Genomic DNA, 144,179 nt, shown 5'->3' on the forward strand with positions numbered 1-144,179 from the left:
TGCACTCTTTCGCAGACTAACCAGGAATGCAAACTCCTGCTGCACGGCGAGCCGCTAGGCACTCCTGACAACTAATCTTACAAGTATTTTGCTTCAATCCCCAGTCAGAACCAGCACACACAACAGCCACTGAACCATTCCCGCCCCGCGCCGCCTCTCTCTAACCGCCTCCGCCGCGCCGTTCCCACAGAGCCCCCGCCGCACCGCCCCCTAGCGGCCCCTCCGCACGGCGCAGCGCGGGGGCGTCCGAACGGCTGGGTTCCATGGGGAAGGGCGGGGCGTCTCCCTGCCACGCCCACCCAGGGAGAGCGAGCGTGGCGGCTTCGCGGCACGGCCGGGGCGCGAGGCTCCGCCTACCACCCTCCGCCAATGGGGGAAGGCGCTGCGAGGGGCGGGGCTGCCGCAGGCCGCGCGGGGGGCGGGGCCGGCGAGGAGTTGCCGCAGCGCCGCCGCTTGTAAACAGATCCCGCCCCACGTGACGCGCGCGCGGTGCTGCCGCGGGGGCGCCGCGCATTGTCCGCCTTGGTGACCGACGGGACCCGCGCGGGGAGCGGGAGGAGGCGACTCCCGTCCTCCCTTACTTCCTCGTCGCTCCGGTGGGGAAGCAGCGCACCCTCCCCTTCGTACCCCGGCCGCTAAGATGGCTGGTGGTGGGCGGTAAGGCGGTGCGGGGCTGCGGAGCAGCTGACGGGACGGGAACGCGGAGGGCGGGCGGCGTGTGCCCGTGTGCGGAGTCGCGCAGCGCCATGTCCGCCTTCGCCCTGGAGGAGACGCTGGAGGCCGACTGGGTGGCCGTCAGGCCGCACGCCTTCCAGGAGCGGGAGAAGCATAAGTTCGCTTTCATCGTGGCCTGGAACGAGATCGAAGGCAAGTTCGCCATCACCTGCCACAACCGCACGGCGCAGCGCCAGCGCAGCGGCTCCCGTGAGCTGCGCCGTGGCGGCCCCGAGGCCGGAGCCGTCCCCAAGGCTGGCGGCCCCGCGGTGCGCAGGGACCCGGGGCCGCCCCGGGGCTGCGCCCATCCCCGGGCCGAGGCGCTACCCAAGAGCCCGCTGCGCGCCAAGGGCAGCCCGGCCCGGAGGCCGCAACGCGCCCCGGAGGCGGCAGGTGCCGCCGAGGAGATCGAAGTGCTGGAGCTGGGGAAGGAGGACGTGGCCGCCGCGCTCTCGCTGCCGCCCTCGCCGCCGCGGGCGAGCGAGTTGGGCGCTCCCGACGCGGAGCCGGCGGGGGAGGAGTGCAGCTGGGCCGGCCTCTTCTCCTTCCAAGATTTGAGGGCCGTGCACCAGCAGCTGTGCTCGGTGAACTCGGAGTTGGAGCCCTACCTGCCTGCCTTCCCCGAGGAGCCCTCGGGCATGTGGACGGTGCTCTTCGGAGCGCCGGAACTATCCGAGCAGGAGATGGACGCTCTCTGCTACGAGCTGCAAGGTTACTTGGTTCACAGCTTGGATACCTGTGGCTGGAAGATCCTTTCGCAGGTGCTCTTCACCGAGACCGATGACCCCGAAGAGTATTACGAGAGCCTGAGTGAGCTGCGACAGAAGGGATACGAGGAGGTGCTCCAGAGGGCCCGCAGGCGCATTCAGGAGGTGAGGCTACTGCGTGGTCCGGATGCTCCCACTTCAGTGTCGCATTCAGTTTAATCTGTGACATCTTTTTTAGTCGTTCCTGTTCTTACTGTCCTGTTCCTTAGCAAGAAAGTGAGGCTTAACCTTTCCAAGGTCCCTAGGGCCAGGATTTCAGGAGGTGCAGATTTTCCTACTCATCTGAGTATGGCTCAGTACTTTCTTCTGTGCAGTCAGATGTTGTGAATAAATATCTGATGAATTTGGCAAGGTCTTGCTCCCATATTTTTGTTCTTGCATTGCCTTGCACCAGGATGTGTTGGGGTCTGAATTTTTTTCTGTTAAATGAGAGCAGCAACATGTGTTTATTTTGATAGTACAGCTTAGGCGTTTGCGATCGAAAAAATCCAAGTTCGTACAGACTCCGGGTGCTGAATCTCGTATTTATATAGTGAGGTTTTGTCCTCCAGTGGAGTAAGTTCAAATTCTGTTCAGCTGAGAAGTTCCTAGAGTTGGAATGTTAAAAAAAAGCAAGCTGTGTGGTCCTAGTGGGTATTTGTTGTGTTGCTGTTAATATTGTCTGTCGAGACTTGGATGTTTCAGGACACTTCATAGCTTCCTTACACCACGTACTGTTCTAGACAGAGTAGTTGAGGATGCCCATCTAACTAACTTTTAGCATCAGTGTATGAGAATTTTTACACTTTCCTTGGTCTTCATGACTGAGTTGTATGAGATTTCCCTGGTATAAAATGAGAATTTTACACTTATTTTTGTGCTTCAGTGGCCTTGGTCCAGAATGTACCCGGATCTATCAAGGTGTGACTATGAGTCAGGTTAGACTATTCTTTATTTTTGCTAACATCATCTCAATTCTGTTGTGGATATAGGTCAAGTTTGGCTGTTTCAGCTACCTGCATATATCCTGCCAATATTCTTTTAAAAACTGTGTGGTGTTTTTTTTCCTTGAAGAGTGTGAGCATATCTTCTTGCTCTCTGATGGCAGGGTTTTGAGTCTGGAATTCAGGCCAGGCTTTTCCTTGGTGACTGGAGTTACAGAGTATGAGAAAATTGTAGTATCAATGATGTAATCATGGTAAGAACATCCAAGTATAGCGTTTCCAGGTAAAAGTTTATTTCCAAACTGTTGTGTTATGATATATAATTTTGATTTCTTTTTCATTTCTATTTGAATTAAGTATTGCTATTTGGTGTGCAAGTAATAATTAGTCTGATAAGATTCACCACAGAATATGAAAACATACCGTCTTTCACTGTTTTTTTTTTGACTGCATGAATGTTTGGGAGTGTACACTTAGATTAGATTTAGCCTTCAATTCAGCACTTTCTACAAGAAGCTGTGCAGGATAAGAGAAGTCCCTGTTAAACATGGAATTTTGGAGCTGGATACCTAACTCCAGGGATGTGGTCTTTTTGAGTAAACACTAGTTAAGAATTACTGAGCAAGAACTATTTGTTTCTTGGAGAATATAAATTTCTATTTTGTTAGTACCAGTACCACTGGCAAAAATAAATTGGTTCTCTAACCAACATAATTTTATTCTGTGTTAATGTTCTGAACTTGCTGCAGACAAAATGGCAGAGCCTCTGTGTGTATTTGACTACAGTACAACCTTTCTTTCGCATGATAACCAGTCTGGTAGTGTACCTGAGGTCAATACAGCTGTACTTCTGGCAGTTGTGTAAGTTGATCCTTCTTTAATTAAAGGTAGCTCATGTTTAAGGAAAGAAACCAGTGGAATGACCTGCTCTTTCCCTCTTGGCTCTCGGGTTTCTCTTTTCCTTACCTGTTAGGGGTTTACTTGGTCTACAGGAAATGTCTTTCTTTAAGCAAATACTGATACTCTTTGTCATTGCAATTCTAAGGAAATGAAGCAGTGGATGATGGGCACTGCTTGGTATTTCTGAAGTAAAGGTTTTTGTACTTTAAAGAAAACTGCTGAATCCGTGCTTTATCTTACGAATTACTTTTCCATCTGTGCTGGAATTCTGTCAGCTGATAGCAGGAATGTTGGATCCAAGCAATTTTAAACAATTTTGTCTCCTACAATAATTTTTTGTGAAAAGAGGAAGTGATTGAGAAGCACTGGTAACCAGAATGGTATTTAGGAGGGAATGTGAAGGGTCTACATTAATGTAAAATTGTGCAACTCCTGAGTCCTCAACTTAGCATCTTAAAATGTGCCTCTGTGGTTTATAGTTATTTCATGTATCTCTTCTATTTCCCAGGACAAATTCCTCTGTGCAGTTAGACTATTACTTGATAAATGCTTACAGTTTCTCTTGATTTGTATTCTTTGGGGTGGAGAAGCAAAGTGAGCCACCAAACCTCATGTTCATTGTTTTAGCATCCACTGCTTGGACATTCCTTGCTTTCCATAAATTCTCATGCCAGTTTATTTTCATGGCAGTTAGTAATTGTTGCTTTTTGTAACAATATTTTTTATCTCAGTCCGAATTTTAGGCTTTTAACAAACCATTAGAATGTTGCAAGTAGAAACAGATCCAAGATGAGTAAGTAAAATAGTTGCAGAGGAGCTGTGTGACCTGGGATTCATTTCATCTGCCTGATTTGAAGTTTTGAAATAGCACTTATTTTGTTTTTTTTCAGATAAAACTATTAATTTTGAAATAGGCGAGGAGTTTATTTAAAGTAGAAACTTGTTCATTAAGTTTATACATGTTGAAAAAAATATTCAGGTACTCAGTTAAAAGTTAAAAGTATGTTATTTCAGCAGAGAGTATACCATTGAATCCTTATTTGGGATTCCCATGGGAATGCCCTTCCTGGGCAGTATTTCCAAAATACTAGATTTTGTGTCAAGAAGGCAGAAAATGTTTGCCTCTGTGCTCTTGGTCCTGCCAGTTTCCTGTTGATGTTCTTCCTACATAGAGAGGAGTTTTTTCCTAGGCTAAGTGTAGATCTTTGTAAATTTTTGTGGGTTTACTAATATCAGTAATGGTGCTGTATCTCTTTTTCCATTCTGTGTTTCCAAAAGGCTGAAGGTTCTCCTGAATAAAAAATGGTGTTAAACTGTGATCTGAAGGGGTGGGTGGCTTAGTCATGCCTCAGACACATTTGTGTGTGCTCTTGCATAACGAGTTGAGAGTTTGAGAGGCCTGTATGTGTGTTACATGTCTACTTCAGCATCACTGAATTTTCAGCCCCTGGGAATGCTCCTGTTCCATACAGCTCTTAGTAGACTGAAATTTGGTTTACAGCTCTGGTAGACTGAAATTTGGTGGATGATAGTCTGTAGGATCTTGAGTGCCAGGTATAAAACTAGTCAGAAGCTTGCTTTGGTTTTCTTTTTGCTTTATAAAATCTATGAATTCCAGTGTTTGCAGATAGACAAAGACTATTTTGTATCCCTGCTCTGTGTGCCTTCTTTTAAATTTTTTTTTTTTAATATGAAAGTTCAAACATTTTAATTTCCTGATTAAATTCTGAAGTAACTCTGAAAGCATCTTATCTTCAGTGGCTGACTTTAGACTGCCTTGAAAGTGAGGGTCTACTGTTATTTTTAATTTCTGTCCCCTGTTTAGTGAGGTACTTGCTAAGCATGAGAATAGTTCTGCTTGGCTTAATTTTCTTTTGATTCAAAGAACTAGAAAGGCTAAAGAAAAAAAAAATATTTTGTTACAGTAACAACTTGTATGAGAAGAAAATGTAAGGTTTTTTAATGGAAAACAATATTTCACTTTATTTCCTTCAAAATCAGATAATTTTTTTTCTAAATTACTTTTGCATGTTTGGTACACAAGTTTTTTTGCTTTGAATGAATGAAATATGCTTCTCAAATTAGAGGAAGTGTCAAGGAATTAGTTCAGTTATATGTCATGAAATTTTGTATTTGTTACTTTCCAACATGTATTTCTTCAATATTGTCACTTATTTCTGTTTATATCAAAAAAGGTGAATAATATCCAATAATATTTTGTTTTGTCAAAGCTGTTCTAATATTTTAGTAATAAATAATATTCAGGACTGTCTCAGTAACTAGAAGAATTTTATTTCATTGTTTTTGGCCATATGCATTCAGTTCTAAAATAAATGTTTATATAGTAGGTAGTGGGGCACTGTAACAAAAGTGGAGATTTTCCAAAAGTGAAGTGACTGGTTGCTGTTCAGTGATCTGCATCTAGGCACAGTAAGATTTAAAGAATTTCAACATTAAACTCAAAAATAATGCAAAAGTAAATATAAAACATTACAAAATGTATTTAGTGTTCCAGTAGCATGGAAAAAATGCTAGCAGCAGTAGTTTTTCCATCAAAACCAATGTAACATCTTTCTGTGCAAGAAGAAGGAATAACTGAATATTGTATATGAACTGCAGTAGTTAGGTTTAGATGGTACATGAAGTGTTTCAAGAGGGAAGAGAACACTGGCTTGGATTTAACATTGACAGTACAGACGATTAAAATAAGACTGTGGAAATTTTTTTCCTATTGACATGAGAAGAGCAGAGTCAAGACTAATGCTGAGCATTTGAAAGTCCAGGCTACTTTTGTTGGAATGCTTTTTTTGGTCCTTTTTATTTGTACAGTTAATGCTTGTTTCCAACAACACTGTTTGGATTATAAATCTTTTGTAAATAAGCTGTTTTAGCACTGAACTAGTACTGTAACTAAACAAAATAAAATAACTGAAAATAACCAAAATAAAATATGTCAGCAGCTGTAGGGTGTGCTCTGTAGAACAGGCAGATAGCCTCCAAACTCTTTGGAGATAACTACATGATATTAATACTCTGGCTAGTATTGGGCTACTGTTGGAGCAAGTTGACAATGAGTACTGCAGCTGTATCCGAAAGTCAGGGTGCTTAAAACGGTGTGCATTTCTTCAAAATACGGGCAACTTATGTGTACACAAAGGAAAACGCATTGAGTTGAAAAATCTTTCTTGACAGAATATAAATCTTAGATTAAAAAATAAAAGTGCATTCTGTAGAATACAGCAGTTATTAGTCAGTAAACCGGGATTTAATTTTTAGAAACTGCAGACAGCAGCTTTCAAATCTCATAATTAATTTTCTTATGCAAATACCTGGAAGAGGGAAAAAAAAAATGCAGTATATGGTCTTTTTAACTGCCTGAAGTGGGACTGGGGAACCACTTAGGTCTGTTACTTGGGAGTATTCTGATGCTGTGATCATTTCGTTTGATACTCCCCTTTTTACCATAGATGTCGAGATAAATTCTCCTGTTTTTGTTTAAAATCGTTGGTACCTGTTTGTAGCATTTTCATATGACAGAATATTTTGAAGAGGTGTGAACAACCTATGTAATACATGTTCTATATTCCATTGGGCTACTCAGGATTCACAGCTTCCTTAATTTCTTAGATGATATTGGGTTGTATTTCTTTGTGCTTACCTTTGTCTTGTGTTTTTTTTCTCATTTTTTTCCACCATTATTTTCTTTCTCTTCAATTGAATGTCCTGCCTTCAAGTAAATGCTGTTTAATATTGCTTTCTTAAGCATTTTTTTCTCTCCTTTTCTGTCTGACATAGTATTATTACCCAGTCAGGTGTTGAATTTGAAAGCAGATTCACTCTAATAGTTCAATCTTTCTACATTTCTGTAACACAACAAGACCCTGTTTACAAATAGTCAGGGAGGATTTTGTGCTTTACATATGTAAATATTGCTACCACAAAGCTATAGAAGGTATTGAGAAGCAGAAATTTTTGGAAATTACTATATGTTTTTGTTTTTGAGGATGTTCTTTTAACATTTCCTTTTTAATATTATTAGAAACATAACATTGCAATGCACCAGGATATTGCTGTTACTGGAGAGAAGAAAACCTCAGCTGAAGTTAGGGCTCAGTCCAGCTAAAGATACATCTGCCAAACTATATTTTTTCAAGAAATGAAAACCTAGTCAGCAGAAATATTGTAGAGAGAGAAGGAAGCTAGGACAGAAAGAGAGGGGAAATGGTATTCAAGGGATACAGAGCATCAGAGAGTTAGTCAATATGTATATGTATCTGTTTTGATGAGAAGACAGCTTCCCTGGCAAGCCAGACTTTGGACATAATCATCTGGAGCCATTGACTGTAGATGTAAATAGAACATGGGTGATCTATTGGTGTGACTCCACTCATCAGTTACAAAAATTTGGGCAGATACTGCTTTCAATTCAAAACCTTTCAGTGGTAAAGACCCTATCTCTGGGCTTCCTTTCTACCTGTTATTTTCTGGGTGTGATATTTTGTAGGAAGGTCAAATGTATGTCTGTGAGATTTTTTGATTACTAATGACAAACATTACCCATTCCGACAAATTTGAACACTTGGTGGACTTTTTTTGTTAAGGATTTGCTTCTGGAAAGGTGTTACAGAACACTTGCAGTCATTCAGCAAACTTTTGAATTTTGCTTTAAAGGAACTTGAGTACTTCTAATTTCTTAAATGCATAAAACAACCCAAATTTTTCATTATCTAGTGTTACAGTACTTTCCAAAATGCATTTGTAGGCAAGTGGGTTCTGACTTTCTTTTGGAAAAATGCTGTGGTATTAGTATGAGGGAACTGGATGAATTTGGGTTTTTTTTCCTCTGAAAAAATGTTATTTGAATAATCAATTAGCACTTGTTTATCATGACTTGCAGACAATTTATGTGGGTTATCTAAAATTCATAGTAGTACAACTTTTCCCATAACAGTATTCCATCATGACTTGTTTGAGCTACTTTAGGGAGTGCTGTAAAAGATTTTCAATAACTTAGAATCATTGATTATTATGATGGAAGGAACCTTACTGTGTTTTCTAGTTGAACCCCATGCTTAAAATAGAACTAGTTTTGATTAGAGCTTTCTTTTTTAAAACTTGAACTTAAAAAACAGTGTGTTTTACATCTGTTGAAAGGTAATTTAAAAAATGAAGAAGAAAAACAAGAAATGTGAAAGAGGTGAATGTATTAATTGTGAAACTTTTGAGGGGAGGAATCTGTAGATTAGTTGTAGAACTTTCTGGGTTTGTAATTTTTCTACAGTGCAAATAGCCCTGTGGCTTCAGAGCTCAAATTCTTTAGCCTTCAGAAATGTGTAACTTGTTCATGATCATCAAATGTTCAAATTTTAAATTGTATCATTTTGTCACTTCAGAGTAGTATAATTCAGAAAAAAATTCACATATGGGTGGAGATGAAAAAAATCCCAAACTACTTGCAATATTGGAGGTGTTTGGGAGGAGCTGAATGAATAGGTAAATGGTATGTGTAATTTCAAATGTGTTTTATGCTCTTCTATCACACATGTATTTTATTTCCCTTTTACATTTAAACTGAGCATCCTTTCCCATTCACTTCTTCCTAAGAAGAGGAATAAAACCAACTCAAACAGTTGGCACTACAGAATACAAGTCGGTGTTCCCCTGGTGCTAATATAAATTGCTTCTGCCTGAAATACTATTATGTTATGGAAGTGATTTAATAGCTTGTAGTTTGCTATACTTGCTCTTAAGGTAGGAGGAAAAACATTTATGATATGGGATCTAAGGATTTTCTTGGTATCTTATTTAGCCTTTAGTTCTTAATAGTGGACTGTAAATAAGTTGTTTCTACTGGGCTTTTTTTGGATATATTCAGCTTTTAAATAAAATCCCCATTTGAGCTTGGAAATTTTAAAAATTGCATTTAGGGATGCAAAATGCTGCTTCCCTAGGCCTGCCTTTCCATGATTGCACTGTTGTATAAGGTGCTATAGAGGCTGAACTCTACCAGAATTGAAAGAATACACAGAGGGCCTTTGAGTTACTTCTCATCTGTCACCCAGGCTTAAAGGTGGTTCATCAGCTGGGTTGTTGAAGGGAGCTGAAGAACTGGATCATCAGCTTGCTAGTGTTGACAGGGGGGGGATGCTATCGCTTTCTGTCCTCCCCCCGTCCGCTTTGTGTTCCTTCCTGTTCTGCTTCTCTGTCCTTTCAGTATGCCGATTCAACTCAATAAACCTCATGAAATTACTCCAAGAGAGACCACAAAGTAGTTTTTTGTCACATGCTGAGTTCGTGTGTTGAAGGATCTGAGAAATACTAAAGCCAGTAGAGTGCACCTGAGAGCAGAGGGAGCATGGAACTGGAGTAGACTGGGAAGAAGAGATGCAAGAAGGGATGGGAAGTGGAATCTTCTTTTGATAGGACAAGCTGTTGAGTCATCTTTAAAAAGTAAATTCACCCACACAATACTTAGAATCTGGTATTGTGGTAATGCTTTACCTGCTTTGAATTAGATTTTAAAAAGTCTAACAGTAGACTTATCAGACATCTGAGAATTATTTGCTGCCATGCCTAATGCACTGTAAAACTTCTAAGAGTACTAATTCGGTGCTGCTGATCTAATTCCCATGAGCTGGCTTCACAGTGAAATTGATTGTACCTCTTTAATTTCTTTTCTTCCCATCAAATGTTCTTCTTTGTTTTCATAAAAGAACATTTGCTCTTTGGGGTATTTGGCTGGGCTCATGTCCTTACATGGCAAATCTTACATGAAGGGTTTTAAGACTATAATACCTGCTAGCTAAATGTATTTGTTCTATGCAAATATTAGTTTATTTAGATAGCTGTCAATTTTGATGCTCTTGAGTATATTTTTCTGACTAACAGCATAGTTCAGAAGAGTAGAAGAAGATAATCTGTGGACCAAAAGTTACAGTATTTTACTGCACAGCCTGAACACTTATATAATGTATATACTTAGTCTTCTGACCTGTAGGAAAAAAAAATTACTTAGAACTCATTAGGATACATTTAAAGTAAGTTCTTTGCCAAGCCTTCAGGGTGAGGTGTTGCCTTGAAGTCTTTTTGCTCAGTTACCATGTTCCAACCAACCAGTGATTCATTAGTGACTTTAACTTTTAATTACTTTGCCCCTTTCCAAAGGCAAGGAGTCCAAAAATGCCATAATAACTCTGAAATACAGACCTAAATAGATCCATTTCGTTCATGAAATTATGTTACAATATGAATACCTGTGTCTGTGTTGCTAATAGGAAAACTTAGCACACCTGTACAATGAGTGCTCCCATGCAGTTAGCTCTTCTTTGCTCTGATTTCTGTAGCTCCTCTGTGGCTATCATACTCTAAATAACATACTAAATTCAAACTAATACCTGGTATTTATAGACACTCATTTCACATGACAATCTGACTAAGGAGTGGCACAGCCACATCACACGGTAAGGTAAGGTGACCAGACAGTTTAAGAAAAAAACCTGCATGGTGTTACATGTTTGTCTTGTTTACAGGGAAAGAGATGCATAGTTTTTAATGGTTGATGACACCTCCCTCTTGAGCGTTCGGAAGAGTTCTAGTGTGCCATACATTGTTGTCAGAGCTGACAGCTTTATGCTTGAGCCTTGTGATTTTCCAACAAGTTATATATGTACATACAGTTCTGCTGAGAATTCTATTTAGAATTTTGTGTGGGAGGAGAGAAGTTGCATTGTTCAATTATGATGCATACATGGAAGTAATGTTTTGGCTCACTTGGCTGCATTAAAATACTACTTCAGTTTTTCTTACTCAAGTTATTTTTCTGTGGAGTTATATTATGTATGGGTAGTGAGTTGAAATGAAGTGCATTTTGGTAGGCAGTGTAAAAGAACTAAACAAAGGTAGTTGTTACTGTCCAGGAGCTGTTAACCTGAGTATAAGTGAGGATCACTGATAGGAGTGAAAAGAGGCCAAGCAATCTGTGCTGGTCATACGCTTCTGGGGTGCACTCTTGCAGTGGGTAGATGTTGTGTACCAGGCGCCTACCAGAGTGGCTCTATGATTCCCCTCCTCAGCTGGACAGGTGAGAAAATGATGGGACTCATGGGTTGAGATAAGGACAGGAAGAGATCGCTCACCAGTTACTGTCACAGGCAAAACAGAATCAATTTGGGGAAATTAATTTTATCCGTCGCTAATAAATCAGAGTTTGATATGAAAAATAAAACCAAATCATAAAACATCTTCACACCACCCCTCCCTTCATCTTGGGCTCAGCTTCCCTACTGATTTCTCTATGTCCTCTCCCTGGATGGCATAGGAGGACAGGGAGGTGGGGTTGTCAGTTCATCATGCATTTTCCTTACCACTCCATGTTTTTCTCCTGCTCTAACATGGAGACCCACCCACAGGAGACAGACCTTCATGGACTTCTGGCAGTGTAAGTCCATTTCATGTTCCTTGGGGAGCAGACAGCTCCAGTGTCTGTCCTCCATGAGATCATAGGTCCTGTCAGAAAATTTCTCCAGTGTGGGCTCCCTTGTCCATGGGGTCACAAGTTGACAGGAGCCTGCTCTAGCATGAGCTCTCTATGAAATGGCATTTTACTTCAGGGCCCATCCATCTGCTCCAGTGCGGAGTCTTCCACAGCTGCAAGGGTATCTCTGCACTGGTCCTTGGAGAACCTCCTCCAGCTTCTTCTTCACTGACCTTGGTGAAGCAGCAGCAGCAAACTGTTTGCTGGTCATTTTTTTGAATACATGTAACTTCGTACTTGTTTGTTATGTATGTTTTATCTGTGGTTTTGGTTTAATTAGTTGAATTAGCTCACCTCTTCTTTAAACAGCCATTTTAAAAACTTTCCAAATCCAGACAACAGCCTTGGCAGTGCATCAGCATACACTTCAATTCCCTGTCTTCAGAAGCCTCTTTGAAAAAAACTGGACACTTTTCGTGCACTCAGTAGGTGGTCAATTGCTCTGTTGTTTCCAAGTTAGTATGGAATTCACTTGTTTTTATCTTTTTTAAATCTTAAGAGGTTAGACAGATGTAGTGCTGGATCCAGCACTTCCCATGCTAGTCAATATTATCTAATTTATTTATGGCATCCTCCCTCTCTATCTAGGTTTTGAGTTCTTTCAGATTATTTCTGCCCTAGCAGTAAAATGTACTTTAGATATGTGTGGGAGAGTCAGACTTTGGTCTGTTGCTGCTACAGTAATGCAACAGATTTATTTTTTTTTACCACAAAGGTAAAGATTATTGATAGCAATGCAATCATGCGAACAGCTGGATATCCTGGCAAGTCTTAATCTCTTAACTATAATGGGTGACATTGAAGTACAGGACCACATTATTGTAAGAGTGAGAAAAGCAGTTTGCCTGTAGTGAAGATTGCATGTAATTGAGACTTCTGCTTATTGTCAGTACATGTGGCAGTATATTTGTTTCTTTTGTTTGTTTAATGAGAAACAGTTCTAAGCATGTTCTGATGCAAAAAAAGTTGCCTTCTAAGTTCAGTTGCTAAAATTTTGCATACAGATTTTATGTAAACTCTAGCTTTACTTCTTTTTAATTTATATTATCTGAAGCTCGTTGTGGACTATTGCCAGTGCATCATCAGGAAGGTTGAGTATTTTAGTCTTGGGACTGCTGTTCTCTGGACAAAGGACGGAGTATCTAAAACTACTATGTTTGCGGCACTGTACTTCTTTCTGACAATAGCTGTCCATAGTTTTACCTGTGAAACTGAATATGCTTCAATTTGAATATTAGAACTTTTCTTGGAAATGGCAGGTAATACTGTCAGGCTTCTGACAATCTAAATTCATAGGAAAATGGGGTGTTCTGTAGTTATTTCATAAGTATGAAGGAGCTTAAGATACTGAAAAAATATCTTTATGGCTGATTTTATCTAAAATTGTTATGTGTCATATCACAATATTTTTATAGAAGACATAGAAAAAAATAGGAGTAATAGGAAAAGTTTTGGGAGTATTAGCAAAGGAAATGTAAGACTTGACTCTTCTGTGATTAAATCAGGCTTTGGATTATGCACCCAGCTGAGGTCAACCTGCACATAATTACACTGTCTGCTGTAATGTTTTTAAAGCTTTTTGAACAAAATAAAAAAATACAGAGGACAGAAATAATCTTTGTTATATAGTTCAAATATATGTGCTGGTAAACTTTTTTTAAAAAGTGTTTCCTGCTAGTTAGAGTGTATCTGCATAATAGTTGCCTAAAATATATGGATTCATTTAGTTGTGAACAATGTAACATCTGTGAAACATGATTCTTAAAATAAATGCAGCATTCAATGGGTATGGAGCTAGTCAGGCCTGTACAGGATGTTACTCTACTCTCCTCCACCCACTTCTTTAAATAATGTAATTTAAAAATTGTGAAAATAAAAAAATTCATACTGAGACTGTTGAAGTAAATGAGCAGTAACACTGAATGTCTTTGTTGAGAATTCGTCTTCACTGGAGCATAAAACATGCCACAAAAATTGTTCATGTATTTTATGCCAACACCTTGAAAACTGCCTGGCTTTAATGTTCTGGGTTGGTCTAGACGCTTGGCTAGGTACTCGTTTGTAGTAGTACTTACTGCCTGTGTGAAAATGGGAGCATACAGAATCAAACTACCTGTGAGTCCATGGAGAGCGTGATTTCCATTATGACATTAATTCTGTGCTAGTCCCAGCATCCCAGGTATCTAATAGTTTGAATACTATCTGGGTGGCAGCCAGCTAAAAAAGTGCGTTCAGCTAACTTTGATGTGGAACAGGAAAGCTCCATCAGACTGCATTGTAATGGGAGGTGCTCTGTACAGCCAGTTTTGCACCATCTGTTTCCCATGTCAGTGCCCCTTCCTGATTGGTGGCAGTAAAACACCTGGACTCTTCATCGGGCTTAAAAGTTTCCATCTAGAAGTAGAATCAGAGCTATTGGTCTTCTGCTCATACCACACTGGATTGTTGAAGCCTTGGTGATTGGTTATGCATTCCAGTTCCAGAATGTGAGAGAGAATAGTTCTCTATTCCTTTAAACCATTTATATAGAATCATCTATGTCAGAGAAAACCTTTAAGATCACCAGGTCCAATCGTTAATGTCACACTGCCAAACCCACTGCTAAAACATGCCCCTAAGTGCTACATCTGCTCACCTTTTAAATACCCCCAGGGTTGATGACTGAGCCACTTTCCTGTGCAGTCTGTTTCAGTGCTTGACAGCTCTTTCTGTGAATAAATTCTTTTGCTATTCATTCTAAACCTGGCACAATTTGAGGTTATTTCCTTTTGTCCTATCACTTGTTGCTTGGGAGAAGAAACCAATCCCCACACGGGTACAAGGTTCAGTTAAAAAAGCAGTTACCAATAGAGACAAACTGTACATTTAGTGAAGGAGTAACACTCCATTAGGATTAACCACAGCAACCTCCAGCCTGCATTGGGCAGGATTAGGGAAAGAGGGTTGGCAATGGTATTTCCAAGTGCTGTATTCGCTGTACTGTCTTATTTCACTTTGATTAATAAACTTTGAGTTGATTTTTGTAGTTAGTTCGTATAGTTAAGGTGAGCTTCCCTATAAGCTGATCTACTTCTCTTTGATTGGATATTTGTTTAAATACACTTTTTCAAGTAGGTTTTAAGTGAGCTATTGTACCTTTTTGACAGGTGCTGTATCTAGAAATCCCGTTTAGTTTTTTGTAGGTCTTTCCCTCCATCTCTCTTCTCGGGGAAAGACATGTTGTAATAGAACACTATAGTTTCTCTGCTTCCTGCTTCCCTGATAGCATGTAGGGCAAGCAGCAATTTCTGACCAGGAGTCAGGTATTTCGATTTATTTAGGCTAATCTTATAAAAATTTCTCTCTAGACAATTCACCAGTTTTGTGAAAGGCACCTTAGTGCCTTTCCTGTAATGAGGCACCCAAAGCTGAGCACAGTATTCAAGCTTTATGTGCAAGATTAGTGTTTTTCTTGAAAATAGGGTCTGAATAGATGGATGGGTGTAATGAGGCTGTATGTAACAAGTACACTCAGGCTGGTTGCTTTCCTATCTGTTTTGAAGAATTGAAGAATACCTCTGTTGAACAGCTCATTGACCTTTGCATTAAACCACATAAAATGATACTCTTTGGTTTCTAAGTAATTTTGCAGGTTTGATTATGTCTTTTTCTGGAATGGCAGGTTAAATGAAATTTTGTTCCCATTTTCATTCAGAAAGCCCTCATTAGTAACAGGAAATGTATTCTGCATGCATTGTTGACTTAGGGATGAATAATGGAAGTTTATATTGTGTTAATAGTTAAAGAATAAATATATATATAATTCTATAATAAATGGTTATGAATTGCCTGCCCCCACTTTGGTGTTTTTTTCAATGAAAGTTTGGTATATTTGAAGGAGTTGAAAATTAGGAAAAGCCACTATGAGCATCTCTGCATTCTGATCTGCATCATCTCTCTGACTTCCTTTAGTGCTTTAAAGGTGGAGTTACAGGGATGTACTAAAACAAACTTTCCATTATGAAGAATGACATTTTTCATACTCATTCTGGTAACTGAAACACAGTTCATTATACAGAGAGTATTTCACGGGTGGCTTTGCATCCAACTTGAATGAGCAGATAGAAGATAGGATGTATTTATTCCACAATGTTCCTGACCTTTGTTAAGTTTATTTAAACTTGGACTGTGAATATATGCTTTTGAGATGATAATATAAAAGAGACTTTGACTTAGAAAATTATATAAGAGGGGAATTAATATCAGATAATCTTGTCTTTGTAAATACATTAAGTATTCTACATGTCTATATGCAATTAATTTTTATTAAACAACTAAATACTTTTTATTAGAAATGGTGAAAGGTTTCCAGCACCGTGTGATGTCTGCTCAGATGCAAAATGAGCATCTGTAATAAAAAAAATTCATACATTGTAGCTAGTTTGTACAAGTGAATTTTCTGCTTCATAAGAACTAAAAGAACAGACTGACTTTGATGTTGTATTTTCTTACATTAATTAAAATAATTTTATACTAAGTATTTTTTAAAGATTATAATGCTTAGGTAATTCCCATTGTAAAAATAAAGTGAATGAAAGGTTCATACATTTGAAGTTTTGTGATTGAACTTTCTATGAAATTTTGTTTCTTATAAGTTACTCTCTGTCTGAGGCTACACCGATGCAGTGGGGGCTGTGTGGATCTAAAGAACAGACTGACAAAAAACCGCAAAACCCAAACACCAAAAATTCACAAAATTATAGGAAGTTCAAAATGCAGCTTCTCCTTTTGTCTCTTTGTCTAGCACTGCTCCGATGCCCAAAAGTGGGAAGTGTCTGAGGTGGCATACCTGATCACTACATTATAAATTGGTGTGCTAAGTTGCTTTTTCTACTGTCTTTGTGCTCATATTCATTATCTTCCAGAAATTTTTGGAAATTAAAAAATCAGTCTGAGTGCTGCTCAGTCAAGGTTATCAGAGATGTGCTCATACTTAACTGGCTGAGTTGAAGATATATTTTGGGGACTGAGATTGTTTTGTTTATTTGCCCCGTGATTTTGTACGAAGGGGAAGATAATAGGATAGGCTAAAAAATGTTTCTTTAACTACTTTCACTTTTAGCAGGAGTGTTCCAATATTTGCATTAAAACTCATACTTTTTCTGCAGCTTCTGGAAAAACATAAGAACACGGAAAGTATGGTAGAGCTCCTTGAATTGTACCAAATGGAAGATGAAGCCTACAGTAATCTTGCAGAAGCAACCACGGAGCTCTACCAGTACTTACTGCAACCATTCCGAGATATGAGGGAACTTGCAATGCTTAGAAGACAGCAGATAAAGGTAGGGTAAAGGCAACTGAGATTCTTATTAATTGGGAAGTTCTACTTTTTAGTTCCTATTTACTAGTTCTGTTATGCAGTATATGAAGTGATATTTTTCCACTAGATGCTGACCTTATTTTTTCTGGGCTCTTCACTCAGATGAATGCTTTTGAAGAGAGAGAACGTCTGCCATATGTAGCTAAACACCACCTGTTTATCTTACTGTCTTACCCTTCAAATGCATGGCTGAATTAATTAGGTCAGACTTAAAATTTTGTGGTTGCTGGGAATATTGGGTGATATATAAAATACATAAAAAAGAGATATGTAGTATTTATACTGTTATTAATTCTAGAAGATTACATAGAAAGTTACTTTTCATTTTAGTTTCCTGAGATAATCTGGTGAACTGTGGAAAGTCATTAGCTTTTTATCTGATGTTGCAAGACTTAAACACATGGAACCATATTAGAATACATAATTTGTTGTAACACTTGGATAATATATTTTTGTAAGAGGTAAAAAAGCCATCTGAAGAATACTGCATTTTGGTAAAATAGTTCCAGAATAAGTATGTTTGTTAAGTTTGAAAGTAATTCTAATCTTGAATGCTTAACCAAAACTAGAAAATGTTACCTTTATTGCTTCTTGGAAGTATTTTTGATAAAATTATTAGTTCCTGGGCAGATTATTAAGACTGCAGCATTCTGATTCTAAGCTAAAAGTTTGTTTCATTTAATCTGTATTGTAAATGTAATTTTATCTCAGCTTGACACCTTGTTCAATTAGCCAACAATTTTTTTACTGTTTGCAGCTTAAAAATAGTGTTCCTCTCTGGTTTTAAGGAAGAATGAGGGAAGGAGGCAGAAGGATTTATGATGTACAAGTTTTATTTTGACATATTCCTGTGTGCCTGAAGTAATTTTTCAGAAAAATCAGCAATCTTAAATGAACTCAGTTTTATAATGTGATGATGTTTTAACTAAAAGTGCTTTTTCTTCTCTTGAATGATAAATGTTGCTGCACAGAATTGGCCTGAATATTTTTCAGCTGTATTATACAGTTGAAGCCTATAAACACTACATTTTTTAAAAAGCTTTTTTCAAAGCATGGTGAAATAATTCCCATTTGATTTGAATTTGTAGTAGAGGAAAAGCTGATTTGTTTGTTCTTTTGTCAAATAAGAGAAGTTACTATTACAATGAGTAGAAACACATATTAAGAGTTGCGTTGTGCTTTGCTCTGTTTTGATTTTTTTAAAACTCAGTAATCTCTTGAATTCTAGTTTTAAAATGCATAATTTCATATTCTTCCTGAAAGAGTAACATTGATAAACTTCATAGGTGTGTTCTGTGGTTGATTATTTTAGTTGTACATAATTTCTTCTAATGTACATTATGTTCTCTTTCTAACTTGGCAATTTTGGAGTTAAAAACTTGGTCATTTGTATAATGCAGTAGAGAAAGATGCCTTCTCTTGTTTTTCCTTTCATCATTTGAGAGAAAGCAGTACTTGTATCTATGATGACAAAACATATTATACTGGGTAGCTAGGGTTGAAGAAATGTTTTATAAATAGTACATGTGCATGAAATGGCTTGTATTAACTTGCTGCATATGTTTTTCTGGCAGGCTTTCATGTTTTAGACCTTTTCTGTATTAGGTATCTGTTTCTGATTTGTGGGGAAGTTGTTTTTGTTTGGTTTTGTTGGGTTTTTTGGGGGGTTAGTTTTTTAAGAATTTGGGAGGTTTTAAGTATTTTAATCAGCTTAATTTTGTCAGTTTTCACAGTGAGTTTAGAAGGAAAATTAATTACATTATCTATAATCTTTGAGAAGAGTGTTTTCTGCTTTTGGAGCAAGACATAAAAATTGGAATATATGTCATCTGGTGTTAAATTTCTGCTGTTCCTGTGAAATTTTAAGGATGAGACAAGACTCGAAGGCGGCAAGGGAAAAACAAAAACTAAATTGTGTCTGATCAGTGGAGGCTTATTAGAGAGGGACATCTCTATTGTATCCAGATTCCTTCTTTTGAAAAAAAACCCACCAAACAACAAACCACAAACCAAACAACCCAGAATGAAAGTTCATAACAAAGTTAAAAACCATGTGGAAGCTTGGAAATATGTATTACTGTTTGTAATTGTACTTGTTGTAATTGGTTACTTGTTTTATAATGTTGCCCATTACATTGTTTCATTTTATATTTTGATTGTATATAAATTTTTCAGGTGTATTTTGCTTCATTTAGTGTAAAGGATGGAACATTTAGGTATGTGAGGAGTCAAAGGTGTTTGTGAAATATTTAAATATTTCTGGATTTGAAAAACAGAATAAAAAATGTATAAGATCATGAAAGGAAAAAAGGGTGGGTTGTTATGAAATGTCGCTGTGGAAAAGTAACTTCTAATGGCATTTTTACTTAATTATGGGCTAGTCATCTGACCCTAGAACGTGTTCAGTAAGTGATACACTTCTCTTTTTTTTGGGCTTCCAGCATCAGAAACCTGGTTTTGTTTATATGAATGCTCTTTATATATAAGTGCTACTCAAATCCATGAGGACTTCCCTCCAAGTATGACAAGATCCTTACCAAATACCATGCATTCTTGAAAGTGCTGAGCACTGCAAGCACAGTTGTGTTTTGGACTTAAATCTTTTTATATATGATAATGGGGACGACCCTGCTTGCCCCAAGGCCCTTTATGAGGGACACGGAAATAAAAGCCAAGTTGTAATGAATGGTATTATCAAATTGAGAAATGCCTATCAAAGAAGCAAGTCTGTATTAATTTCAAGATTAAAATATAAGATATATTTAGTAGACATAGTCAGTGTGCTTAGTATGTATTTTGTAAGGTAAATGTGAAAAGTTGTATTGATAAGCCAGCCAAACAGTCCATATGTTCACTGAATTCTGGAGAAGGCATAATAAAGGAATTGAAGACAGTATTATATTTTATGTATATGTAAAATCTGGGCTGAACTTATATAGGCATTTTCTGATTTAATTATGGACTGTTGCTGATATAGTTGTAATAATATGTAAAGACATTCAAGCAGTGAGTTTTACCATGTTAATTTCACCATATGGATTACCAAACCTTTTCTTCTGATTTTGGACTCTCACTTATTATATAGACACCAGGCAAGTGAAGCTTGATATTCATATGCTGTGTTACATGTTTTGGGCTGTCTGTATATTCTTCCAAGAACTGGGAGGACAACTGTGAACATAAAACCACAGCACAAACAATGTTCATAGATTATTTTATCTAGCATTAATGTTGAATTTTAAATGGAATTTAAGATACTTTTATTGCTAAGAATCAGACTACTTGGGAAGAAATGGTGTTATATTTTTGATTCTAAAAATGTTTCACACTTATGCCAACAAATTTTTCCTTAATCAAAATAAATAATTTCCCTGTGAAAATTTTGCTTATTTTTCATGTGTGCAGAACAACATTGCCATAGCAAAAACGTGGGAGGTAGTAGGCATCAATAGCTGGAAATAAAAAGGCTAAGTGTTTCTGAAATTTGGAAAAATCAGAGTAGACACCTCTACTGGTGCCTTTGATTTCAGAAAGTTAAATCTAAGCTTTGTGAGATCCTCCATATTTAGTGCTGTTATCTTCAGAAAGTATGTAAGGGACTGACCAGTTAGTGGTTGATACTTGGCTATAGAACTAGAGGCCAGGTTACTGTGATCAAGCTTTAAGTCCTTTAAGACTAAGACATGAAGGTTTCTTTCATACAGGGTACCAAATCCAGTTATTTAGAAAAGAAAAAAGTGTATTTCAAAAAATTACTTAATAGGCAAAACCCCAAAGCCTTTTTTGTCCATACATCTGTGTTCACCAGTATTCATACAGACAAAGAAACTACCTTGCTACTTAGAATTTTTATGGCCTTGTAGTTGTGGACAGTACTTCACAGTCATGATGAATAGGCACTGGGTTTGATCAAACGCCAAGTGAAATCAGTGGGAGGCCTTCGCTTTTCATGCTTGAGGGTTTTTTGGATGTCCTTGATATTGGACTGAAGATAAAACGTAACAAATTGCTTCACAACTTACATGTAGATGCCAGCAAAACTTCAAAACATGCATTCTTGAGGGTCTGAGTTGAACTGGTTTTGCTTAACTGAAAACGGATAATATCTCCTTAGCAGTGAAGGCCTAGAGCCACCATTACATCTGAGCTCATCTTCAGGAAATGAGAACATTGAAAACTTACCATAAGTTAAATATATTAAACACACTTATAGCTTCTTTGCTTACGTGTTAATCAGTTGTACTTACATGTTAGTTCACGTGAATGTGAGGAGATTTTAAGAACTTCAAATACATTAACTGAAAGTTAGAGATTAGAGCAGTGTATATGTTGATAACTCATAACATTCTGCTTTTAAAACTTTTGGAATCTTTTATTAATCTGTCTGAAAGTTTGCTTCCCTCTCAAGCTCTCTTACTCAGATTCTGGTATGTTAAAAATACAGTTCCGGCTCAACTGTATGTGGATTTGTTTGTTTAATGTATGGTGGTGAATTGCAGTAGTGAACTTCATAACTGATTTAACTTTAATTTACCAAAATTAAGTACTTAGAAATGAATTACGTTGTACTGAACATGTAAAATTTTGGTTAAAAATAGTTTCATAAATTATGAAACAAGTTCAAGGGAGAAGAAATTTTCTGATGAGAACAGCTGGCAAAACTGAGATAATTACTTTAAAAATAACAGAATTTAAAAATTACAGAGTATCTTTTTTAAAAATTCTCCAGTGACGTAAAGATGTTTTGGAGAAACTGTAAAACTTCGAAGGAATTTTAACTTTTTTTTCCCCTTACCTGTTTGTAGCTGTGTGTCCTCACATCATCAGGAATAATACTTAAATATTAACATAGCTTTTGAAAAACCTGTAGACTGGAGAAGAAATCTAAGTTTATGTAAAATGGTCAGAAACTTCGTGGAAAATATTGTGTGCTTGTTTGAAAATACGATGCAATATGGTGAATTATGCTTATTGTCTTTACAGTTTGACTCAAAAGGGTTGTATGTCTGTTTACAATCTGAACTATAAGTCCTCTAGACTCTTATATGAACTCAGAACAGAACATTTTGCTGACTTAATGTCAGGACTTTATGGGTTTTCTCAAAAAACAAAAAATCTAAAGAGGTGATCTGATAGAAAGCAGGTTGGTACTGTAAATCATTTAATGAAACTTAGTTCCTGATAAGAGGTAGCTGACTACAAAACTGGTGTGTATCTGATGGCTTAAATCTGCTTGTCTGCAAAATTAGCAGAGTACAAGATTGCTTTAGGTGTTCAGCTATAAAAGTGATTAATAAGACTTGTAGAAAAATTTGATTGTACTTGAATTGTTTATTATTTAGTTTTTTAAAAAGTCACAATCCAAAAAGCTGGGCTGGATAATAAAACGGTAGGTGAAGTTTCAATAAATAAAAACTAATGCATGTGCAGAAAGTTGGTGACAACCTCCAAAAGCATATATGCATATTTATATGCACCTATTAACTGACTACTACTCTTGAAGAAAAATGTATAAGAGTTATCTTGAGTTTGCTGAAAATACCATGTTATTCAGCATTTCGAAAGAGCAAGGAAAAAGGTTTTGAATTATTAGAGAGATAAAAAAAACCAAGTGCCAAATAGAAAACATCACACTTTGGTATACATCCCTGGTATACTTGCATCTTGAATGTCACATTTTTAGTTTCTTCCTCTCAGAAATACACCATGGTATCAGAGTAGTGACAGTATGGAGCATAAGGGTGTTTCCCTATTAAACATCCTCAGTGCTAGACCAGAGTAAAAGAATTGGATTGCCTTAGTTTGGAAAGGCATGTGATGTGATTCATCGAAGGTAAGACAGATCTGTAAATAATGAATATTAAGGGGTAGAAAGTATAGAAAATAGGGGTACCTCGATGAACCTGTGTTGCGTTAAATAAAGCAAAAGCAAACTCTTAGCATATCTTACATGCTCTGAGGCAATAATTGCCACAGTTTAACTATGGACACCAAACATATGTGTTCAGAAAGAGTCATCAGTGGCTATTAATGATTTGGATTAACCATCAGCTTTGGAGGCCTATAATAGAATTTGGGAGTTATCAGTGTATCCATACCTTGCCTTCATTTTTTTTTCTTTTTTTCTCAAGTGCTAGTAATGGAGGAAATAGTGCAGAAAAATGCAGAATCAGTGTATCTATTCAAAAAGGCATCTTGATGGAGCTTTGAAAGGCTGATAAACATGCAGAAAATTCTAAATTATGTGTCCCTGAAGATTAGAGTCAAGGAGAGTGAAACCTAGAAATGTATGATTTTTTTTTTCTTTGCAGTGTTGGAGATAGGGAAAGAGAAAAAAAGGAGGAGACTTTGAGGTGACTTTAATGCAATGTTATTCAGACTGTGGAGGTCAAGGAGAGGGACCAAAGGCCTTCAGAGGTTGAAAAATTTGCTGAGAGTCTAAATTTTTCAAAAAAAGTATTTTTACCTAAGTATCTAAATAGTTTGAAATCTAGTAATTTTTAGTATTCTTTTTCAAGGGTGGTCTGGAAAAAACCCTTTCTGTAAGCTTTCATCATATTTGCTAACTTCATACTGAAACTTATTGGGCTTTATTTGCTATTTGTTACAGTTATTTTCAGTATCCATGTGCATGACTATTTATATATCTTTAATGAGATTTCTTCTGCCTAATAATTGTCACTATTTCTCTTTTTCAGTATATTGTATATAAAAATTGTCAACCATATTTTGAATAACTCTTGATAGATATGCTTAACATTTTGTCTATTGTATAGATTAAGGTTTTTTTAACTGAAGATTTAAAAATCCAGCAAATCATTTTCATGCACAAACAGAATCTAGAATGTCTGGAAGCACTCAAGCCCACTTACCTTTGAGTCAACTTGGCTTAAACAACATTTTCAAGTAACTGGTACAATTTGCCTTCTTAATTTTGTCTTCTTTTATTTTGAAAACTTTCTTTTTAAAGGTGAAATCTCCTTTAGTCTCGGTCTCAGTCAGTGAAGTTGAAATGTATAGAAAAGTTACCTGCTATTCAGATGAATAAATAAGGAAGGCATAATGCAGGGTACACTGTTTAGCTTTAATTCTGTCAATTGCCAATATAAAATACTGTAACCTAGTGTTTTTAAAACTCTGCACTACTTAGTTTTTCAGCATTCTCCAGGGTTCTGGAAAAAACATTCACCACTGCACTTTGCAGTAAAATGACATTATTTTCAATCTTCTTTATGGATGTCCTAGCATCTTGTTACCTTTTGGTTTGTTGCTTCCTTTACAATTCAGTCAAGACTGCATTATGTATGTTGTTCTCCTATGTTTTAAGGTAATCAAAACTCCTTTTGTTTGTGTTTTAGTCCCAGGTGCCAGATATTTTGAGGAATCTAGACCATGCAAACTAAATGGGTTTTTATGTACTAACATTGCAGTCTATGTCCATATTCCTTAGGATAAAACTAGTAAATGTAATGCCCTTTTTAAAGCTAAATGCTTTCACTTAATATATTTAGGGGTGTAGGTATGGAATTATAACATGTTTGGGGAAGTAACGCTGGGTTTGTGTTAACAGCTGGGGACACAGTTAAATTAAAAACGACAACAGAAAAGTTAGTAAGACTAACTTTGAGAAGTCTCTGACTAGATGAAGCTGAAATGCATGTTTTCTGGCTGCTCTCTAGCAGGCTGTGGTTGGAATTGCTTGTTTGACCTCTTGGAGAAGGCAGATAGCTGAGCCTTTGATCTGAAATATGCTTTTATGTATAAAGCCATTTCCATTTTGTGTTTTGTCGCTGTCATCTACACTATGCACTCAGCTTACTTTTTTTTGTTCTTATAATTACCTGACCTGCTGTTATGTCTCATTTTCCTTTTTTTCTGCCTGTTACCAGTCCATCCAGGATAGAAGGATAACAAAGGGAGCTGGAGAGACGTGACATATCCCTTCCTAAGTTATTACAAGGCCTGGGTCAAGTCTTATTTCTGTCAGTTTCGTCCATTCTCCAGAAAAAAATGCAGAAAGTAATAAAGGCCTTCACTTAGTAGATGTATAATATATGTGTATCCCATCATTTGAGGCCTGTTGCTCGTACTTTCTCTCAATTAGCTTACTTTAGTCTCTTGAGAACTTAACCATAGTTTGCAAACTGTTCCAAAGATGGGTTTTGCAGCAACAGCATTGCCTCTGTTGATTCATCCTCATTTGCTTATGGGCTAGTTTAGGAACCTCCTTTTAGTTTGTTTTCTCTAAAAGAATTCATTTGTTCTCCTTCAGAAACATATCAATACAGTGTTGAAATGAGTTCTTTTATGTTCCATTAGTCTGAAGCAATAGCTGATGAAAATAGGTGTTTGTGTGATGTGTTGAAGTTAATGGCTTCTGCTGTTTCGATCCCTTCTTCTGTGTTTTGTGACAACCACTTCTGTGAAAGCTGTCATAATTTTCTTAGCTTCAAAGCATCATTTGAAGCAGAACTTGTAAAACATGAAAGTCTACAAAAGCAAGTTTCATCATTGGGGAAAAAAAATCATAGCAAATTTTACCATGAAGCTTGGATTCCTCTCAAGGAGAATACAGGATTTTTAAAGGAAGAATGGCTGGAATGTTTCATTGAGAAAGTGATGAGTAGAAGAGGAACTGTAGATTTGGCTTCTGATCTAGTTGTGAGATGAGACCAAGCTTTCTTTAAAACTTTTGAGTCTAAATGACCAATTCCAGGCCAAAAGCTCACTTTGAGAAAATGCTAGGTAACTGAAAAGCCTTTTAGGTTAGGAAGAAACGTCAACTATATTAGAGTTTCTTAAATTTTAACTAAAAATATTATTAAATTAGAAGAAGATACACAAGTTTACAATAGATGTCATTAGATGACAGCACTTTTCAGTTATTCTTTGCCTTCTTTTAGTCATATCTAGCATGGACAATAGTAATTCAAAAATTGTTTGTTTAGTCTCTAAAATGACATCTGCTCTTTTATTACCTATAAAAACTGAAGATGCTTGCATCATAGAGGTGAGAAAAATAAAGCACAAACAGGTTATGCATATATTGCAAATAATAATGGAATGCAGAAGCACATAAGAACTTCCTGAAGTTTCATAATGAGAATCGTTGTCTTACATCAAGGTGATTAATTATTGAAGAGAATATAGAAAACAAAGTCTTCAAAACTCACAAGCCTGTTCATGTTGATATTTGATGGTCTATGGCTACTCCCTTTTCCTTTTTAAATTCTTAGCTAGGACAAAATTAGGGATTGGTCACTACTGTCATGGAGGTGTTTGCAAGTGGGGAGGAAACCTGTCTTTTCATAAGATGCAAGCTCCAGAGGCATGTTCCTTATCTTTACTTCCCAACTTTTCCCCCTGTTACAGCTGTAGTCTCCATTTAAACTACCTATTTCCCCACATAGGCTTTCTTTCTATTTCCTGTGATAACATATGCTATAAGTAATTTCTATCTTGTATATAAATATACCAAAATTATATTATTTAAATTTGATAATATTATTTAAGCCTGCTCTAGTGGCAGTTGGTTGGACTGAGATATAATGCCTAAACAGCCATTTGGGATGGGAACCATATATATTTCATCCCTGTGTCTCAGTTGTTCATCTCTGTTTTTCTCTGGAGATTATCTGTCCTGCCCTGAAAGGATGACAAGCATAAATTTAATTAATGACCAGTAGATTATAATAGTTCTCTAGCTAGGTTGCACTTGAGAACTGGTAGTTCTTCTAAGTTGTAGGTGCTGTCAGTATTTGCACTCACAAAATGGCTATCTCTTTCTAATGTGTTTGCCCAAAGTGTGCCAGGTCCATGGCCAGAAGTGGCCCTCTATCTTGTAGTTTGTCATAGTTACTTCTCTGATGCTAAAGAGTGACCATAATTACCTTTGGAAAGGTTGTGATCAGTATTTTCTTTCATACTGTTGTTTTTTGATTATTTTTAACATTTTAATTTAACATTTCTTTTTAATATTCTTATTTTTCACTTTTTTGATGGGGAAATTGAATCAGGTGGAATGAAGTGGCTGGATGGGAAGAGATTGGTTTTCCCACAGGGAGCGTTGGAGCAGCTTCAGGCCAATGGAGTGGCTCTCAGAGGCTGCAGGGTGTGTACGTCAGGCAAACCCAGCCTGTCCCACAAGCTTGGACAGGAACATCACAAGCCTGAAGCGAGAAGCAAGGAGCAGCAGCCAGCTAGATCTGAGGCACCAAAGGGACTCCTAAAATTTGCTGCCACTCAAAGTCATTGACCTAATAGAAACACAGGCGGGAGCTGTCTTCAAGGAGGCAGTGCAGACTCTATCCATTGAATACCATTCTGGAGTCTCCTTCTGAGAAGTCTGCTTTTCCCAAAATTATGTCCTGACATTTGTGTATCCAAAGAGTAACAAAGGTCTTTGTGACTGAGGCTTGTTGCTCCAGCCTGGAAGCTTGTTCTTGAACTTTCTCATTTGGAATTTGTCACCTTGAACCTCAGTTCTCTCAGGCTGGCATAGCTGTGGAGAGGTTTGGCTGTGGTAGTCTGGTCCAACAGCTTCACAAGTGAAGGGAACAAGCTTTTTAGTTTAAGGTTTGTCCTTAACTTATAGCTATTCAACTTTATTAAGAAAGCATGTGGGATGTTTCACCTGTCAAAGAGTTCCCCACTGGCACCTGGATTCTGCCTTCACCTTTAGATTGGATGCTGCCTTTATAACAATGAGAGCCTCATTCCTTGTCATAGTTTAACCACGACCATCAACTAGCCCCACACGGCTGCTTGCTCATTCTAGCTCAGTGGGGTGGTGAGAGGAGAATCGGAAGAGTAAAACTGAGAAAATTCGTGAGATAAAGGCAGTAAAATAGGCAAAGCAAAAGCTGTGCACATGAAGCAAAGAAAAACGGAGTTCATTCACCGATTCCCATGGGCAGGCAGGTGTTCAGCTAACTCCAAGAGTGCAGGTTAACAGTGACTAAGAAAGACAAACACCCATCACTCTGACCATTACCTACTTGCCCCAGCTCTATTGCTGAGCACAGTGCTCTATGGTATAGAATGTCTTTGTTGGTCAGTTGGGGTCAGCTTTCCCACCTGTGTCTCTTTACAACTTCATGTGAACCCCCAGTCTCCTCACTAGTGGAGTGGGGTGAGAAGCAGAAAAGGCCTTGGCTCTTTGGCACTTCTTAGCAATAGCTAAAATATCCCTAAGACTGCAGGACAGCTCCAAAACAGAGCCCATACCAGCTAATAGGAAGAATATTAATCCAGCCAAAACAAGCAAATACATCCTCCATTATTTCATGTCTTCAGAGCCAGAAAGTTAACATTTTATGTGTGTATGTCCCTTATCTAGGCTGCAGAATGCAAAGTCCAAACATGAACATGTAGCTGTATATTTTTTTTTACTGTACTGCAAGACAGGAACATAATCTAGGAGTTTGACTATCTGGCTAGATGTGTAGGTGTTACCTACCTTCGGGCTAGCATGAAGGCAGGTCAAGCAACATTAGGGAAATGTTTCTATCCTTTTTATATTTCTGGGGCTCCTTTCACACTTCTTTAAGCATGCCACTGTTCCTGCAGCCTTAAGGAAAGTTGTTGATATGTTCTTGCTCATGCAGTTGCTAAAGCCAAGGCTTCTTGGATTTTCTCTGTGTTGCTATATGAGTACCTTAAGTGCAAATGATGATTCACGGATGACATACTTGGGATTGTGAATAATGAAAAGATGCTTCCTTTTTTGTTACTTGTAAATACTCGCCCTAAGGAACAAAGATACAATTATATTATGCAATCATAAATCTTTTTAGCTTGCACTATATATGAAAAATGTTTTGGCAGACAAAACTTTATGAAAACTATGTTACTTTGAGGCTTACTCTCCTAGAACTCATAGCTAATAAGAAAGTTACTCACATTACTCAGTGATACTGTGTCAATTCAGTTTCAAGTTACCTCATCTCTACCAAGGAGCAGAAAAAGAACTTTTTAACTGGGTTGGTTTGTATCCAGCTTCACAAATAAATTTGATGCTTCAGAGTTCTGTGTAAATGGAAAGCATGAATTTCACCAGTGTGTAATTCACTGTGTGTGTGTGTGTGTGTGTGTATATATATATATATATGTCTACAGTTCAGAATTTATTTGGAAACCTGTCTGTCCTAAGTATGTCCTGTGGGAGACTGTTGCCGCTGAAGATGAATAGATCACATGGACACAGGTCGAGGTGTGGTGAAGAGAAGAGAGAGGTTTATTTTTCCCCCCAGGATTTATAGGCTCCTGACCACAGCCAGGGATTGGGTGGTCAGGATAACACTTTCTCACTGCACTGGCCATGAGAGATGCCCATCACAAGACGTGTAACAGAAAGAATGTACACATATCTATGTTTATAGTTACTGTCCTGGGAAAGTCTTTAAAAAACCATGTCAGCAAGCTCAGAAGCTGAGTTTTCAGGGCGACATCTCACCCTTTCTGGTTTAACAAAAAGAAAAGAAAAAGAAAAATGAACAAAGAAACTAGCAACATTATAAACAATCAAAATAATAAATAATAGAAAAATACAATACTCCATACAATCAGAAGGCTGTAATTTCAGGGTGATATCTCACCCTTTCGTTATTACAAAAAAAAAACAACTTTTTTTTTTTTTTTTAAAAAAACAGAAAAACAACAACACTCAAAAAAAATTAAATTAAACAAATGTCCAACATCAACACCTGCTTGTGGATGGCTCTCAACTTGGTCACAGAGGCAGAATCCATGGCCAAACTGAAAGGTGCCTGGGAAAATGTATGAAATGCTATGACAGCAGCCTGTAATTCCATCAGTTGGGCTGATCCAGCCTCATTACTCTCTAAAAAAAAAACCACCTAGAAACAAAACAGCAACATCAATGGAATGATTAATGTAATAAAGTTGAGGAGCAGAAACTGCTCGCAGAACCTCCTCCAGCATCTACTGTGCCTGTAATGTCAGTGTCAGAGGTGACTTTAAAATCAGAGTCCCCCTTTAATAGACCAAACAAGGGAGACAGTTCTGTCGTGGTCAGTCCCATATAGGGACACAACCATGTAAAAGTCCATTAATATTTGGACATCATTCATGCAGTGTCTGCACTGAATGCAAAAAAAATAATTGCACCTCCAAATGCAGGACTGTTTGTCCCAAAATCATTTTGATCCTCAAATAATTTCAAGGGAGGTTGTAGAGACAAGCAGCAGGAAACTGCTTGCAAACTCCAGAATGGGCTAGAGCCCCATATCATCGGCAAATGCCGGCAAATTTTCACAAGCCTTGTGAAATGGCAAAACCTCCATTGACATCTCTGTGTGGGCTCAGCATTATTAATAGCTGGCACCAGAAAGACAAATTTCGGTCTGTCATCGGGATGCAAAGGAATTGCAAAGAACAATCCTTCAGATCCACAATGAGGACTAGCAAATCAGCAGGAAGCATGGCAGGTGAAAGCATACCAGCCTGCAACATCCCCATGCTTTCCATCATAGCATGAACTTTCTGGAGGTGTTGTAGCAACCTCCATTTCCCAGACTTCTTCTTGATACAGAAAACAGGAATGTCCCAGGGACTGGTTGAAACTCCAGATCACTGTGATCCAACTGTTCTTGCATCAAGTCACGCAGGGTGACTAGTCTATCATGAGATAGGAACAACAGAATCTGCTGAACAAAGAGTCAGTCTCAAGTTCTTCTTTGTGTTGAATGTCAGCATCAGGTCCAAGGGTCCATCAGCAAACCAGACAATCGTGATGTCCATGCCAGTGTCAAGAAGCCCGCGGAGGCTAATCTCTGACAGCATCTCACCAAGGATGGACAGGGTGCAGACCCGTTCAGGATGATCCCTGGCTGTCAGAACAGCAGTCCAGTGACCCAGCGAGGTCCAGGAAACCCGAAGCCACCATCTCCCCGCAGCTGATTCTCAGCTCTGCGAACATAAAACTCAAAAGGCACAAGGTGAGCAAATCCAGGTCCCGCAGGGATAGGAACAGGAGGCAGGAGTGTGGAACCCATGGCAGAAATGCAACCCAGGAAATTTGAATCAACGTCCCCTAGGTGAACAATGGTGCCTTGAGCAGTGGTGTTCAACCATGCCACAAGAAGAGCACTCACGGCCTCACCCACTGGACCAAAGCATTTGGAAGCACATGGAATGCCTGATATGCTCAGCTGCACAGTCATTTTACAGGAGGACAAGGTCCACAGGCCAGCCGAAGAGGCTCCAGCAGCCTGGGACCCCTGGCCCGTCAAGGCCACCGCCTTCTCCCCTGCGGCAGCACCACCGGAGCCAGTGGTAAACAGCGCAGGACCTTGGTCTGCCACAGCCGCAGGACGCGACGGGGGAGGGCCGGCTCCAGCCGCAGGCTCGGGCGATGCCCGGGAACCCGAGGCGAGGGGGGCTGGAGGCAGTTCAGCACAGCCCGCCTCCAGCGCCGGGAAGGACCGAGGCGCCGGTACAGGCACAGCCTGCGAAGCCGTGGCACCGTCCTGCTCCAGGGAGCAGGCATGGGAATCCGGCAGCATGGGACCGGCAGAACCCGGCCCGGCGTCGGCACCACTCGCAGAACCCGCCCCCACGCCCCACGAATCCGGCGCGGGGGGGCAGCGCTCGGAATCGCCCCTAACAGCGTTTCGTCAGGGGCGAAAGGTCCAAGAAGCGGTGCCGGCCGCTCCTCCGCTGGAAAGGCGTGCGCGGCCACCGGCGCGGAGCCTGGCCCCTGCCCGTCCCCCACCGCGGGGCGGGGCACGGCCCAGCCGCAGCAGGGACACGGGACAGACCCCGAGGCATCCCCCAGGGCCGGCGCGGCCCCCCGTTCAGGCAGCCCCTCATCGGTCTGTGCCGGGAGGGCACGCAGAGGCGGCGACCCCGCCCCGGGCTTCCACCGCCGGGGCGCGGGCCGAGGAGGGCTTACACCCCCCGGGTCCGCGGCGCTCCGGCCAGCTTGCCGGCAGGGATCCAACCCCGCCCCGGGCCTACACCGCCGGGGCGCGGGCCGATGGGGGGTCACGCCCACCGGTCCCGCGGAGGCCCCGACGGCCCTTCGGCAAGCCTCAGGCTTACACCGCCGGGGCACGGGCCGAGGCGGGGTCACGCCCACCGGGCCCGCGGCGGCCCCGTTCAACCCGCCGGGGGCCCCAGCAATCCCGGGGGAGCCGACCTCGGGACCCAACCTCAGAAAGCCGCACCTTCGCCAGATCCCGAGCAGCCGGAGCAGCCGGGGCTCGTAATCGACCAGCAGAGCCTCGAGCAGGAAATCGCCTAAAGCCTCCCAAGCCGACTGAGAAAAAATCGCTTCAACCACAGGGAAAAACCCCTCAGTTTTCCCGTACTCACACAATTGCTGAAAGTCAGCATACGAAACATCAACTCCTCTCTGATCATGCACTGCACGCCATATCTCCAAAACCAGGCCATCCGTAAGAGGAAGCCCAAAACCATCCATAGCCACAGGCTGGACAGTACCCTGTAACCATCACGTGCAAGACACGTAGGGGTTCACCAGATGTTGCCGCTGAAGATGAATAGATCACACGGACACAGGTCGAGGTGTGGTGAAGAGAAGAGAGAGGTTTATTTTTTCCCCCCAGGATTTATAGGCTCCTGACCACAGCCAGGGATTGGATGGTCAGGATAACACTTTCTCACAGCACTGGCCATGAGAGATGCCCATCACAAGACGTGTAACAGAAAGAATGTACACATATCTATGTTTATAGTTACTGTCCTGGGAAAGTCTTTAAAAAACCATGTCAGCAAGCTCAGAAGCTGAGTTTTCAGGGCGACAGGAGACATGGTACATACAATGCTCCACAGAATGGAGCATTGCAACATATCTAGTAAAAGTATTATTCACTCACCACTTGTCAACATTATACCTTATGTGTTGCCTTTCAAAGAGTTTTGGAAATACATAAGAAGTAGATTCAAATACCTTATTAGTGTCCTATAAGTTTTTCAAGAAATGATCAGGTGTTTAGGAGGCATCTATTTATTTTTATTTGTGAAAATCATCCAGCTAAGGGACAAGGCAAGTGGATTTGCAGAAGTACGTCCTGAACAGTCACTTAAAAACCTTTCATTTGCAATTGAGCTATAGAGTGCAATTTTGGACCAAATTGAAGCTCTGTGAAATCAAGATTAATCCTTTAGGTATTAGAACTTCAGGTTGAAATATTCAGGGACATACAAGGTTATGAGCACATTTGGTTTTGTTCAGTTTTGCCTATACTAGTAAGGTGTCTTCTTGACTGATGAATATGAAAAATATTAATTATTAATACTTCGGTATTGCATGATCAGGCTTAAATTTTTAATTAAGATATAGGATATGTAGTCTGTTGTTGTAGTGTGACAGGTGTGTAAAAATTCTCAGGTTTGGGAGGGAAAGCTATGTTTTTATTATTGTAAAAAAAACTCCAGGTCTTTTACAGGCGTCAGACAGCTGTGATCTCAGAATAAAATTGCCTTGATCTTAGCAATGAAAGGATGTTTGAGCTCCCAGGCACTAGGAAAATATACTTTTTAAAATCATCTATACCAAAGAAAAACTTCTAATATGTTACCATTACCCCAGCACAACCCTGATTGCCAGCTTCATTGTAATTGAAGAGCATTTATTTACTTCAGAATGAAATAGTCCAGGCTGGAAGAAAGCCTGGATGAAGCATGAAGCATGCATGTAATCTGCTGAGAATAAGATGCGTAATAAAAATATGCTGACAAAGCAAACTTAAATATGTGGATTTTATGCATCCAGTAAGAAAAGTAATTATGAAAGATGGATATACTTTTTCAAGAGGAAGGAGTGCTTCCAAAGAGTTTTTTTACTGTTGAGTAGAAATTGTGGTGGTAGTTTTATCTCATTTTTGTATTATTTTCTTTCTTAGCCCTGAAACTGTTTGCTGTTGGCAGAATAGCTGTAATTAATTGTGTTTTTAATTATGGGCTGATTTATTTTCAGATCTCGATAGAGAATGACTACCTAGGTCCCAGAAGAATTGAGAGTCTGCAAAAAGAAGATGCTGATTGGCAGAAAAAAGCTCACATGGCTGTGCTTTCTATTCAAGATCTTACAGTTAAATATTTTGAAATAACAGCTAAAACACAAAAAGGTAGTTATTTCCTGTCATCCTATCCATCACATGAAAAATGAAATTATTTAATGTTTACCATGTTCTGTGTTGTACTATGAGTTATTTTTTTCATCAATCCTTCATGAGGAAAATGCAGTTGTAATTCCTATTTGTTTTTTCTTCTGTGTCTATTCAAGTCTTTCACCTGTAAACCATTTCAGAACATCATCAGAGGTGATCAGAGGTAATAGAAATTTTAGGTAGAAGTTTTACAGCTACTTTCTCAATGTAGTTTTACTGGCAGTATTCTGTATTTGCAAAGGATTTAGGAAGCATAAAGTCCCTGGTGGATTCTGTTTTCTGTACTGGATATGGCAGACCTCCATAGTAAGTGTTAATTGTCTTTCACTTACTTTCCTTTTCTAGTCTTCCTTGCCTTTCAGTAATTTTTTTCATAGCTCTAAACATTAAGCAACAGCTCAGTTTAACTATTAAGTTAAAGCTGCTCTGTTGTTCAGAAGCCTTCATGGATATAACCTTGGCTTTTCTGTGTTTGGAGAATGTGATGGTTTTAATAAAAAGTGGTGCAGTAAAGTGAGGTCAAGTGACTTGGTATGTACACCTGTGGTCTCATCCTGGTACCATTTTAACTGAAATAAGCAGTTTAATAGGGCAAACAGACATTTTTCTAGTTCACTGAAAAAGGTTGCCCCGGTGTCCTCCCATGCCTGAGTGCAGATCCCTGTTTCTTTCTTTGCCTTGGTGATAGATCCTGTGCAAGATTCAGAGGAGAAATTTCTTTTTTGACTGGTAGGTTTCTTGTCATCTCTGTACATGACTGCTACACCTGACTCAAGAGATGCAGGCACCACAAATTACCTCTATTCAATGACAACCCAAGTTAAAGATAATGTGAAGTTTCACCTTTTTTCAAACTAGGTGGTTTAATAGGTTAAAGCATGTTGGAATAAATTTAATCAGAGCACATTCTAAATGTACTAATCAGCTTTGCTCCTTTTCCAATATGACAAAGGTAGCCAATAAGATACACCGCTAATTGATAATGGGTATTTATAGATACTTACTTGTTTTTGTTCACATGAATTTTTATGTACAGCAGTCAGGATTTGGAGGAAAACCATTGGAAGGTAACACACCTGAAGGCTGATTACAGCCATGGACCTTTAATATACAGGTTATTTACCTGTTTTTTGTGTTTGGGATTTTTCTTGAACCCTCCTGATCACAGGGTAGCCTTAAATACCCAAATATTAGCCCATGGCAGAGGAAAAATACATAAGAGCATAAATGTGTTTCTTATTAGCTAAGAACAGTATGTAATAGCATGTGGTGACTGAATGCCACTCCTTTGATTCCATTGCTTTTGTGGCTTTTGCTTTGCAAAGTTAAATACAGTATCACATGATCTATATATTAACAGTGGTGAAAATCTTGTGTGTCCACGTAGATGTTATATGGGGCCCAAGAATAGTAAATCAGAATCAGGCTAGGAACTTCTGCATTTTGAGGTAAAACATAGATGTTGTTTCAATTTCATAGTGTTCTTACAGAATTGCACTCGGAAGTTAAGCTGAAATCACTGTTTTAAATTTTAATTTTTTTTCACTCTTCAGATTTATTTAAATTTATGACTGTACTATAAATGTTATTAAGGTAAGCTGGAGACTTTATTAGCTGATAATTGGTGGTTACAGAAGTGGGGAAAATTTGGGATGCAGTTCAAGACCAAATGATTATATTAATGAGATTTTTATTAAGTACAAATGTGTGCATTTTCTTTGCAGCAGGATCACTAGTGGTCTGAAGAATAGACTAGTAAGATGCCTGTCTTTTTTTTCCTTTCTGTAGCTGTGTATGATCGAATGCGAGCAGACCAGAAAAAATTTGGTAAGGCAGCATGGGCAGCAGCAGTGGAACGTATGGAAAAGCTTCAGTATGCAGTTTCTAAGGAGACTTTGCAGTTGATGCGTGCTAAAGAAATCTGTTTGGAGCAGAAGAAACATGCGCTGAAAGAGGAGGTAAGTTTTCATGCCAGTAAGTAGAAAATTAAAAAAGGAAATATAGAAAGAAACAATGTTAGACAAAATGATGTTGCAATGTAGGTGTGGTGAGTTTTGTGCCACTTACGTATGTTTTCTGTTCACCTTTTCCTGGTTAGTCAACCAGAAAGACAGTTTTTAGTGTTTATAGCTGTCCACTGGGATGAGTAAAGTGAAGACAAAGGATGAGACAGAAATTGGCTGCCATGTAATCTCTGCAGTTTAGCTCTCAGAGGCATGACCACCTTTTCAGAATAGCTCTCACATTCCAGATGGAAAGTGTCTGACCATTAGTAAATATATGGATAGCTGGATGGTTATGCTGCACTCCTCTGCTTACCTTAATTACTGAGGCAATCTTCCAGAGGGGGCTGTGCTAGTTACAGTTTTCCTGAGGAAAGAGTTCATACATGAAACTGTGCTTAAATGCTTTAGCAGGAAAATATCCACATTTATAGGGTTTTATGACATCTCTTTAAAAGTAACAATACTACGAATTCTCTGTTAAACTTTGCTATCATATGGACGTTTGGTGCAAATAACATTTTGTCATACTAATGTTAATGTGTGTGCTAGCAATTAGATGACTGTTTTAAGATAACTTTGCAAATGTTTCAGCAAAATTTGACTAAAGTCATGGTGCTGTTACAAATGGTTATCTATGGTTATCCAGAGAGCTCATGACTTTAGCACTGCAAAGGCTTGTAGGTTTGTAAGGCTGATAGACTATGTGTCTATTTTAGGACCCTCCATAGAAGACTGCTTGATCTGCAGGGAAGAGAGAGTACGTGCAGGACCCAGAGCACAAAAATAGGTTTACTGCATTTCAGTGCTCTTTAGATTTGGAAATCCAGGAGTCGTCTGAAAACCTGAGTTTATTAGGCTATTGTCATCCTTAGCCAAGAATTGATAAGACAGTCCAGCAGTACTAATTGAAAATATATTGAATATTTTCACTTAGAGCAGCTGTGCATCTTCTTTTCATGGCACATTTTTCTCCATGTCGAGACCTGTGAATTTTTGTTGAATGAGATCTCAGTCTGGTGAATGAGTGAATATTTGGTCTGATATGCTAGTCTTAGGGGCTGTAAGGAAAAAAAAGATTAATTCCAGTGTACATCAGGATGAAACTGCTGAGCTGTGAGTTTGGGGCTTCTGGGGACAGAGAAATAAGGAACACCTAATGGGCACAGTGGTTTGGGGTGGTGTATTACAAGGTATAGCAAGCTCTGGGTCTGAATACAGAGATAGGGTGATATCAGCACCAACCAGCTTCTCCTCTGGTACACATTGTGTGTTCTGAGAATGTAAAAGGCTCAAGTATACAGAGTTGAATGTGAAAAACATGACTGGGAATCCCATCTTGGCAAAGAATGGTGGCAGTCTCATAGAGAAAATATTTGTAGAACTGAAATGCCTCCTGGTGAACCATTCAGCTACTATATTCTAGAAGATGAAAACAGGATATTTGTTTGAAGAGACTAAAATGCTCAAGAAATTAATATATCTGGATTTTAGCTGAGAAAAAATGACAGTTCAGAATAAAGACATATGACTTTTTTTTGAGGACAGTGTTGGTGTCCAGCAGGTTGTCTATGGAGTTTTGAAATTTAGTCTTGGAAAAGAAGTTTTTTGCAAGGGCATATTGTGGTAGAAGGGGAAATGGCTTTAAACTGAAGGTGGATGGGTTTAAATTACATATTAGGAAGAAATTCTTTACTTTGAGGGAGCAACACTGGAACAGGTTGCCTAGACAAGTTGTGGATCAACCTCCTGAGAAGTGTTCAAGGCCAGGTTGGATGGAACTCTGAGCAAAGCTTGGGACTTGATGAGATTTCACGTCCCTTCCGACCCCAACCATTCTATGATTCAGTGAATGACACCACTCTTTAATTTATATGACTGCAACAACAAAGACTGTATTGAGATTAAATTACTTGTTTTCATTAATGCAGAAAGTTGTTGCCTTACAGGAAATTGAACTTGGATCTCTACAGTTTAAATATTTTGTTCCACCGCTGTGGTGTTTTAACCCCAGCCAGCAACCAAGACCCAAGTGGCTGCTCACTTGCTCCCTCACAAGTGGGATCAGAAGGGTTAAAAGCTAGAAAACTCGCGGGTTGAGATAAAGGCAGTTTAATAGGGAAAGCAAAAGCCACACACATAAGCAAAGCAAAACAAGTTGTTGATTCATGGCTTCCTGTGGTCAGACAGGTGTTCAACCATCTCCAGGAGTTCAGGGCTCCATCATAGATAACTGTGACTTGGGAGGACAAAACTCCACTACTCCAAATCTCCCTCCCTTCCTCTTTCTTCCCCCCACTTTATATACTGGCCATGATGTCACATGGTCTGGAATATCCCTTTGGTCAGCTGGGGTCACCTGTTCTGGTTGTGTCTCTTCCCAACCTCCCATGCACTTCCATCTTCCCTGCCAGAGTGGCCATACAAAATGTATAAAAAGCCTTGTCTCTGTGCAAGCCCTGCTCAGCAATAACGAAAACATCTCTGTATTATCAACCTTGTGTTCAGCACAAATCCCATACACAGCCTCATACAGACACTGTAAAGAAAATTAGCTCTAGTACAGGCAAAATCATCACAACTGCAGAATGTTTCCCATAGCGTTCTCATGTTAAATTTGTGTTTGTTTCACTGTGTTGATCAGCCTGAGGGCTACCAAGGATGCAGCAAGGATGAATTAGTGGTAAAAGCTTGTAAGAATTGCTCTCAATTAAGAAGAGAATTTTTTAGCAGAATATACTGAAATATGCCCAAAAGAAATGATACTGTTTTGAAACATCACACATTATTAGTATCTTACATGAAATTTTAATGTAAGTTGTTGAAATTCAAGGTCTTCATTTTATTTTTTCATGGGGAGCTATTATGTAGCTAGGATATCTGCCCATGAACCATACAGCAATACTAATTTCCCATTTATTTTGCACATGAAAGCTGAATAGATTGGTGGTATACCCTTAAAGCAGAAGAAATAACTAACAGCATCTGTAATGTTTGCTCTTTATAGGGCTAAGGTACAGTTGTCAGGTCCTTTTTCAGGTGGACACCAGTGCAACTGAATGAAGTACTCAGCTGCTATAACTTGGTAAGCTGCTACTTTTGCAGCTGGTTTGTGTTTTTATGTCTGTATTCAGTTTTTATATAGACCGTGGCTTTAAATCTGGGAACGTCTGTTTTTAAGAAAGATATTGCGAAGTCAATTTCATAGTTCATGGAAAAGGGGAAGTTCTTAGGTGTGGTCATGTTTGACAGTACCTTAATTTAAAAATTAAACAAACATTTCCCACACCCACTTCCCTTACCTCCAAATCCACCAAATTTTGCTGCTTTTTTACACTGAGTACATCCTTGAAAATGGAAAATCCCTTGAAAAATGCTAATATCCTGCCTGAACAACAAACATTATCCCTCTTATATGGAAAAACTGGAGAGTTCAAGAAAATCAGTCCTTTGGTCTTGAAAAGCAGCCTGTAGTTCACTCCAGTTATGCAATCATTATGTCATTCACTGTTCTGGTCAAAATAGTAACTTAATATAGATGCAGAGTAATAAAGTGGCATGACAAGACATTTTTGTGTAGCTCTGGACTTTAGCATATACATAATACATTACGGATTGTAAGGTTTCTGGTGTTCACTTAAGGACTTACTGGAGTTTTCAGACTAATAGTTGATATATAAAAGATGCATACAGAAGTACAAAATATAGGAAAAGAAACTCAAGGTAGGAGTTACAAGAAGTGATTCACAGATCTTCTGTCTAGCAGTGTTATATGGAAGTAAGTATAGTATGCAGAATTATTTGTGTGTGATTGAGCTGTGAAATCCCTGTCAGTAGATAATGATGCAGGTGCTAAAAGCATATATGTTTTTAAAAGAAAACAGGACAGGACAAATTTATGTCAGCAGTGTGGTTTAAATTGTGCTTCCAGCTGTGCTAGAGGCTGGTCAATCATTTTGGGAAGATATCACTGCACTGCCTGTTAAGTTTCATCTTCCTGGATTTTTGCAGGTAACATTTTTTTGAAACAGGGTATTGGGTAAAATGGATCATTGGTTTCATTCAATACAGATACCTTTCTAGTTTAATATAGTCATATTAAAATATGTATGCTAAATAAAACTCAGGGAACCTATTTGTGGCTGTTTGTTACAGATTCAGTTTTACAACTTGAAGATTACACCATAATGTTGGGAACATGCTAGCAAATACTTTTTAAATGTATGGCTAAATAGGTCCTGTATTTTTGTTTGGTAGACATCCCTTTTTAATGAATGACTGTCTGTAATATGAAACTGGACATTTCTTCTGAATAGTAAGGTAGACAAATCACGAATCTTTGTTAAAATTTACCATTACTTTCATCCCGTATATGAGAGAAGCTATCAGATATACATATTTTGAGTGAGTAAAGAATTTGGATGTGGCCCTAACTCTTCTACATGCAGATTGTAGAGGTGCATGTATTCCCTTCAAACTCAGCACATAAGATTCCCTAACATGCTGTTATTTTTTAAATATGATCTGAATGGCTGGCTTTATTGAGCAGATAATTCTTGTTTGACTGAATGAAAGAGAGTGTTTGCAGTTCACTTTGGTTGTGTGTTACTTTTCTATTCAAATACAAAACACAAATGAGTACTGAAATATATATAAGTATTTTAATCTGTGTATTTATTCTCCTGTGATGGACTCCAGAAATACCAGAAGTAAGTTGTCATTACAAGATGATCAGTGCATGTATTTATCCCTGTTTCTGCATCCTTTCACGTTTTTTTCCTCAGTTCTGCTTCAACAGGTTCGAACTGTTGCTTTTGAGATGCCTACTTTTAGACTTTTCGGATTGAAGACAGGAGAATTCTAATTTAGTTTAATTATGTACCTTTAGTGAATCATGTGGTAGAGTAAAAGAATGTGAGGGATATTTCACACTATGCACTGTATCACTTGACACTTGACAGTCGCAAAATGTAATTCAATGCCATGGATTTATTTCATTGCCATGTAGAAAAGAGATATTAAAGGCATCTTAAAGTTTGTGTCTGATCAGAATGTATCTTAGGAACTTGATGTGTTCAGTTTTGACATGTTACATTTACTGTACCAGACAATATCTAGCTGTAATCATAAAATCCGTGATTTTGTTCTCATCGTTATCCTGGAGTTGTTTGTTTGTTTGTTGTTTTCTCTTTTTATTTAGATGCAGAGCCTGAAAGGTGGTACAGAAGCCTTAGCCCATTTGGACCACTTAGAAGCTGATTACTATGACCTACAGCTTCAGTTATATGAAGTGCAGTTCGAGATCTTGAAATGTGAAGAGCTGCTCCTGACAGCACAGCTTGAAAGCATCAGAAGACTGATGTCAGGTGTTTTATTTATTTCAATTAGTACCTAATCTGTGAAAGATAATTTTCTTCTTAAGAGTCCAGGGAAGCCTATGGGAATGAAATGAGAGCAGATTCTTTGCCATGTGAAGAGCTGCAAAAGTACTGTTAAATTTAAATTTACAACTGTTTATAAGGCATATACATACACATACAGAAGTTCTGGGATGATTCTCATTGCCTGTATTTGGAAGTTTGCATATAAGATGCACAAACTATTTAAGTTTTGGAGAACTGAGATCAAGGAGGAGGAAATGTCTTAATTATTTGACTTATCTAACTAATAATATGCATTGATATTACTCATTTTTTGAAAGTGATTTGTTTTCAAAAGCTGTATCTGCAGATTGGATTCCTTTTGCTACACTTGAGGCTCATGTCGTTGTCTCAGATATAGAGCAGGAAAAACCTTATACTTCCAGAGTTGACTATCCTACTACATCTCATGTATTGTGGAAGCAGTACATGTAAATCATACAGCCTTTTTCAATCCACTTCTATCCTTTAGACCTTTCTGTCTTTAATGTTTGTGTTTAAGCAAGCTTTGTTTTACTGCTTTTAGAGTGTAGGGCTTGTACAAAAATTTTTCCTATGGATAGAAAATTCTTCTAATATTTGAAGCTGGATTGTATTATGAGTTGCCTCTGGAAAAGGAAAAAACAGGTATCAGAGATTTGTCTCACTGTAACAACACTAACTATGAATCTTTATCTCTTGTGATGAAACAACTATAACTGTATGTTTTGACAAAAGGATTGGAAACTTTATAAATTACTTGGAGAAATGTGGCAGCTTAGACTTAGTGTTTCTGTGGACAATTAGTTAATGATTTTGAGGTAGATTTTGAGCTGGGAAATCGGACATTTAGTTTTGGTATTGAAGACATGGTATGGTCTGCTTACTTACAAACTGAAAGAAATCCCCTGAACAAGAGATGGAGAAGAAATGTGTATCAAAATCCTTTGTCTTTGGTGTAGTGGTAGTAAAACCTCTGGGCCATCAGAGACTAAGCTTTAAAAATGTCACAGGGCAATACTGTTTGTCATTAATGTTTTCTGCAGAAATCTCAAAAAAAAACCCTCAACCCACAACCTAATCCTAAGTAAAACCCTCGGTCAGCTAAACCATCACCCTGTTTATTCCCTTGTGGCAACAAAACAGTTCACTGTTCTGGCTTCCTTTGCTATTTTAAATTTGTAAGATATTGTTTAATAATAAATCCCAAACTATGCCATAGGACAGAAAATGAAAAAATACAATTCCTAAACATGTGGGAATTGTTCAATACATGAAATTACCTTCCCAGACTTCCTTTAGGTGGTTAGAACAATTAACATGAAAAATAAAGTGATGTGGAAGTGACTACATATATTTGAGACTATTCAGCACCAAATCTGAATTCGAGCATCTAAAATATTCAGTGGTCTTTTAATGTTTTTCCTATGATGTCAAAAGAATAGCATGGTCTGTTACACTTTAAAAATAAAATGTACTTATAGTAAAGTAACAGACTTTGATTTTCCACATTTGTATGATTTGAAATTCATGCATGTAAGCCGAGTAGATGCTGTTGCTTCTATCTAGTCTTTGACTGTATTGATTCTGCAGAGATAGTTCAGAGAGTTCTCAACTAATGTTTTGAGAGCATGGTTTGAATTGACTGCAGTTGATTGTGACCCAGGAGAACTGAAAATTTGCAAATTCAGCACAGGATCTGAAAAGGATCAAGTGATTATAATAAATTGTCATATTATGAGCAACACTGCTTTTCACTGTCACTAATACCCACATTGAAATTCACAAAACATGACTTTATTAGGTAGAATTTATAAGGGTTTTATCTTATTTGTACAAAGTATGAGTACATTCTTGTCCAAATGGTTTTGTGATGGGTGAACTTGTATATTTCTGTCTTTAACTTTGCATGAAATTCTTTTAAAGCAAAATTCAGGTGTAAATTCTCCCATTTTATAACTGCATGGTAAAATATAATTGTCAGATATGAGTCATCTTCTTACTCAGTGGTATCTCAAAGGGAGTTCCAGTGACTTGGCAGTTTTTACATATTGATGAAGCTTTACAGGGTTTTTATTTTTAAACTAAATGCTGAAGTAAAGAAACTGTTTGGCAAGTTTTATTAGATTTTATTTTAAGGTGAATATCTTGCTGTGCTTTATTGTCTGGTCCTGCCATGACTTCTACTGAGATGAAATTAACATGACAGTCCGAGTTCTGGTTGCAGCAGAGACTGTACACACAAATAACATGAGGTGACAACAGCTTTTAAAATGTTAAGGAAAATCCTATGCCTGTTCCCAAATAATCAGGTAGCTGAAGTAGGAGAAATTACAGTCTTTCTGAAGGTAGTTGATAAAGTTGAAATAAGAAAGTTTGGTATTGCTGTGAAATAGATGCTTGACAGACATGCCAGCTGCCTCTGCCTGTTTCAGACAGCAGTAATGCATTTCCTTCTTGGTGTGTTACAAATATATCCTACTTTGTATGCCAGTGGAATAAAGAACAAGAGGTCTTTGCAGCTTCTTCATTCCAACATTCTTCAAGGATTTATAATCACCACTCTTTCCTTCTTGGCAAGAGATGAGAAGGCAGCATTTAAAGATGAGCTCACTGTTATTCCAAATGCTTCTCTCAGGAAGCTAAAAATCATGAGTGTTGATAAAACTATTAGTAATTACCTCCTTTTCAGCCCTGTAATGCTTTGAAGGATTGCCTTGAAATTGCCCTCCCTCCTTCCCTCCCTCTCAGGAGCAGTGACTGGGACATCAAAAACCTAGGAGAGTGTTTTGGTGTCCTGATGTCTGAGTTCCCTTACATGAAATTACCGGCTGGTTGTAACAGAAGAATGATGCTGAAGACTCCAGATAGTCTTGTCTATCCTGAACTTTATGGTGAAGACCAGAGAAAACTGCTAAGCCCTGGGTCCCTTGTGAGACCCAAAGACATGCACGGGCATTGTGTTCAAATCAGGTTACACATAATAGCTGTACATTTAGAAATTCATTTGTGTTTTAATACTCTGAGCTTGCCCGAATAGCAGGCTGAGCTTCATTGGTATTAATTTCTGTTCCTCATAAAGACTTTAAAGCTGTACAGTGCCTTGCTGTTTGATGCTTTTTCCTCTGACCTGACTGATTTTTGGAATTAGTCCTCTGAAAGGGCTGTGGTGTTTTTCTGCATCAAATCTTGCAACTCAGTGGGAGGGTTGTTGTTGAGGAAAACAAAATGTTAATTAAATGCAAACCACTGATTTGATTTTTTTTTTTGCTGACATCTTTGAAATAGAGAAGAGAGATGAAGTGGTGTATTATGATACTTATGAAAGTATGGAAGCTATGCTTGAAAAAGAGGATATGGCAACATCTGTACACTTGCAAAAAGAGGAGCTGCAAAAGTTACAACAAAAAATCCGCCAGCTGGAAGCAAGGCGTGGACGTATTTCAGCCAAGAAAGCCTACCTCAGAAATAAGAAGGTACTGTTTAATTGCCTTTTTTTGGACATAATTAGCAAATTTAATAAAAGTTAAAAAGGTTTCCTTTCAGGTACAAGTTTCCCAGAATTTTTGTGGATTACATTCATGGTTTGCTAGAAGTTGTTTTGCAGAAAACTAAGTTAAATAGCATGTATTATTAAATTGATGCATTTAAGATTCTGTTTACCTTTCTTCTAGCTTTAAAGGAACCTTCAATTACTTTGAAGTCAACAAATAAACTTATTTATATTAATTAATCAGAATACTTTCATGTGGCATGCTAGAACGAATGTTTTTATGGAGAGTAGTTTTGTATATGTTTGCAGAAGAGAATTTTCAAATGTGTTTCTCACAAGTGAATTTTATTTTCATTCTCTTACCCCATCCTTTTAAACTTATGTCATGTGTTGTTGATACTCTGAATTTGGCAGATCTATATGAAATCCAGTCTATATTCTTAATTTGTAATTCTAGTTGTGCTGTTTAGGTCAAAGTTCTGAGAAACCATAGTAAGTACTTGTTAGAAAATAGGTTCCACCCATACTATATACTATAAAACTATGCAGAAATGTCAGTTGAGGCCTCATTCTGGATTAGGATGAGTGGCTGGTGTGGTTGTGTGTTCCCAGTCATGTCTCTTTATGTGAAAGATGACCCCTTCATATAAAGAATTCTAGCAGATTGACAGTAAACCCTTCAGGTCTTGCCTCCACTTCATAATAATATCTATTTCTGTACCTAAATCTGAAGCATACAGAGCAAATAAAAGTTGTTGATACCATTTTATATATTGAATAATCTGTATTTTGTCAGCCTCTGTCTGGTTTCTGATTAACCCAATATGGAGAACACTGCTAATGAAGTATTAGGAGAAAGGTCTCCTGTTAGCTGATTATGTGAAGTAGCTTGCTTAGTCATTGAGTTTGTTTTACATGAGCTTGAAAAGAGAAGTATCAGGAACCTTGTTAGTATTTTAGGTATGAGCTTACTTGTCATATTACGTTAATCTACACAGGCTACAGTATAATATGATATTTCCTCCTGGATATGAAAAGAAACTGCTGGCACCTTACAAAGTAGACACCTGGGTGGTTTTTTTTTTTTGCTTTTAAGCAAGAGCCTGTTTGCTGTTCTTTGCTTAATGGAGTACACACATCAAGAAGAAACCCTGAAGCAGGAGTAGAGATTTTTTAGCATGCCCATATATCTGTATAATGAACTAGTCACCTTCAGTGGCTCATTTGTTTCAAATTTATGCTGTGATAGAATATCTTGTTTAAGCTGGAGTTGGTTTTGGCTGTAGCAGGAGTAGCAGCATGTCTGGTTGTTCATTGTGACCAGATGCAGAGCTGTGTTGTTTGTCTGCATCTGCATGCAGGAGTGGTACAGTACATCTTCTCAACAAGGTGCTGGGAGAGCTGTGGCTATACTGCTTTCAGGACCTGAAGTAATGTCTCCATGTGGAACTTGGACATCACATTGCTCTAAGAACTACTTCCAGCTCTTACTTATGTCATTGCCCAGGATAGCATTCTTTGCAGTTGAGTGCTGCAGGGACATAGCTTTCAGCTTCTAGAAAAATCACAGCATAGAACAATGTGTGTTTAAACTTGAGAAGATAAATTATCTTTATTTGAGCAAGTAGAAAGAGCAGAACCTATTGTGTGCCATTGTGTGGTACTTGTTGGGCAGAAAAGTATATGTCCATTTTTTAGCTTCTCTTCTTACTGCTGGATAATGCAGACTCCTACTAAACTTTCTGGCAATTACCTGAAATTCAAAACTCAGAGATTTGTCTAATTTTTTTAAGCAATCTTTGTATTTTCAGTGGCCTTTCTAGTGATACTGCAAAGCATTGTAACACAGTTATATAGAGCACTATTTAAGGTGCCTGTTGTGAGTGCTTGTATTTGTGGGAGTAAAATAGGATTCTTGCTCTGAAGTGTTTCAGGTTAAGTCAAGTATGCAAAACTAAGATACAGATGGGATACAAAAGCAGAATGTAGATGGTGAGAATGAGGGCAGTGGTGACTGAATGCTGTGTGAAGAAAAGTGACTTTTTAAGGATGAATATGAAAAGTACATACTGTGTGGTAAATCTGTGTCTGTCTCAAGAAACATTTATTGTTGAACTGAGATGAGAGTGTACTTAATGCTTTTCAGATTGCGTTCCTGACTGTGTGTTTCAGAAAAGTATCTGAAAGCAGACTTTTAAACAGGTGTTTTGTTTTTGATTGGGTTGGTGAGATGTTGGTGGTAGATTGGTGGGTTTTTTTCTTCTTTTTTTTTGTTGTTGTTTTTTTTTTTTTGTTTTGTTGTTGTTTTTTATGTCAAATAATTGTACCAAGCTTTTATTTAGAAACTTTCGTGGAAGGTGTCTTGGAAACATAACTCAGTCATGACTCTAGAATAACTGAAGTGACATTTTTAAAATGCATGGTTTTACAGAGTTTGATATTTCTTCACTGTACTACCATGAGTATAAATGCCTTATTATTTTTTTTAATACAGTTTGCATTTCTTAATCATTCTATGGTGTCCCTTTGTGTTGATGACAGTGAGTTATTAAAAAATAAATTTTTAATAGCAATTTCACTTTTTTTCCTTACTTCTAGAGAGCTGGCTATAGATTTTTCATGCAGGAAATTGCTACTGTTATGCCAGTCTACCCCCTGCTGGCTACACATTAGTATTAATTAATTTTCATATGGAACAAGCAGCTGATTTATTAGGGAGCTAGATTTATAGCAAAGAGCCAAGGTGAAGAAAATGGTATAGAAGATATTTTGAAAAATATCTTCGAAAAAACAGAGTTGGGATGAAATCAAATTATTTTGCACCTGGCAAGAATATTCCTTATCACAAGCAGACTGGGAGAAGCAACCGATTGGTGAAGCTACTTGTGTTATGTTCATAATGTGTGTTTTCAGCTAGGAGACTTCCTCACATGCTTTTGTGTTCATTTAGTAGGATACCTTTAGAATTTTGCAAGCCCACATTTTAAAGCTCAGCCCATGCCAAAATAGGTGTTATGTAGATGCAGTGGCAGCTGGCATATGATTATTGGTATTGTTATTATTACTATTATAACAGCAGTGTAAGAATATAACTACACTGAATGCTTATAATAAAATACAGTTTCTGCACATGAAAAAGTAACCTTTTAATTAGGTTGTTTTTTAAACTGAAAGCAAGACTCACTGGAACTAGTTAGATATAATACTGTCGCACATCTCTTTTACATATATTACATGTTGTTAGTCTTAAACATTGTAGTTTATCTGGTGAGAAAGGTTGAAATAGTTTCTCACCTCTCCCTTTTTGTCTATTTAATAGAAATACAATTTGATACTGTGAGATCAATTAGTTGATTAAAGGAAGAAGGAGCATTACTTCTTGTTGCTTTCCCAGTTCTATACAGCTGATCAACATATTTCTTGAGGTGTGGCTCTCACTGGACATAAATTCACAGGGAGGTTGTAAAATTCCTGGAGGTATTTGAGAAGTGTCTGGATCTGGTGCTGGGTGATGGTGTAGTGGTTGTAATGGCAGTGCTGGGTGGATAGGTGGACTGAATGATCTTAAAGGTCTCATCCAAACTTGATGATTCTATGCTAACATGCCTGCTTCCCAGTGCTTAGCAGTAAGGGCTACCTCGCATGTGCAATAGGCTGTGTATTCCTGCTCATACAACCAATTATTAATTTTTGTTTTGTTGTTTTAGTTTTTATTTTGCCAGTGTTCATTGGTAGATATTGAACTTGTCATCTGCCCTAATCATCCAGAAAATTTTCTTAATGCTGCCATCTGGATGGTTTTTTATTTCATTCTTTGTTTGTAGTCACTTAATCTTGCCCACCAGTACACTTAATCTTGTCTACAGGTATAACCCTGCATTTGTCCCTCTGAAATTGCAACCTTTCCTTTTTCCTTAGACCATTTCTGTAATTAGTTAAGATGATTCAGATTTCTAATCCTGTCCTGAAACATGTTTTCAGCCCCTCCTAGCAGTTTTTACTGTTTCTTGTCAAAGAGATCTAATTACATCAAAGTAGATTGTTTATTAATACCAAGTCAGCACCAAATACATTTTGGTTAGTTTTGTCCTCTTTACATACTTAAAGTATCTTTCATTATTTCATTTAATCAGAAAGATTTAAATAATGTTAAATGAAGTGAAAACATTACATGAAATTGTGCCCCCTGAGTATTTGAGACATGTCAGAAAACCCAAACCATGCTTAACTTACATTTTCTCATTACAATATTAATACCTAAGTAGAGACTAAACTATAAACTAGTTGGAAGTATTACAGGAAATTTTTCAGATTCTCTGTTAGTATTACATAGCTTGCTGTGTCTTTGAAACACAGAAATGAAGTGTTTTGTACTTTCTCAGCTACAGATTAAATTGACTGAATGTTCCAGGATTAACTCTTTTCACCAGGGGGAAAAAAAGCCTCCAGAAAGAAGCACAAAACCCAGCAGTGTTTGACTATATATATTTGTGGACCTGTTAGAGCAAGTCCAGAGCAGGTCCACGAAGATGATCAGAGGGTTGGAGCACCTCTCCTATGATGACAAGCTAGGGTTGTTGAGCCTGGAGAAGAGAAGGCTCTGGGGAGACCTCAGTACAGCTTTTCAGAACATAAAAGGAGCTTTATGCTGTGAAAAAGGAAGGAGAGTGCCTTTAGACATGGACAGATATTTTACATGGACAAGGGGGAACAGTTTTAAACCAGGAGAGATTTGAATAGTTGTTAGAAAGAAATTTCTTTACTCTGGAGGATGCTGAGCTGCTGACATAGGTTGCCCCAAGAAGAAGTGGATGCCTCATCTCTGGAAATCTTGAAGGCCAGGTTGGATGGGGCAGAGCAGTCTGGTTTAGTGAAAGGTCCCCTGTTCATGGCAGAGAGGCTGGCACTAGATGAGCTTTAAGATCTCTTCCCACCTAAGCCATTCTGTGATATACCTGTGATGAACTGGGACAGTATTTGCACAGGTATCTTTGCTTTTGTCAGTTACCTGTATACAACAGCAACACTGATGTTTTGCTGTCCTGTACAGGAACCGTGGTTACTTTTTTATTTGATCAAAGCATGTCCATAGAGAACTTGCAGATGAGCAGCTTTTTTAAGCATCCATACTTGCACAACTGTGGGATTTGTTTATGACTGTACATCAGACTTTGTTCTAGTTCTGCATGGTGCTTGTACCAGGTCTAATTACATTGCTCATACTGTCCAATTTCCTGGCCCTCAGTATCGTCCAATGAAGTTATCTACTTGAAGTTGTAATATGGCCTAGTTTGTTTGTTTGTTTGTTTGTTTGTTTGTTATTTTAACCTCTTCTTATTTGCAAACAATGTGACAAATTCTTGTTTTAAACCAGATGTTAGAGATGTGAGATCAGTGTAATAAATGAACATAATGAATTATAACAACTTCATTGCTGTCTGTGCTTGCAGATAGTACATGGGAAAGATGGGCAGACACCTGTAAATGGGAAGCTGTCTATTTGCATAAACAGAAATATTGAGAAATTTGAGAGTTAGTTATTTTCCATGTGTGCAAATACATGGGGTTAAACAAGGGCTTTATGAAGTGTTGACAGATTGGTTCTTCACCACGCTTTTACTGGTACTGTAGAACAGACTTTCCAAGAAGCTGTCACTTGGATCTATTCTTTTGGTAGTTAAAAGTAATAGATTTGGGGTGGTTTTTCAGTTACAGTTCATTGTAAATTAAATGAGCTTGTCTGAAATAGGCTCTGCAGCTACTATTTTTCTAGATGCCATTTGCTAAATATGACATTATGTAAATCTGTATTTAAATACATGCTCTATAGGTTATACTTTATGTCCCTTCAGGAGATCTGTATCGCAAAACATAATGAGAAGATCCAGCAGCGTCACCAGAGCAAGGAGGAGTACAAAATGCACCATACTGTTCAGCTGGTAAGTTTGAGTTTTCTGCTGTTGAGCTTAGCCTGTCATTAATAGCTTGCATTCCTCATTATACATTAATTAGGAGAGCATTCAGAGTGATAGCTCTTTCAAAAGATGGTGTTTATCCATGACCTTTGCACCACGGATTTCTGTGTCATTTTATGCTGGTAGGGGGGAATATATAGCTGTGTTAGGAAGACATGAGAACCAAACAAGTAGAGCAGTTCTTAATGCTAGGCTGACAGTCTGAGCGATTTTTAGCATTTATCATCAGCACATAGATGATTCTGAACACAGTCTGAGTGATTTGTTAGCGTTTATCATCAGCACATAGACGATTCTGAACATCTCCAAGTATCACGTCCAGTATGCTGATATGAGTAGGGAAATCACACAATGATTCTGGAATCTTAATAAGCTTGGATGCTACTTTTCTTTTTTTACGAAAGCTATTACTGGAATTAATTGTATAAACTTACAGTTCCAAATGGATGCTCCACAATTTTTTTTCATAGCCTGGTTGCAGAGAATAGACCAACTGGTCTCTTAAGTTGTACCTAATATACTTAAAAAATATTCAAATTCTGGATTGGGCCTTAGGAGCTGATATAGTATCAATATTTGATAAAGATCACTGACAAAGATGCATTGAAATCCAAGTCTCTTTAATTCAGGCTTCAATTAGATTAGTGAAAGTGATTTTGTTTCATCCTTATACATTTTTAACATTGATATATTTGTCCAGGAAGTCAGCTGCATAATTTATTTTACGGAAAGGCTACTTGTCAAAGGCAGTATGTATTGGAATATTCTTTCAGGAATTAAAATAAAATATATATTTTTTTCATAAGTTCTTGTAAGGCAGAGGAAGTTACTGTGTGGATTGTAGCCCATTTATCAGTCTTATTAGTGAGACTTGACAAAGCTAAAGGACTTCCTTGTCTCTCAAGAGTACTGCAGAGTTTTATATTATGGAGTTGCCCACTTGAATGATATGAAGAACCTTATGCTAAGTTTTTGTGTTTGTGTGGGGTTTTTCTGCTAAAAATGTGACTGAAAAATTCTAGCATTATGGTAAAAAAGGTTTTAAATGACTGGTTTTCATTAAGAATTTTGAGAATACAACTCTTAGAAAACCTTTGAAAAGGGGAGTCCAAATTTGAAACCAAATAAGATTTGCAATTTTACTGTTTTACTTAAAAGTGAAACAAAATCAAATAAACAAGTCACCGAAAACAAAACACCAAAAACCAAAAACAAACAAATAAACAAAAAAACCCCTTGAATCTGAGGCTGCTTCAGGAAAAATTTGATCTGAATGCATATGTAGCATTCAGGTACAGTGGTAGAACTACTTTCCTTCCTTTCTTTATGCTTTTGTTCTAACTTCTTTGCCCATTGTTCTTACTTTCTTTTACCACATGCTTCTCATCCTCTTCACCTTTATATGTTTTCTGTCCTTACTATTTTTCAGACATGTTCTCATCTTTCTCTCCCTAATGCATCTATACTTCCTTCCTTCCAAATCACAGCAGTTGGCTTTTTATGAAGGACACCAGGCCACTAGCTGACTTACGAAAATGGCAGGCAGACACTGCTTTTGTGGTAATCAGTGAGAGTAAAAGGTTCACAAAAGTGATCAGAATTTTTGATTATGAAGATGCACACTTTCAAAAGTAATATTAAATGCTGTGAGTCATCTTAAGAATTAAAGCTGCTGTTTCTGCTGCTTTGTGGTCAGCTGTTACGTCATTTTTCCTGATAGCTTCTGAACTTGCATGCAGTAAATTTCACCTTCTGGTAATTAGCTTCCATTTCCAGTAAATTGACTGAGGTGTTAGTGTTTGTTTCAAAGATGTAGTAACTCTGCTGAAGTTCTGTAAGAAAGAATGATTAGTTAAAGGAGATGTATCCAAAGGTGTATTTTCCATAAGACAAAATCACCATACAAGAAAAAACACAACTATCCTAGATGCAAGGAAGAGCCTCAGACCTTTACTTAAGTGCAATTATATAAAATCAAGCTGGTTTGCATAACAAAAGCTGGAGTAAATACAAATATATTTAATATATTTAATAAATTTAAATATATTATATTTACTGTTGTGTGAAAACATTTACTTAATTTGCTCACTGTTGGGTTCAAAACTGTGATGCTGAGTTCTGTGTATTCTTGTACTTTGAAAATACAGACATGACTTCTCTAAATGGGAAGCCTTTCAGTTTGGACTGCCATTTTGTTATTGCAATGAGGGGGAAAGGGATGCTGCTTTGCTCTCTGGTTAATTTATGCAATTTTAATTCAAGGAGGCTTCTCTAACTATAGCATTCTGTCACTTGTTATTTCTCATCTCTCTAAGTAACAAGTCTTCCAAGTGTTCCTGTTAGAGATTGAAATGTTTTTTTTTACTGAGCTTCGAGTTTCTTTGAGAAAACAAAACACAAAATATATAGTATTTTTTAAGGGGAAGCCAAAGGCCAAGTTTTGAAGTTATGTTTATTTGAGAAGTATCTTTTTAAGTAGCTCTTCGCATTTAGGAGAAGAGTTTTTTCTAGTGCAGCCAAATAGAGCACTGGATATAATAGTTGTATGTTTTCCATATGTTTTCTCAGAAACGAGATCAGCTGCAAGATGAAGAGGAAAGAAAGAGCTCCTGGGTTAGTCAGGAGCGACAGAAAACCCTGGACAGACTTCGTACTTTTAAGCAGGTAACAGAAGAACAGTTGCTCTTTTCTGGCAGATTCCTTTCCCAAAGAAATTTTCACACATTCCAGTAACAGCATTCACTGAGCTAGTATTCTTCTTGATATTATTATGATGATTCTATAATATATAAAATATATAATAATATGTATTATATATTATACTATTACTATAATATATAATATTATATAATAATTCAAATTATTAAATTACTCTATTTGATATCATTATTGATACTCTTTCATTGTATCATGAACTTATCTTTGAAAAATTCTCAGCAAAATATGGCATTGGTGGTAGCAGATTCCTCTAGCTGTTGCATTCCCAGTGCCTTAAGTTTCTGTTCACTCTTACACATGTATCCTGTGACAAGACACTTGGCACATGTTCCCAAAAAGTATAATCTAAGCAGTACTTCCTACAAAGAGCATTGTCATCTGACATGCCCTCCTACTGCTGATTGCTAGAATATCTGCCCCTTCTTATTACAATGGAACCATCAGATAATGCATAGAAGGTGGAATGAAGGGGAAAGAATAAGAAAAGGACTGAAAGTAAAAAGAAAAGAGAGACTGTATTAATTCATGAAAACTTTTTTGTTGAATACATTAGGAAAAAAAAAAGTATGAGAAGTTTCTTTGCTGGAAAGTTGTCTTGTTCATCAGTACACTCTTCATGTCCTTATTGTTTGCAAGGCTCTTGAATTCTGTAACTTCTGTAAATTAAAGCAAATTTCTTACATTAACCAGCCACTGTCCATGAGCTATTAACATACTAACACTGTTACATGTTATTGCTGTAGGCCTACAAGACTTGTGCAAAAGATATTAATTTTTTCTTTCAAGAGGTTGTGGATAAAACTAATATGAGAAGACTGATAATGAGGCAGAAAATTCAAGAAGGAAATTAAGTCTGAAAATCTTAGATGTTCTCAAGATACACCTTTTAAAACAGTATGATTCATTTATAAGGCCAGTGCATTAAGTCAGACTGCTCTGCACTTGCAGAGGGAGCTATTGACCAGGTTTAGAAGAGGAAAGCTAGAGGGAATTTTGAATTTTAGTTTCCAGAAAAAAAACAGTTTTGAATGTGCAATCTGATTCTTAGTGAAATCCTAATTCTAACCCATGTATTTCACTGACTAGACTAATCATACATAAATTGTGGCTTAAGTAAGAATAAAAACTAAGAATGTGAATATATTTTTGAAGAAAAGCTGGAGATATATTTTATTTGGTTTTACATACAGAACAGAATGAAAATCGTTTGTCAGAAATGACAGGTACATAAAATCTGAAGTAGTCCATTGCATGTGCTTACGTAATTGTCAATACCTTATTCACTTTAGCGGTATCCTGGGCAAGTAATACTTAAATCAACCAGACTACGGCTGGCTCATGCAAAAAGAAAATGTGCAGCCAGCTCAGTGCCCTGTGTTGAGCAGCCTCAATCTTTGCCAGCAACCATACAAATCCAAGAGAAGAGCGAAGAGGTGGAATTGGAAAAAGCAGTTCAGCCATTGCAAGTGCAGGAATCTACAAGCCTAAAACAAGTTCAAGATGTCTCTATGCCTCCTAATGGTGTTACCTCTGACCTGCCCCATGTCAGCACTTCTCCACTTACCAGTGACCAGCTTCAACCAGAGACTGCTACTGGAGTACAGCTTCCACCCCCTTTGCCTCCACCACCTCCACCTCCGCCTCCACCTTTGCCCTCCAAGGAAGATGCCACCAAATCCTTAGAGAAAAGTGACAGCTCTGTCAAACGTCAGAGTGTGGAGAAGGGAGTCCAACACTCTTCTGGTGTCCCTCCAGCACATCTGTTCGATAGCAGTCAGCTAGTCAGTGCCAAGAAGAAGCTCAAGAAGACCGGTGATCTAGAGGGTTTACAGAGGAGGAGAGGTACTGTTTTAATTTCTGCATAATTAATTAAAAATTTATTGTTATTAATTTAAAAACTGTAATGCACATCAGTTCATCTTTTGAATTGCTGTGTAGGAAAGTGTATTCAGTGATTGATTTATTATTAATGGGAAAGTTGTTAAATCCTTTTTAGCTGATAGATGCTGGAATCTTGAACACTAGGGCTTTTATGACACCGTGGCATATTTGTTCAGTAGGAAAACACTTGAGAAATGGAGTCTACACTGTACCATGTTAGACTAGATAAAAAGTGGACCTAGGTGCTGTTGAAAAGAATATTTACACATCTACTTACTGTATTTACTTACTGCCAACCCTGCAGATTTGCTCTGTTTCACCAGAGGATGCAGTGTTCTATTTACTAATAGAATAACAATAATTTTTATGTAGTCCTGTTGTTTACTTTACTGACTTGCATTTTATCTTGCAATTTTTTATAAATCACCTATTGTGTGTGTAGTTTTATATACATCATAATACGACAAATAGAAATTCAAATCAATTATTCCTATTAAGAATGTTGTTAATGTCTGCTGCAGCACTCTACCTGCTGCTCCATGTCCCCTGAGATGTTCCAAGTTTCTAAGTGGCTTCAGAAATTTGCCCCTGACAGGGGCTTTACAGTCCTTCCTTGCCCCTTCAAATGTGCAGTCCTGTATTCTTTTACATCTCTCTTTTCATTGGGACTTTTCTTTCTAGGCCTTTAGTGGGATGGGCAGCCTGTTCCTAAATGCAAAACAGGTTTTAAAAACGCATTGTACAATGTACAAAAGAGATCTGGAGATGGATATGTATTGATTGAGAAGTGCTGTACAAATTACATGCTATTGTATGCGAGGTATTTAAACTTCGTTTTACTTTATTATAATGCATTCTCTGGGATGAAGATCTTGCCCTCTCTTTGGCTCTTCAAAGAGCCAAAGCCTGATTTTTATTTTTGCAAAAAACTAGTTTCAAAATTAGTGATAAAAGAAGGATTTGCCATGAAGAATTATCTCTGACTTCTTTGTTTTCATTAATTATAAGGGAAGACGATTTTTTTAACTGTTCTGGGACTAGATGTTAACAAATACATGAACCCAGAGAAGCAGGAAAGTGCATCCTCTTGCAATTGACTATATTGCTGCATACCCCACTGGCTTGTAGAAATAGTCATTCAGTAGGTAAAATTAGCCTAAAAATGCAAGTGATAAGGATGGATTGCACAGTTCAGTACCTATGACATGTACTCATTATCTGAGTTCTAAAGTAAAAAAAGATGATGCAGTAAACACTTTCATTATGTTGAATTCCTTGCCATTTATTTGATTTTTCTGAATGCAAACAGAAAAGCCACATTGTTCAAAAAGTTTTACTTCCTGATAGGAAGTTAAGTGGTTACAAAAATTACAGTTGTCTCTATAAACCAGTTTTGACCTGGTAATAAGGAAGATTATTTAGAGACTAAAGCAGTATTGGAGCTACCATTATACTTATAGTGCAGGACTACCACATTAATAGTATGCAGGTACTTTTTGGTCTGTTGGAAATAGAAATTAAGACTGATAAAATTTAGTGAAGATATTACTCAAGGTCTTTTGATTTGCTGCAGTGAGTTCCCCGATGGATGAAGTTCTGGCTTCCTTGAAACGTGGCAGCTTTCACTTAAGAAAAGTTGAGCAGAGAAGTCTCCCTCCTTTTCCTGATGAAGATGATAGCAATAACATCTTGGCGCAGATCAGGAAAGGGGTGAAACTGAAGAAAGTACAGAAAGATGTTTTGAGAGAATCCTTTACAATTCTGCCTGACACTGACCCTCTGACAAGGAGCATCCATGAAGCATTGCGAAGGATTAAGGAAGCATCACCTGAATCAGAGGATGAAGAGGAGAGTTTGCCTTGCACAGACTGGGAAAACTAACCTGTAATTAAGCTACATTTAAAGAAAATATTTCTGCAATAGTTTTTTTATAACAGTAGCAGCTAAGCCTCAGGTTGTGCATTCTGGGAGACTTAGTAGGAACGCAACTAAACTATCTGACATCCAGTGTGGTAAAACATGCACATATGAATTGAGTATCACTGACTTCAAAGAATTTAAGGTTCATAATAAGGAAAACCTTTTTTAGACAGTGTGTTAGCCTTTTACTGTTCCTGTACTTCTACTGGATATTGACAGGACTTCTGAAGAAAAGCTCTGTTTTATTTAGTAAATTTGAAGGGACAGCTCCCAGTTTACCAAAAATGTTTAAAAAGCAGCACAATCACTCTTGGACACACCTTATACTTTATAATTATTTCTAGCCTTGTAAAAATTTGGCATGTCTTATTTCAGACTGAGTAACTTCTAAGCGAAGGACAGTTAGGTTTGAATGCTGAACACATTGAAATCTCATGGGTTATCCTGAATGGCTGACTTCTTGATGGCTTGGTTTCAGTCTCTAAAATCTCTGACTTAATTGAATTTCCAGGCTATAAACAGTAAAAATAGAAATACAATTTATACTTCTGCTAGTCATATGAATTCCATGAACTTGCATTTATACTAAGCTCCAGTGCCTGAAAGTAGAGATATCAGACTTCATCAGATGAAATTAATGATTTCAGAACAAACCAAAAATTGGCAAGAGATCAGTTTTCAAAATAGTTGCTGCATCAGTAGCACAAAGAGATGTGTGACTGCAGCAGCAGTGCAGAGCTCTTGTCTGTTGTGGCTCTCTGTTACTGATACATGAATGAACTTGAATATCAATGAAGGTTCCCACTAAACCTAAAATTTGAGAAACCAGAGAAATGACAGTATGTAAAGAAACTAAAAATCTGTTTCAAAAGGCTGGTTCAACAGAATGGAAGACAAATATTTGTAATCCTTTTAACACAGCAGTAGAAGAAAGATAACCTTTTTGAATGTTCACAATCCAGCATTTCTACCCTGGTTAGTTTTTACCATAGCTGGAGAGTGACTGTTGGTAAAGTGCTACAGCTGTTTAAAAACTGATTCTGACTTAGCACATCATCTGCTGAATGTTCATGTGATTATGAAATACTGTCTCAATCTGTTACATTAGTATGGTATTTTCAAATTATAGTATTTTAAATTTTTGAAAAGGAAAATAAATGCTGCCTTCAATTCCTCATGAGCTAGCTGTTTGCCACCCTAAAGATAACCTTTCTATCCTTGCATATTCAAAACTCCCACTACCACAGCTCTTCAGAAATCAAGTGACAGCTATAAGAAAAGATACATTTTGGAACTAACTTGGCTTTCTTTCAATTATTCTGATTTCCCAGATAATGGATCAGATTTGAACTCTGTGATTTGACTTTGATTTTAGTAAATCTGTTTGACTGTTCAGGATTTTGTTTGCATTTTTTTGGCAAGATACAAAGAAATTTTCCAAGACTGGGTTAATTTTTTTTAAATCAAATTGGTTGACCTCATAAGTGTTTTACATTGGAAGATCATCTTAGAAATCTTCCGTGGTCATTGCCACACAATATGTTTTCCTCTGCAATTTGCAGCCCCATAAAAGGAGTTCAGAATGCGGGCTGAAAATCACTGCTGCACAGGCCCTGGTTGATGTCTCCTTTTTACCAGTCTACATCCTGCTCAAGTCCTGTGAAATTACCTGGACCTAAAAGGATTCAGTGTCAATTCAATGTCAGGAGTATGTGCTCCTTGGTCTTCACATATCTGGGACCTGTTTTCTCATACCAAAGTCATACTTTATTATGAAAACAACCCTTTTTTCCTTAGGTGAGGTTATTTAACACATAATAGTTAAGATAGAAAAATGGTTGTACAGAATAGCTCATAAGATAGCTCAGAAATAGCTGTACTAACAGCTCAGAAAAAAAAAGCAGGGCCCTTGCTTTCCAAGCACATGAAGTAATTTGGGAGAACAGAGATTGTGACAAAGCCCTTGAAAAACTCAACTGAATAAATACTTTCCATATTGATGAGCATACTTGCTTGAAGATACAGACTGATTTACTAACATTCATCATACAGGAGTAAAATAATGAAAATCTGTTATAGAAATAGCAGGCTAGTATTTTTTACTGTAAGGTTATCCACTTAATATCATGCTTTAAGATTGACCAACTGGCTTTTAACTTGTAAGCTCTACACATGCCAAGAACAGTACTTTAGGTTGAAAATATGTTTACCAGAGTGTGTTGGCACATATTTTATATTAATTATGATTAATTATACATACATCTGTATAGACTAAACGTAATGCAGTTACTTGCCTTACAAAATGAAGGCTAAATCTGACACAGTGATGTATAATTATTAAGTTCCAGAAAGTTCTTTGGTGTATGTGAAGGGAGTATTAGCAGTGCTCAGTGAAGTGGTTTCATTAATGAAGTTTGAGGACAAAACTAATAGTTACTAATTCTTGCAGGAGATCTAGTAATCTATTATATTGCCTGCCCTGTGACCACATAAAGCTATGACTAAACTTCTTAGGAGCAGTTCTTTCTAGACAGACAGTCTGAACCATGTAAAAAGATACTGAGGCATTCTATATATTGAAGTAGCTGAGCAAGAAGTATAAATATGTATCAGCTCCTGTATGAAAAATCCAAGAGATTACCAGTTATCAGAAGTATCCCGAGAGTATCTGTGTATGAGTACACAGTAATGCACATAAATCACCATAGTACATTTAAGAGTACTGTAAGTAATGCAGAACCTGAGTTCCTGTCAGTGGGGGACAAGGTAACAGATAACAAGGAAGCTTTTGTTCTCCACAGTCCCCTAATCCAGTATTTTGGGCATCTTCAAACTCTGATCTGTGTTAACTGCCAGTAATATCAGAAGGCAAAAAAAATAAAAATACCTGGTCATATGTGTGCTCTGACTCCAGGATCACTGTGTCATTACCCTGGGAGCAAAGAGAATCTTTGCTCAGTATGCACTACTCAGTATAGTGCATGTTAGAATTGCCTAATATGTTGATCAGAGAATATTTGTTTAGCTTTTCAGATGTTCCTTTTTCTGTCTTCCCAAACAGGTGCTTGACAGCCACCAACGTGCGAAAAGAAACCCCAGTTGAAGATTACTTTTCTTCTGCATTTCTGAGAATTCAGAGCCAGCAGTTATGACCATCAATTCCACAGGAGGCTTTCTTTGGCAAAGAAATAGTCTTTCTTTGGCAAATAACTCAGTACATGGAAAAAAATGGCCTGAAATGTTATTTTCAGGTCACTTTTTTCTTTATTTGTTCAAACAAATTCTGGTTTGGTCAGAAAACTAAGTTGTTTTGACGTGCATTTTATACTATCAAGAATGCCCGATTCTTAAGCACTTTTTATATTTGCGTTAGTAATGTATGGCCAGTTAAGTGAGGGGGGCATTTTGAGCTGGGAGACTACTTGCTGTTAGAGTAACTTTGGGGTTCCACACCAGCTATAAAATGGCCCCTTCACTGCACTGAATATCTCATGTGCTTGAAAATTCAACTAAATGGCTCCCCGCAGAGAAGCTTGCTGTGTAACAGTCTGATATTCCAGAAAGAGAATTCCTAGTTGCACTACAGTAGCTGAAATTCAGTAACATGCAACTAAGACTTTTTTTCTTCTTAGCTTGGAGAAGCATATGTCAGTATGAAAAGCAACAAGTGACCACAGCACAATGAGAATTAAGAGTTGAATTCAGTACATATTCAAGAATGTGTTTGTTTCCATCATGATACATTTAGCAAGACATACTGCAGCACCTTTTTAGAAGGTCATTTTTAGTCTGACATCTTTTTAAAGTAGACATTTTCATGCTTTTTTAAAATAATATTTAGCTATGCTGAACCAAGTTAGTTATACTTTTATCATTTGTTATAAGAAGCAATATTTTGTAATTTCATACTTAAAAATATTTTTCTCTTTTGGTTTAAAATGGCTTTTGATTAGTCTAAGCAGCCCTCTTTAAAAAAGATCAAAGCACTTAAGCGTACTGATAATTCAGTTGTGAAAATCATGCTATTATTGCTGGTTTTCATTATTCCCTTTAGTGGCTGCAAAAATGTTTGTATTTCATACCCAAAAGCCTACTGGCTGAAAAATATTTCTTTTGATTCTGACTGTTTTATTTTTAAAGGAGAGTTACAACTTCCTCTGCAGTGAATACTTAGGAGTAGTCCTAAACCTCATGACTAATGGCTGCAGGCAGCTACTCTTATGATACCACAGTACCAAGAGGTATGTCAATACAGAGATACAAGTAGCCTTGTACCACCTAAAAACCTCATGTGGTATTAAAAATCAGCCCATTACACTTCTAGGAAAGCTGAATTTTCACTAGCATTTTGTTTTTACTAGCGTAACATACACTGTGTTTGAGAAATACACAGTCCCTGTCCTTTGTGTTGTGTGGTCCATTCACTGTTCCTTTTTTGACAGATAAACTACTATATGGGGATCTGGGTTCTTTTAAGTGGAGTTACTCATTGCTGCTGTCATGTAATGGAACACGTACTGTGTTAACATTTATAACAGGGGATTTCACGTCTTGCCGTTTACTTACAGAGAGAGGAGCAGGAGACCTTACCTTAGCAATAGGCTGTGTAATCTAAAGGAACTTCAGCTCTGGGACCCTTCAGTCTATTGAAGATGTTTTGCTGTGGCTGTCCAAAAATTAAAGCTCTGTCAAACATCTCAAGAGGATTTTCTTAACCATGTTGCCTTACTTATAAAGTTAGTGAACATTGATTTTCAAAGCACCTGCAAGCAGTGTTACCGTAGAATTGTATCAATTTTGCTGTGTTAGTTGCCAGGTCTCTATTTTTCAGCTGTGTGAAACACCTGATACTGGCTTTCCACAGGCCTATAACTACATGATGCTTTTTTCTTAAACTTATTCTGTAAATTCTGTGTTACATAGTATGGTTGCAAGCTGTCTGATGCTGTGTTCGTGCAGCAATAGCAGCAGATTCAAGGTTCATTATAATCATTCAGCACTGCCTATACCATCAGCTGTTCTGTTCTGCATTTGTTTCAGTCACACCACACATTAAAACCAAGGTAATAATATAAATTTTTGGCTGTAGCACAAAACAGAACTACAATGTAGAATGGTAACTCACATTATACATTTCATCTGAAACTTAGTGCTAAATTAACAGTGGTGAACAAACAATTTTTATGTTCATTTTTTCCTGTTTTCCAGCCTGCAGTTTCATTCCTTGGAGTGTGCATACAGAACACTAGCAAAATTTCAAGCTGAGGAAAAATAGTGTAATTTTAAAGTATTTGTGCAGTGGTTCCCTTGCACAACACGTTTGTCTGCAGTTTACCACTGTGTTGTTATCTAAATAGTTCCATGCTGTACTGTACTACAGTTTTCAGATATGTTTGCCATGTGATCTGTCATCTTTGCCTTGAAAAATGTGTGCATGATTGATGAAAATTACTCTTCTTAATCTGTTTCATATTTAGCTGAAACCTTAGATTTCTGTAGTAGCTTAGTCTCAATAGAATTGGAGTTCTCCTATGAGCATGTATTTTATGGGCACACAAAAAGTAGTTGTTACGGTGAGCATAGCAGTATATATCAGTTCAAAACTGCCATCTTCTGTGTGGAAAATGAATGGGGGTTTTTTCCACATCCTGCTCAAAAAAAAACCCAACAAACCAACTGAATTTAAATCTTCATGAGTCACTAGATGTCACAATTTCACATAATTTTCACTTTGATATAAAAATTGTGCATATGTAGTGTACACAGGCTAATGCATATAAGGTACCATCCTCTGCCGTGTGAAATTTTCCAGTGAAAAGGGATGGCTACCGCAGAAAATGGGGAAAGTTTAGTATATTCACAAGAAGCTTAGGGAAACTGCAATGGTCCTGTGTTGAGGTCAGTTCCTCCACGGCTGAGAAAAGCTGTAATAATTGTGTTGGTCTGTGAGAAATCTTGGCAAGCATCACTAAGGAAAACTACGTAAACATGCGCAAGGAAAAAGAGCCTCCATAAAAAGACCTGCCTATTGATATTTTTCATTTTATTGTTGTGGCTGCGTTGTCCTGTTGCTAGTTATTTATCTTAAGTAGTTCATCAGCTTTTGGGCTTTTTCCATTTTTAGAAACTTCTTTCTTTTTTCAAATTAAAAGTTTTACTATGGTGTAACTGATCCAGTGAAGTAAAGATTTGGAATGCATAATGTTTATTGTACAAATGCTTATGTAAGGACTTGAAAACCTTTCATGAGTGGGAACAAGAAACTAAATACTCAGTTTCTACTAAAATAACCAAAATGTAAGGTGAACAGCAATACTCTTGTTCAGAAATGGAATTTGTATCAACAAGAATTTCCTGCTCTCATTCATGGAGGTTCCAGATCCTTTCCAAATGACCAATAGTCTTACTCACTTTCATGTATTTTCATGTTATCTGTCTAGGGTAGATGAAGGCTTTTTTATTTTTCTCAAATATCACTTTTAAGTTTTGCCTGGTTTTTTGTTTTGTTTTTTTTTTAAATCTGACAGTCTGCATTCTACACCAGACACTTGTAAAATAAATTAGTATGATTATATATTGTGTTCTTTTGTGACTGAATTGGGGATAGAACTCAACATACTTCACTACATTATTTTTAAAGAATCATTTTGAGTATTATAAGCACTATATTCTGTACTGTTTAATAATAAAGTAATGATAGATGCATAACTGAAGATGCAACTTATTGAGAAGAAGAGGCAGAAACATTATTGGTTAATGTTACCCTTATTCCATTTGTTGCACTGAATTTCAGGAGTGTAATTTGTAAAGCAAGTTTGCTCATGCATGTAATCAGATTTTATTTTCATTGTGATGCTTATGTAATTAAATTACCTGGATGTATTTCTGGTAATGATTTCATAAGCATGGACAATATGTTGTTGATGTTTCGCACTACAGAATTAATGTTAAGAACAAGCAAAGCTTCTTGCAAAGAAAAGGAGTAACAGAAGCACCTTACTGGGAGAGCATGTTGCATGATTTCGGTCTTCTTGGAGTTGACAGACAGTAGGTCATCCTAAACTTGACTGCAAATTGCTCTTTGGTGTAATAAGCACATCAACATACTGCTATCAATGCTATCAACACAATGGCTATTTTTAACCTATAAATATACTGTAATTTAAGTTTTCTTACAAAATGAATTTATATTTAATTGCTGCCTAATACATAAATATTTAGAATTTTTAGGAGGGTCGAGGGAGGGCAGGCGTGCCAGTATATTTGTGGGAGGGGCTGTTGCATATATGGGTCTTTGTACTTCCCATTCAGTTTGACTGTTAATCGAAAACTCACACCTCTGGCTGTGGTGAATCTGCAACCTAACATTTATGTATTTTTATTGTAATTCAGGTCTTCTATATTCTGTGGCTCAGAGCTTCAGAATTTGACAGAAAAGGTCATCTTTCCATTCTCAAATGTGAATGCTCTGTACCTCTAATATGGGAAATGACCAAGCAATTAATATTATTCTGCTGAGTTTTTAATATTAATGTGTAGTGCATTATCTAAAGCTCATTAACCAGTAGTGTGTCCATTTGAAACAAGTAGAAAGGATGAAGACTGTTTTGGTGCATATAGTCCAAACTCTGCAGAGACTCTAATCCAGAGACTGTCACCTATCCAGGAATTAGTTTGCCATAAACTGGCTTGATTTTCAGCTTATAAACATAGTTTTGACTTCTGAATTGGTAAATAGGTGTTGGTCATTGGGGATATTCACTTAACATCTTCCAACGTGTTGTTGCTGTTGCTGTATGTTTTGAACTTCTTTTTAAGTGTATACAAATGCATCATCATAAAAGGAAAGCTAAAGAAATACAGATGGCTGCAAGTTGTCTTTCATGAATGAAGCCAGTGAAGCTTAATGAAACTAACTTCTTTGTTAAGCCTGTTGAATAAATAAGAAATAATGAAAACAAATTTTTCATTCACTAGCTTTGTGCAATATTATCATTAGACTCAGACACTACTAGCACATTGTGCTTGGCTTTAAGAAAGTTCTTTAATTCCATTATATTCAAAAGGACATATTAAATGCATATTTCATTGTAAACAACTCTGCAAATTTACTATGCCTGAAAATGCTCAGTTATTAAGTATTAAGCACAAGTATGTTTAAAAAAAGGTTAAGAACTAAACAAGCATTTCTAGCAATACCTAGAAACTAAAAAAAATTTTAATTGTCTGCTTCTTGGTCTTTTTTCTTTAGTGCAGCTTTTCTGCAATGCAAGTTTATTGCTGTGTATTTCATGGGGTTTTATTATCATGATTCAGAAATTCAAACCTGTACGCAAAGTACTGCATTCACCTTATTGTACATGCAATGTAACATCATACTCACAGTTTTGGTGCTTTAAAATTATTCCTCTTTTCTTTATTAAAGGATATTTATTTGATCACTGTCTTGGTTTTAACTTTATGTACTAGCTTTAAAAAAAATACTTTTTGTACGGTTTGATTCCCACAAAAAACAATTTCAGATCTAATTAATTTCCATTCCCATAGTTATTTTTACAACTCCTGAAATTCCCTGTCATGTTTTAATGGTAGGTGATTGTGTCTAAGTATGTTGCAGCATGGAATATTTGTATTTAGGTAACTTCTGTAAATGAAGCCACCTGAGCAATTAAGGTGTTACAGAAGAACCTTGCTCCTAAATGATGCAGGGTAGTTATATGTACAGATCACACGCACTTTCCATCTCTTGATCAAAAGACAGAAACACTCTATGAAAAAGGGTAAAAGTTTAAATACAGAAATGTTAAGAGCTTAGCACTCTTATTACACTTACCATGTCCCTAACTACAGTTCCTAGATGTCTGTGGGTAAATTCTTCCTTTTCTTCCTCTAGCCTTTTTGTGTTATTACTTATGTAGACATAAATCTTGCAAAAGCAGTATCTTTATATTGTCTCTCTTTTCCCTTTTGCTTCTGTGTTTTTGGTGGAGTGCAAATAGGTTCTATTTCTACCTGGTTCCTTAACATGAGAAAACCTAAAAGCTGTATTTCTGGGACAGGAACTTCTAAATGCCATTACAATACTGAGAAAACAATAAAAAGGACATTTCTAAGAGCAACATGAAACCAACTTTGTATTTACAGTGCAAATCTGCATTGCAACATGTCTTACACAAAATTCAAGGCCTGTCTGGCTTTGGTTTCCTAGTGTTGTTTTTTGTGCCAGGTAATAATGATTCTTAATTTTGGGTTATGGCAGAACATGTAGAACAAGTAGGAAATGTGGTTTGAAGTAATCAGTTCTTTGATCATTGCTGACTTAACAGAGAAGAGAGTTGCATTTGTGTCTGAGGTTTGTTCCTAAAGCTCTGGCAGTGTGTGACCGTGACATGGGTGCCTGCACAGGTTTTGCTCTGTCAGCTGGTTTTGCTTGGCACTGGCTTCAGTAGATAAGTGGATGTTATTTTATAATTCTCTACAGTTTGCATACAGGTTGGAAGTGAATTTCATGTATGCATCACTTGCAGATGAGTGACTAAATATATCTGTAGGCAGACTTGAAAGGTGGTGGTATGCCATGCAGAATCTCTTGTTTGTACAACACAGAAGATTAAAGATATGTGGAACCATAATTTATTTCTTTTTCCTGTTCATTATATGTCAGATGTAGATCAAAGGTACATCATAAATAAATACTCAGTGGGCCACAGAGCCTCTGAAATAGGGGAACTACTGATATGTGCAGGGTTTGTCTGTTCCACTTCTTAATGCTCAACAGAGGCAGTAGGTACAAGGGAAAGAAGTAAAAATGGAAGGTGTGTTTGACAGATCATGTTTTCCAAAACCTATGAACTGTTCCTTTTCTCAGCAGTTCTTACTGCTTATCATAGGGAGAAGCCCATTTTATAGGCTTCATTCTTCCTGCCATAGGAAGGAGCTTAGAGGAATCCTGGACTGCCATGGTATCTCTGAATCTTGGAATCAGTAAGCCATCAGTACATGACTGCCACTACCACAGCTGGAGCTTTGTGTTCATATCACGGGTCACTGTCTAAAGCTACTGTTACAGAGTTGTGCCACTGTGTTTTTACCATTGGTAAAGGAAGGTTATGATGTCCGTCTTAAACCTTAGATGTACCATGTCAGCCATTTAACTGTTACAAGCATCACTTTGCTTATACAAACTGGCCTTCAGCAGAAGACCATCCCAGAGGTGTTGCCAAGAATCTACAGCATCTCATCACCATGTAACCTACCTTGCTTACAGAAGTGCTGCAAGTCTCTGTCCAACTCTCCATCCTGCAGAACTGATCCCACGGAGCAGCCTTTCTGCCCTTTCCCCCTTTGCACTAAGATTCTCAGTCTCTATTACTTTGTCTAAACTTTGTGCAAATCTTCACCACAGCCATGCTCGCTGTCCAGATTTTCATCAGCTCAAAGACAGCACATCTCCCTTGAACTGTTGCCTCCACAGGAAGAGCTGGTGGATAAAAACAGGCACAGATTACTTTCTGTGCTGTTAAAGCTACTGCCTGTGTTGCTGGGGTTTGTTCATTGTTAATCTACCAAAACTTTGGGAAAAAAAAGAACCTAAAGCAAAACAAAAGTTATATTCACATTCACACTGTTGCTGTCTTACCCCTTTATTCCTACTGTAGTTTTGTGCTGTCAGTGGGATGTTTGTTGGAGATACTTGTGCCACAGGCAAATCATCTGTATTGCTTGTCACTCTTTCCTCACCATGGAATGCAGCAGACTTCGTGACTTCTCTGATATGTCTCACTACACCCCACATTGCTTACATAAGATTAAGCACATTCACAGTCTTTCCAAGAAAAGTCACTGTTTACTTCGTTCTTTCATCTTAACAACTTTTCTAATTAGCATCGCATTCCCTCTGTACAGTATTGTTTAAAAGTGACAGGAATAAGGAAGATTGAAGAATCATGCAATTCATACAAAGCACTTATGTTAACTATACTTTTTCTTCCTCAGTACTTTATTTTAATCCCATTCAGTATCAGTAAGAATGTAACTGAGTTCTTATCATACAAAGTCATCAGTGCATGCTCAAACTGCCATGCATGTTAAAAGCACAATTTAAACACCATAACAGACATTTATGAATCAACTTCTTTTGAAGTACCATAAAAGGATGTCCATTTTCCTCCCACATGCACTTGCTGTGAGTAAAATGACTGTTGGAGGGGATAAAGGCCCATGAAAATAGTTTGACAGGGAAACCATTCCACACTGCTCTTTGTTTCTAATGACATCTTAAAAAAAAAAAAAAAAAAAAAAGTCTTGAATTGTCATTATAAAATAATATTTATAGTATTTTTTAAAAATCCCACATCCTATACTTATGTTGATGGCATACATACATTTTTCTCATTCCTGTAATGGTTTCCTAAAGATTTCTGCTGCTGAAAAGGCTTTTCTTAATAGCAAAGTAAGTTGAAACATAAGGTTCTTACTTCTCCTCCTGCCCAGCACCACTGTAGGAGCAAATTTATTTCCCCCACTTTGCAACTGTGTTTTGTGTGTCCCCTGACATACCCATACCTTGCTCTGTCACTCAGCTCTAAGTCAAATTTATTGAGTCAGTGCTGTTGGAAGATTTTGCAAGATCTGTTTGTTCATGCACCATTCCGTCAATGATTATGGCCAGCAGACAGGGTCACAAAAACCTGAGTGATACTTGGGAGGGTGCCTACTCTTTTTAAGCCATTCTGGGAAAACATCAGAGGAGTACAGAAATTGTCCTCGTCAAAGGTTGCATTAGTTAAAGCAAATCTCTGTTTAGGAGATCAAGTCTGTCACTCTTACAACAACAACAAAAAAAGTGTCTACTTGGGCTATGTATTCAGGGAAAACGTGAACCACACATTGCCTACCCGGGCATGCTTTGCTTAATTTGTGTACAAAATAACATGTATTATATTCAAATACTCAAACGCAGTTACATTTCCAAATTAGTGCTATGTCCCATTTTGCAGAAACCCCCAACCCTCTTCAAGTATTCAGCTTTTAATCTCTTATTTGCAGTAAGAAGCTTTAAACAGAAACTTTGTGTCCCAGACAGCATTTGTTGAGACATCACTGTCAGCCATCTGGGACAAACCCAGGTTCTGCTCACAGCCACTAGCTGCCTGAGATAACTACAGAATCCCTGCCTTTTGAGGCCCAGATGAATGAATTTGCTGCAGTCTTGGTGGATGCTCAAGTTTGCAGGGATGCTTCTGAATAAGGAAGCGCTTGGCACTGTCAGTAGTACCCGTTTGGCTAAGTGATTGAATGCAAGCTTTAGCTTCTGTTCCCTTCCCAGAAGAAGTTGCCTCTTGTTCCCCAAGAGGACACTGCAGTATCTTGTGTTAACCCATTAACACGTCATTGCAATAGCAAGCAGTGAAGTCTCAGTATAAAAAACTTACCCTGAAACACTGTAAATTAGAATTTCTTGACTTAAATCTGTCAACATCTTCCAGCTGATGAAGGCCTGATCCCTTGACATGCCACTGTAACCAGCTAACTATTTTCCAAGCACCTGCATGCCAGCATTTATGCTCAGACCCAGCACTGTGCTGGTGAGGGCCGTAGAGGTCAGTTTACCACTGCCTCTAGTAGTGGCCCCGTCTTCTGGTGCAGCCCGTCAAAAGAGAGACTTGAAATGTGGCGAATTCCGCAGCCACCTAGCACCTATTGGTGAGCTGAGTCTGTTCTTAGCCCATAGGTGAACCATCCTCATTGCCAAGTTTAGAGAGGTGATTCTGTGTTTGGACACACCAGCAGTTCCAGTGCAGTTGCTTGCTCAGTCACGGAGATGACCAATGCTGTGCTCTGTGAGGCCTTATTCCCTTCTAGATTTTAGATACCTATGTCCTTGTCACAGCTTCAACACTGCAATTTGGCCCAAGTGTCAAAATTCGTTTAGACCCCTCTGAAATGACAGCACTGTTTGCCACCTGCTCAACCTGCTAATCCAGACGAAGTCCCACAGCTGGATTTCCCAGCCTGACTCAGGTACAGAGACCCACTCTCATCTTTGTACTCGTTCTCTCATGGAGATTTCCAATGTAGCTATTACTCATTTTCAGAAGACCTGTCACCTATCCTAGCAGAAACAGAAGTCCTCTAGCTTGATGGGAACTTTTGGTGCCAATCCTAACACATTTTTGCATTTTGACTTGAGGAGTTACATGTGCCTTACAGGTATTTTCTATTTGCGCAATACAGACATCTTTATTGGTGAAGAGCATGAAAACTCATCTTCTGAATATACTTGCATTGCTGTCTTTTAGACAGCTCTGATTCAAGGTACTTCCTAGTAGCATGCCTCAGTAATGCTTGTTTAGAAGATCCCCGATGCTTCCTCACTGAGGCTGAAATGTTCATGCACAACCATAGCACCTCATACCCACAGGTATCTTTTGTGTGAGTGGGTTTTGGGGTTTTTTTGGGTTACTGATGTCCCGGTCAGGTGAGCTTGACACTGAGTATTTTCTCATTTCATAAGCAATTTAGGGCTTATATTGACTGTAAACATGTTTGGTTGTTCCATGCTATGCAAGAGAATAGAACACAGAACAAAAGGAAAAATGCAAGAAAGAGAGGATAATGAAAGTTTTGACTGGTAGGTTCAAATGGTAACAATAACCATCTCAAATAAAGCTCTCATAATTTCTTTTCAAAGAGATGGGGAAAAGCAGCTTATATCAAATCAACACATTACTCTGCGTCTTTAAGATACACAGAATGAAATTTCCTCTTTTCTCCCCCTGCAAGCAAAACTCTGAATGTGCAAAATGCTCTGGAGCAAAAGGGCTCCAGACTTGTAATGACAGAGCTACAGTTTTGATGCAGCAGCTTCTGAAAAAAAGACAGCAAGCCCTCCTGGGCTGCTTCTGGCACAGACAGCAGGTGCAGCTGGCAGGGTGTAGCAGTGAGGGACTAGATAGGGACTAGATGCAGGATGCTCACATGAAATACTGCTTGTGGCACTCAGCTACATACTTCTAACATGGCTCCTCTCACTAAGTGAAAGTCAAAGGGAGCTGTACGTTAAACTGATAAGATTTCTGGTTCCCATTGCTGCAGATTCCTGAGAAACAAAACTGCTGGAATTATAAAAACAATGATGTATTCAGATGTGGAGAAAGTAGATTTAATGTTTAAATTTCCATCCACAGGTAAGGGCTAGGATCTTTCTCCTGCAGGCAAGTACAAGGTCATTTTGCTTCACATTTATTTTGTTTCGTTTAGAGACAATTCCACTGATGATTTAACAAAATACAAGCCAGACTCAGAGAATTTCAAAGGTCTTTTTCCCTCTCTGCAAGTATCTGCATGACCATATTTAATTCAACAGGAGGAAATCTATACACACAGATTATATTTACACATACCTGATCAGTGTAGCTCTTCCTCTCCCCTTAGCACCTGGATGCATGGTATTGTTTGTGAAGGTCCTTTAGTTCTGCCCTCCTTCTTGATCTACTGGGAAAAAATTCTTCTTCTTCAAGAATTACCACAGTCACAGAAATGCAAGTTCTCTTCCAAGAAAATGTCTATGTTGCTATTCTCAAACTAATGGAAGTAAAAGCAGCTGACACACTGCTGGATCCATGCAGTGAGATGAGGCTTGGATGACAGCAGATGAGAATCCCCAAAGCAAGGAACAAGGTTGGAAACTACTTCCAAGTTAAAATAAAGAAAAATCCCCAAACCCAGCTCAGAATTTCATTACACAAACATCACAAGTGATAGGAACTGATGACAGCAGAAAACAGGGAGCACCAATGGCTAATACTGGTATCAAACCTCTAGTCATGAAGGTAAAAGACTGAAAGGACCTGGGATTTGCAGACTGTCAGGATTACAGCTGTGTTCATGAAACATACCCCCAGTGCTGGGGATATGTTTCCCAGTACCTTGGGAAGCCTCTAGCAATCAAGAGTGTAGTTTTGGGGCAAGCCAGGTGTGCTCAATGTCAGCATGATGTGAGCACCTAAGGAAAGTGTGATCCTTTCAAGTGGTTTTTCATTCTATTTGCAAGTCATTCTCGCCTATTTTACAGCTACACAAGGGTTCCACACTAGGGAATTTTTTGAAATCTGTGTTTTCCCCACCCACCCCGAATTTAAAACACCTTTGATAGCTACTTTCCTTCCAATACCTTTATCTGAAAATACTAACGGTTGCCAGATAATATTGTTGCATCTGAGCTCTGCTTATGCAAGACCCAGCAATGAGGGGGAAAGTAGGTATATTGTGTTTCTTTGGTCCTATGATGAGCTGCCAGCAGTGCAGAAGTAGAACTGGCCGCTACAGGTCCCTGAGAGGTTGTGGCGGGCAAGCTGTGAGACTCCTTATGATGTGAAAACCCACTTTTGTCTATAGTATCTAGAGGTATTATGACATTTAGACTCACACCTGCTATCTGGCTAGGCATGACCAGAAGAGTGGACATGAGCTGAACTGACTCCGGGATGTAACACAAAACTCTGCTCATTGTTCCAAAACATTTAACAAAACAGGGAAAATTCATCCATCTTGTCTGAAGTAAGTGGAGTAAAACGAGGAACTAAGGCTGCTAAGCAAAACCAGAGATTTCAAATAATGTGTGTTATTCCATGATACTGTCTCTGCTTAGCACTGTTCAGAGGTAGTGCACAAATGCAGCATTACTAAGAAAATGTAAACAAGACAATTTGAACATTGCTTAGCAGAGTCAGGTCCATTTTCTGAAAAAGAAACCCCAATGTATAGGTGTGCACTTAACTGTCATGTTCAGTGACTGAGACTGAACTCGCATATTGGGATAGAATTTCTTGATGGTATTTTTTAACTGTCTTCTAATATCCAGATCTAATATCTAATTAGATCTATCTTTGGCCTTAAGGTTTTTGCAATTAACCAAGTTACATGCTTTTAGTGATCTCTGCATCTCTGCAGAGAATTAAGGTCTGCAACAGTTTTCCATTCCTCTCTCCATGCAGTATTTCTGAAAAATGGCTTTGATTTTGACTTTTGAATGCAGTGTTCACAGAGAGTTCTTCAGCAGCCACTTCAGTACAGAATATCTAAGATGACAGAATGAAATGGGGTTTAGCCTCTTATTGAGAGCAAACCTGAGGTTAATCCCCAACTGGTAGAAAAATGAGCAGAAATCAGAAACCTTTCACAGCTGTCAACTGAAAAGACATGTCCCATAATATTAATCTTTAATTGATGCATTGTTAATTCTAGGGTTTTCTTTAAAGGAATTATCATGGGAATGCCACCGATAGCGTAAAATGATACTTATTTGTGTAACAACTTGTTTAGCCCTTTATTTATTTATTTATTTATTTATTTTTTACCTGAAAATGTATTTTCTTAGAGAACTTATAACCGCATTTCTGCATTATCAGTTCATTTTCTTTTCCTCTTTCCTGGATATATTGGCCAGGAAAAGGAACTTCCATTCTATAATGGACAGTTTAATTCACATGTTTTGCTTTGTCCACATAGAAAAATGCAATTTCTGGATCATTGAGGCATATGGATTATGAACAATACACTCCAAAAACTAGCTATCCAGACGGGGATATACTTACATAAACCTTTTATGTCAAAGTCAGGATTTCACAACATAACACACTAATGCAAAATCCAGTAGCACCTGAAAGATTAAGGTAGCTGCTGCTATCACTTGCACATACTTGAAAAAGATTTAAGAGGAAAAAAAAAAAAAAGAGTAATACATTCTCCAGAGAATAGCAAGTGTATTTCAAAATAAAAAACTGTGGGTTTGATTTCTTTTTTCTCTCACTCTCTTTTTTTTTTTTTTTTTTCCCCTATTTCTGTATTTCTGTGAGGCTTATGGTAATTCTTTTGTTGGCTCTTTTTTTTTTTTTTTTTTTTTTCCAATACTGTAGTTGCCATGTAACAAATTATACACAAAGTGACTGCTCTCCCCTCCAGTGCAAGTTCACGGTCATGTTTTCAGGCTACAGTACTGAACACTGTTTTCTTGTTTACATATTCCCATAGTTTCATTAAAGATAGATACAATGTACAGTACTTGTCTCTGGGACGGTAACAATTCAAATGGGAAAACCTTTACCTTAAAACAGAAGTGAAGAGGCTACAGTAGGTATAGCCACCTAAGTATGAACTTTAGATCACAATTGCTAAATACTTGCCTACTGTACATAAGCATTAAAAATAGTCTTAGACATAGGATTTTATTTATATGTGCACGTATGTCCACCTCATCCCATATTTATGTTTGGCAACTATTTGGGAATTCAAAGGTGCAGCCCTCAGTAATTGTATTATTTAAAAAAAAGAAATGAAGCTTATCTATTCTATGAGAAAAAGAAATTCTCAAATATCAATTTCCAATTTTAAATTTAATTTCAATAGGAAAATATTAAAAATGTGCACATCTAAATTTTTCCATGTTCTGTATATACATATGTGTGTGTACTTATACATAGAAATGCTCATGTACCACACATATTCACAAAATTTAAGTGGAAATATTTCTGTCCACTATTTTCCCCACACATATGACATCATATCTTTAAAAATGTCAATAATAATATCATTAAAAATAATATTACATTTATTCCATCATTATGTTTTTTTATTCTTTCTTCATCCTTATTATGTCCACTGAGCATTAACAGGCCAAATTCTCCTTGCACTTCCATGGATGTTATGCCAACGGAATGTTGCTGACATCACATCAAGGACACATCTGGTTTACAGCAGCACAAGTGACAGGAGAATCAGGCCCAAATATCCCCAGGAAAATTAAAAACTGGCTGTATCTGCTCATATGGACCTGATGAAGATATACACATCACTATCTAAAATCCCCTGAATGATTAACATGTAGCTCACCACAAAGTTTTCAACCAGTAGCACAATGAAACAAGCTCCCCCCACCCCTTTAATAAATGTGAGAAAATACCCTAAAAAATATGGAGAAAGCGTAAACATTGTGTATATTACACACCATATAATACATGACAGTTTTAGCATTTAACCTAAGCCACTTCCCTGACTAGTCAGGGGAGACCTGATAAATCACCAGTTAAGGGAAAACAAAAAGGTATTTTAGAAATAAAGCATGTCTTTCCAATATAAATGACCTGTGTGTATTATATGGTATATACACACAGTACATACATGAAAACAAACTTATCTTTTCTAGTTTTGAATATCAGTCTCTAAGTGAAGAAAACTGTGTTCTACAAATTTAATAAGCAGCTAGATTTCATGTTTAACATTCAAATTAATTTGGGGAGCAAACAAAGGTTCGTGCATCTTTCAAATCTGAGGTCTGACACTCATTCATACATTTTAAAAAAGCCCTCTTCAGCATTACAAGCAATTTATGGCAAGAATGCACTGTGATGCAAGACACATGACAATTGGCTTACCTTTCAAAGAGCTGGGTTTTTAAATAAATCTATTATATAAAGAAATGTGTGTTTGCTAAAAGTCTGTTAAAATTACATCAAAACAACTTTAAAACCTGCTCACTGAGGATAATTCAATTCAATATCCTGTTTTTAAACACTTGGTTAACAGTTCAGAATATTGCCTGGTGTAGTTTTGATAAAGATGTGATATGAAGACCCATAAAAGAGTAAACATGTCTTCAGTTCAATTTGCTATGACAACAAAATTTCAAGAAAGAGCCTTTTTGGCTAGACACGTTCAGTGTATGAACAATCCCTTGTGGTACCTCTGTGCCCTTAATGAATCTGTAACAGAACAGTGCTCCCCATAAGCCATTATTCACAGAACATCTATGTCATGTCACATTCTGAAAAAGTCTCCTGCAGAACAGGTTAACAGCAAATTGAACATTCAATACAAGTATCAAGGCCAGAAAACAAACGACTGGCCATTCCTTGTAATCTGTGCAGGTCAAATTTAAAATCTTAAATTTATGTTTAAAATTCTCAGGGGGGTTTGGGCTTTTTTTGTGGGACTCACCTTCTATCACTGGTTGGCTTCAAAATTTAGTTAAGTGGAAGATACTATCTCACTGTGATTACATGGAATTCATATTAAAAATTAAACCTTACATTGGACAATATTGTAGAACACCAAAGCTCCACAAAGAAATACAGTATCTTCCAGTATATATGTATAGCTCTTAAAAAAATCAAAAAACCAACCAGCCAACCAACCCCAAAAAACCAAAAAGGAAGAAGTTTATACAAGCAGTTATAGTAAATTTGTTTCAATTAAAGATGCAACTCTCTCTCATTCCTGGCAAGAATAAATTTGTTCCGGCACTGCTTCTCCACAGTGCAGCATATCCTGAGAAATTATTAAGAACAACAAAATACAGGGCTGTCATCACTAAGTTCTTGCACAAAACACAGCATTTAAATATCTTAAATAAAACAGCCAATAACTTATAATGTATCTCACATAATGGAGTGTGTCCTGGGACACTGCTAATTCTTCCATCACTGATAATTAGAAAAGGATTGCATTCAATTATTGTTAATATCTTTCAAGTTATCTGTGGCCAATAATGTAAAAGGAGGTAATTTGTAATTCAAAGGGATTTTTTTGGTATTTTTTAATTCAACCGGCTACAGGCTGAGTTTTAAATTTTACATTGAATTGCAAGTCAAATTTAAAACAATCCCTCTCAGAGGAGCATTTTCTAATTTTGTGCAACTTTGATGCAGAGCCCAACACAGTCCTATGAAGAGAGACAGTGCATCTTTAAGCTGATTGGCACTGAAATCCCATTTTCTTTAACTACACTCTATTAGCTTGGCCAAATTATCTCGTAATTCTGTTAGTTCAAATATTTTTCCATCAAGAATTTCTAAAAGTGTCTTCAAGTTATTGCGAAAAGCTTCTTGCTCATTCTGACTTTTCTCCAGACGTTGCTCTAGATCAGACAGCTGTCCTTCCAGGTCTTTGTTTCGAATTTCTACTTCCTTCAGAGAAAATACACAACATGTTAATGTGTTGTCTGCAAACAGAAAGCAGTCTAACCTCCTGTTGGTACTCATGTGCTTTATCAACTGCTTTTTAAAATAATTTGTAAACCTTTACAGTTTTCACTAAGTCAAAACCAGAACCTGAATTGATACTACAATTGTATATATACTGCCACTTTCTCCATTTTCCCATAACTATATGAAGGGTGGAAATTTCTGGAGAGGGACGAACTTTAGTCAGTAAACAAATAATACACTCATTCAGGTGTGTTATCACTTCTGTCATTCAGAAGTGTACTGCCTAGTGAAAACATATTTTCAGAGTTTACTTATGTTCAATCATGCCCTGATTTAGACTCTATTAATTGCTCAAGGACACGGTTCTCCATCAAAAGTTCCCATGGCAAAACCCGTTCAGAACACTGCTCTAGAGACAGAGGAGCACCACCTTATTCCCATCTCACATTACAGGCTTTGCACTCTGAAAATTAAGACAGGAGTATTCCGCCACAGTGGATGTCAAGGTGACTGTAACAAATGTAAACCAGGAGGTGCGAGCTGCGCATTGTGCCTCGCTGCACAGCACCCACCTGTGGAGCAGGGACAATGGGACGGCCACCACTGCTGAACGGGCATGCCATTCCCATGCAGTGGGGAAAGATGAAGTGGTGGCGTGCTGGACATAGCCCAGGGGGCCTGACCCTGAGCAAGCTCAGCTCTCACTCAAAAGGAGAAGCCCTTGGCGTCAGCCCCTGGGACTCCTCGCAGGTCCAGCTTGCACCTGATGGGGGGTGGTGCCAACTGCTCTGCCTTGTGCAAGCCAGGTGCCCTGTGTTCAATCAAATCACAAATGTAACAGTCACCTAGGTCTGGAATAGCATATTGTTCTTTGTTCTATTCGTTGCACACCTCATAAATTCATGCTAAATTCTGTAATTTCAGTTACAAGAATTCCTTTCAGGGGCAGCACAGAGACAATGTGTTTAGTACACCATACACCCTGTGCAGACGTCTCTAGAAAAGTGTATAGTGAATTCATATTTATGTATGGTAACATGTTTTTCAACAACACCTCCCTTTACAGTGGTTTTGTGTCACAAAGCTTTAACTGGCCTGCTCTGAGATTTTACTACAACTAGTTTTACAAAGAGGAAGGGAGATTTGGCAGCAGCCAATGATCGCAGCATGAGCAACTCCTCTTTCAGCCCTCCAACTCTCTCACTGGTTTTGGTGTGATTCTTCACTCTCCCTCAAGGCTAAGAAATTTATCCCTGTTTACATTGGAAAGAGCTCAGCTAATCATAACAAACAACCTGACTATACAGAAAACATATTGGGTCACTCAAGAGCAACAAGTACGTAATGGTGGCCCTGTGTCAAAGTCCATGGCCTGAGAAAGGTATCCACTTGTGAGGGGTTTGCTAGCAGCACCAATTGGGCACTGCACCCCTGGCCAGAGGAGAGATGGGGTGATGTGGCCAGTGCACAGTTTCAGCTTCCAGCCTGTGCATCAGGGGAGAGTTCTGGACCCCCAGCAGTGGTGCAGCTGGAGAAGACAGAACATCAGGACATTCACTGCCTCATAGCTGTGGCTGCTTGTGGAGTGAAGGGTTACCTCCCAGCCAAACTGAAGGCCTCCCTTACATCTTGTTTGCAAATGGACAAGTAAAAAACTATGGAGTTTTGGGCACCAGCCGGCACACCTGAGAGCACAAATTACCCCTTATTGCCAGGATGAAGAGAAGAATTCATTTGTTTAGCACTGAATAATTTAGTTGCCAAAGTACTAAAAGAAGCTAGCTGGATAGAGCACTTGTAAAACACAAATAACATGCATACATGCTTATGTAGTGAATAGCTCCCACCGCTGCCACAAACGAAGAAGACAACTGGTTATAACCCAGTCATACCATGCAAAAGCTCTCCTTCATTGCGTCTACTCCTGCCTTCTAAGACAAGTACTAACAAGTACTACTGGTGTAGTGATTGCCCAGGTTCAAGACCCTCTGAGGGTCAAGTGATTGCAGTATACAACATAAAAGTGAAATCCAAGGTCCTCTCAGCTTTGCCAGAGTGATGCAGTCCTTTCTTTAGAAAACTGACTGCTGTTTTTAAATATTTGCCCATCCTGTCATTGCTTCTCTTCCAGTCACCGAATTTGTGTGTTCTAGGAAGTCCCCTTCCCACTGCTCTTACTTCAGAGATAACTAATTCCTGTAAGCAGGCAAGCCACTAATGAAATAGTCCACTTTGGGAACAACCTATAGATACTTACATGGCTTTACATTGTAATATCTGGGCCTAAATAAAGCATTCTGTTGGCCTGTTATTTAGCACTGAAGAACAACTTTCAAGCCCTTCTCAGACATTTTTAATGAAATATGCCAGAAACTGTTGCTTTTCATTTCTGGAAAATGCTGCTTCTTAAATTTACATTTGATCCTTAAGCATATTTACCCTAAATTAATATCAATGCTTTCTGCAATATTATTGCATTGTAAGTTCATGTCTAGCTCATGTGCAATTATCTGTTTCAAATCAGCCAACCTCAAAACTTGCTTCTTGATTGGAAGAGATAGATTACATATAATGTAATCTATTCCCCTAGCTTTGCCATTTCCCTTTACTGGCAGCTGATCTCATCCAACAATAAATTGACTCTTTGGTACATTCAGGTGCTTTGCAGAATGTATTTGGCACTTGGTTTTTCTACCATAGGTTTTTTCAAGCTCTTCTTTCATCAGATGAAATAATTTCTCATAGTGTTTTCTCTTACAGAATAAATAAATCATTACTAGTTATGTTTGTTGTTTGCACTGTAACAATCTTTTTCAGAATTCAGTGCGAGTATTGGAATAAAATAGTCAAACCATACACAACAGCTATATTTAGGAATCAGACATATTAATAAACATATTCTGTGAGAGTCACACTGATCATGACTCACATATGACTTCTCTACATTACTAATGGAATTATTAAAAAGGACCCTGATACTTAACCTTCACAGTGATAACATATTGTTCTTCACTAGTTTGCCAATGATTGTTATCTAATTAATTCTTGATATGTGTGTATCAGAAATGCAATACACCTTGAAATACTAATTTCTTTGTATAGCACTTTTCATAGAAGGCTTTTACCAAAATATTTTAAAGTTACATAATCTACTTGCAAAACACATGAGGGAAAAATAAAGCACAAGAACAAAGAGTGAGAGAAACAGATACGAGCCCTGGAGAGAAATCACTCTTCAAATAAATGATGAGTCAGGTAAGTGAACATATATGAGACAGTGTGAAGCTATAGCAGATGATGTGACAGATGTAGGGTGAAGTGGCTCAGAGAACACCAGTATAATCAAAGCAGGACAATTACAGCAAAGCACAGACTCAAGATCGTTTTCCTGGGCAGCATCAGGGCAGTAATTAAGTTTAAGCTTAATAAAGGCACCTTTTAACTCAGATCCTAAGTGATGCTTTAAATTTACTTGAATAGAAATGTATATAACCATTTCCAGAAACAGATCACTTACAATGTGACATAAGGACATGTATACAAAATATATCCATTTGGGGATTAAAGAATCACGAAATCATAAAATGGATTAGGTTAGAAGGGACCTTAAAACAATTCAACAAAGGGTTTAAACCCTTTGTCTTGGCCAGGAACCCTCTCCACTAGATAAGGTTGCTCAATGCAACCTAGTCTTGGACACTTCCGAGGGATGGAGCATTCATAACATTTTCAGGTAACCTGAAGCAGTGCCTCACCACCATCACTGTACAGAATTTCACCCTAGTATCTAATCTGAACCTACATTCTTTCATGAATTAATGAATATGAAGACATTATTCCCTGTCCTATCACTGCAATTCCTAACGAATTCCTCTCTGGCTCCCCTGTAGGCCACTTTGAGATACTGAGAAGTTGTTATGAGGTCTCCACACAATCTTCTCTTCTCCAGGCTGAACAGCCCCAACTTTCTCAGCTACCTTCATAGGAGTGGTGCTCCAGTCCTCTTATCAGCTTCCTGGCCTCCTCTGGACTCACTCCAGCAGGTCCATGTCCTTCCTGTGCTGGGACCCCAGAGCTGATGCAGCCCTGCAGGTGGGGTCTCAGCAGAGCAGAGCAGAGGGGCAGAATCCCCTCCCTGGCCCTGCTGCCCACGCTGCTCTGGATGCAGCCCAGGACACGTTTGGCTCTCTGGGCTGGGAGCACACACTGCTGGTTAGCGTTGAATTTTTCATCTACCATCACCCCCAAGTCCTTCTCTGCAGGGCTGCTCTCAATCACTTATACATAAATATACCAAAATGGTACTAGTGACTTTATAAGGTAAAATTTTATTACAAATTTACCATTTCCTGATCTTTCATCTCTTACTAGTCTCATAATCCTGCTTGCTAAGGATGGTTAATTCCTGGCTCACTGTTTCTTTTCATATGATCTTACAATAAAATTACTGCGTTTGATACTGCTAGAATGATTTCCAGCTCTTGTTACAATGTCTCTTTTTAGTCTCTCACATAAATGCCTTTTCAGATGAAAATTTGTACTTTTAGCCTAAAGCCAGCAACAATTTTTGCAACAGGCAAGGTCAGGTGTACTCAAAATACTCTTTAAACACTGCTCAAAGTAATAACATACTTTGTGCAAACAAGTTGATGTAAGAATGGGGAAAAAATAATAAACTCACTTTGATCTTTAGTGGTTTATTCTGTAGGTTAAAATTTGATTCATAGAGGTTCCAGTTCATGTCATGCATTTCAAAGAATACCTGCCTAATGATTTTTATGCTGTGGCTGTGACCTGATGGGGCTTGCTTTCAACATATGCTAAGCCATAGAACAGAAAGGATCCTCTTTCAGCACTTTAGGATTGGAGCTATTTAATGCCCGAGTTTCCAGTTCTTTTAAAACTCTAAAGGCTGAAAGCAGGGTGTATTCCACCCAGGCCTTTGGTCAGCCTTGTTCCAGAAGCAGGTGTGACAAGGAATGTGGCTATGTGCTGGCTGGTCAGTGCAGTGACGGACAGGCAAGAGCTCAGATGGACCAAAGGAGGATATAATGAGAGAACATCAAATCCATCAGCCTCAGGTATCTGACATTACACACAGTAAGAAACAACCACTGAAAAACAATAAAAGAACAATGTTTCTAAATAATTCCAAGAAAACAAAGAAAGTGTGTTTTTAAAGCCTGTACTACACAAAAGCGCTTTAACTCTTACTTTTTCAAGGCTTGTTTAAAAGCTGAACACAAACTCATCCCAGGCTGATGATTCATAGACAGACAGCTTCAGCAGCATGCAAAAACTATGGGAAGATGCTGCTGTGAAAATGAGACCAGAACTGTCCAGGACATGTATCAGTGAAGGATGTTTGCTAACCTGAGAGTACTCTGTGGACATATAAAAGCAATGTGGTTTGTTTCCTCAGATAAAAATAGCAATTTGCAGCAGGTAGAAATTTTTATACAAATTCCTAAGGGTCATCCCAACCCAGCACATTCAGGGTAGTCTAACTTACACATTCATCTGGCACATTCAGTGAATATAGCACAAGTTGCACATGTGAACTGCCCGCTTGCTGATAATTTTTCCTTTTTCTCTAAATTAAGATGATGCACTATAGCTCACCTGTAACTTCTGGGTCAGAGAATCCCTCTGTGCCTGGAGCTCTCTGGCATTTTCAATTTCTTGTTTCAATCCTTCTATTTCCTAAGGGAGAAGAAACAACCTTGCTAGCAATGTGTTACCTGGCTTGGCCTCAGTGCTTGTAATCTGGCTGGTGCTTCTTCTTCTGAGCAAGTCAGTGCAACAATATCAAAACTGGCAGTTGGCTACTGCCCATCAGATAACATGAAGTGTAAGACCTGCTCCCAGTACTACTGAATCACGGTCCCAAAACAGCAACTCCATCGTGATTGTACAGCAATAGACACGAGCATTTTCTTTTATAAAAGTCCAAGTTTTCTTTCCCCCCAAAGAGATATAAAATAATTTTTGCCTGAAAAATTAAGGTCCCTTGTAATTAAAACAACAAATTTATACTTTAAATTCTATTAGAACCTACTGTTCTCCATTTTTTCAAGAAAAAAGAATCCAATTTTCAAATGTAAACTGCTTATTATGTCACCAGCAGCAGGGCTGAACACCAAAACAACTGTCTGTTATAATCAATTTCTGTAAAAAGAGAATCTTAAAAGAAATGTCATATTTAACTTAGCAATTAGAATAAGATATAAAAATAAGAAATATAGCTGAAATAATGAAGAGAAACCTTCTTAGCTTACATTCAGGAGACAAGAATATAAAGAGTTAATGAAACTAAATGGTATCAAACTTAAAACTATTAAGTACTCTTCTCCAGATGGGCATATTCACCTCCCAGAACTCCTTTTGGCAAGATTTCTCTGCAGCCAACAGCTCAGCATAATTCTAAAGTGATTGACCAACAAAATGTGAAACATCACTAAGCTGAGCCTAATCTATTAAGTAAGAGGGAGTTTGGAAAAGGCTTTGTTCCATTTTGAGAGGATATTCTGGGATGACTGTGCCTCTCCTGCATCCTCCTTGGAAACACCTCATGGCACTGAGGGAAGGCTCACTGCCCCTCCATGCACACATGCCAATGCCCACAGTCTCTTACGTGGGGCAAATAATTCCTCCTATGCAGCTGCTTCCATCTCCTTTTTCCATCCATAAACGGGTGATTCTTGATTCCGTGGCACAGATATGCTTTCTTTTGGGACCTATGCCAATGCAGGTGTTACTCCAATTCTTTTTTATTTACTTGCTCCTGGTCCAGGCCAAGGCACATGGCACAATAAATACCAAGTTTCAGGCTGGGGGCTTGGCATGTGTTTAAGGAAATTGCTGATCTTATGGACCATGAAGGTCAGCTTTATCAACAGAGCCTGAAAGATAGACTGGCTGGACAAAGGCATTGATCTATTACTTGTTTCAAACCCTATTCTCCAGAAAAAAAGAAAGCATGCCTAACACAGCTTCCTCTCTAAGGCAATCTGGACTGCATCAGTGTGATGATTGCCCTGTAGAAAACACTTATGACTTACTTTTGCAAAAAGAAATGTTTGGTGAAAGCAAATTGGAGAGCATGATACTTTTTTTCTTGCTACCCAGATACCCAGCTCTATATTGGACTGATGTAATTATATAAATGAAAAATACTAACGATTTCAAAGAAGTTGAAAAATAATTTACTTTGTAACATTTATAGTAAATAATTCAGTATCTAGCAGCCATCACAAGCTTAATATTGAAAGGCTTTAGAAATGATGTAATAGAAAAACCAAAAATAAATGTTGCAGATACCTCTTCTTTTTTCTTCAGTGTAGACTCTAATTCCTGTATTGTCTGGTTTAATTCTGTTTTATGTGTGTGGACTGCATTGGCTTGACTGCTCACACACTCTAGCTCAGTCACCTGAAATAAGTAGAAGAAACACATACAGAATTAATTTCAACGTATTCAAGGTACTATTACTTCTTTGCATAAATAGCTGCCTTTGAAACACACCCAAACTTCTGGATGACTCCTGTTGATTGAAATGGTGAAGGTGTTCTTACAAAGTTAGCATAACATTCCATAATATATTGTTATGTAAGTGGTTGCTATGAATTCCTGGAAACAAACAAAAAAAATGGTTACAGGCTGAAAAGAGCACTAATTAAAACTTATGCTAATTATTGAAAGTTTTAAGAAAGTTCTGAATTACCACTTGATGACTAAACACAGATCTGTCTGTCTAACTAACCTCTCCATCTGACACTTTTTCATGTTCTACCACCTTACAAAGCCACAATGTTCACACACTTCCTAGAAAGCCAATTAACATTTCACAGCATCACTTTCTGACTCGGCATCAACAGTGTAATAGCAGACACTCAGCCACCAAAGTACAGCTGCCAGCTTCTAACTTTCCCTGGTAATGGAGCTCATCTCTTAGTCACAAAGGCAACAGCTAATGTCACAATTTGGATTTGCTCAGTTCTCCTTTCATTAGCAGACAGCAAGCATGCTCCATCTGCCCTTGGATCAGTTAAGATACCTGGCAGTGGTATGCACTTTTGTTTTATTTTATAATCAAAAGGATGCTAATATTCTGCCACTCACAGATAAACTGTTTCAAAAAACTGCTTATGTTTTGCTTCTGCAACAAAGAAACAAAACCCATGCAGCTAGAGTCTACACAGAAAAGTCTCTGTTCATGTACCTCTCTCATTACAGGTTAGAATATTAGGGAACTCTCACACCACGTCTGCCTGGATGTGTGCACTAAAACATTTTTGTTTAATAACTAAAATCTAATAACAATTGTTTCCCCAGAAGTTATGAGCCTGTCAATCCTAATATATTTTTTTCAACAGAGCTGCACCTGTACCTACAAATCTGACCCAGAAACTCCTTTGAACAAAGTGCTAGTTAATTCTGCAACAAAAACCTTTAACACTCAATTTAACATTCTTGGAGAGGTAGCCATTAGACAGAGGGCAGACATTTTGCAAGACAATTTTATTTTTTAGGTAAAATAACATCTCAGGGAATCAAGGTTGTTGCTCTCCAGCACCAATGTCCCCAAGCTAACAAAGCCACTGTTATAGCAGTAATTTCAGACTCTAAACTACTTGTAGGCTCAAAAGGTAGATTACTGAGTCAAGTCCAAGGGAAGTCAAGATGAAATACAAGCAAATTAAAACAACTTCTTTCTGTATCACAGGCCACAAACCTCTTCTTTGCAGTAGCCATGACGAATCTAGGTTCTTCTGCTGAAAAGCTAAAGACGTTTTTGCACATGAGGTTTATAATGGAGAGAACTGATATTAGAAGAAATTCTTGGAAGGGGGTGAAAGGAATGAGGAAGTAGGATAGCTGGTAATGCAACATGCCCTGTCCACCCCAAAGAACTTTCTTATTTGCTGATATTTTCCCAAAAGGAATACCAGTGGAATACCAGTGTTCCAAAAGGAACAGTAATTCACTTAGTTTTATGTGCCACTCAGCATCACAACTGATGTCTTAGATGATTTTCTCAATTACACATATATACCTGCATTTAGATTATCATAATACTCAGTGTTCACCACCAAAATTACACAAACAAGAATTGGAACACATTGATGAGGACAAACCTATGTCCACACAGTGTCTGGCCTAGCATCTAGAGAGAGTAAGAATCAGAATGGCACAGAGAAATTTAGGCTGGAAAGGGACCGGTGGTCATCTGGTCAAGGCCTCCTGCTCAAAACAGGGCCAATTTTGAGGTCACATTTGCTTGCTCAGGGTCTTGCCCAGTCAAGAATCCTTCACTATCAAGCAAAACTGTGACAGTTCTGACATTGCAGGTTTATGAAGAGCTCTAGTTCCTTCCTAAGTTTTGCAGGAATTGTCAAACTCATTCACCCCTTTCACCTTCAGCCCTTTTGAAGTTTAACTTCTCAGATATTTCCCAGCTTTCCTGCTGAGATGTTGAACATTAACTTCCAAGAAGACAATCTCTCTTTTAAAGCTCTTGCACTCAGCAAGACTCATGGCCCTTACCAAGCCATATCACAGAATGCTCATTTATACAAAACCTCAGCTGGAGACAAAAGTAAGCCCAGTCCCCAAACTACCTCTGTCATAGAAACCCATGCCTTGAAGCAAGCCTGCAGACATTTCTCATCCTGTGACTAAGGAAGCACGTGGACTCCCACTGTTCTCCATATGATTTCCTCTTGGGTGGTACACATAGAGAGGATGTAAGTACTAGTGCAACCTCAGAATCTAACTGTTGGATGAAATGTTACTGTTCTAGTTGCATCTATTATTGCTGGTTAAAAACACCTCCTGCAGCAGCCCTGCCAGGTGCACAGCTCACATGAATACTCCCAAGTACACTCTGGTCCACACTAACTCAACACACTTCTTGAAATTGCTTAAGCAAACACAGATGATTATTCTTAAGCAGAACAGGCTGTGCTCCCATAAACCTTCCCAACAGAGGCAACTGCACTCAGAAGGACAATTAATTACCAGTACTGAAAGGGCTGTGATGTCTTACTCTAGTCCAGCCTTTCTCTGGGCAAACCTCCATCTCTCACTGATTATGCAAGAAAATAATGTTCAGCTGTTTCGTTTGCTGTGATTGAAAATGAAGTAAGTTGGGAAGAAAAAGAAAAAACTCAATTAAAAAACTGAGTTAATTTAATCAGTTTTATTTAAATGCTGATTCCTACAGAGATCTGAAAAGATGTCAAATATCTTCATGTTTTTATCTTCTTGAGTGTACCTATAAAGAAGAAAAACATATTGTGACCCTTTCAAAAAGATCTGTAGAGTAAGATGAACTGGAAAATTATGTGATATAAAGAATATGCAATTGAAAACAGAAATAACAAAAGATAAAGCTCTAGGCAAAAATCTGGATAGCATTTACTTGTTCTGCTTCTTGTTTCAAATTGCACTTAATTTTCTCATGACCAGTGGTCCAAAAATCATTACAAGTAACTGGTTATGCATTATGCACAGAAGGGGGCATAAAAGGAAGTTAAAGTGCTTTACCCTGACCCTCCCATAGGCTATTATGAGGGACACCTCCTTATTCAGTGTTTCAGTTTTAAAAGCAAGGCTCAATCAATCCTTCAAATCCTTGCACAGCAGTATCTAGTATTGTACCTGTGATTACACCTCATTTTGAATACAGAATTCAGACTGAAAGAACAGTCTTTGAACAGTAACTGCCTAAACAAAGTCCTGCTATTGTGCTACCATAAGACTGCACTGACTTGCATATCTGAAAATGTCGATAGCTCTGGCTTCGTGTTTGAGACTAAAAAACAGAAAAGGTACTGTTCTTAGACTCTGTTTCTTTACTTTCTATTTATCATCCAGGTCAGGATTGCATGTAAGGAAAATATTCTGAAAAGGCTTTTTAGTGACTATTTAGTGTGCAAACTCTTCTAGCATGTGGATGGCATTACACTTAACTGCCTACTTCAGTGTGAAATACATCCACTGAAGTAGGACAGCAAGGCAACTTCTTGTGGTATAGACCTAGACCCGCCTATCAAAGGCCATTCTAGAGCTTTCTGGAAATTTTAGTCTAGGTCCAACAACCTATAAATGCAGTAGGATTCCAGGAAGAGGTTTTCATTGCAGCAGCGAACTAGCACACTGGGCTGCTGGGAAGACTGGAGGAGTGAGGCTTCAAGCCACATAACACAACAAGGAGTAACAACTTTGGTGTGAGCTTAAGACAGTGGCTGCCCAAAGCTTCTGAAACTGAAAAGCAAAACTGAAAAGACTCTCCAGAAAATCCTGACGACAGAAAATTACTTTGCAAGCGGAGACTTCAGGTAGACAGTAGCAAAGTAGTGGGAATGACACAAACATTTTGAGTGGTGAGCTGCCCCAAGCAATTATTGACTAAATGATTCTGTGCTGTGTTTTCTCCAGCTGGATTTGTTTTTTCAAACCACCTTCTTGAGATGAACTGTACAATTCAGTACCAACAGACAATGAAATTCCTTTTTAACTACATACAGAAATTATTCCAACTCCTACAGAAAGGCAAGACAGATTAGAACACAGAATCCACCTAGAACACAGAATCCATTGCACAACTCTGGAATAATTCAGGTTGGAGAAGACCCTTAAGATCATTGAGTCTAACAGCTAACCCAGCACTGTTAACTGGACCACTAAGCCATGTCTCCAAGAACCACATCTACATGCCTCTCAAACACCTCCAAATATGGTGACTACACTACTTCCCTGGACAGCCTATTCCAATGCTTGACAACCCCTTCTGTGAAGAAAGTTTTCCTGCTAACTAAACTAAAACTTGCACAACTCAAGGCCATTTCCTCTGGTTCTCTTGCTTGTTATTTGGGCAAAGAGACCAACCCCCACCTATAGCCTCCTTTCAGGCAGTTGTAGAGAATGATAAAGTACCCTCTGAGTCTCCTCTTCTGCAAGCTAAACACCTCCAGCTGCCTCAGCTGCTCCTCACAGGACTTGTGCTCCAGATCTTTCACCAGCTCCTTTTTCCTCCTCTGGACTCATTCCAGCACCAAAATGAGCTTCTATCATGAGAGGTCCAGAGCTGGACACAGCACTCGAGGTGTGGCCTCACCAGTGCCCAGGACAGGGGGACAATCCCTGCCCTGCTCCTGCTGGCCACACCATTGCTGATCCAGGCCAGGATGCCATTGGCCTTCTTGGCCACCTGGGCACAGCCTGGCTCATGTTCAGCTGCTGCCACCAGCACCCCCAGCTCCTTTCCAGCCACTCTGCCCCAGCCTGTGGAGCTGCCTGGGGTTGTTGTGACCCCAGGGCAGGACCCAGCACTGGGCCTGGTTCAACCTCACACCATGGGCCTCAGCCCATGATCCAGCCTGTCCAGATCCCTCTGCAGAGCCTTCCTGCCCTCCAGCAGATCTGCACTCCCACCCAGCTTGGTGTCACCTGCAAACTGACTGAGGGTGCACCCCATGAGATCATCAGTGAAGATGCTAAACAGTACTGAGCCATGGGGAACAGCACCTGTGGCCAGCCATCAGCTGGATGTAACTCCACTCACCACCACCCTCTGGGCCTGGCCATCCAGGCAGTTTTTTACCCAAACTAGCAAAATAAATTCAGTGTAGCCCATATATAGGCTGTAGCCTGTTTTCTGTATCTGACACTACTAACTTGTTTCTATATTTTTCTCCCTTTTATTTACTCTAGATGCAATATCCAAGATTTACTAGCCCAAGCTGCAGTGCAGAACATAGAGTGCTCACATGCAAGACTGAATTTAAGTATTAATTATGTATTTTTAACTTATTAAGTTACATCCCTAAAAGGATCATAACTATGACTGTGACACTATTGTTCCATCAATAATTGAAGATGAACTTCACACAAAGAAAAAAGAGCTCTTTGCTTTCCATGAGGAGAAGATAAATGCTATTTCATGGGTCAGCAAAACTGTGAATAACTGCATAAAGTTTCATATAATTTATGCAGAGAAAACTTCTCAGTTCTTAATGGTAGACAGTACTAAGAAGCACAACAGCATGCAACAAGCTAATCATAAAAACTATTCCAGTGTAGCTTTCAAGAATAAAAAACTCTAGAAAGATTTTTGGTGTTGCAAATGCAGAAAACAAAGAAAATTACTTTTCAAGGCTGATTCTGAAGGAACAAAAAGCACACAATAGTATTATTCATATAAATCACTTCTGACAGGAAATTAATTATTGTAGTTTTCCAAGATTTACCCATAGATAAAATAATAACCTGGGGGCGAGTGTTGTGCACTACCAGCAATTTATTACTTTTTTCAACACAGAAAATGGTTAGAAGATTTTGCTGAAAAGAACACATTTCTGTCTGTGGGCAGTGATGCCTTAAACCATGGAAATACCAAAATGTTTTCCACAGCTACCCATTTCTGTATGGAATAAATAGGAATAACCTATCATCTGCTATAATTTTTGTGAAGACAGCAATGAAACTGTAGTAGGAATCTTTGAAAATATAACAAGTTTACCAGAACTGATGATTTGACCTTCAGCCATGCATTATTATTTGCAATTGATAAGGTAATACTAAATTCAAATCACATCCCTTTCCCTACAATCTAATTAGCAAATACTTTTTCCAGTCACCTGGCCAGTTCATGAAACTGCAATGGCAAACACTGTACAGATATCTTCCTTTAGTCCTAAGGATCCAAATACAGTAATTTTCTTATTCTCCTGCAGAGTTTTGAAATTATAGGATGTATTTCATTCTACAAGCTTTAACTATGTAAACATCTTGTCAAATGATTCCACAAAGCATGCATTCTATAACTTGTAGATAAATGTATCTTAACACTTTTCTTAGTATTTTCTAGAAATAAGAAGATGGGGGATGAGAGAACACTTCTGTGAAAAATTATTTTATTAGCCAGTCAGAGTAGCTTAGTTGGTGTTTTTTTGGGTTTTTTTTCCAAATTATTATCTCGTATATGACACATTCAGTGAAAGTGAATTCCCGGGGGAAAAAAAATAAAAAAATAACCTTAACAAAACAGCCTTGAGTCTTAAATGCAAATCTTCTCTAAAAACAAATTAAGGCAAACTGAAGAAGACCAAAAATACTTCAAGCCACCATAATTTTTTTTTTAAAAGGCAAATTCACATTTTGCTTCAAGGAACATAACTTGATACAGCTGCTCTGTCTGAAAAGAGACCATCTTTCTAATAAAGTGTAATTATCAACCAAGGGTTGAATCTTTGTAAATTCTAGGTGGATTATCTGTACCAAGAATCATGGGCACAAAGGAATATGTGCTGGGTTTCAGAGTTCTTCTCCTAAGAAATGCTCTGGTAGTCTTAAGACTGACAACACATACCGTTTCAAAAATAATACAGCACTTATAACAGCTGAAATGGATATTCTAGGGACTAAAATGTACATCTGAGGAAAAAAACCCTAACATGTTGTCTGAAATAAAAGGCCTGTATTTTTTTCCTTTGGTATCCCCTAATGCCATGCAAAAAAGTGGTCATCTATTTTCATTGTTAACAAGAAGTACAAAGCTGCTATCTAACCACATGCTAATTACAGTATCTTAAGGAGAGGATTATACTTGGTTAACTTTTTTTCTTTAATCAATCAAACATAATTTATTCAAAATTTATTCAAAGCTATATTTGAATTGTTCAGTAGGAGGGACACAGTCTTAAAGGGAGAATGACAAGAGATAGACATCACATAAAAAGGTGAATTACCAATAATTTTTTTGATCAGAACCCCATTCATAAATTTCTTGTTTGCAAGCTTTCTGTCACCTTCCTTCATGTTTCCATTCTTAGATCATGTTTGTCCTTGGGCATACAAAACCAAACAGTTCTCTACAGTAGTCACAGGGCTGCTAGCAAGACTTCTCAGCAAATATGAAGCTCATGGTATTGGCTCCAATTCAGCAGACAACTTCATCACATCACATTTGCATGTTCAAATGTTAGTTTTGGCTATTCGAGTATTAATGCAGCGGATAGAAATGTGGAGGTGACTTCTGAAGAGACTGCAAAGATTTTTTATAGATTATCTGAACAGATGGTTTATACAGTATTCCATACTGCTTGTGAACTTTCACAACTTCTTTTACCGACTGTTTTTTCTTTAAGTGACATAGAAACAATCCAATAAAATGACCATGATTTTATTTTGGTATGCTCATGCAATTTTTTAATATCCATTTTAAAATTTCTTTTAACAGTAGGAAAATCATGGTCCATTACTTGTCAGGTGGTTTTAAAAACTACATAAGATATCTCACACTTATTCCATTCACAGAATGAAAGAACAAAATAGCCTAATTTTTATCTTATTTTCTGGGAAATTCTTGTAAAATAACAAGCTAGAATTCAAGAGTTTACCTCTCTATTCTTTCATGAATACCCAGGAGCTTGATCACTTATCTCTTTTTATCTTGGACTTCTTTTCCTGAAGATGAATGATCTTCAAGGACTGCAGCTCTTATTATTATGCACTGGTGTTATTACTTTGTGCTATTGCCCAGTGTCATAAGATGATTTACTTTAGCAGATATCACACATGAAAAAAATTAATCATTTTCATTTTTAACATGACAAAGACAGAACTTTGGGTTACTTTCCATAATTTATATCATCATTCAATCCTTTCCTTTTTGTGGTATCAGGATTAATGTTAGGGCCCATGCTATTCTATTTGCCTGAAGTAGCTTACTTCAGGGTTTTTCTTTCTGTTACTGAGCTGTTCTAAACTCATTAATCCATTTTGATGTCAAAAAGCTATGCAAGGTGTGTAGGAGTGCTCACCAGCCCCATTTAAGGGAATTTTTTTCATTTCTGAGCAGATTAGAGAAGGCTGAGAACTCCAAGTTAAGCTCGTGACTGGGCATCATATTTTCCTAGAATCATGTCTTTGTATTTGAGAGGGAAAAATCCATACACCCATTTAGCAAACTTCTGAAAAATAAACTTTCTGGCAAAATATCAAAATACAGTGTTTCTGAATTAAGCTTAGAATGTATCAGGAGAAAGCACAAAACTTTAATTTATTGAGAATGTTTCACTCAGCCACACTGAATCTGTATTCTGTTTTATGTCAGCTCTAGGCATTATTAAGGCAGAGAACAAATGAAAGAAGGAAGATAAAGGCCTCAGAGAAAGCAAAGAAATGTAGGTTAACACAAAAAAACTGAACCGATAGATGAGTAAACCTATTTATTCAGAGATGGCAAAAAAAAAAGTGAAATTATTTTAAAAATGCAATCAAAATCAAAGAAAGAGAAGGAACCTTAATCAGTTTCCTTAAGAGTGGGACACTTACTCTTCATGCATTTGTCTGTACAAGAATTACTAGGAAAAAAAGATGACATCTTAGACTATGAGAGACTGAAATTGTTAATGGGTAAACATCGTTAAAATCATTGGAGGACTTTTGCCCACTATAGCAAACTGCAAAGAAGCAGCTGTTCATCTATGACCACCAAAGCCCACCCCTCCGCAAATACACCTACTAACTGGAATTTGGATTGTGACTGGAACTTAAGATAAAGGGCTTGCTACTGTCCAATCATCCCAGGTCTTGGGAGGAGAATGTATCCACAAGTAATACTGGAAGAGACTGGAATGCTAAAGTCTCAAACAACTGCTGATGTGCAAAATACCCACCGAAGTGCAGAGGGCTGCCTCGGTAGCATCAGGGACATTATGTGCCTGAAGGGGCCCATCTCTGCGGAAATAATGGGCCATACTGAACTAAAGTGCACTGGCATAATAGGCAGCTGTAATGACTTAGACCATCAAAGACTCCTGAAATACACCCCCCCACCCCCAACTCAAAATGAACAAATATATAGATATAGATATACATGTTTATAGACACTGACTATTCAGTGTCGTTTCACTCTAATCTGCCCCAAGGGATTTATTAACAACAACATGAGCTACCCTTGCCTTCTAGGGCAGGACGAAATACAGACTTCATATATAATTTACACATAATCTCAGGTGAGATTAATTCCAGTTTGGGGAACATTTTTTGGATCAATTGCAGCTACTGCTTATACTGCTATATATATGTTGCTTCTACTGAACAGATAAACTGCACAGAAAGATAGCACAAGACAGGGACTGAACACTTGCTGCTATATGTACTGTAACCAACAGTCTCCAGATCTGCCATTTTAACAGCACATTTTTGATCTGTGTAAGAAAGAAGCACCTGACTTGCAGTTTCTTTTTGAAGTGAGACACTAATTCAATTTGAAAGATCAGTCTCCAGCAGGCAATTCACAAGAGTTTTTGTATTGCACTGCATGGTAACAGATTGAGATCGAATTTTAACACTATATGCATCTTTTTGTCTAGAGAATTAAATTCATTGGGTTAGCCAAGTCTGTATTTTTGTAACAGCAATTCCAACAGAGGGCAGTACTCCCAATGAACTACCCTATTGTAATTTACTGGCATTCCCAAAGAGAGTTAGGCACAGAGTGTTCCTTTATTCTTTGTGAGACGGCAACAAGTCTTGAGGTCACAGGTTGCAGAATCATCTAATAAAGGCATGTAAACAGTGATCAAAAGAGCATAGTGTAGATAATATCCTGCTATGGTTTTTGTTTCCTCAGAAATACAAATAACTGCAGGAAATTTGCTGAAAAAAGGTTATTAAAAATCATCAGCTATTAATGAATATAGCCTCAAAGACTAGATTACTATTGTTAAATGTAGTGTCATATAAAAGCAAAATGACATGCTAAAAAACCTATATTCATTAATTTAATTTTTATTGATTTTATTTTCCAGTAACAGATTTTAAATAAGATTTGACCAAGAGTGGGAATAACATAAAAAAATAAAGGGATCGTTGTCTTTCTTGTCTCTTGGCCTGTCTTGTTGAGTCTCCCAAGGCAAACACAGTTGCTGTTGCTGTGCATTAATTTTCTTTCTTAGGTAAGAATTTTATTGTCTCAGTTTTGCAACAGAAGCTGTAAATTTTTTGAGGAAGAATGCTACCTTATTATGTCCACATTTTAGCAATGAGTACTTCACTGTAAAGCCTATCTAGTGTTCGAATTCACCTGAACATTTGTTCACTGTAATAACTTTAATACAAGGCTGTAATTTAAATAATTTTATCAACAGTGGCTGTTATCATCTATTCACAAGCCTGGAGCACAGGCTACAGCTTCCACTTTTCCAAATGAGAAGCTTAAATGAGATGACAGACAAAGTGGCAATCTCCCTCTGTACAAACACACATGACAAGCTTCTGCTTGACTGGAACATTTCTGAAGCAAAGTTTTGTCAGCAACCGCCAATTTCTTGAGCTGAAAGCACTTTGCAAGAAGCACCAGTCTTAATTACATTTCACGCACTTTGTCCAGTAAGCTATGGCACACACTGTTATAGTCTGTTGGAAGTTGTTGTTTTTTCCTATCAAAGCCTTTGTCTGCGACTTCAGGAGTTCTGTCTGCAAACTAGTCCAGGTATAGGACATCCCCAACTACTTGCCATTTCCCTAGGTTTCTTAAACTGCAGGGTATTCTTGTATCTCTTCCATGAAGGTTAGGCCTAGTGTGTATTTCTCACACCTCAGATGAATACAGGATTATTCTTGGGACTACCTAAACAGCCTCCAGTTAGACAAGTCCAGCACAGGTGTGAAAGGTGTATTTTGCAGGATTTGGCTAGCTGTAATCTTATTTCCTATAGGTGAGTACAGCATATAAAACCAAATTGAGAGGTCTGCAATATTCACCCTTATTTTTCAACATATTCATGAAAGCTGTTTTCATTGATTAAATTGCAGTGGTTTAGTTTGGGTTTTTTTCATTTTTTAAAATTAAATAAGTATCACAGAATCATAGAGTGGCCTAGGTTGGAATGGACCTTGAAGATTATCTTGTTCCAACCTCCCCTGCCATGGGCAGGGACACCTTCCACTAGACCAGGTTGTTCAAAGCCTCATCCAATCTGGCCTTGGACACTTTCAGGGATGAGGCATCCACAACTTCTCAGGGCAATCTGTTCCTGTGCGTCACCACCCTTACCACAGTAAAGAATTTCTTCTTAATCTAAATCTACCACCTTTCAGTTTGAAGCCATTCCCCCATGTCCTATCACTACATGCCCTTATAAATAGGACCACTCCTGTGTTAAGTACACCTCCTTGATTGTTTCTAAGCTAACTTCTATTAGCGAAAGTGATGAAGCTTTATTAAAGACATCTTTCCTTCACACATGTTACTCGTGCCTTCAGTTTGAGGAGAAATGTGCCCTAAGCTACGACAAATTCATATAAAGGCTGATAGACTATACAATATAAAGAGTTATGTGTGAAGAGAAGCAAAATTAGATATTGAATACTTGTTTTCATAAATTAGACTTCAACCTTGTACATTATATTCCTCCCTCAAAACATTGTCCTTTCTTCCCCCATTGTGAACTAACTTCTGGTTTGCCAAATGACCCCTGCAAAATTTGCCATGAAGGCAATAGGACCCAGTCCCTTCTGTAAGAAAATAGAAAAGAAAATATATGCAGATCTCTACTTGCATATAGTGACCTTTCAGTTGTGTTTGTGTTGTTCAGAATCCTTCATGTGCAAGGAGGACAGTAAGCTGTTTATCTTTGTTATATGAGGGCATTACAATAAGGTTTCTTGAACTTACAGATTTGATGTTAGGTTTCCGAGGGCTTAAATGCAGAAGGGACTGGACTTCAGTGCTATGGAGAGTGTCATGAAACAGATGTGATGGCACTGTATAAAGAGTTAAACCTGCCAAACATGTCATAAGGTTTGATAACTTCTTGCAACAATAACCTTTACAGAAAAATAAGTCCTACAAAGAAAATAATTTCCAATTGGAGGAAATGCTTTTAAGGGAATCATCCATTTCTGTCTCAAAGATTAACCTGAAGCTGCAACAGTAAACTTGTTTCACTTGAAAATGAGTGAACACAGTCACTAGTACATCCATCTCAAGGATCCTCCTGGCCATTTGCATTGACTTACCCGCTTATGAAGACGTTCTGCTTCCTCCTGATACGCAGCAAGTTGCTGTTTCCATTGTTTCACATTGGCAGTGGACTCCAGCAGGGCTGCTGTGAGCTTAGCGTTATTTCCCTTGAGCGTGGCCAGTTCTGCCTCCCAGTGCTTGCTGATTGTCGAACTGCACAGACAGAATGAGAATGGTCAGAACTCCCAAGTCTCTTCCTTTATGCTTTTTAAATGTCTTATATTTTTTTTTTCTATCCAGCAAAAAAGAGAATTACAGAAAAACTTATATAACCAACAATAACCAAATATAGTATCTATTTGGTATATAACTAATATACCAAACAGAATAACCAAATGAGAATTCAAATGCTCAAATCATCAAAACTATAAATTAGGAAAATATAGGTAATACCATTATTGGAAAACAACATCTACCTTCCCAGTTCAACAGAGTATATTTATAAATAAAACGTTAAAGATCATGAAATCCACATCAGCTTGCCAAAAGCAATACCAGGCAATTCAAGAATATGTATATGATTAGTCACTCTTTTAATATATGCACATTGAATGGAAGTGTTTTTTTAATCCACTACTTTATTAAATGTGTTGTAGGAAAATATTTGTCAGTGATTTGATTAAAGAGAGCTAATTGAGTGCTTTGCAAGTGCAGCTTTGTCCTAATGCAAGTCTTCCATTTCTGAAATACACTTAACTAAATACCATATTTAATTTGTTCTTGCAAATTCAAAGATCCTGAATTTCATAATAATGTTAATATGTTTTTCCTCACTAATATCAGCAAAGAGAGTAGAGATCAAGTAGGATGGATACACGACTGCTTTAGTACAAGGTGGAAGCTGATGTTGAGGATTAATGAACTACCCTATAGAGGAAAATTCCTGCTTACAATTTAGTTGTTCTCTTACCAAATACAGGGCTTTAATTTTCACAGGTAATTAGTTTGCCATCATCTGCAGACCATATTTTTACATTGAGTATGCAAGGGAAAAGTATCTCAGACACATCAGGTGAATGCATTATATGCATTATATGCAAATAGCTCATTAATGTGTACACATATAATGCTAATATCTTGTGAGATGCACACTTACATGGACTGTATATACAGAAAATAATTAATTTTGTTTCATTAGCTCACTATTAAAGGCATCAATGAAGGCCAAAATTCTGTAACTCTGAGCAAAATGCTATTGTATGAATAATTATTATAATATAATTATATATTCAAGCATATTTGTTAAAATTATTAAATTAATTATAATTTGTTACTATTTTGAATGTAAGTTTATAGATTTATTTGAACTTTGTACACATGTATAATGAAATATTCTGCTGTCATTTTGCCCGCTTAGTTTCTTTTTTCCTGCATATGCAAAGTCCATCCCATCAAAGCATATTTCAAAAATAAATGCTATAAAAATAAATCCTATAAATGCTCCTTAGGTGTTCAAAATTAACCAAACACTGGGGAACATTCATTACCTATTCAGACCATGTGTACTGTTTCACTAAAATATTGTATCTGATTCTTCCATGGTCCAGCATTTCCTTCCAAACAGTGCTTTGTCCCCTTGAACAGAAATACAAATTCCTCCAGAAGAGGAATATGCCCCAGCATTTAATGATACAACTAATTACAAGTTCACAATTGGAAATTTTAAATCTTAAAGGACTAAACTAAAATAGTGATGCACACAAACTGATATAAGACAGCTGTATCTGAGGCAGTCAAAGGCTGAGAAATGTTTGATCATTCATTATCCTAAGGAAGTGAAAGGATTTTTTTTAACCTACTAATGTGTATATCTATAGTGATACCCTTCTAATCCATGAAGATCCCAGAGGCCAGGCTCCCAGGTAGTGATGAACAATAATGTGAAGGTGGTTAGTGGTATGTATCACTTTCACCTTTGCCTGGTGCCCCTACTACAATGCCTCCCAAGAAAATAGCCAGAAGCTTTTAAGTTATTCCTTGTATAATGGAATGTCAGTATGAAATACGAAGCATGTATTTTCTATTACTGCTGTGGATACCCTAGTTCAAAAGCTGTAAGTTTTCTTCGGATCTCGTTATTTTTTAATTGGTTATTCTCAACTGGAATGCATTATTTCTCAACTGTACTCTTTTTCCCTAAGGTATCTACATAGTTGGCAGGAACCTTCCTGTTGTAATACAGGTGTGAACTTGCTTGTAGCATATACTTGGGTTTTTTCTATGAATAATTGTTTCTTCTACAGATTCTACTACAGCCCCATAAAATGGAAACATATTACTTAAATGAGTTTAATTTTGTATTTGTTAATATACAATGACTTCCTAACTCTTTAGACTTACCCTGTTTCTTATTAATGGATATCATACTGGGAAACACAGTCCCAAATGTGTGGATTTTTTTGGTTCATAAACTCACAATTTGATTAAAATAGCCCATAAGTAGTTCTGACTGTTCTGACTTTCTTTTCGCCAATACTTTCTTGAGATTATTAAAAAAAAATAAAGATAAAATAAAATAAAATAAAATAAAATAAAATAAAATAAAATAAAATAAAATAAAATAAAATAAAATAAAATAAAATAAAATAAAATAAAATAATGAAATTATGTTCTGTGGATTACTTTGGTTAAAACTGGATTTAGATTAAGAACCAGATAAAGGCACACTTACAGCAGGGTGTTCTTAGGTTAGACTGAGAGTATCTGCATTGAAGCCTGTATCTGTAGAGCTACTTTGGTACAAATTTACCAAACCTTCCTGAACAAACACTGGGAAACATGATTCAGGCACAATGAAATTGACCCTTGGAGGAGGAGATGCTGAAGCTAACCCCTGAGAAAGGAAACACACTGATCAATAAGATGATGTTCACATGGAAAGTCCAAAGGGGTCCCAGAAACTGCTCAAGCACGCATCCAGAATTTTGATGATGGAACAGGTGCGCTACAGTCCCTTGGGATAGGTACAGGAGAGCTGCACATACTCTTTCTCTCTAAAACCTTTTCCTTAATTCCTGCCTGAGAGGCTTGCTGCTAAAACAAATTGATTTTGCCCTCACTGCATTAGATTCTGTCACAGAAAATATATTCACAGCCCTGACAGGTTGTCTTAACAGTTGTAAATATCTAAACGTAATCTGAATCATCCCTCATGTGTTCTGAGACTATGTACTCTACAAAGCACTTGAAATATGTATACTTACTCAGCAATCACACTCATCCAAACAATAACTTCTACCAGAGCACTTTCCAGCTCTGCAGTGTAGTAGAAAGCTGTATATAGACAGAGGGACACAGTCATACACACTTGCACTCCTGCGGTTCAAGAATTCAGCCTAGGCGCATACATGTTTTATTTTCTCCTGAAAGCCATCCATCCCTTTGCTGGCAATGTCACAATTTTAACAGTTATTTCTTGAAAACTGTCAGAATTAACATCACTGTCTGCCTGACAAGCCCAAAGTTTCAAGACAGTCCTTCAAAAAAAGAAACATTCTTAACACTCTAGCTTGCCAGATTTTCATCATAAAAAGCTACACAAAAGTTTAAAAATATCCTAATAGAGAATAAAGCCTAGTCACATCCCCTGTGAAACTTCAGAACATCTGAAAACACAAGGACAAGCTGTTTAGCGTAAATTGAATTGGTGCCAAATACGAGAGAGAAAGGGGTCCTCTAAAGAATCACAGCAAATTTTCTATTTTATTTGCTCAACTACCATGCTAATACAAAAACAAAAACAAAAAAACAAACAAAAATTAAAAAAAAAAAAAAAAAAAGAAAGAAGTTTTCATGGGATTTCAAGCACCCTTTATTGAGCAAAAGGTCAAAACTCTCCTGAATCCTATGTCCTTGGTTTTGGCCACAGTATCTGGCATATGTGTAACATCCGCTGTGTCCACAGTCAGAACACCACATGGTGCCCCACTGTCAAGGCAAAGGATTCAAAATCAGATATTTAACATCTGTGACATCCAGTAATTCAATCATTTTCACAAAACACTCCTAGAAAAACTGCTGGATGGTACCGCTTAACTTAGCTGTGATACCCTCTGAAAATTGAAGTAGAAGTCAGCTATCTTCCTTCCATACATTTAGGTATTCTGACCAATTAACATCAGGCCAATCTCCTTTCTCACTGGGGATTAGTTACAAGCCCAGTAAGTCACTGAGGAATAGCTTTGGTATCTGTCCATCTGTGACCTGAATAGTGTGCCAGAGGCTATAAATGCATGATTATCTTTCTCTGCAAAGTAGGTCACTTAAGGAAAATTAATCCGAAAAGCTCCAGCCACCACATTTAGCCAGTTGGAGAAGGCTTGCGAAGGGAAGGGATGATAAGCACACATTTGTGAATTCCATTCAGAATAATGTTATTTTGAGATATGCTTTCATGACACAAAGAAACAAAAGCACTTCAAATTATTTTTCTGCTTTCTGAATCATAATTGCTTATTCACTGTTCGCTTAGTTGAATGCAGTGCCAACACTGTGAAACATGGTTTAAGGCTTATTTCAGATTTATAGCAATAAAATGTACAAATAATTCCACTTTATTAATATTTAGGGGGCTTCATATTGCATTCGTTGCATAAAATTAATTAGTTTAAAACATATTCTATAGCACAGTCATGGTTTCAAGAAATTACTGTTATTCAGGAGTGGATAAATTATTTTTGTGAAGTGTCACTGTGATCTGCTTGGCAGATGTGTGGTGAGCAATCCTGTCTTGGAACAGCAGAGGTGAAGACTTTAGCCAAGTAAAAATGGAGTACTTTCGACATAAAATGTGGATTCTGGTATAATAACTAAATCCATAAGACTTGAAAAATATGAACAGAGCAGAGTACTGGTAGCAGCTGCCCAGATCACAAATAGTGGCATGTGCTGGAAGCAGCCCAAGAGTCTGGAGGAATGAGCATTATCAAGCAGAGGGAGTGGTATGTCAACCAACTGGTAACAACACATTAGCTGAGCTGGCAGCAAGGAGTGACCCCTTCTGACAGCTGGGCTGGTAAGCCTTACAGAGAAGCTCCTCATGCTCAGCAAAGCACAGGGGCATTGGGAACCATTTGGTTCTGTTGCAATAGCATCCGAAAGATCCAGTGAATGCGAAGCATTGCTTCTCCTTGGAAGGGTAAGGCAAGTGTTTGAGTTTATGTAAAATTCCCTGGTGCACTTGGAAAGGAATTCTGCAAAAGGTCCTTATGAAATCTCCCATATCAAGTAAGCTTCAGTTAATGCTGAAGGCTGGAAGGGCAAGATCTCTGCAACAGGCTATGCTTGCTATTGCCTACACTGAAATGTGTTGACTGCTTGATTTGATGGAGATGTTGACTCTGCTGGTACAGCAAGGGATTGCAGCATCCCTCAAGGCATTCCTTAAAATCTCACAAGAAACCTCTGCTCATTCACGCTGAAAATGAGATTCAAGCTCCTCAGCTTATGTCCTGATGTAGAAGAATTTTTAAACAAGCCACTGGGGAATTAAATCCCTTTTTGGAGATTTCAAAAAGCATCTTCTGTGGCCATCTATTAAATGTCTAAAACAATTTTGTGATGGAAAGGATTTAAGCCTGGGTTTTGGGAGTTTGTGCTCTTGCTAGTCCAAAGCACCATAAGCCATCAGTAATGATATAGAAATCTCTCCCTCTCTCTTGAATATTCAAAGCAATAGGGAACAGAAGGGAAATTTGTCTTCTATTAAATTATGGGGGAGGAGAAGCCCTATTATGAGCCAGAAGTTGAAGAAAGAGCCATGGAGTAGACAAGGTTCTATCTCAACACTCCAGGAAGAGGCAAGAAAGAAAGAGTGTGAGCTGGCCATTTTTGTCTTCCTACAGAGCTGTCTGCTGGTAGGGGCTTAACTCTGAATTTATATACATATGGGACAGAATTGCCCAGTTAAATGATTAAAGAACAACAAAAGAGGAAAAGCTACACTAAGAACAACAGAGTTTGTAAGAAGAAAACTTAAGACACCGAACAATTGCCTCTTCACAGCCACTGCTCACTGTCTTACATGTAGTTGTGTACAACTACACGTAAGTAACTACACATACAAAAGGAAGTCTTACTTGATAAACTGGAATTTGTTTTTAAAAAAGTAAATCTTCTCAAAATTACAATCCAGAGATAATTACCACGAAATCACTTTGAGTTAAATATTTTGAATGCAGCCAATGAAAAATTAATTAATATTCAAAGAGATCCTTATCCTTAATTACAGTATTCAAAAGAATTTTTAGCAAAGGAGGATAGGTCCCCCGGGGAGAGAAGGAGGAACATTAACAGAGCATGAAAGATATGTTCTTCCCTTTGGGATAAGGAGTATCTACATGATCTCAGTGGAGTTACATCAGCACAAAACCAGAGAAACATGGTTATGAATCAGTTTATAGCAAAAGAGATGAAGGAGGCCCTTGAAGCGCATTGTACTTTAAGTGAGGTGCCTAATATCAAAGCCACCCTGCTGGAAAGCAAGAAAGGCAGCTGATGAAATGAGCAAGCAGCAGGTGAGGGAATTTTGTGTCTGGGAATCTATCATTCTGTACAAATATTGAAGGTTCACCCCACTCCAGGACATGTTATTTTGTTTTGCACAGACCTTTGTTCAACTTGGAGCTACAATATGCTTGATCTCCCAATTTCTATGTCAATGTAGAAGGCAAATGCAGAAGTTTTTTCTGCGAATTTGGGCAGGTACAATATATGGAGATAGAACAGATTTCTCCCTTGAGATGTTTCACATATGAGCCTTCGCTTTCATTTAGCCTATCAGCCTGGCCAACCTCTTGACTGGACTCTCAATCACCCAGAGTACCCATGCAGCCCATGGACAGGAGAAGACTTGCCTTTCCAGTTCTGTTGCAGGCAGTACTGCTCTTAGGCAGCTCTTGCATTGTGCCTTATCAGCTCACCATGGAAGGATCAATATCCTTGTGGACTAAATGGATGAAAATGACAAAGTTGAGTAATGATACAGACTCTTTCCACTATAGAGCAGACCACTATGCAATGAAAATGGGTGGCCAAACCCTCTTTAGATCCACCACTTAAAGCTCTGTATGTTGTAATAAAGTTTTTATTCATCACAGGGCTACAGAAATCACCATAACACAGACTGCTTTCATTATGGGATTTATCACTGAGGAATAGACAGGATATGAAACTCTTTTTAAGAATGGGAGTTTTCACTCTACTACTTTACTACTACATCCAGTAACCCAGCATCGTATGCTTGAAAAAAGCCAAGAGTTAGAAATGGCTATGTATGTGTTCAATGCAAACACTGAGAATTAATAGAAGAGAGGAGCTCTTCTATTGAAGACACTTTGAAAGACACTTGATGAGAAGCAGAAAATTGGATATTAACACAAAATTAATGCTTCAGCAATGATCTCTAGACATGTGGGATTTAGGTCCCAGTCCTGACCCAAGTTATATGGAGGAACAAAGCAAAGACAAAACGACAACATTACTAAATTTCTTGTACTTCATGCTAATGCATTCTGGATGTGTTTACACAGTAACAATTAAACTCTGTTTCTAATTTAAATTATGCTGTTAAGCACAGTTTTAAGCATGATTTTGTACACTCTATCACAAAACAAAAAACCCTGAATTTAACCTGAAAAAGTCCCTGATCTCTCTGAAGAGGCTCAACTTCTAATTTTACGCTTTTAAAAAGACCTCATTTTTATCTTAGTCATTAAATTTTATAAAGTAAACAGAATTTGTTATCGCTTTGTGAAGACTACAGGGTATAAACAAAAAACAGTAACTCCTTCTTATAACTAAAAGCCCTTTAAAAGCACAAGCATGGCTAACTAATTTCTAGGGTTTTTTTTCAGTAATCATTAAAACTTTATTGACCTAACAATTATCACATATTCTGAAAAAGTAAAAAAAGATAAATTGTCCTTGTCCCCTAATTGAAATAGCATATTGGTATAGTTGGAAATAGTTTACTGTCAGATCTGTGGTGTATAACTGATATGCAGTAAGATTTCTTAGTGCACTGAACAACAGGCATAATTCTTTGCTGTTGCTATGGTGTTGAATAACTTCAAACATTCCAACAAAATTACATTTTTAAAATAAACCAAAGTTATTTAGGAACTTACATACTATTTTGTGAAATGACTAGGTATTTGACTGCAAAGAAAATAAAATTGACTCTGGCATTTACAGCTCTTAATCACTTTAAGAAATCAATCAGATGATATGGCTATCAGCAAGTCAAATAGTAGGACACGGTAACCCTGACACTAAAATGATCTGAATCATGGACACTTTCATTGTGAAACTGATCTGTACGTACAAGAATTTAATGCAGTTTAACTGCAAATTCCTACTCTGAATTAGAATGGATTAATTCTGCTAGGCCTATGGCTAGGCAAAATCCCAAGTTTCTTTCAAAAGTCCTGCTAATAACAACAATCTGGGTGTGCACTGAATCAACTTGCACTCTATCAGCAATGTAACAGAATAGAGTATTCAACTTCCCCATACACCTCTTACCTGGGTCGTCTTTTATTCAGTGCTATTCAGATTTTTACAGTTTCACTGAACTGTGCTCTCAATTACACTTCAGTGACTTTAAAAAACTTCCCTAGCTTTGTTTTGCCTGTGGTAGGAAGGACAAAGAACAACTTCTTTCAGAGTGATAACCTCCTCCACATAGTGAAACAAAGCAAAAAGCCCTGAGCTTCCAAAGGTTGTATGTACTGGGGAGTTTGCACTCTCTGCAATCTGCCCTGCTCAGTGATACCTAGCCAAGTACAGTTTGCCCATAGTCAGGTTTAGCACCCTTCTATCTTCACAGTCTTCTGAAGTCTTATGGAATCTGTAACCCTTCCATTCCCATCTGAAACACTCCTGGGCATGCAGTGTTGATCTGGAGAATACTGCTCAAGTGGGTGGCAATGAAGCCCTCTAATCACTCCAGGTGTGTTGGACTGGAAAAAATGCCAAACAAAACACAGTAACTGTGTCCTACAGCCAAAAGGACACTGAATGGGCACAGAAGAGGAAACATGAGGAAATAATCCAGCTCACAGACCTTAGTGCCAAGGCACATTTTACTTAGCAGTCTAGACGTGACTCAGAAGGCTTTGGCAGCTATAGGTTGATTCTACAGGGCTTAGCACAGATTTTCAGCTCTGCAACAGCAGAGTGAAGACAGGAAGAGCTACTCTCTGGGCAACTACAGCCACATACAGAGCAGTGAGCTGGCTGAAGAGACTTCTCCCAAACCTATAAGCCTGACATAAACCTCACACAAGGAGTGGAGACCCTCAGGAAAAGCCTCTGCCTGCATTTATACGTGCTGTCACAGCTGTAACTGAAGTGCGTTGCCCCTCTGCTGAAGATGGAGCAGCTGTTTCAAGTGGCTCAATGTGAAATATGAAAGATTTACAAATGCCTGTTTTAGTTCTTAGCTGAATCTTCTGTTATTGATAAAACAGGACAGCTCAGCCTGTAAGACACCTTAATGCTGATTCCCATCTTACTTTCATAGCAAACACAGACCTCAGCAGAAGACTTGATACAGCTGCAGGGTCTCACAACTCCACTACCAGCAATAGAAAAGCATTTTTATAAAATGACCTACAGAAGTAGTTATATGCCATTTGCATTAAGATTCTGATTTAAGACTACTGGGCCCAAACCCAGATAGTACATTAGGTTATCTTACGATATCAAATAGTAACTACTGCTGCAATCCATTTTTGCATTACAACTGCCAGTTTGCCTGTCCCAGTAAATACAAGGACATGCATTAGTTGCACAGGTAGTGCAGGAGATGGACTATCAGTTTACATGCTGACAACAAAATAAGCTTATTCCATTAAGGGAAATGAAGCTGCATGGAAGCATTGAAAATTTAATTAAGTTTCATCTATCTTCTGGGGTAGCCATGCAATTACTTAAGAGTCAATAGCCTACATATAAGTCCAAATGAAACCACATATGGAACTCTCAGAAGTACTTTGAAGAACAAGAAGTCTCATGATATAATCACAATAGAATATTTATTGACTGTATATGTTTGAACAGAACAAATCACAAGTGAGTTGTAACACATGAGGATACTGCAAGCCATATTTTTTTTTTAGATTCCAGTTCCTCAAGAGAATGGAAGTATTACATTTGCCTTGTTTAAATCAAATCTGAATCCCAGAAGAGACTATATTGCTTGCACTATGTTGATTCTAAAGCCAAATTTACAAAAACTGAATTGAATTAATGAATCAAAAGATTCCCAATGTAAATGGGAAGTCTCTGATACTTTTCCCATTAATTACAGGTTAACACTCAGAAGAAGCAGTCCCTATGTAAGTTTCTCCCCCTAATTGTAAAAAATAATATTTTTTAAAAAAAAACCTAACATGGCACCTTTCTTAACTAACTGGTAGTTAATAGTTATTATTTACTCATTCTAGACTAAATGATTTTAGATTTCTTTCATCTTCGTTTTGGAATAACGTAGACAATTAAGCTCAAGAATTCAGCTGGAAGGCAAAATTTAATGATTTGTAGATCCATTCTTTCAATCCAATGCTTAATTAATGTAACAGTTTCAAAGAAGAATATAAAGCTTGGCTCCCCTCTTCTCATCCCATTTTACTTAACTCATCCTAATCCAATGGGGAAAGAATGAAGTTGCACATGAGTTTCACTAGTTGTGAGTTCACACACAGCAGAGGAGAGATCGGACTTCCATCCTTTCATGAGGCTGTGCCTATGTGCTACATTTCAGGATGTTTGTTTTCTAATATTGCAAGCTCTATTTCACTTTCTCTGATAATGCCTCTAGACAATGAAAAGGGTAGGGCAAACACAATGAGTGAAGATGTTTAAAAGCCAGCTTCCTTCAGCCTCCCACTATGCTGATCATAAGCCCAGCACAATAGATTCCTAAAGTGTCCAAGAATAATTAAATCAGAATACTAAAACCTCCGTAGAGTACAGAAGGTACTACATGATTGGTGCTGTCATGTAATTACACCAGTTTTACATTTCAAAGTATTTCCTAAGTAAAGTGAACAGGTAACTTGCAGTAATACACAGTGATCAGTTAGAACACACATCACACACATGGGAAATTATTGTGGCTATTTTCTTAAAATCAGGCCAAATTAATCTGAATGTATTACCTACACGCGTTCAGACAACAAAACTGTATTTTTCTATTTGCATTATAGTGAAGGGGAAAAACCCCTTTTATTTTTCTTTCTTTAGCAAACTACTAGAGCTGAATAACTTAGTAGAATTCAGTCAATTCACTTTCAGGGTTTTGGTTTGGGTTTCTTTGTCTGGACCATGTTATCTGAAGAAAATGACTTCTTAATTACCTGTGGGATTGCAGTCTCCCAGAAGAATGGTTTCCACTACTCTAATTTAGAAACCAAACCCTCTGCATTTCATATCAGAAAGACAGAACATCATTACATCACAGTGCCATGGAGTAAAATCCGCAAAGGCAACAACTGTACAATCAAAGCTGATCACGAGATGTGGACCACTCATAATGCTTTATTTTGTGTACTTGAGAAACCAGAGTTCTGGACATTCCAGACATTTTATTTCAGCACATGCACAAAGCTCTAGCTTCATTTGCCAAATGACTTAAGAACTGATTAAAAAACTCTCTTATATTCTAGTTCATTGCTGATTTATTCCATTCAATTCATTACACACAAAACTTGATAGCTCTTTGGTGTCAGTGTGAAATACTCTAAACCTCAAAAAAATAATACATTAAGTACACTTCTTTGACAGACAAAATAGTTGTGTTTGTGTGCCTGCCCCTAACCTCTAGCCATGTCTGCCAGAATAAGGCTGACACTATTGACGTCCCACTTCAAGGGGTCTGCCTACTACAATGTGACTGAAAATCAACATGACATAATTATGTTTAATCAAACAACTTTTGCAGGTGCTTGCACATTTAGACACATCCTGAAATGGCTTAGAGGAAAGCAGCTTTGGATGTTTACTTGATCAATGAGCTTTTACTCTAGTCTTCTTGGGGCTTACACTATCTGGACAGGAACCTTGACCTGGAGAGTAGGGAGAGTAATTGAAACAGTCCATCAGAGAGCCATGGCAGGGTAACCACAATCCCAGGGAACATGACGCTGTGTTGCCTCCATAGAAAACAGAAAGCAAAACTCTGGATTGCAGCACTGCCAGGAGGTACATACAAACGCTGCATCTGAGAAAGAGGGTTTAATGGATGAGACCTATCTTCAGCAGGATTAGATGTTTAAAAGCTAGGAGAGGTTAAGTATCCCAATATGGCCCTTCATCCACCCAGTCTTAGGTGCCTATGTAGGAGGAAAGATATCAGGCACATGGAAGCCCTGCAGGTGTCATTTTTTGACCTCATTGTCACATGGATGTGGCAGAATCTACTGGTTCTCCACCAGAGAACCCAGGCCATAACATCCTCCAAGGGAATTACTACCTTAATCTATCACTAAAGAAGGGGAAAATCATTAGCAATCTTAATTAATTTGACAAAACCAAGACATTCATAAAGTATCATATGAGTAAAACAGCATGGAACTTTTGCCTTGGACTTGAAACTAAGTTTTTAACTTCATGTAAACATTAAGAGCTTCTGGTCCTTGATCCACTGGTCTTGCAGGGATGTAAAATGATCCCTCGAAGAATATATGCATCTTAAATACATACATACATACACACACACAAAGATTTTTTGAATTTCAGAGAAGTTCTAGAACAAATAACTTAGATGAAAGCTGTTTTTTGTATAAGTGATTCATTTAAACATGAAATAATCCTATTTAAAAATTGGGCAGAGGTAATCCATTCGACTGAAGCTTACCAATAAATATCTAAACCAGCAAGTGGCTCCATCAACATCATCTCTTTGCACCATACAGACAACTGTATGCTGGCTCTGAACTGGTGAAGTAAAAAGGCACAACAAAATTAGCTCCTAAGACATTTCTGCCTGTGAATGAAAAATATTCCAGGGTCAGGAGCATTCTTGCAACTCTATCCCATCTTCCCCATTCTGCGCAACTTCTGGAGGAGCCTGTACAAGCTCAAGGTACAGTTGTCAATTCTGAAGATTTACTCTGGCATCTGGGAAGGTAGCAAAGGAACAGGAGCTGAATTCACACCTCCTGACACCATTTCTGCCTCCTTTTAACCCATGCAGAATTTTGCATAGCAGCACTTCTACCTATCTTCCACAAGAATAAATTAATAACTTAAGCAACTCTTGCCAGCTCTCATTGTTTTTGACTTTCATGCTAATCATCTAGTATTGAGGTATCTAATTGACTAAAATTAGCTTACTTGACATCCATATGGGCTTCATTAACACCATCCAAGCACTTTATAAATGGCAAAGCCCATGGATGAAAGAATCCACGCTGTGTGTTTCAGGGAATCCACAGTTAGCATTTCACCAAGACTCAAAGTGGAAATGTTTCACGACTGAAGATGCTTGGCATCTTGTATCTCTGGTAAGATGAAATGTAAATTTCCCTATCATCTATCTAATGCTATTCTCATAAATGACATCAAAAACAAAATGAAAGACTGGGTCTCAAGCTTAAATATTTGCAGAAGATGGTGCTAGCCATCCCCTTTCTGTTTTCAGAATGTATCTCTTGCCCAAGGACAGAGGACAGATAGGAAGGGAGTAATACAGCAAATTCTAAATGGAATATAAAAATCCATAGACTAAATTGGTCACTTCCTCTTTAACAGGAGATGGTAAAGGATGAAGTTCCATTTATTTATTTTCTCCTTGGAAGTCTGAGAAAAAGGAGTTCTACACTGTTTCAAGAATAGGAATTAATTAGTCCTTCTTTAACATTGTCATTATAGTTGTTTGCTCATCATCAGGCCTACCAGATGCCACATGAAACCATAGTTACTCAATATACATAAAACTTCAGAAGCAGACATCAATCTATATGTGCAGCTTCTCATATGGGATGTGTGCATATCTCATGGTCCTTCACTACAACTCAAATAACACAGGAGGCAGAGTAACTTGTTGGTACCAGAAAAAAAGATCTAAACTGATATATCCATCAAATGAAGCTTTGCTTTTGCTAAAAAGTGAGCTAAAACTCAGCTATAAGCTATTTTCTTATCCTGTCCCTCTTTTATAAAATACTTTCTTCAAGTATTCTACTGGTTTTGGCCCCACTGCCTAAAAAGTGTAATATACATCCTTTCTATTAAGAGTAAATCAGGCAGATAAGGAACAGCAACACATGGAAGTTTCAAAACAACATGGACCAGGCAAAACAGACACAATGCCTGGTGCAGGGTAGAGGGGCCAAGTGACTTGAAAACATAAAGACCCTACAATTGTAAAGAGCCTCTAACTGAAAGAATCAGGCTTGTTTTATTTATCATAGAATCACAGAATGGTTTGGGTTGGAAGAGATCTTAATGATCACCTAGCTCCAACCTGCTTGCCACAGAAACACATAATAATGACAAAGTCAATTTAAAGACAGAAAACAGTAAATTAACAACTCTGGAAATGTTTCTTTAGCATTTGTCTATCCATATAGATGGCTGCATAAGCACTGTATTTTGTGTTGGTAAGAGGACTGTGTCTTGCACTTGAAACAAAGAAGCTACACACCAGCTACTAGGAGCTTTTGTTTTCTAACATACACTTCTAAGTGGCTGCTGGGGCATAAGACAGGGCACTGAAGAGGTCTCTTTGGTGAGGCAAAGCATGCATGCGTGTAGACGGGTGCAAACTGTGTGATACTCTTACCTGCAGAACAAACTGCCAAAGTCTCATTACAAATAGTCCAAATTTCAGGTTCTAAAGAAAGCTGCAAGCTTTCTTTATCAAGGGTTAATCCTAGGCTGAATTTACAGGCATGAGTGGTTCATGCTATGTTGGTCTTGAAATACTTTCATGTGTCTCCTTTCCTAACCAATAAGGTTAGGAAGCCTGTGATGTTTGAGTGATGAGATTTGGTGAAAAACATGTTTATCCTGCAAAACATCCCCTCTGTCTTTCTTTTTAAAAAAGGTTTCTCTTCTCAAGGTCAAGACTTTTGGAAAACCCATTGCGACTCAGGAGATCAATAGCTATGTGGTTGTTTTGGCTTTTTCTTCACTGGCAACTTCAGGTATTACTGGCTTTCTGGTTTTGTTTCTTTAATGAGAGGCTGAAAAATGGTAAGTATGCGGTGAAGTTTCCAATGCAAAGAAAGCTTGACATTTGTAGTTTCAAAGTGCTAAATCTTTCCACAGATTAGTTTAAAATGAAAAGCAATTCTACAAAGTGGCTATTTCCTCTCTAAGTTTTTTTGTTTGTTTTCTTGGAGAATAGTGTGCTGTGACCTTCCACATTTCTTTAGTGTATCTGTTCTCTTTGATATTAACAACAATTTTCAGCCCTGGAAAAAAATCTTTCAAAGACACCCCAAAGAGATGTCTAATATATTATGGACTTTAGTCTACTTCATGATGCCTCAGGAACGTTCAGTTTACAATTTATAGAATCATAAAATCACAGAGTGCTAAGAGTTGGAGAGAACTCTTAAGATCATCTAGATCCAACCCCCCATGCCATAGGCTGAGATACCTCCCATTACTTAAATGCTGCTTAAAGCTTTGTCCAGCCTGGCTTTAAACACGGCCAGGGCTAGGACATCAACCTCCCTGGGCAACCTGAGCCCCAGTACCTCAGCAGACTCGAAGGGAACCTAATTTCCTGTCTTTCCATTTGTACTGATTACACCTTGTCCTATCATTACAGTTTCTGATGAACTGAGTTCTCTCTGACTTCCCTATAGGCTCCTTCATACACTGGAAGTTGCAGTGAGGTCCCCCCACATTCTCTTCTCCAGGTTCAACAGCCACAACTTTCTCAGTCTGTCTTCATAGAGAAGGTGCTGCAGTCCCCTTAATCCTAATCCTTATATCTAATCCCTTCTTACTGGTTGAAAGGTTTCCTATAATGACACTAAACAACATGGGATGGGAGGAGTAAAGACATGAGGTATCAACAGTCTACATAAGATCTTCTGCAACTAGAGTTCTAATAATGCTTTTAAAAAATATGATGGTGTGCTTAAACCTATAACTCAAATTTCATCAGATTTTAAATAATATTATGTACAAATAAAACTATGTACAAACCCCACAGACACTGCTCACAGATTTAAACAAGTATTCTGGTATCAAAATGCACAACAGAAGAAGCTTGTTATTCAAGTAAATTACATGGAAAATCTAGAATAAAGAGATTCCACTGCTGCCTAAAAATGACAAGAACAGGTGACTTCATGCTTAAGAGTAGACTCCTAAAATGAATTAATGCAGTTCAAAAATTGTATTTTTGAGAATATTAACAAAAGTAATGGTTGTTAAATAATGGGTGCAACAAAAAAATCCAACCCAAGTCATTCACCCTACCAAATACGATTTAGTGTTAAGCATCACATATCCCAATTCACAAAGCCAAAGTTTACAGCTGCTGAAGTACTAACAATCTTTAATGTTATCCATACTTTGAATAGGTTGAACCCAATGGATTTACTTCAAAAATAGAATTTCATTCCTGAAGCAAGATAATTTTCTTTTGGTTTTAACTGGGGTTTTTTGTTGTTTGTTTGGTTTTTTTTTCTCTTATGCATGTGATTAAAAGGGGGAATATAATGCAGTAAAAGTAGTATGATTTTGTCTTGTTTTGTTGTTTCTGTGTTTCTTTTTTATATAAATTGCATAAGGATTATAGTCCTCCTCTAAGAATGTAGTTGACAGGTACGTTTCAAGAGCGCTTTCTTGTCTCTGAGGACAGTATCATCTAATTTCAGACACCCAGCTCATGTAATTTACATCATTCTCTTGGAATTCTCACTAAATAAACCTCAGGAAGTAAGCAATTCACATACCCTAAATAAGAGCATGCATAGGTGCATATGGGAGATGGTGAAATTACTCTCTTAAGTGTTAGATTATTTTTAGTTTTTTGCTTTCATCTGTTTCCCCAGCTATTAAAATTAGCTCTACTAGTTCCAGAGTTTCTTAATTTTGAAGAGTTAAGCAACAGATACAACATGGACAATCTTCCTCTCTACCTCTCCTTCCCTTACTAGAGATAGCTTATGAAAATGGTTTACTATGTATTGAAAAGACCTTGAAGAATCATCAGAAATTGCCAAATCAGGGAAGTCAGACATAAAAAGAGTAAGTACATAAACACAATGTGTGTGTAAAAAAGCTACATTTCAAATTACTAATTTTCTAGCAGGAACTTTTATTTTGAAGGAGACCCTACTTGAGCTAGATTCCAGCAGCTTAGGCAAAAGTGCAGTAGTTTGGGAAGCAGCGAGAATTGGGTCAGGGAAGGAGGGGTCAGCACCAAGCTCATGCCAGTAGGGCACAAGAGGCCAGAAGAACAGTACAGCTGGCCTTCATAACATCAAAAAATGTTGGTTGAGGGCAAATCAGATCTAGGTCTAAGTTTCTATATTAACCAGTTCTTTGCTTACACTGACAGCTGGAACATATCACCTTCGAGTTTCTTCTCTGACTGTGACACAAGAAATAATAACCTTGTTCAACAGAGCAATTGAATTTTGCAGAATTCCTCTAGTGTGCCCTAAAATGTCACAGCTCACTATAATATTGTGCAATGTGAAGAAGTTGCTACCTTTTATGTTATAAAGAAACCTTTCAAAAGAATGCCTGATTTTACCCTTTTCCAGTCCAGAATGCTTTCAAAACTGAAGTGGATAAAGATTAGAGCAGCTTGATCTTATCTCATAGCTGTTCTTTGAGCAGGAGCTTTGATTAGAGAGCCTGTGAGCTCCCTCACAATAATAAATATCCTCTGATCAGGTTAAATACATTCAAACCCAAGAATTTTTTAAAAAGCAAAACACACCACAGGACTACCTGATGAGGAAGCATAACTCTGTAATAAGCACCCAAATACTAGGTTTTGAGTTTAAATTACAAAACACCCCAATAATTATTAACTCCAAGATTTTCCTTAAAGCCAAGGTAGCAGTTCTGCCTGATTCACAAAGTACCTGTACTAAACACAACTACAATATTTAAACTTGTAGAAGTGAGTAGTTTTAATACACACAGTGAAAAAATCTACTGAAGAGATTTCTATATACAACTTTTAATGAAAACTCAGAGAAAGAGCATGACCTAGCAGCAAGACTTTTTGGTTTTTCTTTGTTGTACAGCATTCGATTTACATGCAGCATTATTAAATAGTAACCTATCTAGACAATAACATATCTAAGATATAAGCATCATTCAAATTAAGTCAGTTTTCACTAAGGCAATGAGTCAAAATTCCCTATTAAAAACTTGAATACAAAAATAGGAGTTTTAACTAACAAGCAACAAACACACACATTTTATATTGTCTGATAAAAACATTACGCAATAGAAATTCCAAGTTTATGTATTACAAAATAAAATGAGGTAACAGAAACAAGTCATGGTTGACAAGAAATTGAAGATTTTCAAAGTTTGTCCCAGAAGAATCCTCTTATATTTTCTTTCTGAAAATGTGTTTTATCAGCTTCTTAAGGTGTCAAAAATGGAATAAAGCTTGTTATAAGCAAATATATTCTCTTCAAGAGTGAAAGAGCAAGTTCAACAGTTATCAAAAAGCAGCACTTGCAAAGTTCATCAGATACACTATTCAGCCTTAGAATATAATTCAAATATTAAAACTGAATAGTTTTAATAAAAGTTTTAATCCTCATGGTGCATAGTAGACAATTCCTGGTCATGTGAAAACTTTAAAAGTCAGTCACACTTGTAGTAGTCAAAATTTTTAGCAACTTTTTGCCTCTCTAAACCCCACTTTATAATCAACAGTTTTCAGTTGGAGAAAAAGACAAAAAAAAATTACAATTTAAAGATTGTGGAAAATATTTTTAAACAGTAAATAAATCTGAAGAAACTAAATTTTACTTATGAACAGAAATAGATATATTTTGCTAGAAAAAAATTATTCTTGGACTTGCTATTGTTCAGAAAAGGACTGATCAGTGTTGCAGAAAAGACTACTAAAAATTCAAATGCCATTCCTTAGGCTACACTTTACTTAATTTGTTCTGGCAACATTTACCTATGACAGTAGTGCTCAGTCTATAGAATATCATATGATGTGGGAGTTCATAGTAGTATTACTTCATTGTTCAACATTAACCGTCATACATAGCTTAAAAAAAGGCTATATATTTAATTACAAGAGTTTATCTTTGGTGCAAGACTTGTAACTGTTTAGTACACTTTCATCTCAAGCAGTTATCTGAGTTACATGGCTTGTGAAGAGCACTAGGACTTTCCAGACGAGAATTAAATTTAAGCAACTAGATTTCAGCACTGTAATGCTCAATGAATATTAATGGAATTTTAGACATATTCTGAAGAATGTCAATTTCAATTCTCACAACTATTTACTGAAATAATAAGACGTTTGGGTTCTGGTAAAACTCTGATGACTAAAGCCATGGTGATTTTTAGGGTCAGAAAATAACTATAAATACAAAAGTAGTCTACAAAGACCTCGGCTACTTATGCTAAGACCTAAAGGGCAGAAGAAAACATATCTGGCCAGCAAAGACATGCTGAAACAAAATCCAACAATGTTTTTCAGGTGTGCAGATTACAAATGACAAGCAATAGGATATAAACTAAAGCATGACCTTCACACCTGCAATTTCTGATCTTTTCCACTCCTGTCAGACTTCCAGTTCATACAAGGACATGAAACCCCTTACTTGAATCACTGTTTTGACAGTAGCCCCCTTCAAACCTTTACGCCGCCCTCTCCTCTGCACTGGCTCTGCTGTGCTTGACAACCCTCTTGGCAGTCACAGCTCTCACCTGGCCAGCCACTGCTGCCACACAGAGCTGCTCACCTCATCCTGCACAAGAAGCTACAATACTTGCCCCATGACTGCATGGGCTCCTTCTGTGCTGCCCCACACCTGCTTCCATGTGCTACTACACACACTGAGGACCACACCTTTTCATTCTTCACACGATAAGTATCCAGTATTAATCTAGTGTTAATGCCAGAGCATTATTAATGGCATTAATGGAGCTTTTCCATTCATTGAATAAACAAACTTGGTATGGTAGCGTTACTTCAGTGTGGTGTAAACCAATCTGGGTGACTCATGTGCCCTACAGCTAAACTCACTGCAGGGAAATCCACAGCTCCTTTTCTTCTGAAAAGCACCTAGGGGTTGATCAACAGTTCCTGGACTAAAGGCAAATAAATGAAATGCCACAAACAAGACAACACTCAAACGTCCTTGCAGCATTACCCTCCTCACCCAGAAGTGCTGACTAAACTTTACCTTTGCTGAAACGTAGGATGCAGAAGGAAAAGGTTCAGGATCAGCAGAAGTTACCAGGGTGCAAAAGGAAAGGGGTCAGTTCATCAACTCTTCTCCATTGCACACGGAGTACCACAAACACACTACCTCATCAGAAAGGCAGGGAACAATGGGAAGCACAGTTCCTTTCTGTACTCCAGACACATGAGAAATCCAGGAAGTCTCCAATAATTGAGATATAAAGTTTTAAAATTTTTTTCTTTGTAAGTCAGGGCAAGCAGACTGCCTGCAGAGAGCACCCTTTTAGGCAGAACAAGAAGATAGGTGTGTCTACCTATTTGCCAATTTATTATTATGAAAAACTCTAGAAAAACATGCCCATTTAACCAGGATTAACACAGTCCTGGAGACATTACTTTTCATCTCCTTTGTGCATCTGTTTCATGCATCTTTATTTATTTATAATAAAGCCCTTACCTATTCCAAAATTTACTTTATTTCAAAGAGGTTTATAAACTTGGGTTTTCTTCAGTAATAGTTCACTAACAAATTTGAAGCTACCACTAGCAGGACAAAACACCAGTCTTTTGAGAATGAACAAGAAGTAAACCTCAAAATGCAGTTATTGTTGGAAGATTAATTTTAGCTACTGATATCTAACAGGACAAAAACCTAAAACTAGGCACTCACACCGTGTACATTAAGTAGATAGAAAAATGCAATGCATGTAAAAGTTTTGTAAACTCTTTTCTATATCATTAAAAATGACAACAGGATTTCAAAGGTGTCTTCAGTAATGTTCAATGGAGAGCAAACTTAGTTACTACATTGGCATTCCACAAAACATATTTACATTTGCAGAACCCGAGGGGACATCTTCAAACTATCATTTTTTCAAAGGAGCAAACCACACTATTCACGTGTGGACTTTATCACAACTCCTTTTCACAAAAATATTGATAGAAAATTTTGATACTCAAACAGTTTAAACAAACTTGTTACAGAACACAGATAGATCTGCAAAATTTGTAATACTCCTTCACCATGCACATAGCATTCTCACAATGCACCATTTCTTCTGAAACATATAATACATGCACTGGTGACAGTATAAAAATAAACAGAATCACTCTGTTGAAAAAAAATAGTGTAAGAGTGTTTCTCTCATTTGAAAAATGCATATTTTTTTCCAGATGCTTAACAGTATTATTCTCTTACAAAAACCGAGATGTTCTACACAATTTTGGTTTCACTTGTGCTCACTTTGAATTGCATTACATATCTGAAGCGCTAGTATTCCCCAAACTTTGATCAAGAGCTCTTAAATTCTGAATTACACAATGCTTAAAAAATAAATTTTGTATTTCTAGCTGTGTTGTAACTTTATTAAAGGTTTCACTTACTCTCCATGGTCCCAATGAATTACGTGTTTTATTGAGAGCAATTCCTTTACAATAGGCAAGATATATCCATTGTAACTTATCATTTGTATAATTAAATAAAAAGTCCTACCTTTCTCAAAGAACAGAGAACAGCATTCCTAGTGCAAAAACTAGAATTCAGTTGAAGCAGAGTTGCACATCTCTCATATTTTGAAAAAAAGTTGAAAAATTTTACAACTGTCAGAGAACTGTTCAGTTAAAGCCTGCTTTAAACTTCATAATCCCAAAATGGTGTAAGAGTCCCTTTTCTTCCAAGAACTTGTCAATGAAAGGTTGACATCCAGTCCCACCAGCCATTTAAAGAATGTGTACAAAAATAATTTAATTGGAATATTCTATGAAGCAGGTAATTTTACTAAAAGTTTAGACAGTGAAATATTGATTCCTGTTAAAGGGACACCTACACTAACCAGTGTTCAAGGGCTGATTAAACTATGTTTCCCCAAATCTTACTCCAAGATATTTTTTTTTCTTTTTTTCTTTTTTTCTTTTTTTTTAATTAGAAAAAATATAACAAATCCAAAAGTGAGTCCATTTTTGGGGTGAGACATGGGTTTGCTTTGTTTCGCCCAACATAGGAGAAGGTCCCTTTAACAAGGAAGGAGATAGGTATCACTTAATCAGGATGTGGGAATGGAATCTGTACCTATGGGTAAATGGCAATGCGTTCTGTGTTGGTTCAGCCCTTGGTTCTGAGTTCTGCGTCACTTCTGGCATCGCTCGCTCATCATCTGTCCCGTTAATGCTTTCTGGAGTTAAAGGAGACTGAATATCTCCTCCAGCTGATTCCTTAAGTGAAACAAACAACACATTAAAATTACAAACTGACCTGCCCAGAAAGGTTATGTACATAAAAGCGCTAACATTAATTCTTAAACAATACACAAAATTTGGTTAGTATTAATATAATGTTCAGATTTCCAACATACCTCATGGTCACATGTCACCATATGTATTTAATATAAAAGTATATTACCAAAAGATTCACATTATCCTGTATGAAACACATGTGGCCTATGAGTTCTTTGCAATTTCCTACCTTCCACTTATTACAGACCTCTCTCCTACCTGGAATTACATTCCACCCTCATTCTGATACATGGTGGATGACTCTTGACACTCAGAAATCTTGTCTTGTACTTTACATTCTAATGCAGTGAAACAAACAATTCTGGTATTTGTTTCAAAATCTAGCTTTTGTGCTGTTAATTAACCAAAGTAAACAGTGGGAGGGCCTTTTGTGGCATGTTCCAAGTTTCACCTATGAGCCATCTGTAAAGAATACTTGTTCAGCAAAGTACAGGCAAAAAATTTTCATAGGCGTGCTAGTCTGGCCTAGCTCTTGCTGGTTATAGTATTATTTGGGGAGGAGGATAATCCAGCTACACCTAGGTGTACAGATACACATGCAACTGGACACCTGAAGAACTTCAATGGTTGCAGAAGGCACTGCCATGGCTTTCATTACCCTTCATCACACCAGCATGCACGTTTGTGTGTACATTTAAGTATGAAAAAGAACAGAATTGACAATTTAAAGAGGCAAATAAGTTATTCTATACAAATTACATGGTTTTGTCTTCTACTACTATTATTATTGTTAATATTATAAGCATCCAATAGGACAGTTTCCATTGACAATAAATGAAAGACTTTCTGCATCTGAAAGTTTTTCTTCTATTTTTTCTTTTTCCCAGCCTATATTATATAGTCTAAAAAATGACATACCACAGTCAAAAAAATCTGGATAGCTTGTATCTTTAAGCTAAAAATCCTATACCACACTTATACTAGATACATAAAATCAGAGTCTATTAAAATGTTTTAAATGTGAATGCACGAAAAAATATTTCAATAGAAGGAAAAAAAATGTACAAGTTCCATCTAGGCTTATCTTTCAATAAAGTACTTCCACAGACTTCTAATATGAATGAAATTGAAGTAACAGAATTAAGGTAGAAAAACATCCTAATTATGTAATAGTTAAAGGATCATGGCCTGCAAATTCATGAGCAAAAGAAACTTCAGTTTTCAATGTGTTTCTCTTCTACTAAAAGGACAGTTAATCAGGGCTTTCACACATTCAGAACTACCCCTGCCTGATAAGTAATTTATTTGGAGACAACTCTAATGGAGCTGACTATGAATAAGGCACCAAATATAACAGAAAAGCCACTTATACTGAAAAGATTTTTTCACAAATGTTTACAAATAATATGTTCCCATTTTATATTAATTAGAGGAGTAAAAGTATTTTAGAAACATTTTGTGAGATGTGCATCTGTAATGAAGTTTTTATTGCATACCATTATAACTTCACATGTCCACTCCAGATTTTACAAAAATTGGGAATGACATTGTGATATTCAGTATTTAAATGAAACATAATAGTGGGGTATTCATCAAAAGACATCTTAAATTTCAACATCTTAAAAAAAAATAAACCCACATACAGATAGAGTCATTAAACAAGTAGACATTACAGCACAGATCAAGCTACCTTTTAGTGATAACTAAAAGGAACAGAAAGAAAATAATTCAGTGGTTCTAAAATAATGAACTAACAAAAACAAGTTTTTGTTTTGTTATTTTAAGTAATTTTAGTTGTTGAGTAAGTTGTCTCAGTAAGGATTCCATACACCTTCCTGGCACAGCTGTTCTTCACAGTGCTTCTCGGCACTGGCTGGCAATGGCACTAAGCCTGCTGGCTACCACCACCCTAACACGTATGGAACATTTGTTGCAGAAATTCATATAGCATGGAACTTACATTATTCATAACATAAATTATGTTATGAAAGTGACCTTTTTCACAAGCTTGAAGTAAATTTCATACTTCTACAGAGTCAGAGAAACTGACAAAAAAATTATAAACCAGGATCATTTTACCAAAACCAACCATGTCTTGCACTAAAAAAGACATGATTGTAAAACTTTTCAGGTCATAGCTATTCCTAAGTTTGCATAGGAGGTGCTCAGAATCACAGACAAGACCATTCTAAATTACCATCCCACAGTTTCAGAAACCAAAAAAGGTCTTGCTGTGAAATGACCAGGGTAAAAAAAAAAGTTATCAGAGTATAGTCACCCTTCGAGAAAAAGCAACTGAGGTTCTGATGGCAACTGATTGGGATGAAACCTTTCAAGACTGATGGAATGCAACTGAAAACTGTACAAGCTGATCTATTGGTTCTGCACTTAACCTTAATAACAGGTACACTTTTAATAAATAAAAGGGGTGCAGGAAGGTGGGTAATAAATAAAAGGGGTGCAGGAAGGAAGGTTTACAATTGTCAGGCTACTGCTTCATGCAGCTCAGTGAACTCCAGATCTAAGTGTAAGTGCATGGGGAAGCTTGTAACTGAGAATAGACTATGGGCGGCTTGCAAGATCCATGAATTTATGACAAGAGCAAAATGATTCCCTGTATTACAAGATGGATCTGGGAAATAGAAGGTGGTAGAGCAGGGGAGCCAGTATTTCAGCTTCAAATAAACATGGTAAGAGGATTGCAAGTTTTTATTAACTAAGGCTCAGTTAAATGGGCACCAGATGATATAGCTATGTGCATAGGTGGTCTTGGAAGTCCTGAAATAGACAACTTCTTTCTAGACCAAAGCCTCCAGACATACCAAATATAGATAAATTGTGTACTATGATATGAATCTGTCTTCATACAGACGGCTTTAAAGTACAGGTTCTCTGACACAGAAATAATGTGTTACTCTTCATCTCGAGAAAGCCCAGCGCACTCAGTGGGACTTATATATAACAATGCAGCATCTCTCTTCTAATTTGGTGGTCCAGGCCACTGTCCTTCTCTAAACAAGTTAAGTTCTCTTTATAGTTAAGGTAAATGGTGATTTTTTCTATTATCTGGAAATATTCTGGAAAATTAAAGTCTGATGGTAGACAGCCAGAGAACAGGGAATATTAAAGAATCAGGGAGAATGAAGAGTTTAAAATTTGTAGCAGCATTGCTTAGGCGAAAAGGAACTCCTGCAATTTAGTAACTGCAAATTAGGCTATGTATGGTTTTATTTCTACATGTGTTTCACACACACACACACACAAAAAAAACCAAACAAACAAACAAAAAAAATCAAATCAAACAAAATATCAGAAAAACCCATGGAACTTCTACCTCCTGGCCATTGAGACACTTTATAGGAGCAACACTTTGCTACAGCACATAATGCATGACAGAATCAACCTAACGCTAGTGGACTCTAGGCAAAATTTCTCTGGAGTTTTAACAGGTCTAGAGTCTGTGAAATATTTGAACTACAAATATATACCAAATTTCTGAGATATTTTTGCTGTTATCTCTTGATTTCTCTTTCTCTGCAGTTTCCCAAGCTTTTGCATGGGATTCAGAATCGAAACTTACATATGAGGTATTTTCAGGCTTGCATCAAACAACAGTGAACATCAAACGTCTTGTGCAGTGTTTCTGTTACACAGTTGTACAAAGATTTCCTAAAGATTCAATCTGTAAGGGCATACTGAGGCAGAAAAGTGTACTTTTATTCTTTTAGAATTCTGTAGTAGGGAGGGCGAGAACTGTACCATAGCCAGTACTTGGATTAACTGGTAAATAATGACATTTTTAAAAGCTGTACCAAGAGAAATAAAACATTCTATTTAAGTTTGATATGTATATTTTCCAGTTTTGATATACAGTATTTTCCTACTTATTACTAATTTAACACAGAAAGATATCTGCATGTCCAAGACTGTAGAGGGACTGATCCATTTAGATAACTGATTTACCATTATACAGTTTATACACCTCCCAATGTCAATTTGGGATTATTTTTCAATGCCGTCAAAAAAGCCATTAAAAATGCCAGGTTCCTGCAAAGTGTTCACTGACCATTAAAAATATCTCATTCATCTTTTACCCTCACCCTCTGCAATGGATCACTATGCAAAAAGGGAAGAAGAGCTATAAAATGACTCAGAAAGGCAACAATTGAACTGTTTGCCTTGCAGCCATCTTTTAGCAGATGACAAAAATGAAAGCAGGTGCTCTCTACTTCTCTACGGCCCCACCTTCCCTCCCTAGTACCAAGCACCCATTCTCCTCCCACTCATAAATCCAACTGAATGAGCCCAGTACCACAGAAGTGCTGGAGTTTGCCATGATGCCATCACTTCTTATATGTTCTAAACTCTGAAGCTCTTGATTCGATTCCCTTCTCTCTAGGGAACTAGTAAGTGAAGACTAGTATGCTCATGTGTCAGCACTTGCACTAACTGTATTACTCAGAATAATACACTAGCTTATCAACACAGTGAAAAGCCAAGAGAAGAAAAGTAAGGCCTGAATTGGAAATTATTCTTAAGTGTGCCATAATGAAATTGCAGCCCTCAATAGGCATTATAGAATCACTCAGAGTAACAGTTCTGTAACTGCCTACAGTATAAAATGTTAGGTTTCAACTGTAAAAAGAACTCAGTACAGGAAAATGAACAACATTAATAGCTCACACAGTTTAGGAGAAAGTTTTAACCCTGATGAACTGCAAGAGAAAAGCATCTTGTCTCTGAGTGAATAGCTCAAATTTACATCCAAACCACATAATAAGTCACTCTGTGTGACAGTGTTGGATTTAACTTCTGAGTCCAAATTATTAATCAACGTGTCAAAAGAGAAGCATAATAATTTTTTTGTCTATAACATCAAGTAACTAGAGTCCTGGGTGAAGCACTTCACTGTTTCTAAAGTCAAGTGTATGTTACTGACAAGCATATAATATTGAAAAACATACTTCCATTGTCTCTGGGAATTTATCAGAAATTTAGAGACAGTAAAGTAAACTCATAAAACTCCATGCCTTATTTTCATTCCATTTCAGTGGAGCAAGCAGTTTCCCATTAGCAGCAAAAGCCAGCCTAGCATTTGGGCAAAATGCCTATTGGGAAAACAACATGAGGCTTGTTCATTGTGTATGTTCTGATTTCCACTGACTTCTCTTGCTAGGACATCAGATGTAGCTTTCTGGTAGCAATAAAACTATTTGTGCAGCATGCTGCAAACTGCCTGCCATCCTTACTCCATCAAAGAGCAGGAGCCTATTGCAGTAAAAAGCACTGAAGAAACACTGATTCAGTGAAAAAAGACGCCTCAGAAAAAAGATTCAATCTACTCAACTCAGGAATCCCTGCTGTAGTTTTGAAGCTGTTGCATTCTCCAAGAGAAGGATTTGCTGTTGTCTTTACTACTGGTTAAAACAAAGCTAACTGAGTCAAAAATCTTGGGCAGGGGGAATACAGGAGATGGGGCATAAAAGCCTCAAGGGATTATTTTTTTCAAAGCAAATTCAAAGTACTCATAATTAATTTTAGTCATAAGTAATATAAATACGAATATAGTAACTGACTCTCTGATCATGCCTAGATTAACTCAGTTCATGTTTTGAGACACCTTTTATAAACTCTCCCTGTACATCATGGATAACTGTAATAAAACTCCAGAACCAGTCTCTGAATGTATTTTCCTCCTTCAATGCATCTCACAAGAGAAAACTACACAGTAGGAAATAAGTAAAAATAGTTTGCTGTTTCAACCTTTATTTTTGGTGCCATAATTGTTCTATAGAAGTTATTTACAGTGCACCACTAGAAGTTTTGTGGATACAATGGGAAATAGTACAAAAAGTGTTTAGTATAGCTCATTTACATAATCATGTTTATTAATTTTCTTGGGAAAGCTGAAATAAAGGAAAAGGAATATAAAAAGCACCCAAATTTATTATAAAGCAAGTCCTTTTAACTTATTTGCAGTATATGTCAAAAGTATTTTTAAGTATTTTATTTTCTTGACACTCTTTCTGACCAAAGACAGGATTCACGATAACTAAGAAATTAATTTTCATTTTTAATCTTAATCTCTTAATTTTAATCTTTAATTTTTAATACACATTTATGTAAGGAACAATATAGTAAGCAGCATAGACAAGAAGTATGATGTTTGATTCAGGCAATAAGACTCACTTGAGAGGGTGTACTTGTTAGCTCCATTTTTTCATGGGATTTTTCCTTTGCTATTCGTGCAGCTTCTTTGAACTCCTGAAATTTTTCAGCAAACTGAAGATACATATGTTAAAAGAATAAAAAAAAAAGAAAAGAGAGAAAGAGTAGGCGTGAAATAATATATTACATGCAGAACAGAATGCTGTACTTTGCATTTCACAAAGTCAAATTCTGTCAGTAATTTTTAAAATTTTTCTCCTTATTAGATACTCATTTAAATGAGTTGCACAGTGACATATCTTTCAGGCATAATACACACTCTTTACATGTCAGGAAAATGACAATGAAATGAAGCATGATCTGTTGCTGGTAGTTTTAAGAAACTCACCTCAGAAATGGCTAATAATAGGGACAAACTGCCTTGCATAGCTGCTTTCAGATTCAGATTTTACCCTCCTCAAACAACAAATAATCTGTTTCTGAAGCCTAATGCGGTCACCATGAGCCTGAAAAGCTTTCAATGTAATTTGTTCTTTCATGACTGAAACAATACTAATTTCTTCCCAAATTTTAACTGTATTTTTAATTTAAATAGCTAACTAGAAAAGCAAACAAAAGGAAATACTGTGTTCATCTCTAGAAAGTTCATTGACATCATTCATGTTAAAGAACAAATTCATTGAACTAGAACTGCCTATATTGAACACTAAATCATGAAATTGCACATGGAACTGCCTTATGAGGCTTTATTTCTATGCTACATGTACCTATTCCAGAAAATAGCTAAAGCAGCAATTTAGAAATATATGCCCCCTTAATCCTGAAAGAATAAATCAATTTGGTAAGAATAGGGCCTGGTTTCTCTGGATAGAAAAGAAGTTGGCTTCATAGTTCTCATCTTTCCACTACACTAATTGCTAGAATAGCCAGCAACACATTAGTTTTTGTGTCCTAGTGCTTTTATACAGAACATTATCTTAATATGATCAACTAAAGAATGAAATTATTCTGCAAAAATATCAGAAGCTTTTCCAGCAGCTTTTAAATCTCTTTGGCAGCAGCATATGAAGAAATAGTTTTGCACTCTATATATATACACAAGGTACAAAGGCTACATTTTGTGTGTTACAGCTTCACCAATTATTTTCAATCAGAACTTCATTTACTACGTAAGACCTAAAAAACCCTACTGTCTTTAAGGCTTATTCTGGTAGGCTACTAGTATCAGAGGAAATGTAATTTCTCTCTACTTGTATTCTGTATTTCATTTGTTATGTTATTTGAAAGCCTTTTTTTCCTGAATATTTAATCCAGCATCAAAACAAGTCTCAGAACAGATGATGAAATTGGCAACAGATACCAGAACCAGATAATACTTTTTTAAGGCTTGTGCCTAAACCTCAAAATCTCATGGGTAATTACTTAAATCAGCCTTAAGATCAGAGAATTATTAAATGGCAAATATGATGCTGAGGTTTGGAATAAATGGCTGAAGACAAAGGCAGTAAATATAACAGCCATAGAAACATTTTAAAAAAATATCATAAATCAATAGACAGTATTCTAAGAAAGAGCCAAAAAGCCCAGTTTGATTGAGATTTTCACAAAGTTTCTAGCATTCTTCGAGACAAACAGGTGATGGATAATCACTATAGCTATCTCTTAATAAAATTCCTCAATAACAAGGATGAGATCTCATGGTATGAAAGGAGAATTCTTCTGGAAGATCACCTTTTTAAGAAAAAGGTGAAGAATTGTGCATGGAGACTACATAAGGCTGCCGCCAGTAACCATGGTGGCACTTTCCACTTAGCATATTCTTTAAGTTTTAATAAATAAACCAGGTAAGAAAAGCAAGAGGGTAAGAGAGCAAACCCTAAAAGGAGTATTTCTTCTCATATATCAGGATACTATCAAAAGTATAGATGTATTCTGAATGAGAAAGTAGTCTCAACTTCTCCTGAAAGTGAGAGGACATTCTGTTTCTCCTACTGCAGCAGTAAGAGGGACTCTACTAACACATTGTGGTCCTTTGAATGTCCTCCAAAACAGGTATCTTTCAAGAATCACCAACATCTGATGGAGCAGTCTTGAGATGAATTTGTGGTATAACATTGATAAAAGGCCTAGTGAACAGATATAAAAGTTTAATTAATTTTCCTCTATACTTTGCTTGTATGTGGAGATTAGACAGCCATTGATTTTGCATCAGACAGTCTCACTCCACTAATTCCTATTCACAATAATTGTACAGAAAAGAGGTTGCCATTGTTGCACTCTACCCTAACAATTAGTTCAGAAGGACAGGGACATGAGCACAAAAAACAAATAGTACAAAAGTCAAACATGTACTATAAGATATGCAGACAATAATGTGAGAATAAACAGTTTACTTTATCTGCTGTGATTATTTGCATCATTAAACTGGGGAAATTGGTCATACGCTAGACTAGCTTTTTTTTTGTGGTTGCAGGCTGCTTTTGCTTCCTAGAACTTAAAACACTTACAATCCTAAAGTGCTAGCTGTATCAGAGTGCTCTGGCAAACCTGGCTGTGATGCACAGAAGTGAGAGTAAGTAATCTGAAGGAGAAACAAAATGAGAAAGAGAATATAGATACAATTTCTTTAAAGTTACAGGGCAGATCTAATTCAGGTCTTTTGATTCCCAACCAAATATCGCTACCACTTCCAGTTGCTGATCAGCTTCTAATCTAAAGAAAAGTTTTCTTTCCCCATAAATATGTTTACAATTTTTTAAGTAACACAAAAAGATTAATCTTTAGGAATTTAAGTAGCAGCTAAATTGGCAATTGCAACTCACATGAATATCAGCTTAATAATTAAGATGTAATACAACAGGAACAGTATGATGAAAAGGACCCATAGATTCACCCTAATCTTCAGAAAAGGTCTGTGATTTTGTGTTTTTTCTTAATAAATTTGCTATTCTTCATAAAACAGCACTCTGAGTAACAGCTCAGCAAAGAATAAATTGAGAAAAAATGTCTACTGTAGCCTTTCAGATCAATTTTTTAACAACAATACACACCTTTATGTCAAAGGCATATTTAAAAGTCCCAGACATCTGTTTGAGGGCAGTGAAAAGAAGGGAGTTGAAAGAACTGTAATTAAAAAGGAGACAGAGGGAGGACAAAAGGAGTTGAGGACAAAGCACATTAAAAAAAACCCAATGTATTTTCACTGGCAAGGATAACCTAGAACTAACTCAAAGTCAGGCAGAGTGTGAATGACTACAGCAGGATGTTTTGCCTTCAAAGAATCACCAGTGAATAAGAAAAACAAGGTAGTCTACAAGAGTAGTAAGCTAGATTAGCACTTGTGCTAAAGCCATTGAAATATTAAGAAAAGTTATTACCATGTTGGTAAGCAAGTGCTTCTACACACTAACAGACGAGGTTTACAAGTTCACTGAAGCAATGATAGGTATGCAAATACATATACAAAGCCAGAATCACTCAGAATGTCCTGTGTTAGTGTTGCTTTGTGGAAAGGAAAACCAAGTGATTACAAAAGGAAGAAATCTTACAAGCTTGATGCTTGCCGAAATAAAGTAGCTGTACTGGGTCTCATTTTAACAGTTTTCTGGCAGGCTGTGCTTTTCCTTGTATAGTGACAAGTTCTTACTCAAAAGGGCTGCTTTGATTACTCTTCCTTCAAACAGATAGCCACCATTATTCCTTCCTGAAACATGTACATTTCTTATTGCACTTGGGTGTCCAAATCTTTTAACTCAAATATGAAAATTTTCTGCTTAATATGAAGTATTTAAACTTGGACTGAAGAAAAATCACACTTCTACAGTTTCCTCATCTGCCAGGGCAGTAGCAAAAACAAAAAGTAATGTAGAAAGGATGCTCAGAGGACCTGTGCCATCAGTTTGAGAAACAGGGATTGCTGCTTTTCTTGGAATGAGGTCTATTTCCTTCCGGCAGAAGTAGACTAGAAAAGAAACTCATACATCGCACATACTGCTTTAACAAACATTTTAACTTTTGCATTCCAGTAGACAATGTACTTTCCTTTTACACTGAATTTATTTCCCATTAGCTTTACAATTAGCTTTTAAAGGCTGCAGACTTTGAAATAACAGTAATTTAATGTACTACATCATAGAAAAGTGAAAGTGAATGTAGCCTAAAAGACAAAAATACATTTGAAGACTACCAGCAGTTTTTTTCTAGGAGATCTAAATACACAAGAACCACCAAACTGTTTACTTTTTTAATTTCTATCATGAAAAACTGTAATGGAAGAACAATTTTTAAAAAAGAAAAACCTAACAAATCAGTAATTATTAAGCATTAACAACAAAGTGTAAGAGGCTTTAATCTCACCTTAATCTCTTTCATCAGTTAAAAGAAAATTTGCAGATATCACACTCTTGTGCTTTTACATTTTAAGGACTCAGACAGAACATTTTTTGAAAATTACTTTTAAATAACAACAGTAGTGAGTATTGAGTCAAGATATAATGAGAAGAATAAAATACACATAAGTAGCTTCACTAGCTGAAACATTGCCACTGGTCATACTTACTTTTGAAAGGTGATGTTCAGATGAAAATCCCAAGCCATAGACTGTATTTGCCCTACTATCTGCCCACTGGCCAAACTTCTGTGATGTTTTAGTAAATGTCATGTTGGGGGTGATGGTGCTGTTTATTATTGCCTGAAAAAGGTAATAATTGTAAAAAATGGGCTTAGTGGTTTGTTTGTTTTTTTTTTTTAAAGGCAACTCATAATTGAAAATACCAATATTGTAGGCAATTATCTGAATACACCGAATGAGACACACACTGGGAACTAGAAAACAGGTTTCTAGTTCAATCCCAGCTAAAATTGCAAAGGAGTATTTTTGTACACATTGTGTAAAAGGAGGAAAAGATGGCAAGGGGAGTAGACATCAATTCACAATTGCAAGCAATCCTTTAAAGTTTCTACATATAAGGACTACCAAAGCCCTTTTTTGTCTCACAGTTGTATTTCTCTGTCCCCTAAGACAGCGCCTCTTAAGTTGTCTGTCAACTCCACTGCTGCTCTCCCCCAACCCCCGCTGCATATGAGATTCTCACTGAAAAAAAAACTCAATAAAACAAAGGAGCACATTTTCTTTATAAATTTCTGTTCTACAAGAGTCTGTTTCCTTCACACACATACAAGTGAGGATAACAATGGCAGGGTCATACACCAACTACAGAAGTGGAGTTACTCTTGTTATAATTTTTTTCTCTAGCTCTTGTTCTTGCATTTATATAAATCCTCTAGCATTTAACTTCTGATAATACAAACACAAAATGCAATTACTAGGTGATAAGCTTGTTTCACTGAAGTTTCACTGTGTATTTAAACAGTATTTCCATCACATTAAAGAGTACATATGGAAGTACAAACTGTACAGATGTGAAGAACGTAACACTATTTTCTCAGGATGGTGACTGAGCAACTTTACCAACATAGAGACCAAGAACTGCTCTCCTAAGATCCAGATCCTCTAGAAGTCAAAATCAGGCAATACTACTTGAGTGATATGGACTTCTGGATGGATATTGAAATAGCTAGTTATTTATAGGAGTTTTCTTTGCACCCTTTGCTTTTGCTGAGAGATTTGGGTACCACTGGAGCAAATTAAAATTTTCTAAGAATTCTACAGGGCAAGACTGAAAAAATTAAAGCTGAGGGACCAGCCAAGCTCACAAATAGCACCAATCATACAGTGATTCTTACATGAAGTGATAAAGAGTGTTCTTCTCAAGCAAGGAAGTTCAAGAGAATACACTGAACTACAACATGTAGAAAGACAAACATGCTGCAGCACAGATAAATTTAACAAAACTCTTTCTTCGTAACTTTGGCAGATTCACTGCCACTCACATCACATTAATGAAGATGAGCAAATCTGCACATAGCCAATTCTTTCTGATGACCTTTGCCTCTAAATACAAATTTTGCCTATGACTGTGAACAACTCCTTGAAAATTCTGGAAGGCCTGAAAACTTACATTTGAGCCAAGAAGCCTTATCAGATCAAAGAGAGGATTTGCTGTGTGACCAGAAAACGGAGAACCATCTCTAGCACTGCCTGAAAGACATCCTTCAGATTTCATACAGAAGCTGCTCAGTGAAGTCCCTAGTACATGAAACATGACTCCTTTCTTTACGTATAAGGTTTGGAGCTCAGATAAAGATATCAGACTTCTACTTGCACAGTCACAACTGGCCGTCTTGAAAACAGTCTTGCCCATAGCACACAGGACAAAATAAAGAATATTGAATATTGAATTTGAATATTGAGAGAATTGAAATATTGAGAGAATGAGAATATTGAATCCTGTGAGACAGGACTTCTCAGAAAAGAGGTGCTGTGGAACTCTTTTTTACTTGTATGCTTCTTATCTTCTTTTGCACTAGTAGTGGTTGGAAGCCCACTTTTGAAAAACCAGGTGGAAGCCCAGAACAGAGCTGTGCAAGCTTATTTAATGCTCAATCTCACTGTGGAAACTGACATCAGTAATATGCTTGAAATTAAATATCTTGAGGACTGTGTAGAACAGAATTTTCCTCCCAACTCAAGCTCTAGCTATGTTGTCTAGTCTGCTTAAGACTAGGCCCATCCATTGCTTGATTAATTGAAACCTGCATCACATATTTGAGTATTACGTCATGGACATAACTTCCTCAGGTCAGAAGAAGACTCCAATGCCAGACAGCTAAGACCTCCAAGCAAAACACAGGTTTAAAGCCTTCATAACTGCATTCCTGCAGCGACAGCAGCATAGCTGGTTGCAGTTTAACCTAGTCAAAAACCTGGGAGAAATGCTTTGGCTGACCACATGACAGGCTGCAGGATGGAAAACCTCAACAGAGTGCCTGGTCCAGAATAGGATAGCTTTTTTGACAGCAGTCTGCATTTAGGGTAGGTTATGTTGACTGTCAAACCACTTTCTTGAGAGAGAGAAAAGAAGAAAGAAAACTTTTTAAAAATAATTGTGTTGAGAGAGAGTTGACTGTGATTCTTCCCTTTATTTTCCAAGAGAGAAAAATAAAGATGTTTCACTTCAGTACTCAGTAGACAGTATTAATCAAAACACTGGGAAGACTACATGCAGATCCCAGTAATAAAAAAAAAAAGAAAAAAAAAAGAAAAAAAAAAAAAGAAAAAAAAAAGTCACTGAATTTACTAATTTTACAAGGAAAAAAAGTTTTTCCATCTTCTGTAAATTAAAAGACTTGGTATGCTAGGTCTCTCACATGCAAAAACATGCTTTCAAAAGTATAATGCTAGGCCATCCTACAAATACAGTCCAGTATCAGCTACCTTGGGAAGGAACTAGATACCAAGCCCTTGTATATTCAGCTTAAAAAAACCCATTTATTTTTAGATCAAAATTTTTAATTAAGCCTGTCTTATCCATTCAAATGGGTACTGCTTTAACTGCGCTCCTCTAATCTGTATTTCACTGCAGAGTTACCAGTATAACTAGTGTCAAATATTTCATCAACTTTTAAGAATGTTGTTTCCAAAAATGAACAAGAACATCTTAAAAACAGAACAGAGTCAATCTAACAGGAAGACATTTAGCTTTTGAAGAAAACTGATTTAGTTATCTTCAGGGTTTTTTTGAATTATAAAATGGCTTTCATGTTTCCCTTTCATATTACTTTAGCAATGAGAAAGTAGGGCATATGTCTGAGCTGTTCATTTTACTGACTGCAAACCTAACAGCTGCAAGATATATAGTAGTGGTCAAATGATTTTATGATTTTATCTTGTACTAAAACTTATGGCAATAATAATTTAAGACACAGAACTTTTTAACTTCTTCAAAGGAAAATCACTGAACACTTGTGCATACAGGTCTTACTTAAAACATTTAAAAGATTGTCACTTTAAAGTGAGACAGTAATTAATATAACAAGATCATCTGCAGTAACACTGATGGGAGACTTGAATGAGTAATAATAAATGCAAGGTTCATGGAACCTGCAGACTGACCACTCTTTTCCAGAGTCTTCTCTTGTTCTAGATGAATATGAAATTTTAAGTTCATTTTTCTACCTTGTATCTGTGAAAAAAAATTATCAGAGAATTAACTATCACAGCGAGAACCACACTACTTGATCTCCTTCCTTTTCTCAGAGATGGTAAGAGACAAAATCAAAAAGACAGTGGGACTTGGAATAATCCTAACATCTGCCTGTACTGGTACTGGAGAAATAATGGAAGCTTTGTTCCATCACCCAAGAGAAAGAAGTACTAAAAGACATATTTCCAAGGAACTCTGAAATGAGTATATACTTAATGAGAACTGAAAGCCTTAGCAACAACTGCTCAATATTGCCATTCCATACTACATAAGAAATCTTATTTTTCAGGCTTCCTCTTGATTCTGAAACTGGTAGGAGAAAAAGTTCACATAAAAGATATTTACTCAAGAGGTCAGAAATCAGATTCCAATTGTATCAGATTACTAGCATCAAGATTTCTCTGCCATGGGCAACAGAGCTCCAAATACTGTGCGTAACTATCAAATATATAGCCTGTACACTGAACATCTTATGGTCCTAGAACATTTTTTGTAGTCAAGGTAGAGGGACACGCATCATATCTGGTGCAAGATATTCAAAGAGGAGACTGTAGCTTCAGAAAACATTACACAAAATGCATTAAAAGTAAGCATAAGTTACATCTGTAGGACCTGTCTTGGCTAAATCAAGCTCAAATAAGGAAAAAACCCTTCCTTTCGAAATTAATCAAAGACTCCATAAGCAAATCCAGACTGGGAACTGCAATGCACAATAGGGGAGTGAAGGTAATGTCCTTAAATGTTCTTTTGTTTTCAAGAAGAAATGTTTAATGACTCTCAGATAATCAGTACAGAAGTTAAATTTTATCCAGGAATGCTTCTGAAATGCACCAAATTAAAGAGAGAGAAGAGTGAGGGACAGAAATAGGATTACCACTCAAATCTAAAGTGTACCTCTCTCCAACATTCCTTAGTGCAGTCTGGGTAAATATACATGTGAGCTGCCTTTACTTACTGACTTACTGTTCAGCACCTGAGAGCTGAGCACATCGTTCTCTCCACCATACAAACCCACAGGATGCTGTAAACCCCACGAGCACCCAGGTATACAATAAAACCTGTCTGGATCTATTCCCTCTGAGGGAGGGTCATGACAGCTTCAAAACCTGTAGGGTAAAGCAGTTTTGGCCACTGCAGCATGTTTTGTCAGCAGTGCTACTGACACCCAGCTATATGCCATATAGCAGAGACTCTCTCTGGGTGCACTCAAAAATGTTTTATATTTACATTTTACTCTTTGCACATACCATATTGTATATAAACAGACATGCTTAGAAAAAAAGATGGGCTTTGAAGTAAAAATAAAAAAACTCTCTGGAAATTAGGCTGGAAATCCACTTAAAATTCTTCCATGTATCCCTTCTGCTATTCACCAGTGCATGTTTCAGAGCAGCGCTGTGAATGCCTGAAGGAGTGGGACTCTCTTAACCATGACTGGGATTCTTCTGGGATCTTCATCTAAGACTTGGATGAAAACATTATTAGGATTGCAGCACCCACAGAGTAAATAGAAGTGATGAACTGCATTATCAATATACCTTGCCATTAGTACTGGATGTAAAGGGAATGCTTCAGTAGACAAAAGAACAACTAAACAGGTAAACAACTATTTGACAATTTAATTCAGCAGGCATTCAGCAGGAGTTGCAACATCAGGATGAAGGCAGAGTGGATGTCAGAATAAGGATTTTGCATATTCTCCAGATCAGTTAAAGCACTGCATTTTAAAACTGGTAGTTATAAATATGATTTCATACATCATCTAGTTCTAATCACAGTGTCTTTATTCATAAATACTGATTCAAAAGGTATTTTAATTATTTGACAGAACTAATTGAATCATTTGAAGAAAGGCCGAGAAGGAAAAAAAACAAAGTAAGACTTAAAGCTGGGAAAAATCTGCTGGGCTCTGATTCCAGTCTCAGCCACTTGAAGTAGAGATTTTTGACTATGAGATCAATTTCTATATACTTCTTTGTGACAGAAAATCTCCTTTTACATTTAAAATAGCAATATTCTAGATATTTTAAAAATGCAGGGTAATAATTTCCATCTTTCAATAAGTATTCATAAAATCTCCATGAATACTGCCATGCTTTAACAGAGTATTTTGTTTCCAATCATTGTGAACTGATGTATTTCCAAAAGCTTGTAATGAAAGTCTCTGGAAAGGATCACAACTTTTCATTACAATCTGTATATTTTTAATGCCCTTAGTGTAGAGTTTTCTGCTACACTGTTTGTAAAGTTACTGCTATTATAGCTATGTGGGTAGAAACAGTCAAGGATTTTCTGCACATCAAATTAATTTCTTAGATAACTTAGATTTCTTTTTACAAAAGCAGCAACTCAGCACAATATCCTTTCTAGTTAAAACAGAGGAACAAACAAACTAAACAAACAAACAAAAACCATAAAAAACCCACTAAAACCAAACCGAGTCTAGATAAAAGCTTACCGTTTATTAGGCAGGCTTTATTAGGAGGCAATCCTGACATTCTCTACAGCAAAAATTGGAAGATTACATAACAAAGGATTTACTAAGTGATTATGGACACTGAACAGATGTCCTTCATAATACTGAAGTTAATTATATTGATAAATGACTGACCACAGAAATGAAAACAAGTTATTGTAACCCTATGCGTACTTTTTGTACAATTTTTTTGTCTTTTTAGCCTTCTCATAGCATTAACCGAAGAACAGGTCATCAGTTCAGCAATAGTTATTGAGGTCAATACAACCACATGGAAAACAGAATTTACGAAGAAACACTTAAAACATATAATGAGGCAATGTTGCCCTTTTAAAATGTCATAATCTGTTGGTCAGATAATGATACAAACATCTGAGAAGAAATATGAAGAACATCAGACTAGAAAATAGTAACAAAAATGTTCCAGAGAACTAGGTTTTCTGAAATAAAATGTACCTTTGAGCCATCCAAACTGATTATCCTGTAGACATTTCTTGTGCTGTCATAGAAGTAGGACACAGTAACAGCATGCTTGCTGGTGGGAACCCAGTTCTTCTTAGTGTTTGGGTCAATCTGGAAGACATGAGCTCGGGTGCTGAAGATGGGTTGTTCCCTGAAGGACAGAGAAGAAATCATTAATCTAATTTGTACATACTATCTTTGCACACAAGCTATCTGCCATTTGTGCCCATTTGGATGTACACAAGTTACTCTGCATGATAAACCTTGTCTCTTCTGAGTGTGTTGCTGCATAGAGCACGTAAGTTTGTTAAGACATATATGCAAGCTAAATGCAAGTCTTCTTTGGCAAAAATCAGCATTCAGTTGTGGATAAACACATCTCTAACAGAGACAGCATCTATTAGACATCTCTAATAGAGACTCAGCACTATCCCATCATCTCCCCAGATCTTCACTGCCCACCTATCCCTTTAAATTAAATGGCATTAATGCAAGTGTAACTTCTCTCACTACACTGCACACTGCAGAATGTGCATAACTTCAAGTATAGTTCTCCAAAACCTTCTAATACTCTGATTATTCTCATCAATTTTAGACTACAATCTGGATCTGAACTGGTTGATTCAATGCAATTGAATGCAACTCTAAAACTAGCATTAATTAAGGGCAGGAACACGTGTTGTGAATCCCTCATTCTTTGGAGCTCTACACCTGAAGGTATTTATAACAACACTAAATAATGTAAAAAATACATTTTAACTTGTAAATTGCTTAGCAAATACAATTATATGAGGCAGAAAAACCTTTATTATAATTTAGAATTTACAGCTTTTTTCCCCCATGACCACTACCAGGTATGCAGCATTGCACAGAAATCTAAAAATATTTTACTATCACTAACATGGTGATAAGATGGCCCTCTACAATAGAGTGACCATATCAGTGGACAGGGGAGGGCTGTGGATGTCAGTTATCTGCACTTCTGTAAAGCCTTTGACACAGTCCCCTACAACATACTTCTATAACATACTTCTCTCTAGACTGGAAGAGATGGATTCAGTGGATGGACAGTTTGGTGGGTAAGGATATCCTGGTTGGTGTCTAGGACTGTCACATCTAGAGGCTCAGAGTTCCAATGGACATCGGTGGTATGTTCGTCAGTGACATAGAGAATGGGACTGACTGCACCCTCAGCAAGTTTGCACGTGACCCCAAGCTGGCACAGCTGAAGTATGGCATGCCATCCAGAGGACGAGCTCTAGGTGAGGACCCATGGGAATCTCATGAGGTCTGACAAGACCAAGTGCAAGATGCTGCACCTGTGTCAGAGCAGCCCTGGTACCAGCACAGGCTGTGGTGAACAGATCACAGCAGCCCTGCCCAGAGGGGCTTGGGGGTGCTGGTGGGTGAGAGGCTGGATGTGACCCAGCCATGGGCACTCCCAGCCCAGAGAGCCAAATGTGTCCTGGGCTGCATCCAGAGCAGCGTGGGCAGCAGGGCCAGGGAGGGGATTCTGCCCCTCTGCTCTGCTCTGCTGAGACCCCACCTGCAGGGTTGCATCAGCTCTGGGGACCCAGCACAGGAAGGACCTGGACCTGCTGGAGTGAGTCCAGGGAGGCCACAAAGATGGTGAGAGGGATGGAGCACCTCTCCTATCAGGAAAGGCTGAGAAAGTTGAAATTGTCCAGCCTGGAGAAGAGAAGGCTCTGGGGAGACTTTATAGCAGCCTCTCAGTACCTAACGGGGGGCTACTGGTGGTAGAGGGACTTTTTTATGAGGGCATGCAGTAATAGGACAAGGGGTGACGGCTTCAGACTGAAAGAGGGCAGGTTTAAATAAGACATTAGGAGGAAATTCTTTACTATGAGGATGGTGAAACACTGGAAGAGGTTGCCCAGAGTAGATGTAGCTCTTCCATCCCTGGAAGTGTTCAGGGCCAGGCTGGATTGGGCATTGAGCAACCTGGTCTAGTGGAAGGCATCCCTGCCCAGGTAGGCAGGTTGGAAGTATCTTTAATGTCCCTCCCAATTCAAACTAATCTATGATACTGTAGCTGTCAGTTTAAATTTAGCTACATTTTAATGACAAATGAATCAATTTGTCTGTATTCTAAGAAATGCTGCCATCAAATTCCAAAGATAGTAAGTAGCAGGACTTTAGGCTGAATTTAACATTTTAGGTATTTTGAATCTCATTTTCAGAGTGTGAAAAAACACACCCTTTGACCTGCCCTCATTTTCTTTTCAGAGGTATGTTTTTAACACTTTTGTTCCCCAAATAAAAGAAAGTGAAAAAAAAAACACAGAATTTTGGGTACTTAAAGGGGTTTAATTTGGCCTCGCTACAAAGAGTTCCATGTGATCTCTCAAATAGCTCCATTGCTTGGCAGGAAGAGCAACTTTCAGTAGTAGAATTGTATTACTCAGCTGGGAGTCAAGATTCCTTGAAGTTCACCAGATGACAGATATGGTTTTCTCCCTATGCTGGGTGTTGGATGAAATGACAGAAGTATGAAGAACAAATCAGAGATAGCAAAACAGAGTTTCAGTAAAAGATAAAGAAGGAAGGGAGGCCAAGGGGATCTATGCACATGCTAGTTCTCCACAGAAATGTACCCTCATCACCAATTCATCTTTTCCTTGTAAATCACCAGCCTATAGGAGGTTGCATAGCTGTTTTCCTCATCCAAATCTCTTGCACACAAATGTTATGCAAAGGTGGTGAAAAGGCTTTTACAGACCTTTTGTTTAACAGAAAAAATAAATTATTTTTGCTCTTTCCAATATCTACAGTTACTTCTTCAATCATACTTAAACTTAGTTGTCTTCAATACTAGATCTACTTTGTAATTTACCTCCCAGTTAAGCATATGCCAGTATCAAGGGATGCATATTAATATAATGCACCAGCTCTTTAACCCTGGAAAATTAAAGAGCCCATCAAAAATATGGAAACAATCTTAGCAGCCTGACAATTATTTTGATGGATATTGACACTGAAAGGAAACTACAAAGGCTCCAACCATGTTAATTAAAGACCAAAGAAGAACTGAATCCAAGATGTAGACGTGTGGTTAATGAATATACATTTGACCAGCACTGATGCTCAGTTCATTCCCACAGTTCACAGTACAGTATATCACATATGTACACATGGGACTTTCAACACATCAGAGGTTAGGATTTTAATATGTAAAATGTAGGTGAGTACTATATGGTTAAAGCTAGTCAATGAAAGTCAACTGTTCAGCCCTGAGATGCTGCTCTCCAGCACTCCATTTTATCATCACAAAATTCTTCCAAAGCCTAAATATCCTCAATTTGTTTGATGAGGTCGCCTGCATGTTCCTGCTGATTGATCAGCAATGCTGCTCAAGACAAACCAGAGCACTTTGCAGGGCAGAGTGTGAGTCTGGCATAGACAGTAGAGTTAGGTATGGAACAGTATAAATGAAGCTTGCTTCCACTTCTTTAATCACTTCTGATAAAACTAGAGTTATAGTCTTTTCTTCCTCTGTTTTAAGTATAGCTTTACTGAATGACAAGCTGTCTTTACTCCATGAAAAAAGCATAGCTCCCTTTGTTATATGAGTTGGATAAATCATGATTTTGCCAGATTACTGGGGTAATTAGGATTTTTTTCTGACAAAGACAGACAACTTCAGATGACTCTAGAATTAGACCAGTTTTGACATTTGACGATGAATATTTGTAAAGATTATTTCTGCAACCTAATGGAAGTTATAGACTATATATCTACAGGATTAAACGTGCTATAGAACCAGTCACTGAGGCACCACTGAAGTCCTTCAAAGCTGCTGTAGAATTACATCATCTGTACTTTTCTGTAGCAACATACTATATAGAGCTATTTAAATTTTGGATTTCCTAAAACATCTGTGAACGAGCAACAGGTAATGTATAAAACATATAAAAATATTTGTAACTTCAGCCAATACATCTTTACATAAAGGTTTTGCTCTTCCATTATCCACATAATGGAGGACATGATGCCCTCCCAGTCTGGAAGTTTCAATCAAATGAAATAATATTAATTATAGGAGTATTAGTTAAACAGGAAGATAGCTTCCTCTTTGCCTTCCTTGATGGTCAAACAATTAATATGGGGTTTTTTTTAATTATAATATATATTTCTACGTATAAAAAATAAGCCCCCTATTTTTCACAGGGTCACAGAATAAAGTGAGTTGGAAGGGATCCTCAAGGATCATTAAGTCCAGCTGTTGGCCCTGCATAACACCATTCCCTTATTTTTGTCCATGTGGAGTTGAGAAAGGAAGAACAGCTTTAAAGAAGAAAAATCAATCCTGTAAAAAAAGCCAACAAACTATCCTACCAGTTTCTTATTCTTCCCTCTCTTCTCTTCCCCTTTAAGCTTTCTCTTCTTTATCATTTATTATCAGAACATATTCAGTCCTCATTAAAGACATTAATAGGAACTAAGACAAGAACTCCTCACTAATTACAAAGCAAAGCAATTCATTTTTCCAGAAATATACAGATGCTGAACAAAAAGAAAACAAACTAACAAGAATGCCAAAGTAACAGTTTGACTATTAGAAATGTCTGCTCAGGCATGGCAGAAACATTAAGGCTCATATCCTGCTGTTCTTAATTGCCTTAGGCTGTAACATTATGGTGGTCAAACAAGAAGTAAGTGCCAAGTCCGCCGGGACCCAAGATGAGTAAAGAAGCATAAGAAATATCACATTAGCAGGCAGAGTCATATCAGGCTTTTCCATAATCAATATAAAAATTCATTCATTGATACATGATCAGTCCTCAGATAAGCTTAGGAGATAAACCTGTTTACTAATAGCTGAATTAATAGTTTCCAACCACTCTTCCCATTTTGACAACACAGCCTTTATAAAGAAAAATGCAGACTGCTCAATATAGGAAACATGTTACACTAATCAAAGATTGCATGAAAGAAGCTTAAGTTAGTATAGAAGGTTAGAAAGTACTGTCCTTGCTAATCCATAATTAATATATGCTTCTTTTTTTAAAAAAGTGTCTATTCTTTAACATCAGGTACTTCTACAGCACTAGTGGTAAAGACCTCTTTTTGCTTATTTCTTCCCTCACACTATTGTTTAACATGCCTCTAAAATTATCTTGAATGCCATAAAACCTATAATTTCTCAAGGCTGGGATTCCATTGTCTTAGTTACTCTGAAAATAATAAGGCCACTGAAAAGAAAGTATGAACCTCTACAACATTTCTTGATGTTCTACTTGCCTGCCTTTACAAAAAAACCATTAAAAACTAGATACAACCCTCCCTTACTCCTTCATACTGGGCTAAATTGACAGTGTTTTGGCAAAGTTGCTGCACTGTGTAGGATGAGGTAATGAACTACCCTGTATGGACACAAGACCAGGCCAGGATTGCAGATGAAGACAAAAGAGGCATGGGTGATGTCTCTTAAGCAAGAGCTGGAGCAAAGAGCTGCCCAGGCAGAAGCAGACAGCAGACACAGAAATATGCTAACACTGAGTGTCTGTGGCTCAAGGAGGAACAGAGTTTTGAAAAAATAGAAATCACCACTGGAACTGCCTGCCACCTGGAAGTTTTAAATTTCTGAGCAGAGGTATTTTCCCCAACCAGTAAGATGAAAAGGGAATGAATAAGCTTGTGTGATGGGGTCAGCTCAGTTTTGATCGTGAAAATTCCATGAGATTTGCATCAATGTCTATTTCTCCAATACGGATCTTACGAACTACAGTGCATTAACCAGACTTCTTGGCATTGATGCACATATACAAGAGTGTTTTCAAAACAAGTCCAACAAAATGTGCTTTGGAGATTTTTTCTTGTTGCAAACAGATCAATGTTTCATCCATCAGGTTTCACACACAGAGTTTCAGAGGAAGATGATGCCGACATGCAGACAAAAACAGGACAGTATCCCTGTGCTCAAACAGGAGTGCAATCACACTCCAAGCTGCTTGGAGTGGTGGAGATGGGACAAAAAGCGTGTTGTCCTCATGCCATTACAGGCCTGGGCACAGCAGACCCTGCCACATGGTAGACAGCATGCTCAGCACACAGGGTCCAGCAGTCCTGAGGACTGCAAACCCCCACAGTAGGCATCACACGTTTTGCAGGTGGTAATTTTACATACACTGAATTCTGGGCCTCTATAATAGCTGTCATCCAAGGAAATTTCTCCCCAGGTCTGACAACATGAACACTGCACATGGTATTTCAGGCATTTACTGATTATCCTCAGATTTAGGATAGGACAAAGACCTTTGTCTTTTTCCAAATGTCAGCATACTAATCCCACAGCTTTTTCCTGGTGTCCTGCTAGTCTTAAAAATATTCTCCCCCAGCTTGTTACTGAAGCTGTAGCAGGCTTTTGTTACTCTAAGCAGCTTGAGAAGAGATTCCTGAAAAGAAATTAAGAGAGTGATTAAAAGTGCACCTCTAGTCAAAACTAATTCATAAACTACAGCATCCAAACACAGTCAGTACTGTTTAAGCAGTCAGAATCAACAAGCTCTGCAAACAGTTCAAAGCAACAGGAAACCATAGAATTTTTCATGTTGATAAAAATGCTCTAAGGTCTGATAAAAAT

General features: G+C 37.6%; 2 protein-coding genes across 3 annotated transcripts in view; one reads left to right on the top strand and one right to left on the bottom strand.

Annotated features, from left to right (window-relative positions):
- Positions 1-603: 603 nt before the first annotated feature.
- Positions 604-66,179, top strand: JMY (junction mediating and regulatory protein, p53 cofactor). 2 transcript variants are annotated; one of them, XM_058865053.1, is made up of 11 exons: positions 604-1,586; positions 16,985-17,158; positions 34,160-34,310; positions 36,141-36,310; positions 41,556-41,721; positions 45,043-45,230; positions 51,100-51,186; positions 53,791-53,886; positions 55,230-55,782; positions 57,395-57,705; positions 60,803-66,179. In XM_058865053.1, exons 1-10 carry the CDS (start codon positions 747-749, stop codon positions 57,700-57,702), a joined length of 2,733 nt encoding a protein of 910 aa, XP_058721036.1. In that variant the 5' UTR covers positions 604-746; the 3' UTR covers positions 57,703-57,705; positions 60,803-66,179. The 2 variants fall into 2 exon arrangements, with proteins under 2 accessions (XP_058721036.1, XP_058721037.1); XM_058865054.1 differs by having other exon boundaries at positions 51,103-51,186.
- Positions 66,180-74,558: 8,379 nt separating this feature from the next.
- HOMER1 (homer scaffold protein 1) overlaps positions 74,559-144,179 on the bottom strand; it is an 85,796-nt gene continuing 16,175 nt past the window's right edge. The window contains exons 2-9 of the mRNA XM_058827805.1: positions 137,570-137,726; positions 131,091-131,222; positions 126,554-126,646; positions 120,201-120,343; positions 97,761-97,917; positions 85,047-85,157; positions 83,349-83,429; positions 74,559-77,705 (exon numbers count right to left, since the gene is read on the bottom strand). Of these exons, the coding sequence (XP_058683788.1) occupies positions 77,517-77,705; positions 83,349-83,429; positions 85,047-85,157; positions 97,761-97,917; positions 120,201-120,343; positions 126,554-126,646; positions 131,091-131,222; positions 137,570-137,726 (1,063 nt within the window). The 3' untranslated portion in view covers positions 74,559-77,516. The remainder of the gene's footprint in view (positions 77,706-83,348; positions 83,430-85,046; positions 85,158-97,760; positions 97,918-120,200; positions 120,344-126,553; positions 126,647-131,090; positions 131,223-137,569; positions 137,727-144,179) is intronic.

This window comes from Poecile atricapillus, chromosome Z, assembly GCF_030490865.1.
Source record: "Poecile atricapillus isolate bPoeAtr1 chromosome Z, bPoeAtr1.hap1, whole genome shotgun sequence".
Taxonomy (NCBI): Eukaryota; Metazoa; Chordata; class Aves; order Passeriformes; family Paridae; genus Poecile; species Poecile atricapillus.

Bases quoted from the DNA above. Each gene is read 5' to 3' on its own strand.
- JMY (XM_058865053.1), top strand. From the start codon at position 747: ATGTCCGCCTTCGCCCTGGAGGAGACGCTGGAGGCCGACTGGGTGGCC. The intron at 34,311-36,140 runs GTAGTTATTTCC...TCCTTTCTGTAG, and splicing joins AACAGCTAAAACACAAAAAG to CTGTGTATGATCGAATGCGA. The intron at 36,311-41,555 runs GTAAGTTTTCAT...CTTTTTATTTAG, and splicing joins AACATGCGCTGAAAGAGGAG to ATGCAGAGCCTGAAAGGTGG.